The sequence below is a fragment of the Falco biarmicus genome, chromosome 5 (genome assembly GCF_023638135.1).
Source record: "Falco biarmicus isolate bFalBia1 chromosome 5, bFalBia1.pri, whole genome shotgun sequence".
Taxonomy (NCBI): Eukaryota; Metazoa; Chordata; class Aves; order Falconiformes; family Falconidae; genus Falco; species Falco biarmicus.
In genome coordinates, this window is record NC_079292.1 from 85966206 (window position 1) to 86103918 (window position 137713).

The 137713-nt window shown below is 46.7% G+C and overlaps 4 protein-coding genes across 7 annotated transcripts; 3 read left to right on the top strand and 1 right to left on the bottom strand.

The window, feature by feature from the left end:
- The first annotated feature begins 271 nt into the window (after positions 1 to 271).
- On the top strand, positions 272 to 57265 carry BOC (BOC cell adhesion associated, oncogene regulated). Of its 4 annotated transcripts, none has more exons than XM_056341336.1 (19): positions 272 to 805; positions 32469 to 32635; positions 33020 to 33298; positions 41492 to 41638; positions 42240 to 42383; positions 42811 to 43104; positions 43891 to 44163; positions 44870 to 45168; positions 47912 to 48080; positions 48978 to 49088; positions 50288 to 50494; positions 51306 to 51487; positions 52585 to 52690; positions 52889 to 53011; positions 53594 to 53815; positions 54235 to 54461; positions 55056 to 55135; positions 55779 to 55972; positions 56556 to 57265. In XM_056341336.1, the coding sequence occupies exons 2-19, from the start codon at positions 32551 to 32553 to the stop codon at positions 56738 to 56740; spliced, it is 3327 nt and encodes a 1108-aa protein (XP_056197311.1). In that variant the 5' UTR covers positions 272 to 805; positions 32469 to 32550; the 3' UTR covers positions 56741 to 57265. The 4 variants fall into 4 exon arrangements, with proteins under 4 accessions (XP_056197311.1, XP_056197312.1, XP_056197314.1 ...); XM_056341337.1 differs by having other exon boundaries at positions 47915 to 48080; XM_056341339.1 differs by having other exon boundaries at positions 273 to 805; positions 47912 to 48074.
- Positions 57266 to 57767: 502 nt separating this feature from the next.
- On the bottom strand, positions 57768 to 99529 carry CFAP44 (cilia and flagella associated protein 44). The gene is made up of 34 exons (XM_056340821.1): positions 99391 to 99529; positions 98538 to 98621; positions 97489 to 97660; positions 96282 to 96444; positions 95184 to 95286; positions 94723 to 94939; positions 93180 to 93294; positions 92502 to 92666; positions 91105 to 91260; positions 90441 to 90488; positions 89266 to 89365; positions 87932 to 88026; positions 85170 to 85379; positions 84060 to 84170; positions 82205 to 82357; positions 80133 to 80357; positions 79516 to 79658; positions 78350 to 78620; positions 76352 to 76404; positions 75749 to 75911; positions 75290 to 75420; positions 74109 to 74320; positions 73556 to 73721; positions 72415 to 72592; positions 68617 to 69120; positions 67064 to 67267; positions 66448 to 66643; positions 65375 to 65485; positions 63751 to 63881; positions 62458 to 62574; positions 61347 to 61548; positions 60487 to 60647; positions 59580 to 59714; positions 57768 to 59021 (listed from the first exon to the last, which is right to left on the bottom strand). The coding sequence occupies exons 1-34, from the start codon at positions 99527 to 99529 to the stop codon at positions 58746 to 58748; spliced, it is 5610 nt and encodes a 1869-aa protein (XP_056196796.1). The 3' UTR covers positions 57768 to 58745.
- Positions 99530 to 104931: 5402 nt separating this feature from the next.
- On the top strand, positions 104932 to 124137 carry ILDR1 (immunoglobulin like domain containing receptor 1). Its single transcript, XM_056341247.1, has 8 exons — positions 104932 to 105047; positions 108049 to 108219; positions 110449 to 110598; positions 111331 to 111450; positions 111604 to 111750; positions 116106 to 116237; positions 118051 to 118850; positions 119910 to 124137. Exons 1-8 carry the CDS (start codon positions 104993 to 104995, stop codon positions 119949 to 119951), a joined length of 1617 nt encoding a protein of 538 aa, XP_056197222.1. The 5' UTR covers positions 104932 to 104992; the 3' UTR covers positions 119952 to 124137.
- A 1836-nt stretch (positions 124138 to 125973) lies between these two features.
- Positions 125974 to 129041, top strand: LOC130150629 (apovitellenin-1). Its single transcript, XM_056341762.1, has 4 exons — positions 125974 to 125986; positions 127445 to 127543; positions 127937 to 128096; positions 128615 to 129041. Exons 2-4 carry the CDS (start codon positions 127483 to 127485, stop codon positions 128712 to 128714), a joined length of 321 nt encoding a protein of 106 aa, XP_056197737.1. The 5' UTR covers positions 125974 to 125986; positions 127445 to 127482; the 3' UTR covers positions 128715 to 129041.
- The last annotated feature ends 8672 nt before the right edge of the window (positions 129042 to 137713 follow it).

Sequence of the window (137713 nt, forward strand, 5' to 3'; positions counted from 1 at the left end):
GCCCCACGGTCCCCCTGGGCCTGGGGGAGCCACAGCCCCCCCGGGACCCCGCGGCGGGCGGGCGGCCAGCACCGCCCAGGCCGAACTTCTCGGCCCAACTTTCCCGCTTCCGCCTGCCGGGGGGAGCGCGGCGGGGAGGGCCCCGCGGTGCCGGCGGCCTGCTTGGGGGTAGCACCGGCCAGAGGATGCCGGTTAGTGTTACCGGAGGGGGACGGGGGGACGGGGGACGGAGGCAGAGGGGACGGGGGTCGGCCGCTGCCTGGCTTTTGGGGAAGGGGTTTTATTTCGAGTTTTCTCCCTCCTCTGGCTCCTCCTCTTCTTCCCTCCTCCTCAGGGGGAGGGGAGGAGGGAGGCTCTGGGGCAGGAGTAGCCAGAGCAGGGAATTGTTTGGGAGTTCAGTCATCCAAAAGCCGTCTCCCGTATGGAAGGTCTGGCTTCCCGCATCCCGGCGCCTCTTCCCTCCTCCTCCTCCTCCTCCTTCTCCCGCCGCGCCTGAGCCCTGCGCGGCCCCCCATCCCCAGCGGCAGCCCGCAGGAAAAACACAACCACCCCCCAAACCAAGGGCCCCCACCGTCCCCTTCCCCCCCAAAACAGGCTTTTCCCTTCTCTTTTTTTCTCTCTCTTTTTTTTTTTTTCTTTTTTTTTCTTTTTTTTTTTTTTTTTCTTCTCTCTCTGTGTGTGTGTGTGCTGAATTCCCCGCAGATCCGGCCTGGAAGTTCCCAGCTCCTGGAGTTAAGCCTCTTTGTTGCTTCCCTTGGTTTGGGGCATCTTTGTGTTTCCCCCGCCTGCTCCGCTGGAGACCGCGGTGAGTGAAGCGCCGGGGCGCGGGCCCGGCGGGGTGGCGAGGGGCCGGGAGGGCGGCCGTGGCGGGCGGCGGGGCGCAGGGCTTGTCCCCCTCATCAGCCGGCCGCAGCGGTAGCCAATCTTTGTGTCACAGTTTGGGAAGTTGGTGTTGGGGATGCGGGGATGGGGGTCTGCGTAGGGAGACCTGACAGGGGAGGCGGGGAGGAGACCCGCTGGTCCCCACCGGTACGGGGCTTGTCGCTGAGGCAGGTGAAATGTGGGGGGCTCAGCCGTTTCCCTCCACATCTTCCTCCTCGGTCGGTTGGCGTTAATGGAGGGCCCACTGCACGCACACACCCCGCCGTGCTCCAGCGCTTGGCTGAAACTTCCCCAAAAGCTTGGTCCACGACATCGCCCCGTCCTCACCGCAGGCTGGCTGCTTGAGGTGGGATGGTGTGCGGTGGAGAGAGGGAAAAGCGGTGCAAAATAAACCCCAGAGTCATCCTCCGTTGCTCCAACTCTTGTCAAAAGCTGATGGGAGTTTGCAGGCGAGACCCAGCTCGTGCGGATGCGAAGGCATTTCGGTTTGTGCCCTGTGAAGGGGCTGCCGCTGCAAAGGAAAGCGGGGGTGGGCAATCTGCGGGTAAAATTGTTGTCCTTGTCTCATGAGACCATAGAGTTTTTAACCCTGGTACCAGGATGAGGAGCGATTTGGGTCAGGGGAGGTAATTTTCTGCTAAGCGGTGAGATGCTGTAGGATTTGTGCACATGTGCCTCGCTGCTTGGACTGCAACTTTGGCAGGTCCGCTGGATGGTGACTGTAAATAGAAGATGTGTTGGGGAGAAAGTGGGATGCTGAATTTGTAGCCATGTCCAAATGAGACTCTTTCAAGTGCTCTGAAGATGTTAATACTTACTTTGAAAATTAATAGCAGACTTTAGCCAATGCCCCTGGCTGGCAAAAGGTAAATACAAATCTGGTATCTTTGGGCACTTCCCCAGCTAATTCTGGTACCCCAAGTATTATTTCACTGGCATTGTGCGAAAGGCAGTTCAGGTCTATTAAAGGGTTTTTTTTGTCCTTGTTTGTTTTAAAGAAACTCTCTTGTTGACCTCTCTGCAGCATTATGTGAGTGGGATAACAGGAATACACACACACACACACACACACACGCTCTGTGCCCACATGTAATTCCCAGCATGTCTTAAATTGCTTCTTTTTCTTAGTGCCCACTTCTCTTAATTTCTACATCATTACCGTCGTGTCTTTTTCATACGTTCATTTGCAATCTGCCATTAAAGTTTCTTTTCCCATGGGCTAAAAAACTACCGTGGAAAATATTAGAAGAATGTGGGCGTTTTGTAAGTAGGATTTTATCTTAGTTTTCTTTTCTTTGGAAACTAACTGCCTCAGTGTGTATACGTTTAAGAGGAGTGTTCTTGCATATTTATGCATATATACATACATGCAGACACTTTTATTTAATGGATTCAATATTGAGGTTTATGGGAGGTATTTCAGCAGAAACATCATGGGTTTGCAGTGAAGACTTGTTCCGTTTATTAAGTGACCTAAAGAAATGAAGGTGAAATAACTTTCCATGCTAATAGGAGTCATCTTGGGATCTTCTGAAGTAAATAGGACAATTAGGGAGAGCTGTGAGCTCCCTGCTGGGTGCATGATATTCTCTGACAAGAAATAAATGGAGTTTTGTTCCATGTACTTTTCTTAACCCTCCCCTCTAGATACAACTACAGGGATTCATCCTGCATGTACAACGCAGACGAGGTCCCAGTAAATGTTTGCTGCGAGGGCTGAAGTCAGATACAGTGCAGTTCTCCTGCTGCTGTAGTTCCCACTGGGAAGATGAGGCAGGTTTATCTGAAGGGTGCACAAGGGTCCCATGCAGATTTAAAAGGCAAGTTCAGTTTTGTCCCTCTCTTATACACACATACCCCCACAAGACCTTTCTTTGAGAGATATCCCAGTACAACTAGCTGAATCTACACACATCTCTTCTCTGCTTGGTGCAAAGAAGTATTACGGTGAATGTATGTGCTACAAACTGGTGTGTAAGTCTTATGGGTGCTCTGTATCCCTACAGTCTGTAAAATACAGCTTTTCTGTACCTTGTAGTGACATGATACAGAAGCACAGAGCAAGAGGTTCTTAAAGATTGCAAAGGGAAACCCAGTGCCTGCTGTTTGCAGAGGTCTTTCCAGCTTTACGAGTGTGAGACTCCCAGCTTGGAGTTTTGCTCTGTTGAAGGACAGGTGAATCATTGCCCAGTCCCCCTCACTCCTTGAAATTCTGCTGTGTCCTCAAAACCAACAGCAGGCAGATCACTCCAAGCCTTCAGTACCAAACTGGGAGCCCCACAGTGCTTTCAGGATGCTGGTACAGCTCCTTCCACCTGACTAGGACCAGCAGAGTTGGCCCTTTGGGAGCCAGCTGGAGCCTCTGGCTGAGCAAGGAGCATTGCAGGTGGGGCCGTGAAGCGAACAACCTGCTTTGTCCCCATCCTTGCCAGTGATGCAGAGGGGAAAATTCCTTTCCTGGGTTAAGAAAACTAATCCATTTAGGGCAGACCTGAATTTTTGTAGTTTCTCGTCATTGTTACTGAATGGCCACACTTGACAGAATCACTGCCAAATCTACCTGCCAGTGCTTCCCCGCCTTTTCCTGAATTGCATGTTCTTAGAAGCACAGAAACCTTGCAGTCTGGTAACAAGCACAGGAAGAAAAAAAAAAAAAAAAAGAACTATTACCACTCCTACCTGGGCTGTGGGTCAGGAAGGGCACTCTTTAGATGGAAGCTTGGGTTTGGATGTGGAGGTATTTGGGCTGTGTCCTCAGCCAATGCACATGCCTTGTGTGAGCTTAAACAATATCCTCCGCAGCCCTGTGCCTTAGTTTTCCCGTGCAGAAAATGGGGCTAATCCCTGTGCCAGCGGGGTGAGTGCTGTGGCGGGGCAGATATTGCCATCCATGTTGACTCTTGCTGGCCAACCGGCACCCACCCTCGTGTCTCTCAGAGCGGAGCTCAGGCACACCAGGGAGGACCCGCTCTGGCATGGTGAGCCTCCTCGGGACTGTCACAGGGGTGGAGAGGCACCTCCACGCCTCTGAAATTCACTCCCTTTTCCCAAGCAAAGACGGGCTGTCTCCCAACCCCCCCGCCCCTTGCGTGCTTTACAAAGCAGGGAAGCAGTGGCAGGGAAGAGTGCACTGGGGACCCCGTTGGTTCTTTTAGTCCACATTGGCCCACAGGTGGGTTTTCAGAGACCTTGGGCTCAGTTAGTGTCAGTTCAGTTGCTTAGCCTGCAAGAAGTTACAGCAGCAGTAGGCCAGCACAATTCCAGGTTAACAAAGGTTTCTTCAGCAGTAAATAAGGGTGGATTGTTCATCTTAATGCCCGAAACCGAGTGCCTCAGAGGTATGAGGCACAATTCCCTTGGACTTCTTTAATGTGTAAAGATGACTAGATGCATTACTGCTGGCATGTTTATGGACCAAGGCTTTAAACCGTTACCTCCCGGGCTAAAAACTTTGCAGTGCAAAGTCTACAGTTAAGATGGGATATCCCACAAGGAAAAAGCTCTCTTGCAAAATCTTTGGAGACTTCCTGTTTCTGGTTAGACTGAAAACATCCTGAGGGAAAAACCTGCTGCTGTGTATTTTGGTGCTCCTGTGGTCAGTCTTGGTTTAAGAGATTGTTATGTATCCACTTCCTAGGCCATGAGAACAATTTAAGGCGAATAACGTCTAAATGAGTTGCAGATCCTTAGGTAGAACAGGGGTGAATATCATCTTCCAGTTTTCTAAATGTACTTTGGGTAATTTTTCAACAAAAGGTATCACAAGCATCTTTTTTTATTTCCTGCTGTTTGGTTTAGTTCCTCTTGGCTCTGAATCATACGACATTGTTTCTGGTGCTTCATTGGCTGAAGAGTGTGCTTGAAGCTGGTTTTCTGGAGGGATTGTTTGCAGGATGGGAAGCTTTCAAAATTTGCTTTGTATGCATATTTGCTCATAAGAGTTTTTTAAAATCTGCTCTCCCCAGCAGCATGCTCCTAGAACACGGTTGTATGAGTGTCCATGGGAAGCTAAGACAAAAAGAGAGTGGATGCAGTGGAAGCAAGTCAGCTGAAAAGCTCAGAAAGATATTTGTTGCAGGGAAAAAAAACACTTGATGCTTACACAGTCCCAAAGCTGCCACAGGTGGCACAGGGCTTTCTGCATAAACAGGGAACAACAGATCCCTGCCCTGAGGATGCTGCAATCTCCTTTTATTAAAATGGACTCTCTTCTTCCTTGCAAAAGGATAAATGGGATGGGAGGCTCAGCTGTCCCTGATGAGGTTGTTAGCAGAGCACCTGGCACAGCACAGACAGGGTGCCTGAGAGGGGCTTTCAGGGCTGCTGTTGTGTGTTGCAGGAGCTCTTGAGTAAGAGGCAGTGCCAATTTATTTTGGCACTGGTGGGATCGATGGAGGGAAATGTGCTTCAGGGAGCGTGTGGGACGTGCTCAAGCTTCTTCGCCCTCCTCATGGGCAGTGTGCCAGCGCAGAGGTGAGAGCCAAACTTTACCCTTGCTTTCTGCTCAGCTGCTCTGGGGAGGCTGCTGCCCTGTGGCCAAAACCCTTCCCTGAGCTCCCCTTAGACGTGAGGATGGTGACTGCACCTTGTGCCCGTGCAGTGTGGTGGAGGCTTGCTGGACGAAGTCCAAACCACACCACAGCATGTTGCCCCTATGAAAACCCACTGTTGTTGAGTTCACAGAGGTTTTGGGCTGTGGTGTCTCTATATATGTCTGTGAAAGCCAGATGGTGTTTTGGAAACCAGTCATTTTTCATTAACTTCTGTGCCTGGTGTAGGCAGCAAGTCTTTCACTCTGAGCTGGCAATGCCATTCTGGCTCTCTAAGGTCCACTCTGACAAAGAGATTAGCCAGCAGGTCGTACTCTTATGCACAGCCACAGTCCTGGGGCCCTGCCAAATGCAAGGATGTGTTCACTGGTTGCAATGTCAGCGAGTCTGAACAAGCTAGTGCATCTAAAGACTGTGCATCAGGCCCTTTTTCTGCTCTTCAGGTCGTAAGAGTGGAGAGGAAAAGGGTGTAGAATGCACGTCAAAACTGTCATTAGCTTTCAAATATCAAAATGAGGTTGCTTTTTATTTTTCTTCTAGCTAACAAAAGGACAGGTTCAGCAGAGCCCTGTGAATCAGTGTGTTGAGCTTAGTGTGGTTAAGAAAGCTTGTGGTGATATAAACCTACTGAGGCTGTCTTTGAGAAATAAACCTCAAATGTGGATATGCTGGCCTAGAATATAGCATTTATATGCAAAACGCAGCTTCCTCGGGTAATGTCACTGTGATTTATCCTGGTACTTTTAGGTAGAGCAGCCCCCTCGCTTAGTGATGCCAGTGTTGTAGGGCGCAAGCCTGGGATGTGAGGAGAGCTGGGTTTGGTTCCCCGCTGCTTGCAGATTTCCCCTCAGGTTGGGGCAGGTTGCTCTCCACCTGCAAAAACCTGTAAGTGGCACTTCCCTGCCTCCTTGTGGTGTTGGGAAAGGGTCTGCTGGAGATCAGGAGAGACCAGAGGTTTGCTGGCTCTTCAAAAACCTCTGGGATAAGTACCATGGTTGGTTTCAGCAGAGCCTCCTGTGGCATTGGCAGCCCTAATGGGCGGCTCCTGTGGTTGCCTTTAGGGACATCGTGCTGGGTGGATGTGAGCTCTGTAAGGGCTTCGTGACGCTTTTGGTTTGGAGGGTAGGCTTGGCGTGCGGCTGTAGAGAAGCCCCTCTCTGAGCGTGACCCTTGGGGAGTGAAGCGTAGGTAGTAGCACTACAGCTGCAGTGAATTTATGGCTCCAGCCAGCGGTGGTACAGAGAGGCCATTGTAATCCTATGTACTGTACAGCGTACATCTCAACAGGCAAAGTGGCTCCTGAGTTGGTCCATGCCCCCCCCTCCCCACCCCGTCCCTTCACGTCTAGCTTTATGAAGTTCCTCCCCTTAAATTGCAAATTTGGCCTTATCTTCAAAGAAGCCCTTTGGTGCCAAGCTTTTAAAGGTAGGGAGGAGGCGAGAGTAAAAACATCAAATCCATTAACAGCCCAGTTGCCAGAGAAAATGTTTTTTAAAACAAAATCTGAAACCTTAGTGTTTGAGATCCAAAGCTGAGACTGAATACAAGTATGGGCCTTGTCCCTGGAGAGTCGCAGCGCTGGTAATATGCTGGCAAAGACCATGGAGCGAGGATTCTTGTGCATGCACGCACACAAATAGACAATTATTTGGAAGCCAATAGTACACTGGATGCTGAATAATAGTTTATTTCATCTAGTGCCTTCTGTCCCAAGTTGCTCCCTGAGCTGTAGCTGACGTGGGGAGTGTTCTTGTCGCTCCAGCCCTCCGCTGGATGGCAGTCCCCTCTGGGGCAGGAAGGTGGTGCTTGGTTGCACATTCCTCAGCTGTGGGTGGTAAAAAGGACTAGCTGGCCCTGCTTCTTTAGAGCCTGCCGCTGTCAGTGAGGGATTCCTTTGGGCCCCCTGAATGGTGATGGGAATGTGATTTTTATTTTTCTTCCCCCTAGAAGAAAGCCGCTTGTTTAACAAACCCAAGCAGTGTCAGATTGAAGGGGTGGGTTTGAGTCCCGGCATCAAGAGATGTTTTCAAAACCATGCTGGGTGGGATTTTTCAAAAACACCTGGAGTGACTTTAATGATGTGGTAGAGAGTCAATGAGACTTGTGCACTGAGAGACCAGACAGCTCTCCCCTCAATTTTAAGCACAAAGTCACATTTGGCAGGTCTGTGGTATGGTCCTGCTGTCACCAATGTAACAGCTGCCCAAATTAGTCCTGACCACCTACTCCTGCCTGGAAGTGGACTGTTTATTTCAAAAGTGGCTATCGGGCACATCTTTGCTTGCAAGCAGTTGAAGTGCAGCTCCTAAGCCAGAACCTGTGGGCAGAAGGAGAGCAAGATGGCCCAATTATCCAGCTGTAATGGGGTCTGAATCCAACGAGGAGCACCTCATCACTGGCTCTTTCTGGAGCTGTGTGGCATGGCCAGCTAGACCACGGGACCCTGGCAGGAGGAAGGCTTGATACCTGCTAGCTTTTAAGTCCCTGTGGGGACTTGCCCTGCTTGGCAAGCTGAGGGGTGTATAGGTATCTGGCTTGTAGCTGTCAGCCATCTCTGGACCTGGAGGCTTGTATGATGGATAAGACAGGGCTGTGAGAAGCTGGAGCGTGGAGGTCTCCTCAGAGGCATGTGAGCTGCTCTGGATGTGTCCGTCATCACTGTTCCATTAGCTCTGATGTTGCTTTTGGGGTGTCTGGAGCTGGACTGAAGGGAAAGGGTCTTTGCTTCCCAGCAGGCGAGGAGCAGAGCTCCTGGTTGCGTGCCAGCTTGTGCCTGAGCACTTCTGTAATGCTATAGAGACAGTCCAAGGCAGCACAAGGGCTAGTTGCTCTTGAGGACCTTGCAGCTCTGGACATTGACACCCCAGCTCCAGGCCCTGCCAGAGATGGCTGCCCAGCCAGCAGAGAGGGAGAAGGTCGCAGGATCATGGTCAATGGTGCTCAGTGACCATGTGGCCCATTAGCTCGATGACAGATGCTGAGAAAGGGCGGTCAGTACCAACACATGGAGCTGGAGCTGCGGCAGCCTGGGTGTGTGCTTGCTGACCCTGCTTCCCCCTTGAGAGGGGAGCGGCCAATTTGGGGAATTATTAAGGGAAAGCAGTATTGTTTACATGGCTACAGCAAGACGAGCCCGCCCTGTATCTCACAGGACAGTCTCCAGTTTACTAATGAGAGCTGGCTGTACTTGCCTGGTACGCAAACACGCAGCACGAGCCGTGGGATCCTGCTGATTGAAACCTGTTGTCTTTTGTGAGAGCAAGGGTCAACTGTTTACATCATGTAGCAAGTTAGGCAGGAACATACTTGATAAATGTACGGTTGTCCAGTTTTCCTCACAATTGCCTGGACTGCAGGTCTGGGGAGGAGAGAAAAGGAGCACAAAGAGAACAACGTCAGGAGCAATGTGGCAAGCTGTGTTTATCGTTGATGCCTGACCTACACTCTACCCTATAATCTATCTCCCCCGGGATAACTTTGGACATCCCTAACCTCTGAGCCACTTGAAAGAACCACCTTTAAAAAAGTTTCCCAAACTAGTGACCAAGCAAACAAGCAAAAGTTTCAGCAGCCACAAAAACGTGAGTATAACCCAGTTTTTGCATAGCTCCAGCATTGAAGATAAGTAGAGCTTTCTTAATATTGACTCTCTGGATGAAGGCCTGAGAAAGGCCTGCCATGCCATCTTCCCCATCACTGTATTCCAAAACCAAAATTATTATTTGGATTACAGTTGTATCTACAGGTTTTAACCGAGGCTGGGACCCAGCTATGTTAGATACCATGCTAACTTGTAATGAGAGATGGTTCCAACATCCCCATTCTAAGCAGCAGGACAAATGCAGAACAGGAGGTAAAAACAGAGCATGAAAAATGACATGTTTTCCTTGGAGTGACTCAGCAGGTCAGGACTGGAGCTTAGTACAGACCCCGCGTTGCCTGATACCTCGTCCTGTGCTCCATCCTCCACCTTGCCCATCCCTTCAGAAGAGGAGGTCAGAGCTGAGCATCTCTAGGGCTTGTCTGAGAGCTGCCTGTCTTGAAGCTAAGAGTTGTCCCATAGCAAAGTGTCATCTTCCTTAGCCCTCAGCTCACACAAGTCAAAAGTGATATGCCTTCATGCACTCCAGTAACTGGTTGCCCAAATGGGGCGCTTGGAGCTGCAGGTGGTGTCAGTAGCATCTTGCCGCTGTGGTGTGCGTCGTACTGGGGCGGGCAGCCGGTCTGGCAGAGCTGAAACTCCTGCCTGTCTTCAGAAGGCAACTGAGTAGGAGGTCTGCTGGGGCACTGGGGGAGCAGCAGGTGGAAAGCAAGAGCGCATGGCTGAAAGGGAAGGAAAGGAAGTTTTCTCCTGTCAGCTAGTTTTCAGTTGCGGCGTCATGCTTTGAAAGATAGCTGGGAGAGCAGAGAGCCAGTGTAATGAAAGTGGTTTGCTTGCAGCATGCAATCTCAAGCAAAACAATCTCATTACGTAAATATTGTGTGCCTTCTCTCTCAGGGGGTCTGGGACTGTGCTCCTGCTCTGGAGGCACTGGCTTTCGGCGCGCAAGCTGGCACTCTAACATGCTGCTAAGGCCAAGTCTGTGGCTTGCGCTGTGGCCCGGGTGCAAGAGATGTTGCTTAGCTCTCTGTGGTCAGGACAGAGGTACCTCGTGCTGTAGGGAGCTGCAGGGAGAGGGCTGAGGAGCAGCAGGGTTACAAAGAGCTGCTCTTCCTGAGACCTGCAGGCCATGTTGAGCATGTGACTGGGGACACACGGGGGTACCTGAATGCTAACCCAACCCCTGCAGGCACAGGTAGCCCAGGATGGAGCAGCTGTGTGGACACCAGTGGCAGAACACGAACAAAACCTAGCTTGATGGGGTAATTGGGAACTATCTCTCAAGGGAATAGGATTGTTTCAGTGAAACCTGGGCAAGTTCCTTCACCCTTCCTTTTTTGTCTGACTTAACAGCACTGTTTTGGGGAACAGGTGGGAATGCATATGCATCCTCTTCTGGCACCTGTTTGTTTGCAAAAAGCTGTGGGCAAACTCCTGGGGGCTGCTTGTGGCTATGCCCTGCTGCTGCCCAAATAACAGCTTGAACTGCTGTCAGGGGCTTTTCGCTTAAAGGAAAGCTTTGAAACATATTGGTTTTAATGGCACTGTGTTGCCAGGAGCTCTTTGTGGCTGGATGAAGATACGGCTTCTTGCTCTGCTGTCAGGAAAAGGCTATCTGAAGCAGGACTCCTCCATTTTGCAAGTGGGTTTGATATTCCCTCTGCAAGCCACGTAATTTAAGTACAGACAAGATCTTAGATGAGGTGCTTGGGGCCTTACAGTTCCTTCCTGGCTCAGTCAGTGCCTTGGGAGTGAAAGAGTGGTGGGAGATGCTAGACAGCTGCACAGTTATGTCTTTTTCTTCTCTGTTGGTCCCAGGTCACCCCTTGTGCATGAAAGACTGCAAGAAGACATCAACATAGCTGTTGCCTTCGTTTCTGTCTAGCTGAATTAGGCAGGCCGTGGGACGGAGAAGGTGTCAAAAGATGGGTTTGTGCCACCCATCGCTCCTCATGCTTGGGGAAAATAATCTCATCCTCGCTTCTGGCACACACATCCCTCTTGGTTTCATCAGGGAAGCTTTTTTTTGCCTGAGACCCCACAGTGGGGAGGGGAGAACAGGATTGCAGCTGAGGCTGCTAGCATGCCCCTGTTCCCCTCATGTGTGTTGCCTCCCAAGGGACGCAGGGGCTGCCGCCAGGCCCTCATACCCCCCTTTCTCCCCATTTTCTGTTTTTAATTTCCCCTCCTCTGCCTGAGGTCCTTGTGCCGCCAACAGCAGTTGCCGGGGCTGAGAAAGGCTTGTTGGGCCACATCCTGAATGTCCCTGCCCTTACTTGTTTTGGGGGAGGCTGATAAGGAACAACTAGGGGTGCTTCCCCAGGCATCAGCCCGCTGCCGGAGAGGTGCTCCCAGCCCTCGCTGACCTGGGGCAAGTGCAGGGCGCCGGCGTGTTGGAGCGGGTTCGGGGAGCCCTTGCCCGGGCAGGGTGGCTGCCTGCAGTTGCAGGCAGGGCTGCTGCTTCCCCAGAGGTTATTCTGGAGAAATACCCTCCTTGAAAGGAGAGCCATGTCTCTCCTGCCCTTCTTTCCCCCTGGCTGGTGGATTGGGGCTTGGGGGTTCAAAAGCAACATTTTCACATTTCTGCCAATGTTTGCAATCTCACAGCCCTTTGCAAACTGGGAGGGTTTTGTGTTGACCTGTCTCCTTACAGGCAGCCAAAGAAGCAGCTGAGTTGGGCCGGTGGACATGGCACGCACCAAGGTGCCAGTGTGTGCAAGGCAGCTGGCCAAAAAACCTCAGTGAGCTGTTAATAAGCCACAGGTTGACAGCTTTACCTGGGAACCTGCCACGTTGGGCTTCTAGAGCTTTCTGCTGAAGAAATATATGAGTAAAGTTGGTGCTAGATAAGGATAGGGAAGGCAGACCCTAGAATAAAGATCCGTAGAAAGGCACATCTGTTATGGACCTCAAGAGATTGCCCCCACCAGAGGCATCTTGTGTTTTTTCTGAAGGTCTCCTTAACTACTTGGGAGCTGAAGAAAAAAAAAAATCATTTTCCATGTAATGCTTTTGTAGGTACGTAAGACCAGCAGAGGTTTATCTGTGGCTTTTACAGCAGAGGTTGTCCAGAGCCTTGAAGCTGCAATGGATGTGTTCCCCTCTTGTATGGGGAAGGATGGTCCCAACAGATGTTTGTTATCAGCGAAGTGTAGGAACAGGCAAATTTCAGCTGGCGAGAAATGCAGAGGCAAGTTATTGTTGTTTCCCTGTTGGGCTTGCAGAGGGAATTCTGGAAGCTGCTTTTTGTCCCATTGTTACGGTTTATGTTTATATAGCTTATCTCTTTCATGAGGGACTATTAAATCCTGCAGTGTGTTGTGGATGTGACTGTGTGAGAACAGCTTGCTTTACCCATCGCAGGGCAGAGTGTGCCAGCTGCACAGCTGGATTTAAAACCATGGAGCAGCATTGCCTCAAAGCTGAGGACTATTTTTCCATAAAAGAGTTTATGGTATTTTCCAAATTAAGAAATGGTCAATAATTCCCCTATTGGCAATTCTAAGATTGTATTTCCCTTATATAGCTGAGTTTTCCCAGTTGCTACAGGGAGGGGGGGAAGTCCGTATTCCTTTCCATTTCTAATATTGCATTTGTGGCCTGTAGCAAGTGACAGTATTTAACATAATACGGAGGGTAGGTACTGACTTAGCTCGTCTACAGATGACTTTGCACTGAATAGTGAAAGTTTTTTTTTTCAGGGGTATTTAGTGCTATGGGACAGTCACAGACTTCCCTCCTCAAAGAAAGTGTTGACAGTCTCTGTAAGCAATTAGAGATAAATGTCCTTGAGGCAGAGGATGTCTTTTTATTGTGGCTTTGTAGAGTACCTAATACTAAGGTCTTAAAGGAGCCTCTTTAAAATAAGAGAATCGAATACTCCTTATGTTCCTTTACTGGACAGTAATGTAAGGATCTTTGGAAGATCCAAAGAGTTTTAAATTATTTTTTTTCCTGGTAGACAAGCAAGAAAATGTCAGAGGTTTGCTGTGTTCTTGCAGACTACTGCTGGGTGAGTCTTAGTAGAGGATGATCTGATCTTTTCTGTGGAATGCCTACTGGTGTCTTTCAAGCAAAGGTGATTTTTTTGTGTGAAAAAGACTTTCTAAATTGGTAAAGCAACTCATGGTACAAAAAGCATCTTAGTCCTTTGCAGCAGAGGAAGAAGTAGACTTCTTGGCTTAGAGTGTCGCTGAGGCTTTTAAGAATTTCTTGGGCTGAAAAATGCACGTCAGTAGATGGAGAATAGATTCACTTCTGGTCTGCTTCTCCTGTTGTCATCCCCCAAGGCCCAGGGGCTGATGTCGTTTCTTCTTCGTCTCTTTACTGCTTACAGCTTTCTCCAAAAATGACTAAACATATAAAGCAAGGATTGGGTTTGGGGGTTGTTGGTTGTTGGTTTTTTTGTTTTGGGTTTTTTGGGTTTTTTTTTCTTCCCATATTCTAGGACAGACACTGACCACAGTCATGTATTTGTTTTTCTCCCTTACTTCCAAATGCAGTCACATAACAATAGCCTGGAAAAAAAAGTACTGGAAGCTATTTGGTCATGAATCTGTTTCCTTTTTTGGGCTACAAGGAGCGAGTCAGCATTTGGGTGAGGAGGCTGGGAGCTCCAAGGCATCTCTTATGAGGTGAAGGGGGTTTAAATGGGCACCATCTTGGTAAAATGAGAAGTACTATAGGAAGGCAGCTTCTTGGGGGCAAGCGCTTCCCTTGCTCCACGTGCAGAGCCTCACACTTGAAGCCCCTTTTCTCAGCTGTGCCCGAGACATTATTTGCTATTTACGTAATCGTAGTGTCTTGTACAGATGCTGCTGAAGAGGCTTTGTCTGCCACTGGCAGGCAGGGATGGGCTAAAAGAGAAATGCTGCCTCCCGTATCAGGCTTCTTCAGAAGTGGGCGACTGTTTGCTTTCCTTAACGGATTGTTAATAGAGGGTGGTGGGTGGTGTTGTCTTTCTTGTTTATTTTATATAGTATGTCATGACAGATGGTGATTTTGAATGTTGACTACAGCTGTAGAAACTGATTGCTTTCTAAACTAAGTTGCCTAGGACTAGGAGCTGGTAAGATGCAGGATGGTCTGCAAGGGAGGAAAGCCGATCAGAGTAGCAGTTGGCTGTGTTCTCTTGTCTCTTCCCTGAGGAGCAGGAAAAGAAGTATTTTGCAGACAGAGTTGGGAGATATGTTTTCAGTGTCTGGATCTTTGGGTTTTGGGAGGTGGTTATCACTGTTTACAAGGAAAATGAAAGTCATCAGGTGGGACGAAATTGAATATATGATTGCTCTATCAGTCAGCGGAGTGGTTGTTAAAATCTCAAACAGTACAGGCAGTGAAATCTTGAAATTGTATTGATGGTTCAATGGATTTGGTCCTTATAGGAGAGAAAGTGAAAGCAAGTGGAGCTTATGCATACTGGAGAAAGCATACTGTCTGATAAAGGCTAGACCAGTAGGTAAACTTTTCAAATCGCAGGAAATTTCCTTGAAGTATTTATTTATTTATGGCTTTGTCGAAAAATTTTCAACCAGCTGTGTTTAAAAATATAACAGTAATGAGATACTTAAAGGAGTTAATCTCTCCCTGCCGTTGACATGCTGCAGAGCGCCAGCTATAGCACAAAGAAGCCCTGGGGAATCAAAATGGCATAGCCCTGCAGCCTGTGAGCCAAAGTCACACCTTGGGAAGCCAAACCCTGGAGGGAAGCACTGGCCTGTGGCAAGCTGCAGGGATGCTGGAGGGGTGACCCTTTAGCCACCCTCCAGAGGCAGCAGGCTCAGCTTGCCCAGCTCTTCAGGGCTCCCCAAATCTCCCCAGTTCCTGTACATGTCCCCCCCAGCCACTTGTCCTCAGGGCACCAAGACCCAATTTTGTCTGCGCTGCTGGGAGGCCTTGAACTGTCTCTGACACCCCTGATGGGGAAATGCTGGAACGAGGAGGAAAGGAAACCAAGGGCTTTTGTACTGAGGGAACAAAAAAACATCCTCTGTGTCTCCCTGGGTTCAGCTATTACAGACTCTCCAAAACGGACTGGTGGTGTGTTTTTTGGTTTTGGGTTTTTTTTGGGTTTTTTTGGTTTTTTGCTTTTAAGTCCTTCTTTAGCCAATGTGATTATTTTTTTTATATTCCCCACCCACCCCGGTCTGGAGGGTGTCTCTTTGGGAGATAGAGTCAGTCTGGGGCTCTTCATTTGGCCCATCCAGCTTATCCATAGAGCACGCACAAGCCCTCTCCTCCAGGCTCATTTCCTCCAGGATTCCCTATGGCTTTGCAATGGCCAAGCCTTTGTGTTTGGTATCAAAGGCGGAAAGGCCAGCAAGGGCAGGTCAGCGTGCTGTGTCCTCCAGCCCTCTGCCCGTGGGGGCTCAGGTCGGGATGAGGGAATGCTGGGAGGGCTGCAGCAATGAGGGTGGTGAGTAATGCGTGCAGTGACTGGCAGGGAACAGTGCTGAGGAAGAGGATGCCTCTTCACACTATGGTGGGATGGCGCATGGTGGACTGGAAAGGTAGAGCGAGTTAGGTTTGGTCCTAGGTAGAGAATCGTGTGCAGGAGTCTTGTCTCCTCTGGGTCTGCTGGTTTCAGCTTGAAGATGACATATCACAAGAGAAAAATGTCCTCTCCCCACTGCTTCCTTTTTCCACCACTGGTAGCTAATCAAGATTCCATTTTAATGACTTCCCTCTACTCTCTCTGCTTCCTCTCCCCCTGCCCCACACATGCCTTTTTTTTTTTTTTTTTTTTTTTTAATGCATTTCTTTTTGGCAGGAGTTGAAACGCAAGAAGCGTTTGGACCAAGATGAAACCAGTGGAGGAGCATGTTGGGCAGTGCAGTGCTTTGTTCTGAGTTCAGGGGGAGAAGAGGGGGAAGTGAGGAGGGACGACGGGATGTCGTTTCCCAGATGGGGACCCTGCCAAAGATGTTCTTGCGTTGGAAAGCAAAGAGTGATTTTTGAGGTTATACCAGGTTTAACCCTTTGTCGTCCCACTTCTGCCGTGCAGGGAAGCACCAAAGCCCTGGACCTAAAATACGGCTGTGTTCTGTTATGTGGCCCAGGTGACCTGAATGGTCTCAAACCAAAGTCTGCTCCTGGGACTAAATGCTAACAACAGTCTGAGGTCCTTGTTGGAAACCGTAACGAGTGGATGAGGAATCTATGCTTGTTTATCAGTGAAGGTCCAGAACTCGTGCAGTTGCCTCTGGAAAAAAAAAAATCAGCATGTTCCTTACAGGGATCAGGACTGCTGTGCTGTTTCCTGCCCTTCCAGAAGCTCCTGGTGGGATTTGGGATGCTGCTGAACTCTGTTTCAGCTGTTCCTGTTGAAGTCGGGGACTATTGTTGCCTCGTGATGTACAAGATGCTTGGGAAACACCTTGTCCTTTGGCCAAAGGAGCCCTGCACTGCTCGTGGTTGTGCTGGGGACTGTTCGGAGGTCACAGCGCCAGTTCTTCCTCTCTGTTTTGAGCCAGCCTCCTGTGCGAGAAAATTGTGTTGTCGGAAGGTGTGGGGTGTGGAAAACCTCCGCAGGCATGTACTGCTCTGTTTGTGACTGCCTTGGGCCATAAATGTTGCATGTTGTGTAGGCTGCTGATTTAATTGCCCCAGGGATGTTGCACAGTAGCAAACTGAGGGTGAGCATCCAGGAGGGGAGCAGAGAAAGGGAAGTTGAAGTAAATATCTCTTCATTAGTATCTCTTTAAGGTTGTAAATACTTGGACATTTGTATCAGGACTCCAGAGGAGGTCATATACCTCCTGATTAAAAAACCCAAGGGTTTTGGTCTGTGGCGCTGGGCTGTTTGTTGGTATGGAGGTCTAGCCTCTTCAGGCTGGATGGGGTTCTTCTGGGAAAGATCACCCTCTTCCCTCACAGCTGGAGGGGACCAATGCTGTATGCATAAAATGCATAAAGTCCCTTGTGTAAACTCATGCAGAGTCACTGTTGACCACAAATAAACCTGCAAGCCCTTGTTTTGTGAGGACCAGCAGTGTCTCTGGCGCTCTGATCCCTTGCAGTCCCTTTTCTCTAGTTAGGAGGATGACAGCTTTTCTAATCCCCCCGTGAACCTCCTGAACAATAAACACAGTCTTCAGCTCCACAGAGGGTGTTGGTAACTTTGGGCTGGAGACCACAAACTTCTTCCCAGCAGCTTTGGCTGCAGTGTGTGAAATTTTGATCACTTGTACAGAGGGCAGCTGGCTGCAGACATGCCAAGGGGTGGTTGTAGTAGCACCACTGTGGGTGCATCAATGGCCAGTGACTCATAGAGAAGTGATGCATCCAGTGCTCGTCTTGAAACATGCCTTGTGTCTCACGCACTTCTTTCTAGACAGCCAAGAGCTCTGATGTGGAGCAAATTAATGTAATACCACTCTGGTGTCACTTGTCAGGATGAGGTGAGGAAAAACAGGGGCATGTGGGCAAAAGGTTTGTGTGCAGGATTGCCTGTGATGGGTTTCAGCTTTAGTTTTTGACGTGCGCTCTTGAATGCTTTCCCATGGAGGTCAGTAGACCTGGTTGGAAATTTCACGTGCATGACGTGCACAGCATGTCTGAACCCACACATTTTTGATCCCTTTTCTTGGACCCCGTAAGTCATCCACATACCCTTTTCAGCAGTCTTGCGGAGCAGGGGTGGGAAGCACTGACCAACGGATAGGCACTTGGGTGGGAAGCAGAAGGCAAATGTTTCCCTTCGCTTGCTCAGTGCCACCAAGCACTCCTGGTTTCGGGGCTGGGATCAGCTGACTTGCCCTTAGATCTGAGTGGGTTTGGCCGGGATCTTTGGCTCCTCATAAGCACAATAACTGCCACCACAGGCTTCTAGGTAAAGCGGGACTAAAAATAAGTCAGTGATACGAATAGCTGTTGGGTATCGCTCGTTGTCTTGGAGGACTCCCTTCAGCCTGGAGTTTGGCTTCATTTCACTTGCCCAGGTGGTTGCATTTATACGCATGTGGTGCAGAAAAGTGTCCACTGAACCCACGCAGAACGCTGTACCCACACCTACCTAGGTCTGCAAATAGTGTGCTGGATGAAAATATTTTGAAGGTGTGAATCACTCCTTGTTCATCCAGCCTGGTGGTGGGTCTTCCTGTAATAGCACAGCCCCTTGGTTCATAGTGCCCGCTGATGGGCTCAGTTGGCCTGTGACAGCTGATCATGGGGCATTTGCAAATAGTGCCGCATTGACTCTGCTGCTTATCCTTCTTTGTTTACTTAGTTCTTGGCAGCTGCATGTTTGAATGTTTGCTTGACAAACACTTTCCCTGGAGTCTCTGATTACAGAAGGTTTTGTCTGACAAACTCCACTGAATTATCCTGTTCTCTGATGTCAATAATCTCTTGGTTGCTGTCTCCCTTAACCACAATATTTTGTGTGGTGCAAATTCATATTTTTTCCCCTTGTTGTAATCAGCCTGCCCCTCCCTGCTCGGTTCAGTTACTGAGGCTGTATCCTCAGGATGCTGACATCCGTATTTTACTCATCCAGAAATCCTGGGGCTACCAGGAAGCAGTACAGATAATAAGGCTGCATACCTGCCTAGCACCTTTCATCTGAGAATCTGAAATTGTCTGACTCACGTTCATCTGGTTACTGCTTGTACCAGCTGGGGTTTGCCATTCCTGGTTTTGCAACCTGAGAAGCTGAGACGCAAGGTAGGGGTATGTTTTTTTCAATAGATGAAGCAGCAATTCCAGAAATGTAGTGTCATAACTTCCATGACAACGAGTTTCTCTCCCTTTTGGTCTTGCGGTACCTAATTTGCCCCCAAAAGGAAAGAGATTGGAGTAGGTTGATTGGTTTGGAGCAACGCTGTATTTGCGGTGATCCATGGCTTTATTTTTTTGGCACCCTATTAAATTCCACCCAAAACCAAAAAGACAATTGCAAGATTTCTCCAAGGTAAGTTACCTTCCTTGGCTGCAGTCAGGAGCCCATAATGTAGCTCACAGGAAGAGCGATACCCAAATACTGTCTCTTGTTGCCGGTTTGGTGGTTTGGATTGGTGCTGAGGGACAGGTGTTCACGGCCAGCCCAGAGAGGGCAACGATCTTGCTGTGTTTCAGGGGTGGCAGTGAGACTGGTGAAAGCGTGTCTGCAGGTGGTTGGGTGGTCAGACTGGGCTGTTAATCTGTCCAGCTGCTGGCCTGTTTTGGATGAGGGCCAAGACCAGGTAGGACACTGCTGCTTTTCTTCCTGCCTCCAAACACAGCTGAAGACCTTCCAAGCAAACCTGGGCTGGTTTATGGTTTCGGGTGGAAACCACAAGCAAACCACGTCAAATGGCTGGATTCTACCCCAAACCAGGCAAAATGCATGGGCTGCTGTTTCGTTTCACTTGGAGATGACTTGGAGAGGAGGGAGATGGAGGAAAATCTGCATAGATCCAGTGTTGATGTAAGGTCATAGGTGAGACATTCCTAAAGCCTGCAAATGCCGTTCCCATGGCTAGACCAGACTGGTAAGGGCAGATTAATACCTGAGCTGACATCCACTGGGAGCTTGGGTGTAAGAGGAGGGATGTTTTGTCTGAAACCCTTCCAGAAAGGAGTCCTTGAGAGGCAGGGGGCAGAAATAAACAAGTAAAAGATGAAGAGGAGGAGGATTGGTGTGAATTTGTGCCCTCAACATACGTAATATCAGCCAAGGTGATGGGGAAGTTGTGTCAGGGTTTCCTGCACTGTCGGGCCCTGGAGAACAGTGTGCATGGGGAATAAGAAACCCTAAGAAAGAAAGGGGGAGAACTGCAAGCCCCAGGAGGTAAAAGTGTATTTATTTTTCATGTGTTGCATCAAACACGCTAATTTTGCCTGGAAGGGAGGGCAAGCATGTGCAAAAACAGTCCGGCTTGCTAGGAAAGGGGTGGGGAAGCGTGATGCCAGATAGCTTAGGGAATGTTGCTGTAGGCCTGTCTCTCCCCTCCGCATCCATGCAGGGCACAAGATCGGCATCCGTACGTACAGACCATCCCGCAGGCGTGCGCCAGGGCTTTGTAACGGAGCCATGCTCTCCCTTTGAGGCCAAGGCACCCCTAGCTCCCTACCCTACCCCCCTTCTCCCCTTCCCCCTGCTCCCATGTGCTTTTATTCCTTTTGCAAACAGCGTATGCCAAATCCAACTTCACAGCTGGCTCTGCTCCACGTGTTTGTTTTCTATGCCTGCACAGCGCTCTCCAGCTCCGCTTGCGCCACGGCTCAGAGGTGGAGGCGGCGGGGGGAGAGCAGGGGTGGTGGTGGGGAAACAGGAGCAGGCTGCTGCTTGCCAAGCCCTTATTTGTTTAAAGCTTAAGCCTGTTTGAGAGAGCCTTTTTGGAGTGAGGGGTAAGTGGCAGGGGCGGGATGCGGGGGAATGGACAAAGTAAACTGTGTGTCAAGGAAAGCAAACTTTGCAGCTGGAATTGCTGCTGGTCCTGATTGTGTGAAGGGCCTGGGGAGGTGCCTCCGGCTCCGTGCTCACGCTCTCAACACAGGTGCAAGTGTAAATGGGCAAGGGTGAAGAGCAGGGAGCTGGTGATGGGTCTGTGCTGAGGCCCGTCAGTGCAGGCGCTGCTGCCTGGCAGGCACTGGCCGTGGCTCTTGCCAGCATGTCCTCGTGGCTGGCCAGGGCACGGGCAGGTGAGCCTCTCTTCCCAGGCTCTGGGGCAGCAGCATTTTGCCATCCTTTTGTTGTGGACCATCCCCTTGCCGAGAGGGAAAAACCAGGTGCTGGCCCTGCCCGTCTCTGCAGGGTGATGCGAGGTCTTGCTCCACCTCCTGCCCACGTCTGGGCTGCTGTCCTCAACTGGACCGTCATTTTTGGAGAAGCCTGTTTATTGCTGGGATGATAAATGGGGAAAATGACGTGCAGACACAATCTTTAAAAAAGCCCAAGAGATGCAACAGTCTCCTCTTCATCTCTGGGTCAGGGAAACTCTGTCTCCCTCCAAAGTCCCTGCTGCGAGTGTATCCCCCATCATTTTTTTACCTCTGGGTGGGCCCTGTGGGATTTTGGAGCAGTGTGGTGGCTACTGGTTGCAGCATAAATGAGGGCCATGGCTCAGCCCATCCGGATTGATGGCACTTGGTGCTGAGCCCCCACACCCCACCTATGCATTTGGCACCGCCTGGAGCATTTTCTATGAGCAGTCATTTCTGTCCCTTTGTTTTGCTGGCCTTGAGCTTCCTCTTGTGTTTTTTGGAGTAGTGACACATCTTCCAGGGGAAAGCTGTCCCAGCAGAGAGTCCTAGAGGCTTTTGACCTGCTCCCATAACCAAAATGATTATTGTTAGTGAAAAGCATTTAAGTGACAGCTATGGAGAGTGAAAACGCCTATTTATTTCCAAATTTGTGAAAAAGAAGGGGGGGGGAAAAAGGCCCAACTTTTAAATACCATCTTCAAAGGACAAGAAAAATGGGCTTGTGCTCTTTTGCATCCCAGCAACAAGTCATTGCTGAAAGGAGTGCAAACTAGAAGGCAGTTTCTCTTTATGGTGGTGATGGGGATGTCTCTAAAGCCAGCCATCTGGGGATTAAACTTTGTATTGACGTTACTGGCGAGTACTTTGTCCTGTCTCTTTTGTATGCTCTTCTGGATTTTGATGTCAACTGTGTTAAACTAGCCTTGCGCTTGTTAATGCAGTTTCTGGGCCTGCTCCCATTGAAGTCATGGCAAAGATCAGGCTGATTTTGGAGGCGGCAGAATCGAGTCCTCTGTTATGATCTTCTGGATGCTTTGTTTCAGCAGGTATTTTTGCTGTGCCACTGGCTTGTATTTAACATAAGCTTGGTCTGATTTTTACTGCCAGTTGTAGGCACCCCTGCTTTTTAAATACACACTGGAAGAAGGCTCAAAAGCTAGGAAAGCTACCCAAGTCTTTGCTCCGCTCCAGCAGGAAAATTTCTCCATTGTAGCTTCCCCCAAGGAGGACTTAACAGTGTCACTGGCAGTTTTTTTGGGTTTTTCTGGTTTGGGGTTTTTTTTGTGTGTGTTTCATTGTTCCTGATTGGACATGGACAAGATTTTTCTATTGTTTCTAGACAAAGATTTTTTTATTATTTTTTTTTTAATTTGGTACTTAGAGGTAGGTTCATGTTGAAGCATATAAAGAAGTGGGCTGCTCTCCAAAAGTACCCATAGCTGCTGTCTCTCTGGCTTGTGATCCCCTCCGCAAACAAGAGCTTCCGAGACCCGGGTTGGAGGTGGCCGCAGTTGACAGACACCCTGAAACACTCCCTGCTCCCTGGGCGCTCCTACGGTGCTTCATGCAGATGCTGACTAGTGGTGTTTGTCTGGTGTACCACTCCTCTGTGCTTGTGGCTTATATTATCCAGGTTCTGCTTTCAGAGACACAAGTGTTTCATCTGGTTGTTACCAGCATGAATGGATGCTGTGATACTTAGTGTCTGTCCTCTTGCAAGCCTGACCCCGTCACATGACAGAGACAATAAAAGAGAGGTGGGTCTCCTCAGGGCAGCTCCGTGTCACACCTTTGCCATGATTTGTGGTCCTCCTTCCCTGGGAGCTGTTCCTGGCCACTAGTCCAACAGTGAAGAGGCCATAGGGTGATATTAGGTAGCGGAGAATGTGGGATTTATAGTGTTGCTGCCACATTTGGTCAGCGTGGTGGTGTCCTGTTGTTGGGGGGTGAGGGTTGGATGGGGGTGCATGCTCCCCAAGAGCTGCTGGGGGAAGCAACACAGACCACAGCTGAGCAAAAACAGCTTCGGAGGAAAGCATCCTGCTCTCCCTGTGGAAAAGGACCAGAGCGCACTATGGAAGTGCATCTATTGATTAAACTTCTGTCTTAGAGCAGGATGGAGTTCCTAGTGAGAGCAGGAGTGGTTTTCCTGCTATCCTGAGTAACCCACATTTAAACAAAGTGGAGAGAGAAATTTGCTGGAGATGCGGCGCGCTCAGGTGACAGCCCCTGCTCTGAGGAAGGCAGGGCAAGGACTTGAGCCTGGGTGCACATGTGGCAAGTGAGCCATGGCATTGCCTGTTCCTTGCCTGTCCAGTCCCTGGAGCAGTGGGGACAAACACAGCGTAAGGAAATCACCCAAAATCCCAACTCTGCCATTTCTCCTTCTTCCGTGACCCCTTCCTCTCCATTTAATTTTCCTGCCTTTTCCTTCCTGCCACATTTATTCCCCACTTTCCTTTGGTGGCTTTTGCCTGGCATCGCTTTCCCTGTGTCTGTCGGGCCTGCCTCCTCTCTGACCTCTCCCTAACCCAAGAGGCGATTAAAGCCTCAACCTCAGACTGCAAGTTTTTGGTGTTTTTTGTTTGGAAAGGGTGAGAAGGGAAAAACAAAAGCAGTGCCCTGACTAATGTAAACTAGCCACAGGCACATCTGTGCCTGTGCGATGATGATGACGGCTCCTGGTGGGAACTGCCCATCCCTCCCAGCACTCTCCTCCACTGCAGTCGCTGACAGGGAGGGGAGCAGCCTGACACCAAGCTCGCGTTGGTGTGGGATTCGGTGCAGTGGAGCCCAGACCAGAGCCAGCAGCATTGCCCAGTGCTCACTGCCCGTCCTGTGGGTACCACAGCATCAGGCCCCAGCAGAGCCATCCCCTGGGCTTTCCTTACCCAGGTGCATGCTCTCCCTCGTTCCCAGTTCCTTGCTACATGCTTTGCCTCTTTGTCCAAACAGGAAAAGGTGTAGATAAATAAATTTTGTTACTGTTTGTATCAAACATCCTCAAGTAACTCACTCTTCTAGCTAGTGTGAAGTCTCTAGGACAGGGAATGGTTTTCACTCTCTTGTTTAGTACGGCATCTGTCTGCAGCTCTGACTGCATTGACGTTGATCTGGCTTTAGTTGTGATGTGAATGCTAAAGCGGGTATTGTTTTCATGTGGTAAGAGATAGGATGCTTCGGGCAAGTAATACGGGGCAGTAAATCCCCTGCTTGTAAGACTCGAGGTGTGTTTTCACATCACACTTGTGTCTGTGGGTGACCCCTTTCTTGCCACCTCCTCTGAAGTGTTTCTCACTGAAGATGCAACGTTGCAAAGCCTCAGACAGGTCAGACTTCCTTGCTGCACCATGAGCTGAGTTTGTAGCAGATGTTGGGCAAACTGAAAACGCTCCAGAGTAGGTAATTGATCTCCACAAGTGTGTGGCTACATTGATGTGGTTTTCCAAGGGTATCCTGACCCTTTCTCCTGACACCAGCTTTGGCATAAGAGTAGGTTGAGCTGCAAGCCTGTGTACACTTAGTCAGGGTCTCGCAGGACCTCAATACCAGCGATTCTGCTGATTCTCTGACACTTGATATTCAACCTCCCGGGTGCACAGCCTGCACCCCTTGGCAAGTGCTGCAGATGCGCACTGCCTTTGGAAGTTCTCAGCTTCTTAAGGTGTTAGCTGGGAGGCTGGAGTGTTTACAGGTGGATCAAGGATGAGAAGGATGGGGAATGCAGAGGAAAAGTTAGTCCAAAGCTGTGGCAGCACTCCCAGGTTGGGACTGAGGTTGGACTGAAAGGTTTTGATCGGAGAGGCATCCAGTTCCAGCCGCAGGGGCAGCCCTGGCGGCTGCTGCAGGGCCACTTTCCCACCTCGCACGCTTGGAAAAAGGAGCCAGAGAGCAGCCAGCAGCACTGGGCTTGTTGCAGCAACAACATCTGTTTCCTAGGTGCACTTTGTTTCTGAAGAGGCTGTGCAGCACGCTCCATCTGCGCCCTTTTTTTTTTTTTTTTTTTTTTTTTTGTGGCTTGTGCCGCCTTCAGCAGAGGAGGATGGAGGCTCTTAGGGGAGGCAAGCGCTTCCCTGGGAGGACCCTGCACCAGCCTCTGTGCCAGTGCTGGCTGTTGGGCTCTTTGCACCCAGAGCAGCATTGTCAGCATCTTGACAGCTGGCCGGCTGCATGCTTATTAGTTGCTACTTTCCTCTTGCCCTCCACCTCTCCTTCGCCTCCTTAGCCACCTCCAACCTCTCCCTTCCCCCTTCCCGCTCCTGCCCCACTGGCCGGCCAGCCCTTCGGGGAGCCCCCAGCCTCTCCAGATTAGAGCTCTCCAGGGACCTGGTCCTTTTGAAAGGCAGAAAGAAAAAAAAAAAAAAGAGGGAAAAAAAAAAAAGGAGAAAAAAAAAAAGGGAGGGGGAGAAGGAGGGGAGGAAAAAAATTTATTAAAAAAAAGAGAGAGAGAGAGAGAGAAAAGAAAGAGGGGGAACAGAAGAATGAAAACAGACCCAAGGGGCAATAGTCCCTCGAGCCATTTCACTGCATTACAATGAATATGGACTCTATTAAGCTCCGTTCTGCCTGTTAGTGTTTCCCAGGGCAACACAGCTCCCATATGGCAAGCATGCAGCAGATTAGGGTAGGCCTCCGGGCTTCATTGAGGGCCCGAGGCTTGACTGGCAGTTGAACCCCATCCTTCCCCCCCCCTCCTCACACTTGACACTGCCTGTGTTTATCTAAAGCAAAAAGGGCTGGGGTGGGAGAAGGGGGCATTTGGGGGGTTATTGTCCCGGGCAATGGGAGAGGGCAGGGAGAAGGGGGGGGGGGTGTGGGGGGGGGGGTGATGAGGGAGGGAGGTGGGATGGAGGAGAAAGGGGGGGGGGGGGGGCGCAGCCCCTCATACATATTCAGAAGAAGGGGTCTTGAATGGGCAGAGGAGAAATAAAGCAGATGGAATTCATGTTAAAGAACAGCCACAATCGCCCTCCAAAAACAAGGAGAGAAAAGCGGGCAGCCTTAAAGGAGCGTAGGGAGCAGCGTTTATCCAATTAGCAGGGTTGTCAAATTGAATTTACTCAGAATGGAGGGGGAAGCCGGGGGGGGAAGGAGGGAAATTAAGTGTCTAGGGCATGGGGGGAGCACGATATTGAAGAAAGGACGCGGGTTTTCTTTCTTTCTTATGCTTTAGCCTTGTCTTTTCAAGGGCTGGAGCTGTTTTCGGGGCACGCCAAGGGGCAGCGAAAGCCAGTGTGCGCACTGTTTTAGCACAGGGCTCCTCTCTTGGTAGCTGTGGAAAAGGGAGGTGTATCCTGCAGGGCAAGGCCATCCTCACATCCCTGGCCCGCCCGCAGCAGGACTGTCTCAGGCTGGCGGGTCCAGCCACCCTGGGACCACCATGCTGCAGGCATCGCCCGAGACAAGATGCACTGGCTGTGGTGCCACCACTGTGGTGCCACTGAGGAGCCCATGGCTGGCATGAGGGTGGCATTTTGATCTTCAAGAGACCTCATGCTCGCTTGCTGATGAAATGCCAACATGGAGGGGTTCACTGGGGCTCAACGAAGTCTGCCTGATCAGTGCCAGCTGGAAAGTGGTGCTCATTTCAGAGGAACTGTTGGATGGAGAGGTGCCAGAAACTGCAGGCGTTGGGTCTTCAGGGGTGCAAGCAAAAGTCGCTTTGCATCCTATTGCTGATTCGAAGCCAGCATGCCCAGTTGCCTCCCTGGTGATACCCCAGGCTGTTGTGGAAAGGAGCTGCCCAGGGCAGTGGCTTCATCTTGAGGAAGACAAAAAAAAGTCACAAAGTTTGCTGCATGTTTTGTTTAGTTCATTGCTGGTTTGGTTTGTATGAGCAGTTCTGTTCAAGGAAAAAGCTGGTTTATCTGTGACTTTAGTTTATTTTTTAGAGAGGTGTCTGTCGCCACTGAATTGCTGAGGACTTGCTTGGAGAAGATCTTTGGGGTTTTTTTAGGGTCACTCAGTGCCCAAGCACAGTTTGTAGTTTGCAAGTGAACTCGCTCATCTGCATGGTGGTGGTGCTGTGCCAGGTTTTGTTCTGGGTATTTTCCTTCTCCCAGCTATAAGCACAAATTTATCCTAGGCTTATTATGTTGTGGCTTTTTGATGGACTTGCTGAGCTCACAAGTAGCCAGAAAGAGAGTCTTTTTTTGCCTAATCACTTTTAAAAAATGGGCGGGGGGGGGGGGGACGGGACGACACACACACCTCCTCACACAGTTAATCGAGGGCTATGTTAACAGAGCTAAGGCACTTGAAAGTCAGGAGCTTCAGCGGGAAGCAGGCGAGCTTTTATCCCTGTTTGCCCATACGCTGTGCTACCTCCTTGACTTCAAAGGTGGGGTGTAACGCTGGGTGCTGCCTCTCCCTGCCCCCTCCTGACAGACACCACCTGCTTCCCGGTCGGGGATCCTGCCTCTCCCTACAGCATCCGCACCCCCATCCCCGCTGGCTTCCCATGTTGTCATGTGGTGGGGGAAGCTTCTCTCCTGCTGCAAACCTCTCCCTTTCCAAACCCTTTCAGAGAGAGCGAGTATAACTTAATGGTGTGAAATGAATACTTTGGAGTGGGGATGGGGGTTGATAGGGTTTAATTTTGCCCTCGGGGAGTGTTACTGCTTGATGGTTTAGGGAGAAACGGTCAGGGATGCCCAGGTTTGCCCTCCATGCCCAGGAATCATGCAGGGGACTTTGCAGCTGACCCGTTCAGGTGTGTCAACCGGACAGTATGTTTTCAGCTAGAGGACCGTGCCGTTGTATGGCGGCTTTTTTCGGGATCAAAGACCAACTTGCCTGATGGGATGGAGGTCCCCATCAGAGAGCTTTTGATTTCCAGCCCTGCCACTGCTTTTCTGTATAACCTTGGGCCAGGCTGGCTTCCTCATCGAGTCCTCGGGTTCCCTCATTCGTAAAGCAAAGGGGTACTGTGGCTGTTTTCTCTTTAACATTTTCTTTTTCCAGTGCTTTAAGCTGTATGGAACAACAGAAAAAAATACTGACTTGTATTAAAAACTAACGATTACAAGTAAAATTAGCACACTGTACTGTGTAAGACATCGCTTTTTTCTGAAGAGCTTAAGTCTCAATGTATAAAACAGAACACTGGGAGTATCATTGTCCCTACTTGACCTGTTGGAAACAGAGACCAGCTGCAGTGAATTCTCCGGAGTCACCCAGGGTGTCCCCAGCTGGTAGCTGGACCTGAGTTGCTGCAGCTTTGCCTTTGTGCAGAGCAGCCCCTTCCCCGTTCCTCCCCTGCACGAAGAGGCACTCGGGGTCCAGTCACCTGACACAACCCCAGAATGCCCTTGTGTGCATCGACGAGTTTTCCCTGTCTCCCAATCTGCCTCTGCACTTCTCCCCAGCCTGCGCCTTGGGCCGGGGTCTGCGGGGTGGGGATGCTGCCCTGCAGCGGGGGCAGAGGCTGGTTCCTATTTGGGAGCCTTGTAAATTACAGCCAGCGTGGCAGTAACAAGGGCTGCTTGGCTGGCCCTTGTTAAGCAGGAGGGGGCTTGGGGCTGTGAGCAGCATTTCCTCAGTAAAACCTTCAGTTTCTAATCAGCAAACACCTCTCCCGCTGCCTGTGCTTAATTCGGATCCCTTTTTCCTTTCGAGTTTTATCACACACACCCCTGCACACGCGTGCGCCTTTCTTCCCTTTTATATCTTCACCTCTGGGTTTTCTTTCTTGCTCGGCTCCCTTCGCAGTGCCCTCCATCGCGGTGGCACAGCTGGGGCCTCGGTGGCCTGAGGTGTGCGGTGGGAAGCTGAGCCGCCAGATTTTACAGCCCCACCACCCCTCGATATCTCATGAAGCTCTCGTTAATTTTGTTCTCCTAATGGCCCCTCCTGTGATTTACTGGGCTGTCTGAAAGGGACTTAGAGCTCCACCGACAGGAAATTGTTATTTTAACCTGGCAGGAAAGAATTAAAAATAAATAAACAAATAATTTTTGTTTTCCCTCTCCCCCCGCCCCCTTGAAGCTCTTCAAATTACTTTTAACTCTTTCTTTTCCCAGATAGCAATTAAGCAGGAGCTGTTGAGGCTGACGGTGTTGGTGGCTGCAGAACTGTTGGCAACCAGGGGGTATTTCACAGTGTACCTGCCTCGGGGAGAGAAGGCAGCAGAGCAGGGCACCGTCACGCAGCAGCCCAGCAGCTCCCAGTGCAGCCCTCTGCCCAGGACCACTGCCTCTGGGAAGGCAGCTGGAGCACTTCTAGGGCTCCACTGGTCTGCACTGGTCTGGGACCTTCTCCACTCCCCACCTTTGCTGCCTTTTCTGGTGCAGACTGCTCTGTCAGTACTTGCAGGGACGCTGGGCAGATCGAAAGCTGCCTGATTAATAAAGTTCCTTGCTTTGCACTACTGCAGGCTGCTTAAGGGCAGCATTTTCAAAAGAGGTCAGCTCCCATTTAGGCATCGAAATAAGTTGGTTGCCTATTCAGGAGAGCTCAGCACGTCAAGAACTGAATGCTTTTGAAAATCTGGTTTCAATTGTGGAAGCTGAGAATTTCGAAATCTGGCCCTGGATCCTAATAGTTCTTTTGGAATTGATGTTTTCATTCATTTTCCTCATTATTTTTATGCTAGCCATTTACTTTCTTGTACTTCACTCAGCTGTGAAAGAAATGGCCACATGTCCCTATTTAGAGCTCATACTCTGCCTGGAGGTTTGGGGAGGTACCGTACACTTGTTGCAACACACCTTCTCTCCTCAGTCTCTACTCAATATCGTTCAGCCTGCCCAGTGCCGTGGCCAAATTTTTTGATCTCCCCTTTTTTTCTCCCCACCTATTACCCTTCGCCTTTTTACAGACCTGGGGGCAGCCAGTTTAGTCGTTGCATCGATGTGCCTGGGTGGTCCTAGCTCACGAAGGGTCCGTTACACATTTCTGCGCCTTTGGCTTTGCCCTTCTGGCCAGAGGCTCCGTGCGACGCAGAGCTGCAGGGAGGTCTGGTTGGGAACATCTTTGCCTACCCCCTCCCCCAGCATGGGCTCCAAGCAGCAACTCTTTTCCATCCAGCATTTTTCCGTCTTGCTGCCAAACCCATCCAGATAGGGGGAATGAGTCAGCCTTGCTCTGTAGGCTTCCAGCACGGAGGAGCAAGACGTTAAATCCTACCCCAAAAATGTTTCTTCTACCTTGGTGGAAGGCTCTCTGTCTCCAGCAAGCCTTGTGGTGTGAAGTGTTTCTTAGCCCAAATAGACTCCAAGTCTTTTCCAGATGAGTGTAATTAGTGGCACATCAACTTGCACACCAGTGATGGTGTCGGTGGTGCGCGTTCTGCTGCAGGCAGACATCGGGCACTTTTCTGGCCATGGTCCATGGTGGTTTGCCCCAGATGGCTGTGGCATAACAAAGGTGCTTTGGTAGCTGTCTTCCGTGGAGAAATGAACTTGAGTAACTCAGCTAGTCTCCAAATCATGAAAGCATCTTGTACAACAGTATGTGCTGGTTGACGGGCAAATCTCTTCAAATTGTTGGGACTGTCCTCTCGGGTGGGGAGAGTGAGTACCAGGGAGGATGAGGTGTGTGGGAGGGAAGTTGCTGTCTTGTCGCTTCGGCACTAGAGGTTACCCACACCGGATTTTCATATGTAACGGGGCTGTGGGCTGCAGTAGCTGGAATAAGAGTCTAGCTGATCTTGCTGGGTGCCTTCAGAGTATGCCCAGCTTGATGCCCCACAGCCAAGCTCTGTCCATGCTCTTGGCTGCCTGGAAGCCACATCAGGCCATGCCAAGCTTGAGCTAATTTGCCTTGCCTCTCAGCAAGGCTTGTCGTGTTGGCCTCGTGGCCGTGCTAACCAGGACTGTGTGACTCCCAGGGAAGAGCTGCCCTTGCCTTGAGCCCGCTGGCAGGCCTGCTGAGCGAGCTTACATCGACCTGCAAAGTGCCACGAAAAGATGCTCTTTGTGGCGTTTGCAGAGCTCCAGCTGCAGAGTGCTTTGCTAGGCATTGCTTCCTTTTGAAACTGCCAGCTCAGAGGCAGCTTTTCTTATCTCTTCTCAACTTTATAGGAATGTCCCCTCCATCGCTTCTCCCCCAGGCAGTGCTCTGGGGCATGGTGGGGGGAAAGGGGACAGCTTGTTTTGCTGTCAGAGGGACAGCCCAATTTGCAGAGATGATTGCAAGCTCTAGTTAGCTGGATTCTTACTGTTGCCGTGTGGATCTCAGCAAGGCTGGCTGTGGGCATCGCCCTATATTGCACTTTTGCACCTTTGCTGTCACTAGAGGCCAAGCAAAGTAATTGCTGAGATTTGCCCAAATGCTGTCTTTCCTTGCTTCAGCTTCATAACTTGCATAACTTCAGGAGTTAGGAGGTTTTAGTTTTAGCTTGAACGGACTTGTCCCCTCTTTTTGACTAAGATGGTGATGGAAAGGACATGCTCGAGCAGTGACCGTGGTGGAAGCAGGAGATACTGGTCTGCAGAGCCCTGGTCCTCTTGAGGATGGTGGCTGTGGCTAATGAGCTTGTGGTGTATCTGCAGGGGGAGCAGACAATGTAACTGCTGTTTGGGCTGGCCGCCATGGCTGGTTTGGTCTTGGGCTTCTCCCCTGCCAATGTAGACATGCCGCTGGAGCAATTCTGAAATGCCTTTGAGACTCACCGGTCATCTTCTTAGTGCTGCAGCTGGAAGGAGCTCAAAATCCTGTAGCTGCATTATGATGTCCATAGAGGGACATCTTTTCTTGACTTCAGCTCTTTGCCCTTGGCTGAAGCTGAATTCAGTCTGACATCCGAGGTGTCTCTTGGGGCAGCCACTTAGATCTTTAATCCCCCTGACCTGGCTCATCTGCTTTAGCATTCATTCCTGACGGTGTCTCCAGGGGAGCTGCTGCAGCGTGCAGCTCTTCGCAGCAACCTGGGTTCTGATGGGTGGCTTTGGGCTTCAGGGTTTTTGGAGACTGTTGATGCTTTTGAATATGAACCTGGTGGTTTGTCCAGACAGGGTAGTTCAACTCAAAACAGACAGTGTGTTTCAGGCAGAACAGTTAATCTGAAACCTTTTCATAGGTCAAAATAGATTCTTAAGTTAGAATAAAGTTGTATTACGCCACATCAGTGTAATCTGCCCTCAGCTTGCTGAACTGAATTTAAACAGTTTTAGAATGGGACATTTCTTTTCTCCTGAAAAAGTGTCCCCTCCGCTTCAGAATAATTCCTTGCAGAGACATCCTGAAAAACTTTTATATCTCCTAAGGAGTCCCATCTGGATTGAATGAAACATGGCTATGCCCAGTAGCAACACGGCCAATGTCTCAGGAAGAGGCTGTGAAACTGTGGGATCACCTCTGCTCTCACGTAGCTCGGGACTCATACTACTCGTTTACTTTTGTGTTAAAGCTGGAATATACTCCAGACACACCCAAGAAGGGGTGGCAACACTTAGCACATAGGTCCAGTGACACTTTGTTGGAAATGTTTGCGTTTTGCTCCTGAAAATTGTCTGGTGTGCATTGCTGGCACAGTAAAGACATTCACCACATCAAGTCTGAAACAGGGAAGGGCAGTATGTGTCTATGTGCACACATGTAGGTTTGTACCAAGGGCTGAGCATGGGATGTCTTGGGAGACTCACAACCATGGAGTCTGGAGAAGTGCTTGCATCAGTTTGTGTAGTCTCCCCAGGCTACTGGCTCGGTGAATCCCTGGGAGTTTAGGAATTTGGGAGAGAAGCCAGGCAGGGCTGCAGAGTAGAGGGAATTCTGAGGGTTTCATCAATCATGTCTCTTGTCATCCACAGGAATACGCTGCTGCACGTCCACTGCATCCTCTGAGCAGCTTATGGGATCCTTCCCTGGGCACCCCAGGACACACTGCATGGGATGGCAATGACACGTGGAAAGAAGAGACCCATGTCCCCCATCCCTTGCTTCATCCTCGCAGCAGCTAGCTGTTTTGCCAAACTGAGTGAGTTTCTGTTCTTACTCATTTGCTCCGTGTTGTTTATGTTTTGCCTTGATGCTGTTTAGCATAGCCATGCCTCAAGCACAGAGTGGCTTCCTCTGTCTGCCGCTTCCTCAATAGCCTTGCCCAATGGTCTTGGTTTAAACACTCCTCCGGAGGAGAAGGGGATACGGTCAGAGCTGGATATCTCTGGTGGTGCCAAGAAGAGATGGGGCTGGTATGCATCTCCAGGCACTAGGGTGGGTGTGTGGGGAGCTAAGGGGAAGGTGCAGCACAAGCAGAAGTGATGGGGCATGCAAAATATACCAGCACTGCAGTTTTTCCTCTGTCCTTTCTTTTGCTGAGTCTCACAGAACTTTGTTATTCCCATTTTTTCCCTCTGTGCAGGTGAATCTCTGCAGGTCACAGTGCAACCTGCCTCCATTGTCCAAAAGCTTGGGGGCCCAGTCAGCCTGGGGTGTGTTGTGGACCCCCCTCGAGTGAACCTCACCTGGAGACTGAACGGGAAGGAGCTGGCTGGTTCAGATGAGGTGCTGGGTATCCGTATCAAGCAGGGGAAACTTGTCATCACAGCTCTCAATAACCACACCGTGGGGCGATACCAGTGCATTGCTCGTGTGCCTGAAGGAGTCATTGCCAGTGTCCCTGCAGTGGTCACGTTAGCTAGTGAGTAGCTTTAGTCCTCTGCCATCCCCTGCATTGCTTGGGACGTCACTCGCGCGTCCTGAGAGGCTCATCCATGCTCTCTTTTTCATGCTGGCCTCAAGGGAGGGTTCCTTTGGCTTAAGCCCTTTTGTAGCATTGTTGATCGTGGACTGGCTGTCGTGTTGTGGCTCATCCGTGACCCAGCCCGGCCTCCTGCATGGTAGGCTGCAGACCTGTACTGCGGTGAAATACCTGAGCGATGGGGCTTGTGTGCGTCGTTGGTTTCCTAACTGGCATGCTGCCTTATCTGGTTGGTGACTTCTTGACTGAGGTTGCCAAAAAGTACCTGCTGGTGCTGATGGCCGGACCAGTGCCTGGGCCGCTGCAGGGCTGCTACCAGTGCTGGGTCAGTGTGTGCCAAGTTTTACTGATGTCCTGACCCACAGAAAGTGAAGTCCCTTGGCCTGCGATGGGACCTGCCCTTGTTTGGGTTGCCCCTGTGTTCTTGATAGCCAAGGCACCGGCCCCCACGCTCACACCAGGGAAAGGTTAGTCCGGTTGTGGTGAGGGGGTGCTCCTGAACGCCTGCAGTAAATAGCTGGTAGTCCTCTGTGCACCATCGGGAAGATGCCTTGCCAAAAGGCAAGGTGAGGGAGAGGGATGGGGGGAGAACAGTTGCATGGAGATGTGGAAGGCAGAGACTGTGCTGTGCTTATTTGGTAAGACAGAGGCAGAAGCTGACAGGAGGTGGATACAGGAGAGCAGAGTATCTAAAAGCACTCATAGTGAGGTTTTTGATTTAAGGGGCAGGAGGCTTTTTTTCATTACCCCTGCTGTGGTGCCAGGGGAGTGGGGCATGCTCCCCTTTTCCAGGGCTTTGTCATCTTCCTATGAGGTTTCAGTGGCAGGGCAGCAAAGAGCTACCTTGTTTCTGAGCCACAGCTCTGAGTGAGGGACTTGGCTTCTATCTCTGAGCTTACCCTGCTGCCCTCTGGCATTGGCGACAGACCAAGGAGACGTGCATGGGAGGGGGAGTCTCTCAGAGTGCGGAACTTCTCTTACAGGCGTCTGGTTTTGGCCAGATGTTATGTTCAACTGTGAGAAAGTGCTGTATTTGGATGCTTCCGAGAAAGGGCAGCCCAGGCCTCCTTGGAGGTGGGGGGCTCTGTGTGGACCACCCTTTGTTTAAGCAATGGAGAGTCTGGTCTTCTCAGAGACTCGTGGAGGTTTTGGTGGAGCAAGTGTACACAGAGGAGACCACCATCCCCTGGCAGTGACAGCCCCCAGGCGTGGAAAGGGCTTCATCTTCCCAGCAAGGCGGAGTCTGGGGCTAAGTTTGAAGAAAATGAAGAACTGAAGATGTTTGTGCAAAGTGGAGGCTGGCTTTGCTTTAAAGCCAAAAGTTATTGGCTTGTCACTGATACATTAATCAGGAGTGAAATGTTTAGGCCAGGCTGGGTGGGAGGAGGAGGTGAGGGAAAGCGAGAGGAGAGTTGTTGAGCTCTGAGGCGGTGTGGGAGGGGGTTGTCACGGGGCCGAATCTGTCGGGGGATTTGGCCTGAGCCCCGTGCTGAGATTAAGTTTCGGAGAACACATTCCAGAGCAGAAAGGGGGCTGTGTGCGCTGGTGGCCTGATAGAGGGAAGGAGAGGTGGATGGGATTACCAAGGGCATGGTTTGTATTTAGGAGAGCAGGGTGTGTGCAGCTCCTCAGCCTGATGGGTTCCTTCTTAGGCTGATCCCCTTTTCTTTTGTTCCCCTCACCCCAGCCCACTACCATCAGCTCTGTCTACTGGGACAAAGCGTGGCTGCTTAACCTGTCTGTCTGCTCTGGTCTGCCGTCAGTGGTGGATGGGAGACGAGCCTTAGAGCACCAGAAGGTCCCAGTGTGTCCCTCAGGACAAACCAGAGCCACAGCTGAGTAGTCTGTCAGCCATCTCCAGGAGCCAGAGCACCTTCAGCTACCAGATTGCGGCTGGGGATGGGGGTGCAAGAGCAGGGGGCTTGCCCGTTGCTGCAGTCCCTGCCACGGCGTGAGCATAGCGCTGAGGGGAGGTCAGGAGCGCTACTCAGCGGAGCTCGCACGACTGGAGCCAGAGTTTGGATGAGCAAGCAACTAATCTACCGTGGGGGACCCCTGCGCTGCGCTGCATGGGTCCCTTGTCCTCGGTGGGAGATGGGGATGGCAGAGGCCATGTCCCACACACCTGGCCGGCCTCAGGTGAGAGAGAGCAGGTGGGGAAGACTTGGCAGTCAATGAGTGAAGAGAGAGAGAAGGCAGCCCAGGAACGAAGCGGGGCTGAAATGTGTAGGAGGGAGACCTAGAGGGGTTCAAATAACCAGGTTCATGTTTGTGAGCTGGAGGCTGCTTGCAACGGTGGCTTTGCAGGGGTCTGAAATAACAGGGGGCACCAGTTTGTGGTGGGACTGAGTTAGAAAGCTACGGTAGCAGATGTGCCACAGGCTCTCACTCCTGCTCCGGAGCTCCTCCACGGGGCCTTGCTCTGAGCTGGTGCAGTGGGGACCACGGTCGTGGGGGTGGAGAGGGAAGCCCCTGGCAGGTCGGTATTGCAAGTTGATACGTGTCTCCCGGATCGCCTGCCCAGCTGAAAGAAAACCCGCTGACAGTCTTGGCCCCATCCAAAGGTTATTTTGAGGGGTCAGGGGGAGAGTGGAACTGGAATGTGACTGAAAGCAGAGGCGGGGTGGGGGGTTGTGTGTGGAAATATTTTCAAGGTTTAGGTTTATTTTGGAAGAGGACCCGGAGTCATTGGAAAGTGTCTCGCTAGGTTTCAAGGGGTGTGGATAACATCATCTGGCCAGCTTTAAGGCTATTTCCACTCCTTTCTCTTCACCTCCTTTGGAGGAAACACCCTTGAGTTCCCCAGGCTGTGCGTGCCCAGTCCCTCGGGGTGTTCTTGTGCTTTGCCGATGGTCAGCAAGCAGATAACCATCACCACAGATAACCTGGCAGCCACAGCCTCACCTTGAGACCCATAACCTCCTTCTCCTGTCCGTGGCACAGTGACACCGAGTCCCCCTCTGCTCTCCCTGGCTCTAAGATTTCCTAAAGCAACAAAAGGAGCAGCACTTTAGGCATTACTTGAGCACTTTTGAGTCCAGTTAGAGCCGACCTGGTGCTCCATGATCCCACACTCAACCCTGGCAGCCGGTGGCCTATTGCGCAGAGAGATACGTGCCGATCACTGGTGGCCTGGCCGTGCTGCACAAGATCAGCCCTGTGTGGCTCCGAGGCAGCCCTTTGGCCCGGCAGTGATGGGCTGGAGCCGGGACGGCTTGCATGGATGGAGCAGGGGTATTCCTGGTTTCCCAAGGCAGCCCCTCAGCCTTCACGTGTTCAAGAGCTTCAAGGAAGAGAAAAATATTTTCTCTGCACGCTTGCAGGTAGCAAAGTTGCCGTCATGCCAGAAGCGCTGCTCCAGCCCCTCTCCTGGATGGAGGTGCGATATAAAAAACGTATGGCTGCAGCGGGCTCTGGTGGGGCCAGATACATCCACCAGGGACACGAACACGGTGCTGTGGGCTGGTCCCACAACAGCAAAAGGCTCCAAAGGTTGAGAGCCCTTGGTGGAGCTCGCAGGGCAGCTGAAGTGTGGGACTGGAGCAAAGCCAGTGGGCAGAGGAGGCAAAAGCCGTGGAATTCCCTGCATTCAGCTGAGCACATGGAAAATCGGTGCAGCAAGCACAACAGCAAGCCTGACCCCTGAATAGACGTGATGCTTAAAACCAAAACCAAAAAATAGCTGAGGGGCGCAACAAAGGAACTCCACCTGCTCCAGTGCGTTCCCTGGGGCCAGGGACGAGAGGAGCGCCGGGCACCTCTGTCCTGGGGACACCGTGGGATAAGGGAGGCTCGTTGCCCGTGTCCCTCCATCAGCCGCCGGCGAGGGCAGCTCCCAGCTTTGTGGCAGCACGTGGGGAAGCCGGGCCTCAGCGCGCTCGTGGGCAGTGACCCTGCGCCGGGTCGGGCTGGGCATCCCCCAGGAATTTGCAGCTGCTTTCTGAAGACAGCCCCATTCATTTTCCTCTGCCCGGGCCTCTCTGACAGCTCCCCAGAGGCGATGAGAGGGAGGGAGGGAGGGAAGGGGGCAGCTGCGTGTTGGAAAAGCATTTGCTGAGCAGGCACAGGGGCTCTGGCCCTGGGGGCAGAGGTGGCGTGAGGAGGGGAGAGAAGGAAAACACAGGTGGTGTTTCGTGAGCGGCAGAGCTGCGGCACGAGGGCTGTGAGAGGGGCCTGGTGTGGCGCTGGGGCATGGGGGGGCAATTTGTGCTTGGGGGTGCATGAGCAAGCAGGAGGCCAGGGGGCTGCGCCTGTCCCAGCAGGTGGGAGGGGGCTGGTGGTGACACCGTCGGTGCCCAGGCTGCTCTGACAGCTGAGGCAGGATTAATGGGGGAACCCCCCATCCCTGCCCATTTGCCTTGGGGTGCCTCCCTTCTCTCCCTCCCCCTCCCCTACTTTCGGGGAGGACTTTCACCTTGAAGGCCAGCGTTTTATTTACTACTGCTTCTTCTCTAAAGTTATTTATGGTCTCCCATTCATTTAATCCAGCCTGTCTCGCCTGCCTTGCTGCTTGGCCCCCAGCCTTGCGATTCAGCTGGTTTCCCTCCCCAGTGACAGCAGCACAGCTCGCCGCAGGGCTGACCCTCCCCGTGCCCTGGCTTGCCCCATCGCGCCTCTTGAGTGGGACGCAGATGGACACAAGCAACAGCCTTTGGTTGCGCTCCCTTCTAAACAAAACAGAAGGAAGAACAAAACAAAACAAAAAAAAAAAAAAGAGAAAAAATAAGACCTGTTATCCCAGTACGGCTGGGATTGGTAGTGCTCTGTCTGTCTGTCTGTCTGCAGCCCCTCCTGGCCAGTGGCTGGTGGATGAGGATTTGCTGCTTCCCTATGATCGAGCGTGTCTTTTAAGGACAAGGACATGGGCTGGCACACCGAGCGCCGCCATATGAAACGGAAAACTCAGCCAGTGGAGAGGGGATGTGGTTTCTCCCAGCTGCAGCGGGAGTTAGTCTTGGGATGCAAATTGCATGTTAGACATGGGGCATGGCTGCTGCCAGCCGGGCGGGTGAGTGCTGCAACCCCCCGAGCACTGACACACTCCTCCCCCGTCCCTGCAGTGCACCGCGTGGTGGGGGAAGGGACGTGTGACCTCCCACACCTTGGGGGCAGCTCATGTGAAGACCCCAGGATGAAGGTGGTTGTCCCAGCCCAGCGCGGCGCCCTCCGTTCTGCCGTGCTGTGGCCAAGCGCAATGGCACGTGTTGGGGGGGGCTCATCCCATGCATGGAGGGAGCTGGGGTGCCCCTGAGCACCCCTGGCTGACCTGTTCATGGGTGGCTGCACGTGCTTGTACCAGCAGGGAGGAGGGTGGCTCAGACCGCCTGTGGCCAAAACCCACTGGCAAATAAAACAGTCTTTATTTAAAAGTGTGGGGGAGCAGGGATTTAGGGGAGTAGTTTGGCAGGAAGCTCGTACACTTGCATATTGGAAAACAGTTTGTCCTGGTGCCCACCTGATGTTTTTCCCCTCTCCCTTGCCGCTTTCGCTTCGCTTCTCTGTTGGTGCCCAGTCTTGCTCCCCTAGCCACCCCAGGATCCCTTTCCTCCATCCTTTCCCCCCTCCATCCACAGCTCTGCCCCTCATCCCCTGCGGCCAGGCTGGGAGGGGAAGGCAGGAAGAGCTGGGGGTCCTGCTCCCCCCGTGGGGCTGCGGCACTCACAGCTGTGAGAGGAGTGGGCTGAGCTGCCCCCGGGGGGCTGCACGTGAGGGATCCCCATGTTTGCCCAGCCTAAGGTCGTCCTGGGGATCCCCGGGCACAGGGACATCGCTTTCCGTCTTTGAGAGCGTGGTGTTCCCCAGTGGGCTCTGCTGGGCCAGGGCTGTGGGTCTGCTCTTCCTCCGGGGTCCTGGGCCCCTTCTCCTCGTTGGGGCCTGTGCGTGCGTGCGTGCACACGTGTGTGTGTGTGCACATCCCTGCCAGCATTGCTGGAGCCTATGCCTTGGCTCCAGAATCTTAATTTGGCTGTGATGAATCCAGACCACCAAGGCACACATTAATTTTCCTGATGCTCGTTTATATTTTGTTGATGGGAGAAATACGCATGATGTGGGCAGGCAGACACTGGGCTCTCGCCTCTTCTCCACCTCTTTCCATTTCTGTGGCTCTTACTATTTTATTCCTTGATCAAATATAAAAAGCAAAGAGGAGAAAATATCCAGCACCCTTCCCCTCCCCAGCAGTAACTTTCGTTGTCGGAGGAGCGCAAAGCACTGCCAGCTTTTCACAAGTTAAGAGTTAACCTTCATCTGGCTTTAATACCCAGTGGAAACATGGCTCCCCTCCCCGGCTTGTCTTAAAGGATTAATCACATTTCTGAAGTTCACCCCTATTCCTTCTTTTTATTATTATTTTTTTTTAATTGAACGATGCCAAGAAATTCCAGAAGTATTAAGCATGTTCGCTGCAAATCATTTTTATGACATTGCAAAACCTCCCCTTTTCTTTTCAACCTCCTCCCCTTCCCTCAGATCTGGGCCCGGGAATGCTGGCTCCCCCGGCAGCCGCCCGGCAGCCCCTCCGCGCCGCGCTTGGGGAGGCTTTCTCGCCGCCTTGCCAAGAGAGCTGGTTTTTATTTAAACTCCATAAAGGATCTTGCTTTAATCAGAAAGTCTGCTTGAGAAATTTCATGTCACTTTTCCATGACTGTGGGTGGGAGAAGCTTGGAGCCAGAGTTGTCTTTTGCTCTTGGAGTGCTGCTGCATTTCCCAGAGAACAAAAACACATTTTTCTGTCAGCCGAGTCTGCCAAGGGAGGCTGCTTGCCGTCCGCCCGCCGCCAGCCCTCCTGCTGCCCCCCGGCTCTCCAAACTGCCCGAGGTCACGGGTGCCACATCCTGGGATGGGTTGCGAGGGGCGAGGGAGCTGTTGACAGCGCGTGGCCATGCCATGCCGTGGCGACGGATGCGACGCGCTGCCTTAGCGTAGGGGTTTGAAAAGGAAGTGTGGTCCCGTCCGGATTTAGCGACATGCTGCTCAGGAGGTGTGTGTTTGCGCTGGGTCCCAGGGGAGATGCGCCAGCTTGAGCCTTGATGTGACAACGTGACTTGCGACCAACTGCGGGATGTGCAGTTGTCACTAGTGGTCGCCTGGGCTGGTGCATGGCACTGTAAAAATGTGTGCGTGGGACTTTTTTCCTGGCGCAAAACCTTCTTCCTCCCAGCACAGGCTGACTGAGACAAACATTGGGCTCGTGGTGCTCTGGAAAGATTTGCCATTGTGCCCAGGAAGCGTGGGGACCAGTTTCATCTGCGGGAAGCTCGGCAGCGCCAGGCAGGTGTGCTCCCTGCCCTGCCGGATCTGTGGGGTTTCACCGTGGTCCTCTGCTCCTGCTTTGAAAAACAAGGAAAAGAACCCAAAGTGCCCCTTCCCCCTGCCTTGTGCTTCCAGTTCTGCTGCTCACATCGGCCCTGCCGGGGGAGTGACCCCGTCACAGCCTCCTAGGGAGACACGTGCTGGGATGGGCGATTTCCCAGCTGCTTTAGGGAGGGGGCAGCTGCAGGGGAGCTGCTTTTCCTTGCGAGTCTTTGAACTGGGGTGCGGGCACTGCTTGGGCACACGCAGTGTCGTGGTTAACCAGCCTTGTGCCGCGAGGTGTTCGGTGGGAGTGGCAATGCCCACAGCAGAGACACCGATTACTCAGGCACTGGAGCTCGGGGCAACTCTGGGAGCATCCAGCGTTCACACACCTTCTCCCACTGTGTCACCTGGTGTCTGTACACCCTTGAAGCAGGCTGGGCTCCCTGCGTTTTGAGTACAAAGTTAGCTTCTCAGTAGCAGGGCGGCAGCCGCTTTTGAAAGAGCAGGCTGCAGAAGGACCGGTTTTGGCTGCCCTTCCGTGCTGCAGTAAGTTGGCTCGTTTTTTACTTTCAGGCCAGGACTCTTCACACCCAGTGTCTCAGCCATGTAGCAGGCAGATTCTCCAGAAGCTGCGTTTTAAGTTATCCATTTTGTAGGAAGGAGGAGGAGAAAAAAACTAAAGCTCTGAAACCGGGCCAGTTTCCCTTGCTGCTGGGAACAGAGCAGCCCTCTGCCAGCACTGCAACGAAACAGCCCCGGGTCCGCAGGGAGAGGATGAGCGACACCGCGGTGCTCAGCCAGCCACTGAGATGCCCTGTCGCTCACTCTCTGCAGATCTCAAAGATTTCAAGTTCGACGGCCAGCACGTGATCGAGGTGGATGAAGGGAACACGGCTGTGATCGCCTGTGACCTGCCTGAAAGTCATCCCAAGGCTCAGGTCCGCTACAGCGTGAAGCAGGAGTGGCTAGAGGCCTCCCGAGGTGAGTGCCACAGGGGTCTGTCCTGCTGGGTCCCTCCCCAGGATCCTCAGCTTCACTCTTCCCTACCAGCAGTAGCTTCCTCTGCCTGCTGCCTCCTCGTTGTCCCTCCATTGCCAGCCTGAGCACAGGTCCTGCTTAACGTCCCTGCCAGGTCTCCCTGGTGTCCCCACTGCCTGGGACTGGGGAGCCACGTATAACACCAGCTTGCGGTAAGGTGAAAGGAAGAAGAATTAGGTGGTGCACAATGACACTGTTCATTGGGTGGCTCTGTGAAGCATTCTTCTAGCCCCGCCTGGGTAAAGGTGACTTCAGATTTGCAGAGGTGTTTAAAATTTGGATCCAAATTTTGCAGCTTCAGTCCATCTGCTGGATGCACTTGTGACAAACTAGCTTCACCTGCGGCTCCGTTCCTTCCATCGTTCCATCATTGCTTCCCCTGACATTTGAACTAAAAAGGGTCGTTTCATTCCTGTCGGTGTTACCGCGTCGTTTTTTCCCTTCCCACTTGTCCACCTTTCCTTCAGGGCGCTGCATGTCTTTCGGGAGGCTGGGCAGGAGCGTATCTTGTGCCCGCATGCCACCTCCTCTTCTCTCTCTACAGACAATTACCTTATCATGCCATCTGGGAACCTTCAGATCGTCAATGCCAGCCAAGAGGATGAGGGGACTTACAAATGCGCTGCCTACAACCCCGTGACGCAGGAGGTGAAAACCTCGGTCTCCAGTGAAAGGCTCCGTGTGAGACGTAAGCTCTGTCCCTTCACTGCACGTCTTCTCCAGAGCACTTCCAGTCCTGGGAGCACGTACCGGTGCTGTCGCAGCTGGTTTTCTGTGTGAACCAACATTATCAGCTGCTGGGAAGCCTTTCTAGCAGCAGAAGGCCCCAGGGCCTGCTCCTGGGGGGGGTGTGCAGCCCTGGGATTGCCATACCTCCTCAGGATTTGTTCTTGGTGATGGGTGAGCAAAGGCCCTTGGCCCTCCAGCGAGACCGCTTGCTGTGTGCCCGCGTCCCTTAAGGAATGTCCCTCTTGCCCTGCGTTGCCATTTATCTGCCCCAGCGGAGGGGAGCAGCGCACTAGCCCTGCCATTACCCCTACCCGCACTCTGCACGGGGTGCTTTCACACCGGCAACCTTCCTTCCCACCCACCTCCTTCCTCCTCTTCCTCACCAGGCTCCACAGCAGAGGCAGCCCGGATAATCTACCCTCCTGAAGCTCAAACCATCATTGTCACCAAGGGCCAAAGCCTCATCCTGGAGTGCGTGGCCAGCGGGATCCCCCCACCGCGGGTCACCTGGGCCAAGGATGGCTCCAGCGTCTCCGCCTACAACAAGACGCGCTTCCTGCTCAGCAACCTCCTGATTGACCCCACGAGTGAGGAGGACTCGGGCACCTACAGCTGCACAGCTGACAACGGGGTTGGAGAGGCCAGAGCTGCGTTCATCTTCTACAACGTGCAGGTGTTTGGTGAGTGCTGCTGTAGCCCTTGTTTCAGGAAGGACTTGGACTTTCTCCACTGCTTTTAGGGGGAAATACTGGTGCTGCTGTACTCTTCTTCCTGGACAAACCACAATGTAATGCCAACCCCTGTTCATGGTTCCAGTTTCTAGGAGATGGGACAAATTCTTCCTTGAGGGTGGTAGTTCCTCCTTCCTGGCTCCCACTATGGACTGCAGACGATGCATCCTCTCTTCCTCACCAAAAGCTCTGCTCTTGTCATTTGTGACACTGGGTTTGCTCTAGCACTTTCTAGTGGGGGACTGGCTGCTGCTTAGACATCCTTGACAATGGCATAGGGAAGACACTGGAGTGTCTTGCTTTTTGTTCTGTTCTGTGGAAAAGCTGTCTATGGGGTGGGAAATGTAAGGGATACTACACCTTAGATATCTCTGCCACGCATCCTTCCCCTCCTTGTAAGCATGTTTTATTGGATTGCACTTCATCCAGGTGCTGGTGTGTTGTTCTGGCACAAGCACAGAGTAGCATTTCAGCTTAGAAAACTGGGACTTGCAGGTGGCTGCTGTCATCTGAGAGGGGCAGATGGCCTTGGGCCACCTCTCCTTGTGGTTCATGTGGATGCTGAAGGGGAGGTGCAATGAAGTGGACCCCTGTGGGTCCCCGAGTGGGACCTGGGGGTGGGGTAAGGATCCATTACTTTGCTTTCATCCCTGCCAGAGAGGAAGGTGCGAAGCCATGGCCGTGCCATGCTCCCTGCCAAGTGGCACCCAGCAGCCCTGTTTTCTCCCTGCACAGAGCCCCCGGAGGTCACCATGGAGCTGTCCCAGCAGATCATTCCCTGGGGCCAGAGTGCCAAGTTCACTTGCGAGGTGCGAGGCAATCCCCAGCCCTCCGTCATGTGGCTGCGTAACGCCGTCCCCCTCTCCGCCAGCCACCGGCTCCGGCTTTCCCGCAAGGCGCTGCGGCTGGTCAGCGTGGGGCCCGAGGACGACGGCATATACCAGTGCATGGCAGAGAACGAGGTCGGCAGCGCGCAAGCCATGGTGCAATTGAGGACAGCCCGGCCGGGTAGGTCCCTCTCTCCAAGCTTGTGACCGTTCAATCCCAGGGCCTAACGCACAGGGAAAGAGCAGCGGGAGCAGGAGAACCAAGTCGGTGTGTAACCCTTCCGCCTGTGTTTGAGCTGCTTTGCTCTTCCCTCCCTGTTACCCTGCACGTCAAGTGCTTTTTCGACTGGGATCCCCGCCTCTCCCTGTAGGAGCAGGTGGTGGTGGTCGTGCTTCTAAGTGCGGTGCCATGTGTGCATCCTTGAGCTGTCTCTGCATGGGAGACACGGGCCATGCGGGTGTAGTGCCTTACCCCACGGCTTACTCCGCTCTGCCTCTGGGCACCCGCTGGGCACGAGCAGAAACACCGATGTGGGTGGATTCACCTGGGATAAGAGAGGTACCACCTGATTCTTTGGACCCTACTGAACTTACCCAGGGTAGGAGGGGCTTCAGAGAGGGAGGCAGCCCCATGTGGCCAAGGCCTGTTCTCGCAGAGGCCCCAAGTGAGCTGTGTTAGGTTCATGGCAGGAGAAGGAGAGATCATTGCTAACACCTTTTCGAGTGGCACAGCAGGCAGCACCACCTGGGACCCGATACCTCTGAGGTGCCTGTGCTGCAATGGGTGCGCAGTGCTGGGCTTCCGAGAGTTTTCAGGGGGCTTACAGCTCTGCCTGCACCGCAGACTGGGACAGGCATTTACCCTGCCTCGACACTTTGTCTTTCAGGAGCTACACTCGACCCTGGGCGAGATGCCCAGCTGGGCTCGGCTCAGCCTCCAACACCACCTTCCAGGGACAGCGCCTTAAAGCTGCTCCTGGATAAAGCTGGACTGCCAAAGCCTGCGACGACCCCGCTGGCAGCATCTCCACAGTGTGCAGCCAACAGGGAGCTGGTGTCTCCAGCTGAGGCCCCCATCATCCTCAGCTCTCCCCGGACATCCAAGACAGACAGCTATGATCTGGTGTGGAGACCCCGGCCTGACAGCAGAGCCCCCATCCTCTATTATGTGGTGAAGCATCGCAAGGTATCGCTGTTTCGCCCTGCTCCCATCTTTCCTCTGCGCCGTTCCACAGGTGGGCTGGTGGCCTCGCTGCACGTTTTCACACCTCGTGAGCAGGTGCGTTGGGGCAGGGGCACCCATCGCTCACTGGTGGTGCTGGTTGGTGGGTCCTCCTCAGCTGCAGCCACAGCCTGTCGAGGTGTGATGAGTACAGGCTGCGAGAGGTTTGCTCTCGCAGAAGGGCCCGTAGCAGTGCCTGTCTGCCGAAGCAAGCGGGGCGGGTGTGCACACGTGTATTTCCAGCCTAAAGAGCTTCCGCTTCCAATCCTCAGTTGTCTGCTTACACAAGTAGGAAGTCCTGAGGGCAGACTGCGCATGACTTGCTCTGTAATGCTTTTGTCTTGGCACAAGCCACGAGGATAACTCTGCCTTGAAAGTCTCGGGCTGCAGGACACAGAGCAGCAGCCTGTCTCTGCTGCACGCACCTCAGCAGCTGCCCTGCTCAGCCGCGCCGAAGCACTCACACTCGGTGACTGAGGAGCCAGCAGAGAGCCATCACAGCCATGCTAAATCACCTGGAAGGTCCTCAGCCACTGGTTTTATTCTGGAAGCTGAAAGGCAGTGCAGTGTTGAGCATGTTTCTTGGCTGGTGGCACGGCATGAGCACATCACCGGTGCGCTGCTGAGCCCTGCGTGAGCCCCAGGGCTCCTGTCCTCTTCCGTGCTTCTGGGCACTGCCGGCAGAGTGCCAGCAGAGCTGTAGCCCAGCAGTCTCTCTAATTAGCAAAGCATTGTTGAGGTAAAAATTCTGCTTTTGAGGTGTAGAGCCACTCTTACCATTTTGCTGGGGATAAGCGGGAAAAAAGGGGCATTGAATTTACTCGTTTGCTGCTTGTTTTTCCTTTGGGTAGGCAGGGAGTTGCAGTAGAGGCAGGTTTTGCTTTGGGGTTTGATTACATTCCTGATCTGGCATGTTTTGGATTCCCAGCCACTGCAAGGCACCATTTTCCGTTATAAGAATCTATTTTCCTGGAACTGTTTGATTTTGTGAAAATACAGTATAATAGGAGGCTGTTACAATCCCTACACATCCTTGATTTCTTTCTAAACAAAACCAAAGTGGAGTGTTTCAGCTAACCCTCTCTTTAAAGAGTCCTTTGTTTTAAAGGCAGAAGATGCCAACACAAGAACACAATAGGGCAGGCTTAAATAAAAACCAAAAGATGCCAAAAGCCTCACCCGACTATTGGCTCTGGTTGTCTGCCAAGAAGAAATTTGTCCCCTGATGGCGTATCATGTAACTACCAATTCTGTGTGCGATCTCAACTTGCAGGCTGGCGTTTGTCCGTATGTTATTTGTTTTTCAGCGCTTCACCTGGAAGGGGCTGTAGGGCAGTGGAGGTCACCATGGGTCACTGCAGTTTGCAGTAATATGTTTTCAGTGTAGTCCAAATTCTCAGCTGGAGACTCTTTCTTGAGATGCTTAAGGATTGTGTGGCAAGGAATTAGTCCCAATAACCCTTAAACTTGTTTAGAAAACGTCTCTATCAGAGATTCTTAGGATCAAGTTATATAATGATCTGGGTTTGACATCTCTGACTGGAGAAGCACATGTGCAGAGAGGGAAGGAATCAATTCAGCAACAAAAGAAAAGACTCTTTGTTTGAAAGATGGCTATAAGGAAAGTAAAACCTACTGACAGGAGACTTACATTTGTACTAGGCAAGGGTCTGCTCTCCTCTGGAAAGTATCTGTGGATGTCCCTTCTTCCGCTGCTCTTATGCTACCTTTAAATCTCCACGGCCTGCAAGCAGTCAGATGCCACGCAGCCGTTACCTTTGTTTCTTAAGTTCTCTTCTTCTCTCCTGAGCATTAGCAGTCTTTAGGGCTCCCCTCCCTGGCCTCACAACTCTGTGGGCTCAGGAATAAAAATAAAACAAGCCAGGCATTAATCAGTCAGTGTCAAACGCTTGGGGAAGATGAATGATACGGCAGTCTCGGCATTTCCGTTTTGTTGCTTCGCCTGCGTTGCTAATGCTCCTTTCGGCACCGGGTCACTTCAGTGTCCTGCCTGTTTGCCTGCAAAAATATTATCCTTCCAGCTGGGGAGACGGAGGAAGGTCCCGCCTTCCCTCACCCTCTGCATGGGGCATCAGGGCATCACCAAAGAACAAACTTGTTTCCAAGTTGCCCCCTTTCTGGGGGCCACAGCCGTGTTACAGTCTCTTCCCTGCAGAAACCTGTGCTCAGACGTTCCCGTTCCCCATTTCAGCCAGGAAGTGCCAGCGGTGAGACCGGATAAAACGCCGTTAGTCAGACAATGTAGGTCCAGGTGACCAAAGTGGCATCCAGGTACCTCATCCCATGGAAACGACCAGCATCTAAATGAGCAGCTCACCGGCTTGGGCTGCAGGAGAGATTTGGCTCCTAAAGCAGCTCAAGCCTCTGGCTAACGCTGCCTTTTGGGGGTGCGCCTGCCCCAGGGCTTTACGCGCACCGAGGGGCAGCGGTATCAGAGAGGAGCAGTGGACAGAATGGGGCTGAGTGAACCTCTGGGGTCAGTAAAACACCCAGGTGCTTGGTGACTTGTCCTGCTTATATCTGAATCCTTCAGCTTTGCAAAATCAGGCTGGAAATATCCCCCTCCTTTACAGGCAGGGAAGGGAGCCCTGGGTGAGATGGAACCTGTGATGCAAGTTCCTGGGCTCGGTGCAGGCAAGAAGCCCAGCTTGCCCCCAGCTTTGCAACGCCTGCGTTGGTCTCTCAGCAGGTCACCAACGCCTCGGACAGCTGGGCAGTGAGGGACGTCCCAGCCTCGCAGCACCGTCTGACCCTTACCAGGCTGGACCCTGGAAGCCTCTACGAGGTGGAGATGGCTGCTCACAACTGTGCCGGCGAGGGACAGACGGCCATGGTGACCTTCCGGACTGGTAAAGGTCAAACCTGTCCCTGGGTGTTTTGCTCTGAGTCAGGGCAGGGCCCCTTGGAGACATCCCACCCCAGCCCTGAGGCACGGGCACCAGCCTTAGGACAGAGGGGCTGTTTCAGCTCTGGAAACCCACCTGCCCTCAGCCCAGAGTGACCCTCTCAGAAGGGAAAGTGGAGGGTGGGACTGAAACAGGATGGGGAAAATCAGCTCTTCCCCTCTGCCTGGGTTGGAGTAAGTCCCTTCCTCCCTTGCTGTCTCAGCTGAACACCTGCAGAACCATAGAAAATAGGTCTGGCGGGGATGTCAGAAGGTCGCTTAATCCATCCTCTGCCTGGAGGCAGGATCAGCCTGTGGGGGTCGTTCCCAACAGGTGTTAGTCCAATCTGTCCTTAAAAGCTTCTGCTGCACTAAAGGAAACGCCAAGCCTTGCCACGCAGTCTGCTCGGCACCGAGCTCTCTTTGCCACTGAAAGGATATTCCAGATGTCTACGCCAAGTCTCCCCTGTCCCCTGGCTGCTTTTCGTGTCTCCAGCAGGTGTGGGGAACGACATTCCCTTCGTAGCAATCTTCCCCGTGGTGGTGGGCTTGCTCACGTGGCCCCTCAGGTCCCCATCTTGTGCTAATTACTACCTTCTCAGGCAGAAATCTAGCAACATTTCAAGAAAACCAATTAAAAGTTTTAGAAAATTAAATATGAGGGGGGCCTATTAACAGTTTAACAAACCTGCTCCTTTAGCTTTAGTTCCTGCCTGCAGGTTGAGTGCTTTGAACCCCTAGGGCTGTTAGAGTCTGGAGAGTATCTACCTCTGCGTTGTGGCTGGAATATTTTCTTTGCTTATGACAGCAAAAATTAACTCCGAGCTGCCTCTCCATGTCACTGATGCCACCTCTCCCTTCTGCACAGGCCGGCGCCCAAAACCAGAGATTGTTGCCAGCAAAGAGCAGCAGATCCAGAGGGATGACCCAGGCACGAGCACTCAGAGCAGTAACCAGTCGGACAACAGCCGTCTGTCCCGTAAGGCCCTCCCTGAACTGGGCAAGGAGGGAGGGTGAGGGGTGCTGGATCTCTTGTGGGTGGCAGCGGCCAGGCCACGCTGGGGTTGCAGTCTTCACTGGGTAAAGCAAGACTGTGCAAAGCTGCGTGGGTGGTCTCCAGCTCCTGACGAGGAGAGGTCCTTCTTGGGCACCTCTGCTACTGCACTTGGCAGGCTTAGGAGAGCAGGCTGTCCCCACCATTAACGCAAGAACTTGTCAGAAAGTCTCCATCTCTTGCTGAGTTTCACATGGAGGTTCCCAAAGCCCTGCTGTGGAGTCTGTGAATGGGCAATGCGCAGGACCAGCAAGCTCCTGTGCACCAGTGGGTGCTGGGGGAGCACAAGGGAGAAAGGAGAACCAAGTCCCTGCAAGTCCTGGCATCCTCCTCTCCCAGCCGAGCCCCGAGCAGGGGCGGTTAGTGCCCATTCTAGCAGCGCAGGGTGCTCCACTGGGGTATCTTGATGCATTGAAGCATCAGGTCCTGACTTGTTAATCCCATTCGTTGTTTCCCACCTTGTGTTTGCCAATGCTGTTATTCAGCAGTGCCATTACCCGTTCCGTGAAATTCTCTCCTTCGAGCCTTATCCTGCCTGTGAGGTCCCCTCCTTCGGTCCCCCCACACGCATTCACGCCTTGCCTCTTCTTCCATGGCCACAGCTTCAGTCATCTCTTTCCCTCCCATCTTTTGATTGTTTTCTTATCAAGTTACATTTCTACAGTTCAGAACTTTTCCCCCCTTCCTCCTCACCTGGTTCTTCTCAATCTCTCCTGTTTCCATCTCCTGTGCTGTCAGTCTCCCCTTGCTCACTGCTTCCACATCAGCCAGACCTTCTGCTCTCTCTCCAGCCCTGCACCCACACCTCTCACTGCTCTCCCTCCCCTGATGGGTGCACACACCTCAAACCTTGTCTCATCCTACTTGAGTTGGGAATGGAAAAGGAGCAAGATGCAAAAAGGAGTAAAAAATGTTTGCAGGGCACAAACTGAAAGGAGTGAGGATTTGGGTGTGTTAGCTCTGATGAAGAGACGCGAAGGAAGAGAGGATTCTGGACTTAAAGAGCGTGTGCGTGGGTGCAAGGCAGGCAGTCCTTCACCCACACACCGCTCAGCTACAGGATCCTCCAGACAGGGCGAGAGGGATGCGTTTCACATCCTGATGTCCTTCTGTGCCCCTTGCAGCTCCAGAGGCACCAGACCGTCCAACCATCTCCATGGCATCAGAGACATCTGTGTACGTGACTTGGATCCCCCGGGGGAACGGCGGGTTCCCCATCCAGTCTTTCCGCGTGGAATATAAGAAATTGAAGAAGTTGGGAGACTGGGTCCTGGCCACCAGTGACATTCCTCCTTCTCGCCTCTCAGTGGAAATCCCAGGCCTGGAGAAAGGTAGGCAGGTGTTCTCCTCCCTGCTTCCTGGAGGCCTGTAGGAAAGCCGTGCAGTCCCTGGAGGATGGTCAGCCATCTGTCACATCATGCTTAGCCCCGGCATGTGCGAGCAAAACAAAGCCTCCCCAGCTCCAGCCTGAGATGCATGGGGAGAAGCTGCAGATGCTTCTCCAATTTCTCCAGCTGCAAAGACCAGCATGGATTTGACCTCCCTGAGGGAGGCTTGCGCATGCTTTTCTGCATTACAGGATTTAGTTACTAAAGGCATTTGGTTTTGCCATTTACTAGAGAGGATGGAACTTCCCTTAGCCACAGGCAAGGCAGATGGGCACATAATTCCCATTGCACTTCACATGAGAAGAGACGGCATCACTGAGCTGGACAGCTTAAAAGGGACACACATCTGCCCCAACTTAAAAGATCAGTAAAACAATGTTTGGGTAAAGATTATTTAGGCTTTGAGCTTTTAACTGATGTAGTTAATTTCCATGTAGTAGAGGAAGGACGCTTTCCCATACCTGCTTTCAGGTCAGGACATCCTTTGGGGCATCTCTGAATCCAGCCACACACCTTCCAGAACTGCTACCTGACCTCCAGACCATCCAGACAGGAACCGGGGAAGGCACATAAAAGCAAGGTCCATCTAGCACATGGCTGAAATCTGGCTGTTCAGTGTTTGCGTTTCAATCAGAACCTCTCTGTAGGCTCTCTGCCTTCTGAAGAAGATGTAGCCCCTCTCCACAGCCAGGCCTGTGCTCCCAGTTGAAGTCTTGGAAGACTCCAATCTCTGCAACTCCTGTTTTTCCCCTAGGCACATCCTATAAATTCCGTGTCCGGGCACTGAACATCCTGGGAGAGAGTGAGCCCAGCGCAGCATCTCGGCCATACGTAGTGTCTGGGTACAGCAACCGCGTCTACGAGCGCCCTGTGGCTGGGCCATACATCACCTTCACAGATGCCATCAACGAGACCACCATCATGCTGAAGTGGATGGTAAGGTTTGTAGGGGCAGAGGTCTCTGAACGTGCAGGAAGCACAGGGGTGTGGGTGCTACCTGCCCAGCTCACGCATCTTCCAGGTCATCACCCTGGAGCCTGTCACCAGCACAAATGGATCTGGGATCCAATAGCTCCCTCCACCAAAGGAGGACTGGGCTTGGGCCACCTAGAAGTGGGAGAAGTCAGAGAGCCTAGGAAAACCTTCTCACCAGAATCCAGCATTGTACACAGGGGCGTTTCAGCAGATACCCCCAGGGTCTTGACCGTTCTGTTCAAGGAGCACAGTTGAACAACACATGGCGCAGCTGTTTACTCACCTGGCCAAATTCCTGCAATCCATTAGCACCTCTGCCTGTTGTAGCAGTTTCCAGCAGAGATGTCCTTCACTCTCACTGGCTGGGCAGCAGTCCTAAGCGCTGACAATCATTTACAGCAGTCAGCTCCAGATGATTTTTAGGAGTGGGCAGGATCTTTTGGATCACAAGCCCAGATCCAAGTGTTTCCAGCAGCTTATTCGGAGGGATGCACTGCCCTCTTCTCTCCTCGCTGCTTCTAGCCAGAAATTGCTACAGGGCAGGATGGGCGCTGCTGATCATTGAAGCATGAACAGTAGCTGATAAAATAATGGATGAAAGACAGCAAGAGCATGTGGAGCTTGGACAGTACTGCCCTGGGTGGGGGAGGGACAGGGATGGCCTCAGAAAGACAAGACTCCTGTGGTCACCGGTTCATGGCAAGATGCAGTTTGCCTGGCAGTCACAAGCCTACCGGAGTCATGGTGAAGGTGTGTTTGCCCTTGGCCCAGCTCAGTCACTGGTGCTGAGGAATTTTTTCTCTTCTGCTGAGAGGGAGCAGAGTACTGGATGCTTGGGGTGATGGGACCAGACTCGTGGCCTGCCTGTTGGCTGAGAGAAGCAGGGTGTGAGTGTCAAATAGCACTGAGCTCTTGGAAGGGAAAAACAGTGGCAACGCAAGATCCCTCTGCTGGGTCTTCCTCCTGTCCCATCCATTTATCCCAACTGCTGCTCACCTGGTACAACAAGGAGCACAGACATCTCTGCTCATTTCTGCTCTCCCTCCCATTCTCTGCAGTATATCCCAGCCAGCAACAACAACACTCCCATCCACGGCTTTTACATCTACTACCGCCCCACTGACAGTGACAATGACAGTGACTACAAGAAGGACGTGGTGGAAGGTAGGAGATCTCAAGAGGCTGCTCCCAGCTGCTCTTTCCTCCTGGAACGATACACGGCCAGAAGGAGCCTTGTGCAGAAGAGGCACAAAAGGCGGCGGCTGCTGCTGTCCGGGCCTGCTTTTCCTAGCACTGCTGCAGAGCGGGGCAGTCGCGTGTTCCCCGAGGAAGCTAACGGCACCATGTGTGTTCCCTTCCCAGGAGATCGGTACTGGCACTCCATCAGCCACCTGCAGCCAGAGACCTCGTATGACATTAAGATGCAGTGCTTCAATGAGGGGGGGGAAAGCGAGTTCAGCAACGTGATGATCTGTGAAACTAAAGGTAACCAGCTTCACCGGGCGCCTCTGGGAGCGCAGCCTGCTGCCCTCCCTGCCTGCCGCTGTCAGAGCACAGCCAGGCGGGTACCGTCCCTGCCTGACAGTGCATCATCTAAGCTCAGACAAGGCGGTGGAGGCGGCACTGGGGAGAAGAAGAGGCATAGGTTTGTTGATGCTGGTGGTCAGTATGTGTATGTACCCGTAGCAGTACCCACAGACCCCTCGTACAGAGGCCATCACCGTTTCCCTCAGAGGAGCAGTTACCTTCTGTTTTCCTAAGTATCATGCAGATAGCGACCCGAAAACCAGAAGAGCTAACTTGCCCTTGCTGTGCCAAACTCCTGTGGTTGGTTATAAGCAGGTCCCATGTCGTCTTCCAAGCAGCTGCACAGTCACAATAGGAACAGCATGAAGTCCAAGTGTGTGTTTTAGAGAAGCGATTTTCCTTTTTTATTCTGCTTTAGCAGCCACCATAAAAGCCACCACAGAAGTCCATCCACGCCGCAGCAGCACAGACGTGCCTGGAGGGGGCTGCTATTCCACCTGCCATGCCTGTGTCTAACACATCTCTCTCTCCTCTTTGCAGCTCGGAAGTCTCTTGGTCTGCCAGGTCGTCTTCCACCCTCCACAGTGCCCCCCCAGCAGCATCCCCCACTCAGTGGTGGGCACAGTGGCCTGGGGACAGGAGCCATGGTGGCCCGTTCCAGTGACTTGCCATACTTGATTGTCGGCGTTGTGCTGGGCTCTATCGTACTCCTCATCGTGGCTTTCATCCCCTTTTGTCTTTGGAGAGCCTGGTCCAAGCAGAGTAAGGGTTCTTTTTGAGGGCTGATTTACAAGATGTGCTCTGCCCTGTGGGTCAGACCTGACCCTGCTTGTAGTTGGGTCAAACACCCAAAATGTGAGAGCTGCACATTTGGGGAAGCGGGAAGAGGGCGGGCAGAGGGCAAGTCTCAAATGTCCTGTGGCACCCCATAAAGGCAAAGGCCACCGTTAGCCCCTTGCCCTGCTTACCTTGTTGAAAAGGAGCCCTGGGACTAGAACCAGGGAAAAGGGGCATTCCCTCGTCTTCGTGTAGAGCCCCTTTCCACCATTTGTCTCCAGCGGTGCTTTGGGTGCCGAAATAGCTGCCTGATAGGACAACCTAACACTATCCTTGCTGAGCTTCAAGAAGCTCAACTTCACCTCCGATTTTGGCCTCAGACTTCCTTTTTCTTCCCTCTGCAGAGCAAACCATTGACATGGGGTTCCCAGGAGCCGGGCTGCTGGTATCGTCCTGCCAGTACACCATGGTGCCTCTGAGGGGCATCTCTGCTCCTCGTGCCAGTGGGCATCCCTATGTTAACGGGCAGCCCTACGCCAACGGGGCACACCTGAATGGCATCTGCCCCTCTGCAGGAGTGGGGTATGCGAGCACCGAGACCCGAGATTACAGTCCAGATGAAGTGCCACCGGTATGTGCACACCTGTGGTTAAAAGTTGGTTTGACATGAGCTGGAGGCCATGGTTGCAGTGAGAGGGCTTCTCCAGACGCGGCTGGCAGACTTTGCAGCCTGTAGAAGTAGCAAGACTGGCTTCTTGAAGGAGATTTCCCCTTTGCAGTGGAGTTGGAGGCATGGGAAGAATGGGAAGTTCTCCAAAACACTGATGAAGAGGTGGTTTTTGGGGCAGTGGCTCTTAAGTATGGAGGAGGCAGTGGGCAAAGGCTACTTTTATGGGAATGGTTCCTGTTCCTCCTGAGCAAAGCTCACAGGGAGCGACAATGTTGAGGAGTCTGTGTGTAAACAGTAACACAGGCCAAGGCAGTGCCACAGCTGAGACGATACGTTGGTTATCATCCCCAGTGATGCAGCAGTAAGCCTCAAGTGAGATTTTCAGTGCTCAGTTCCACTGTTCTCTGTAGCAAAAGAAACAGTTTCAGCTTTCTCTGCCTTCTGTCATAAGAGCTTCCCCAGCCTGCCCCACAGCTCCGGCTCCCAGATCAGCACCTGCCTGTTAATGCTGCTGCGTGGCATTGCTCTGCTGAGAATCCTTCTCTCTCCTTCCAGTCACACGAGGAGACCAACGCCTTGCTGCAGGCGAGAGTGCTGCAAAATGGGAATGCCCAGCAAGACTACCAGCCCTCCAGGTTAGTCCTGGCTTGTGGACAGGCAGCGGGGAATAATCCAGCGGGACCTACAAGACTACATGCTCACAAAAGCCTGGCCTCGCCGTGCTCCCATCTGTCCCAGTTCACTTGGGAACCAAATCCGTGCAGCAGCACTAGGCCTTCTTGGTGTAAATGCTCGTCACAGAGCTCATTCCTCTTACGGTTCCGGGGGGGGGGCAATTTCATCGTAGAGACAGCCACCACCTGCTTCCCCCTGCTCCCTTTCCTCCCCCTGCTCCTAAGCCAGAGACTGAAAAGCAGGATGAGCGAAGCTAACGTCTATGACGGGATGCTGATAAACAGCTGCCCCAGAATCTGACCAGGGTCCAGCTGCGGGTGCTCTGTGTCTCACTGTTCAGATGTCGATCAAGTAGCTTCCCATGTTCTCCAGGAGGTGCTACTCCTCCCAGCTCCTGTGGCACTCACTAGATGTTGAATCGTGGATACCAGGTCCCATCCCCTCATTCCCATCCCAGACGGGCTTCCCAGTTTCCGCTCTTCCCCTCATTTAGGAACGCCCAGTGCCATTGCATTGATGGAGCTGGCAGAGGTGTTGCGTAGGCCCTATCTTTCGAGAAGGAGAGATTTGTTAATAGTGCTAAATGTCTGTCTGCCTCCCCAGATTGCCCAACTCAAGAACAGAAGACAGCTCTTTCCTCTACAGTCTTCCAGATGACTCCACTCACCACCTTCTTCAGCCACAAGACGACTGTCCTCACCTTCAAGAGCACTTTGTTGGCCTCCATCATCCAGTGATGGGCAACAAAGTAGGAGGCCCCAGCCTGGATGCTCGACGGGATCCCCTGTTCCACCAAGGTCAGTGGTCTGGAAGACTCTGCTTGCTTCCTTTCATTGTTTTAGGCTGATTTTGAAGGGAAATCTCACCGCAGAGCCTTTCCGATGGCCCTGTTCATGCTTCTGTGGTACAAGGACAGTTTTAATGCCACACAGAACAGCAGCATGGAAAGGCCATGCTAGCAATTGGGGACTGCAAGTTGCCTCACTCAGTTTTGGAGGAGACATTTCTCATTTCTCCCAAAGCTTGAGCTGTATGCTGCTGGGAGAGCACAATACCCACCTCCAGTTGCAAAGATGCTGTCCTTTAGTCCATCTTAATTTTGCATTTTCCAGACTACCAGTAAAACAACAAGGTCCCTGAAAAATTAACGTGAATCCACCTCCCTAGGTCCTGATCCATTGATCCACCCCTGCCGCGTAGATCAAACTTGTCGTGTGCAAGCATAGGATCAAGCTCCCACGTAGCCAGGACTTCCAGAATGCAGATCTTACTCTTTGATCAGCGTACCAATCCTCAAAGTGGACTGTTGACTAGAAAACTACCACAGCATCTCTCATTTCTGCATGCATTGTAATCATTTCTTGCTCCTTTCACTTTCAGGAAGCCCTTGCTGCCTAGGCCTAGTGCCAGTTGAAGAGGTAGAAAGACTAGACTGCTGCCAGTCCAGAGGAGATCTCCATCCCCAGAATCCAGTGATCACATCTTTGGGTCAGGATCTACCAAGACATCTGAACAGCAGCCCGCCATCACTGAGGCCCCTAGAGACTCATTCTCCCACCAGCTAGGGACCAAGCTGCCAAGCTGCCTTTTGCAAAAGACTTATTCTAAAGAGAAAAAGAGAATGGGTATTTATTTTTGTATAACACCCCTATTTATATATTTATGCACTTGTATATAGATGTATATGTGCCTTTTATAATGCTATGGAGACAGAAGGCATCCTCAGCAAGGTCACAGGAGGGCTCAGGAAACAAGGCAGCAATTGTCCGTGGCACCGGGCTGTTCATCACAGCACAGGACTGAAACAGCAGCGTGAGAGACGTCGCAGGACACGGACCCAAACAGAGCTGCCGCCGCTGAGGTCTAGCACCTCTTGCAGCGAGGGCTTCACGAGAGAGAACGCCATCAGCAAGGCCTTTTCCTCTTCCCGACAGGAAGGTTTGTCCCAGGAACACACTCCTGTGAATGGACTGGAGTTATGCACTCTGCCTAATCACCTTAAACAACCCTTCACATACACGCCATCTGCAGCTGCCTATCTGTAAAGTCAAACCCACGCTTTAACATCTAAAATAAAGGCTTTAGTCTTTTTGGTGGCTGGCTGTATGCTAAATCCTCCCATAGAATGAACCTGCTTTTTTTTTTTCTACTTGCAGACATAGAGCAAGCAGGATGCCTGGGGAAAGGTGACGTTTCCTGCAGTTACAGTTTTGCAAATAGCCACCGATGTAAATATTAATGCTGAGCTCAAGCCAAGAGGGATGGCTGCTGCCTGTGCCAGTTAAGTGACATAAAACTTCTAGTGAGGAGCACAGCTAGAGGAAATTTTCCTTCACCTGCAAGGACAGCTGTATGGGTTTGGTGATGGGGAGGGAGGCAAATTTTGTTTCCTTATCCTCCATCTCCCACCCTGTGGTTTTCCAGCTTCAAAAGCTTTCAGCTTCCAGGCCTGTGGGTAAGGGTGGGCTTTCTCCCTTAAGGAAACGGGATGCTCGGCCCTTTCATAGGGACCCACGGAGAAGGCAGGCTGCAGGAGTACCGTTCGTTTGCAGCAGGGGCAGTGCCTGGGCCTGGCTGGGGTAGGGTTGGCTCTCTCTGAGCATACACCAGCCAGAGGAGCAGAAACCATTGGCAAAAGGCAGGGAGCAGGGAGGAAGAGCAAAAGCAGCTGCAGGTTGTTCAATCTGTTTAATTAAAAACTAGTAACCAACCCCAAGGGCGCCTGTGCACCCTCAGAAACTCTGCGCTGGAGGAACAGTGCAGCACAACCCCTCCGCTTTGGGGGTGAAAGAAGTTTTCTTGGTAAGACAGGGAAAGTGCTGTAAATGATCATGCACTGCCACCACACTGAATGTCAGAGGCAAAAAAGAGTAAAACCTGAAAACAGAACAGAGCTCGGCTCGCTCTCACTCTGATCAGGCAGGTGCAAGCCAGTGTAATTACAAAAAAAACAAACAAAAAACCAACCAACAACAAAACCTCCTCCTACCAGGTAAATACCACGTCCTGCATGCACTGTGGGTCAGTTTTCTACTGCTATCGAGCAGAGGCAAGCAGGAAAGTATCTGATTGACTCCATACCCACCTTAGCGCTGCAGGCCCTGAGGAGAAAGGTCCCTTTGCTTTCTTTAAACAGCTAGCACTCCCCTCGACTCTTAACTAGCTCGGTTAGCAGAGAAGTGCCATATTCCTGCTAGGATAGTTGGCAAATAACAAAAGGCACCCTCAAGGCAGACCTTTTTTACCATTTTTGAGAACACGGGTACCAAAGATGTATTTGCCCACATGAAACTCATATCCAGCCTTCAACAACCACTTGTTTGAAGAGCAGACACATACACATACACACACACACACACGGAGGGCACCTGCCCAGTGCCAATCTCTGCAATGGACTGCTAACAGCATTTATAAGTTGTATGAGCACTCTTTTATTCCCTATCTGTCGCTACAGTCATATTTTGATAGGGGAAACAAACAGAACCTTTTACCACTAAGCCCACGTACAGCCAAAGCAATTAATTTCGCACTTCCAGCTATGACTACTGCCCCAGCTAACCGTGCCCGTTTTTAAGGGAGACTTGTACTGTTCGTTACCGTTTCTAGTGTAAGAAGAGGGAACGATTCAGTTGGTGTCTGAGAGCCCTGGAGTGATGAAGGCTGCAGAAGGCGGCACCCATCTTTTCTGCTAAGGAGAGCAAGGTCTCTTAAGCACCCATCTTTTCTGCTTAGAAGATTGATTTCTTCTTTTAGAAGGGCTGTGTCACGAACCATGTGCTTGAGCCGTGACTCCAGCCTGACCTTCTCTTTGATGTCAGTAGTTCGGGTGCCCCGAAATTCTACTCCCTGTAAGGAGAGGAAGAAAATACCTCCTATAAAACATGGGAGAATGAACAGTGGAAGTTTGTTTCAAGCAGGAAATCGAAGCTTTCCAAGAGGCAGGACAGCTGCGTGACTTTTCCACCCCTCAGTCAGAACTACTTGGAAGTCAGAGTGAGAGACTGCTGACTTAGACTCTGGCGGTCACAGGCAGCTGCCTTACTCCCTAATACAGAGTAAAGAAAACTCTTTCATTCATTTGGCTGTTTCCATGTAACGAAGGAATAATTTTTGCTTGCCGGAAGACATTTTTAAATTAGAAATAAGATGAGTTTGTTTCAATATTAGAAATCAGTGAAGAAAATACAGGGAAGCTAAGGTACTGCCTACCTCAGGATCAGCTCATTCCTCTCCCTTTCTACAAGACCTGGAGCAGCCATCCAGCCTGCGCCACTAGACAATATTAGCTCAAAGTGCTGACTGCAGAGCAGGATGTAAGACCAGAGCCGGTGAGAGCCAGGTGATCCCTTACCCGTTTCTGAACACTTCCAAACCTGCACGTAGCACAGCAGCTAAGAGGCTTACCAGATCATTCTTTAGTGAATCCAGCTTGGTTTCAAGTTGCTGCTTTTCAAGGCAAAACTGGTTCAGCTGCTGCAGCTTGCTGGTGTTTTCCTTTGTCAGCTTCATTAGCTGCTGCTGCAGGTCTAAGATTCTTTCCTAGAAAGATATAAAAGGTTGAGCTGGGATGAAAGAGGACAAAAAAAGCCAAGTGGGAAAGAAGTGCTAGGCACAAGTGCCACAGAAGAGAGCTAAACAACAGACTGATCCTGCATACACCACCTGACCCCCTAGTGCCTTTAGCACAATCTGTCATCGTCTTTATTTTTTTAATATTGCAAATACTTAGGTAGATAAAGCAGTTAGGCAAAAGTGTGGGAAAGAGAAAGCCATTAGGTACATAGCACTTCCCTATGTGCCCTTCTGTAAGGGCAGCAGAAGAGCGGTGCCTGTTCGCACCACAGTAGCTGAGCCTTGGGCTCCCCGATAGAGACATAAGGTTTTCCGACTGCACAGACTGGCATCCCAGGCATGAGTCAGGGCTCACGAGAGCCCCCTGCTCAAATAGTTTGTCACCAAAGGCAGTGAGAGGAGGCAGCAGGTTCTGTATCCCAGCTGAAAACCAAAGGAAAGCACTCCGGAAGAGCTTCACATAGGGACTGAAGTAGAAGGATGCATTTGAGGAAAGTAAAACAAAAAGATTATCAACTAACTCCATGAGAAAATAGGATGCGTGTCAACAGCTGGAACAGAGGTAGAAATCATTATGGGAAATGGGAGTTGGCCATTATGGCCCAACTATTAACGACAAGTGAAAAAAACCCAAACATGAACATGTTCACGAAAGGTTTTAGTGTAACTATTCAGCCCCAGGGAAATGAAGCCTCAACAGATCATCACAACACATCCCCCTCCTTTTCCTGCTCCTTACCTCCCACTCTTTGAGCTCCTGGGAGTGCACATATTCTTTCTCCATTATTTGCACTTTCAACTCTTCCATGCGTATGTTAACAGAGTGTGCTTGAACTGCTTCAAAATCCACCAACCGGCCAAACTTCTTCATCATCAGATGATTGCACTTCTCTTCCAGTCCTAGCAGAAGGGGCAGAACACAAATGGCATCGCTGCCTTTCAGTGGTTAAGGACCTTACCCCCAGCTTTTTGTCTGAGCTCTTTGGTATTTGCTCTGTAATAAATAATTCACACAAAGCCACACAGAGCCAACAACAGAATATTGCTGTTTGTCCTTGCCCATGACCATGTCTGTGTGGTCACTAAGCCACACTCTGAGCCAGTTCTAGTAAGCCACTCCCACACCAAAGGCTATATAGGGCCCCTGCAGGTTTGGTGGTGCTAGACACATTTTTGGGTTTGGTCCTTGGGAAAGCGTTTCAAATAGGGCTTGTTTCACTCTTCTTATGTTACACAGAGGACGATATTGCCAAAAAAAGTGTATGCTTTAGGGAAAGTACTTTTTTCTGAGCAGTTCTGGTTTACGGCCAGAAACAGCAATCACGTGCCCTAACTTCAAGTGTCTCATCTCAGTCAACTCTCCTTACACTAAGTTCCCAAATTATTTCACACAGCCTAATGACTCTGCAGTGCTGGAGAACTACCAGTACTTCATCAAAACAGTCCACTTGATCTGCTCGTTCTGTTTTATTTTCTGCAGTAACCAGCTGTGACATCTGTGTGAGTGTAAAGACAGACATCTGGTGAGTTACCCCCACGCAGTGAGGGGGACAGAATGAGCATTAGTATGCTGTGCTGTTCAAAGTCTCTGTTACTCACGTCGAATCTCTATCTCCATCTCCTTTTTTTCCCGGACAAGCTGCTTATGTTGCTCCTGGGCCTTCTTATAGATCCCTCTTTGCATTATCTTTTCATTACGTAGGTCCACAATTCTCTTCTGCAGATACTGTAAGGACTGCCTGGTAAATACCAAAGCCTGGGAGAAGTCACTGGGCATCTCCCCATTAACCAAGTACTCCACCTGCGAGAAACAGCCGTAAGCAAGGCTGACTTTTATTAAGGGTGCTGGTGATCTCTCTGGATAAGAAATGTGTGAGCATTAGAGAACTAATGAGTGAGGCAATAGTAAGCACAGGCAACTCTCATGTTTTGGGCCAGGGAATCACACTACCACTCAGCAAAGCTCAAAGACTACTTAAAGCTGTGCTGACTGCCTACATATAAAGCTGTTGACCATCCTGTGGCACCTGAAACCAAGGAGGAATAAGGGGCTCCCTGTCAACTGTACTTTGGAATGATCTGGGAGCTGCAGGATTGTGGAGTCAGGCCTCAGACTCTTATGTCTTTATTACCAACCTTTTAATGAATGGTGAAAGAACAAATGGAGAGAGCTGAGCTTGCCTTAGAGGTATATTGGCCAGAACAGGCAGAGGCCTCTCTTCTCTCTCTGAGGACAAGATTCAGCCCAGAGTAAACAACAGTATTGTCTTGAGTTTTCCTCTTAATTTTCTACTTATCATCCCCGCGCTAGCAGCTGTGTAGATGAATGCACTGCATCCAGTCCAGCATTATTGAATTGAGCAAAACTCCCACTAGTTTAGTTTGGGGGATTTTTTTGGCTTGGTTTTTTGGAGTGGTTTTTTTCCAGGAGAACATCAGTAGGTATGGACCTGAAGGAAAATCCCATGCCAAATCTATAAAACACTTGAAGATTATGCACGTTTCAGCAATGGGCTGACCTGCCTGCCCTTACCCTTTTTATGTCAGTATAGGAGAAAGAAACAAAAACAATAGCAGCATGAAGTTCAATTAATACTTCACTCCCAGGACACTGGTGAATCAGGAGCTAAGGGCCTCAAAGAACAGTAACACCATTGTTTAGACGTACACGGCCATTCTGCACCTGCAGACGCACAGCATCCTGAATTACCTGATGGAGTTTCAAAGGCACGACTACATATAGCTCATTCAGTCTCTGCTGCTTTTCCCACTGAAAGGTCTCCAGTTCTCCGTCTGCAGTGTCCAGACTGGTTTCCACTACTTTTGCCTGCAGAAAGACAAATTGTGGACAAACAAAAACCCTGTAGTACTCAAATACATAAGGCAGCAAGATTCTATGTTAGAGTTCCTGATCCAAAAGAGAAAGAAGTATTTTTTTTAAAAAAAAAAAAAGTGTTTTTTTTCTACATACGATGACAGGTGGGTTTCAAAGGCAAACACAAGGCTCATCTACATATGCAAGCAAGATTCTACCCTGAATACCTCTGTACACAGGTACACTCGCAAACATCTCCTTTAGTAGAGAAGCCCTGTATGTATCAAGAGACCGCTGCTTGGTTTACTGTCTAAAACACTTCTAGATCTACAGAGCCCACAATACATTTTTTACTGTGTTATGCCTGGAAATGCTTATTGATTCTGCATGAGAAAGAAACAATTCAGACTCAAATGTCAGACCTCAGGGTGAATATGTGGCAGCTGGCACTTAGGAAAGCCTTTAAAAACTAAACAAAAAATGTTGTAAGTTAAGCATATTTGATGGAACATTTTTGAGGCACAATAAAAGCAAGGCTTGCATAATGTTATTTTGGCAGAAGTCTCTCCCTATCCCGGATAACCCTTCAAATTGATATTTTTGAATTAATATAAATCAAATGTCTTGATGAATGCAGGAGCTCAAAAAAGCTAAAAGGAAAACTTGCACCAAGAGAGTTTATTCAGTAATTACTGTGACAAAGAAAAAAAAAAAAAAACACCACAAAAAACCCCAAAAAAACTACAATAAAAAGAAATAGATGGAATAATATCATTTTTATGCATTTATGTTAACCTCCGTTTGTGTTCGGATAAGTATTCTTTACTCTCTCCATCCCCACACACATGCACAGAGGACAGGACAGACTACATCAGGTGTTTCATCTGAACCGCGGAATCCAGTTCCTGCTGCCACGTGATGGCTAGGCAGCTGGGACAGAACTGGACCTAAAACCTGAATCCAGCCTCGCAGCAGCTAAGGGCACAGCACCTTGATTGACCCTTTTCAGGAGGACAGATGACCCATGTTGAGCTGCCTCCTGCCTCTGTGCTACCACAGATATCTCTACCCAAACTGAGGCCTCTCAAAGGGTTAGGATTTTGGTTTTAAATCTTAGGCAAAATCACTAGCACAACATTGTCACTGTAACGGAGCCAGCTGATGCTTGCTGAGAAGAAAACACAATACCTTTTTGGCTAAGGCATTATATTTCTTTCTGAGGTTAGCAGCAACGTTCTTCTTCTCTCTTAAAGCTTTCTCAATGTCTAACCGCTTCTGCCGGAGCTGGATGGTGTGTCGGAAGAGTGCCTCATTGCAATCTGAGAAGAAAAGAGTCAAAGAATAGCTTAGTTTCATTATGACTGCACTATAGTTACAGGCTTGAGCTAGTAGCTTCTCCTGCTGTGCAAACTGCCCAGCGTTCCCCATAATAAGATGATGCTCTTGGCTCCCTAGAGCTTTCTCAAACATAAACCACTTTCCTCCATGAGGGGATGAATGTCTTGGACAGATCTTTTTTTCTTTAAGTTCAGTCAAGACAGTTTGTTTCCTGAAGTAAGACTAAATGCATCAAAGCCAGTATTCAAGCCAAGTGCTCAAAAGTCAGCTCTTGTAAGTAATGCAGTCCCAGTAATTAATACATGTAACAGTATAATCTTCAATTATGCCAACACGTAGGGTTTTTTATCCATAGCACCCTTCACTAGAAATGATGAATTTGCTGTAGGGTTCATTTATAGCTCTATCTGTAAACACAGCTGTGGTTCATAGAACCTGTTTCATTTGTTTCATGGTAAGGAAGATCCGTGAATTTCTATCAAACACAGTGATTTCAGTCATACTAATCGAGTGCATAATTATACCCAAATCAGCAGGCATTAAAAAAAAAAAAAAGTCCAATAAAGGCAAGGCGAATGACACATGAAGAGACAAATACTAAGAGGCTAATGCAACGTGTAATTTCCCTGTTAAATTAGTAATTTGGACTTTTTTAATAAAAAGTAAAAATCTTCATTTCTTCCCAAAATTTCATTGGAGATGAATGAGGAGTTAATCAAAAATTCAATTTGTGGAAATGATGTTAAAATCCAATTAAAAAAATCTATAATAAGGTAATTTGTTGGTAAGTTCTAACCGAAAGTAAAGCAGTGTTGTTACGTGCTCATTGACGTATCACTCAAAGAAGATATGTCTTTTTTTTTTTAAAAAAAAAAAGACAACAACATCCTAAACTAAACTCATACAAAAGAAAAGGTAGGAGGCGCAGGGAAGTTGCTTGCCTTTGTTGAATGACCGAACGATGAAGATTTTGCACAGTAAAGCTCCCAGCTTTTCAGAGACCCTCAAGAGCGGAGCCCAGCAACAGGCAATTGCTGCATAAATCCACGAGGGGGTAACAAAGACCTTAGTTTACCAGCACGGTAGCATCCCCCCAGCTAGCACAGGCAGCAGGTTTCCAGAGAGCGGCTACAGCCTCCCACCAGTTCCATTCCTGAGAGGAGCCTTTTCTCTCCAGAAAACAGCCAGGAAATGGTGAATGGTTCTTTACATGAAATAAATAATTCTTAGTGCTTAGCTAAGTTTTATTTTTATAAAGTTTTTAATTAGGGTACCATATAGTACCAGCGGTTTCATTATCTTCACTGAGATTTCCTGGGGAGAAATGCTGCACTCGGGAGAGGTACACAAGTTCTGGGCCTTAATGACATTAATATGTAGTGAAGAACAAAGTTTTGTGTTTTCTTTTTAAACACACAATGCTGCTGCTAAATCTAAACAAGTTGTCAATGCAAGGAAATGATGGCTTAGGTACTCTTTGGGCAAACAGAATCATCGAAAACTTCATCTTCAGATCCAGAATTTTCTTCGTCAGTCCCCAGGCTGGACTCTTCAGCGTTCTCCTCTTCATCCTCATCTTCTTCATCTGGAAGAAAAGGACAGTACTGCTGGTTTGCAGAATGCCCATGGACCCACTGGCTGGGTGTTACGCCAATCTGCTGGTGAACACAATCCCAATAACCCATGAAAGATCATCCTGGTGATATGTGAATCCAGGTACCTTTTGCATTGATCTGATAACTTCACAGAGATAAAAAATGAGGGAGAGAGATGACCTAGTAATGCCAAAGGCACAGACACAGGTACGTTTTGGGGCCTTGGTAATGTTTCCTCTATATGTGCTAGTAATTTAAACCTTGTGAGTTTACCATTCTGCTACAGAGACTAATCAACCAAGCAAAATACAAAGGTACAAAACTGTCACGAAAACATCACTGTGTCTGTGCTTTTTGCTAATCATGTCCTACTTGAAATCAAAAGCCACGCCAAAGAGAAAGCACAAGTATTTTAGCTCAGTAAGACTGCCTAGCCTTAGCAGTTTAAAACAAGAGTCACTAAGATAAATTAAATCCTTTCATAATATGTTTAGTCCTGTGACTAATAGATGATTGCAGATTAGGTCTATGACCTCTCATTAGTCAATGGACAGATTAAAGAAGACTGTCATGAACGTGGCAGACTAATCACTTACCCATAGCTCCCATTGGTACAGCATGGAAAGTACCTATTTAAAACTTTGCCTCTTCCTCATACCAATTACCAGTGCTCAATATTGATTTACAGGAAGTAAATTGCAGGAGCTGTCATCAGACCAAACGTAGTCAGTTAGAGGCTGAATTACATCATTGTTATCAATCAAGATAACAATGCTGCCACGGAACATGGATCAGGACATAAACAAACCTGGGTAGGTCTGATCTATGGTTTTCTGAACGGAGTTCAGTGTTGCATGTATTCAGGGCTCCAGCTAGATTTGAGAGATGTTTACTTGACCACATGGAAGCCCGTGTAACAAATCCATAAAACAAAAAGAACAGCATCTCCAACCTGCTTCTCTTTCTACTTCTTTTTTTTCCACCCAGTTGATTTTCTTCTTCAGAACCTTGGTCAGAAAATGGGAGAACTCATTGTTTTCTCCAAGGGATGCTTGGAAGTTGGCATAAAGGGCTTTCTCACATTCCTGAAGCTTTACAATCTCATCCTTTCTATCCTCCATCTGTGCAAGGTAGCTGTTCAATTTTGACTAAACAAACAAAAAAACCCCTACTTCAGTTAAAAGGTACAACCCGTGTGTGTAGGATATATAAAGTACATACAGGATCTGTGAAATGCAAAACTTGTCTTTCTCTCTTTAAACCTATGTTTCAATCAAGCATAACCTGGAAGTTCTTAAATTTAAGTATATCATTTGTCACTATTCCACATCATGAAGTACCTATTAAAATACAACTGTCAAGATGACAAAAATATTAACAACTGGAATTTAAAAGTGACCATCCCAGGCTGATTATCAAGAAATTCGTGTTTTTTTAAAATTTAGCACTAGACACTGGATCGGTGCTAATATGAAGCAAAAAAATGCCACTATTTACTTAACAGTTTGCTTTTGTTTCAAGCCCTGCATTAGTGATACTGTCAAAGCAGAGACACGTGGTGTACTTACTTGCATGGCCTCCTGCTCGCTGATGAGGGCACTAACACGCCCCTGGAGAAGGTTCTCCTGTTTCTCAAGGTTCTTCAGGATAAGCAGCTCTTCATACCACGTCATGTAGCGCAGGTCAGCGCTTTTCATCTGGACATCCAGCTTCAGTTTCTTGTGCCGTAGAAAGCAAAGTTCAGCATCAAAGTTGATCACCAGTGCGTTGATCTGGAGCATATGAGAGAGTCAAATGCGGAACAGGGAAAGCATTAGGAGTGGAGCTAAACATGTAAAGCTAGAGAAAAGAAAAATTCTCTCTGCTAAATCAACAACTCGCCCATGGTATTTGTTATGAATTACTGAAGCCCTTAAAAAGACAAAGTTAACCCCAAATGTGCCTTCATTCTCAGCACAATAGTAAAAGAATCACCAGGGCTTCAAAGAAATGTCTCGCTGCATTCCACTCTACCCCCGAAGTATTTTACTCTTCAGGGAACGTTTGAAGTAGTTAATTTAACAATCCCAGATGTAGCAATAAAGTCTTCTGCCTTGACAGACCTCTTTCAGAATACCTGCCAGCTCTTCCCTTAGACATTTACGGTTAAATCAGCACTAGCAGCTGCCAGCACTAACTGATACATATGTGACGGTGACAGCAGCACTCGGATATTCTTTCAAAACCTTCACACAGGAACACAAGGGTGTTTGTGTTGGGGTAGACCAAAGAGTCAATGGCCAACAGCAGAAGTTAGAGAAAAGATAGCAAGAAACAGAGCAAACAAGTGAACAGTGGAACACGTCTGGCATGCTCCTCTCTGTACCCGCCTGAATTCTGACTCAGGGGCATCCTGAGCTTGGAGGAGTATGTTTGTGTTCAACGCCTCTGAATGGATTTTTCTTCCAGATTTTATGAAATGGTAGCTTCCCCCACATCCTAATGCTGAGCTCCAAAGGTTAGTTATTGTTGGATAGGAAAACTACTTCTGTTCGCATGTTTCAAGCTTTCTACATAACCATTTCACCTGATATCTCTTCTTCTTTTAAGAGGTGATTCCCACGTTCCTTTTCTATGCTATTCATAATGTTATCACCTCTACTACAACCCTGTCGGTTGCCCCTTTTCCAGGCCAAAGGCGCTTTATCCATTTAGATGTGCCTTTTAAAGAAGCTTTTCCATGACTAAGCATTTTGTGTACCTTTCCTAATTCTACAATATAATTTTTAAGACTAAAGAGTTAGGACTATAATTATTTAAGAGCTGAGAACATAATGAAATCTACAAAGTTGTAGTGATGCTCCTTTTTTCCCCTTTTCGTCACTTTTCAAGTAATTTCTAACATTTTACTTGTCTTTTTTGGCCACTAAGCTCATAGTTTCATAGAAAAATCAATAAGAAATACAAGATCTGTTTTTCAAGTGATAATAGTCAGTCACAGTTAGGGGTGTATGCTGATCCCTTCAGATCAGCACTTTGGAAAGGGAAGAGTAGCTGCAATCCTGAGATGGAAGGGGTTTTGGTTTTATTTCTGGTGCAGTATGATTGCTCAACCTGACAAAAATAACTTTTGATTTCCTACCTTTTTAATCAAGGTCTCCTGCAAGTATAGATTTTTTATCTTCTCTCTCTTTAAAATTTCAAGTTCCATTTCTGTTGGCTCTGCCTTCTCAATCTCAAAAACGTTTTGCAGCTCTGTGAGCACAGACGATACTGTTTTCATCGGTTGTGCAGCTGCAGCCAGTGCCATAGGGTCAATCTTTTTAATGGAAGGAGCTCGAAGACACTCATACCTAAATGCATGAGCTGAGGGAGACCTTTCCAGTTCTTCCTGGAGCTTTGCCTTGGCCTCCTGCTCTTCTTTAAACTTCAGGAGAATGTCACTGTCGTACTCAAGTTTTTTTTCAGGAACCTCATCTGGGTGTAACTGAGGTATCAGGGGAAGAGGGAGACATTCTGACGAATCCAAGGCTGCCTGTATGGATTTCAATTCTTGCACTAAACACTTGATTTCATCAATAATAGAAACCTTGAGATCCCGCAAAGACATGATCTCTTTGTTCATATTCACTTTCCTCTTATGGATCTGCAAAGGAAAAAAAAAATGTTAGTAGTATTCCCCAGGAACACTTACAGAATACGTAGCCTTCCCCAACACAAGTAATGGTTAAGAGGCGTGTCATACTGACTTTCTTTCTTTCCATACTAGCTTTCTTTTCTGTACCATCTCCACACATTAACATTTTTAAACAGCTTCTTTCAGTCTGTGGTTTTAAAATCTTAGGAACCACCTCTCTCTCTCTCCTTCACAGAAAATAGCAAAGGTGTAAGAAAGGAAACGAAGCTTCCTCATTTTCCCCCAGTTCCTGACTTCGCTGTGAGTTTCTTGACATGAGATGTTGAAGCCGTGCAGAAAGCAGACAGAGGCTGTGAAAAGAAGCTGTGGGTTTTAAAGGATTAATCATTTGGGTTGTCTCTCATTAAATACAAAGAGTATCTCAGCTTTGATATATGGCCCTCTTTGCAGGCATACAGTACAAATAATATATTAAGAAAAAGAAAATTTCTTCTAATATTTTGTAAAGTAAGCTTCCATCCCCAAGACAAAAGAAACATACCTGAAAGGACCTTTTCTGTACATACTACCAAATGCACAGGTGTATGGAAATCTAGACTTCTTTGACATAGTCACTGAAACAAAGCCATTATCTCAAACAACCTCAAAGATACTGAAACAGTCCTCCATAAATGTAGGTTCTGGAAGGCAGATAAGATTCTTGTCTTTTATATGTGATGGTGAAGCTGATACAGCTATTGCAGGTGATTAGAAGTGGAATAAATTTCTGAATTTTCAAAGTATAGTAGATAGCAATATTAAAAGCAAGAAAGTAACATTCTGTCAGGTGCTTTTGGATTTCATACAAGCCACTAGATGTCCAAAACAAATTCTCTTCAGGCCTTCCAGCAATCCAGAGTCCCAAAGTCAACTCAGAAAACTTTGGCATCAGCTGAATATTTTTTCTCAAACTCAAGATGAAGATCCACTAATCTGAAAAGTGACACTTATATCAGATGTAAATGTCAGGTAGTAAGTAAACAGGCAAGTGCAGCAAAACCTATTTGTAACAACCTGTTTGCATCTTGCTTGGCCTGTAGGCAGACCTCAGTAGTAATTCTATATTCAGAAATCAGTAATAATAATTCTGTTCAACATCATTAATTATCTAGATGATGGGGCAAAGAGTACCCTCAGCAAGTCTGCCTACAATGTAAAACTGGGAGGAGTGGCTACACCAGAGGGCTGTGCTGCCATCCAGAGGGGCAGGCTGGGGAGGTGGGCTGACAGAAACCTCACAAAGTTCAACAAGTGGAGGTGCCAAGTCCTGCATCTGGGGAGGAACAACCCCATGCACTGGTACACACTGGGGGCTGACCAGCTGGAAAGCAATTTTGCAGAAAAAAAGCGTGGGTCTTGGTGACCACCAAGTGGACCATGAGCCAGCAGCGTGCCCTTGTGGCAAAGAGAGCTAACATTATGCTGGACTGCGGTAGGGAGAGTGTTATCACAGGTCGCGAGAGGTGACCCCTCCTCAGCAGTGGCAAGGTCACATCTGGAGTGCTGTGTCCAGTTCTGGGCTCCCCAGTACAAGAGAGAGATGGTGCTACTGGAGACAGTCCAGTGAAGGGCCGCTAAGATGATTAGGGGACTGGAGCATCTTTCATGTGAGGAAAGGCTAAGAGAGCTGGCACTGTTCCTGTTCAGCCTGGAGACGAGAAGGCTCGGTGTGGGGCAGAGGGGATCTCAACAATGTATATAAATACCTGAAGGGAAGAGTGCAAAGAAGATGGAGCCAGGAGCTTTTCAGTGGCCCCCAGTGTCTAGCAAGAGGAGATGAGTGCAAACCGAAACACAAGAGGTTCCCTCTGAACATCAGGAAACGCTTTTTTACTGTGAGGGTGACTGAGCACTGGCACAGATTGCCCAGTGAGGTTGTGGGGTCTCCCTCCTTGCAGTAATTAAAAAGCCATCTGGACATGGTCTTGGGCAACCTGCTCTAGATAGCCCTGCTTGGGCAGAGGGTTTGGACTAGGTTACCACCAGAAGTGTCTTCCAACTTCAATCCTTCTGTGTCTGTGATAAGGAGACACTGTATTAATTTACTTTTTTCACATGAAATAAAAAAGGAATGTGATCTAACATTAATATATTTGGCACATATATATCATTTATTTGGCTCTCATCTTTCTAAAAGAAAACAACCGTATACACCAGCCACCTGAAGTAACTGGAATTGTTCATCTGTATAAACCAGGAATTTACAACAAGAACTATTCCCTTTGTATTGGCTTGCTCTACTGAATTAGGTTAATCACTGGGTATCTGGTAACATCAGCACTACAGTGAAGTACTGGAGGCCAAGCATGAGATGAAAATGATCCAACAAATCCTCTGAGACTGTAGCATTGCTTCTGTAATGTTTAGACCTCACTATCAAAGCAACCCAGCCCAGAGGGTGCCCGAGATTAGGCAACTGGTTCATGAGGATAAGACTGGAGAAGATTCAGGGCCACCAAGAACACAAACTACACTTCACCAGACAAAGATAAACCATGCAGTGAAGACACTGCTCTGTCAGTAAGCAGGGCAAGAAATAAGCATTCCTACCAAAAAGCAACTAGACAGTTCCAAGTTCAATAGACATATTTCTTCATTGTTCTTTTAGCTAAAGAAATTTGTCACTCTGTTTTACTCCAGCAATAAAATTAAAAACAGTTCCTATGAGAAGAAAGATGGGGGGGGGGGCACGGAAAGTCACAAGGAAAGCAACAAAGACATTACACAACATTTTAGCTTCATGTGTCTTTGTGGTTAAAGACATGCAGATGCTGTAGGAGTCCTACCACAGAAAGGTGGCTCCAAAAGACCTGGTTTCTCAGGAAGATTCCAGTGCTTAGATTTTAAATCACCCAGAAGAGTGATTGCCAAAGTCCAAGTATAGAAAGGCCACACTAGATACACGTCTTTGCTCACATCCCTTTTTTGTAAAAAAAAAAAAACTTTACTAGATGATAAGAATTTTTAAAGAATTCAGAAAGACTTATGTTCCTGCTGAAGTACAAGAGAAGGTAAATTCTCATTTTAAAAGAGCCAGCTGAGAGTTATCCTAGATTGATTCAGGTTTGAGTTTGGTGAAGCACTACCAGTTCACAAGAGAAAAGCTGATCTGTAACTAAACCTGACTTAATATAGTCTTGTCCTTTAAGGCCTTTCCCCACATCCACTTTGATTTCCTTTCAAAAAATTTCTTCAGTGACTAATACATTATCATCCCTCCTCAAAAAGGGAGAAATATACACATCAATAAATCAGTTTACATACCAACACTTCCAGGGATTTGAGCTGCATCAACTTCTTCTCAGTGTTCATAAGCCTGTGTTCAGGGACTCTGTAGTTAGTGGCAGTCTTCAGCATATAACATCCCATATTTTCCTGTGCTTCTTTGATATCCTCAACATCTTTGGGATTCTCATAGTCACCACTAGGTTTGCTCTTGTATCTGGTAGGTACAAAACAAAGCTGAACTTTTAAGACAGAAAACATACAGATGAACAAACAGGGTAATTTCATACCTTCTGATTTACTCAGGAAGGCTTGGGAGGCGAGCTAGGGATCAAAAACCACACACCTCTTTCAGAAAAGAACGGTTACTTTGGGAAGAACATCACTGCACATTTGAATGAAAACCTCAGATAATTTTTTTTGCCCCCAAGAACTCTTATGACATAGCTCTGCCATGGGACAGGTTAAACCTTTACACTCGGACCAAGTTCTGGGGTTAGTGAGTACATGCTGCGCTCAATCTCAGGGAGCTGCGTGTCAACACTCCACCAGCCCATAGCACAGAATACCTGATCCTACTTTATATCATTAAACACTTAATAACCTTCTCAAAAAATGAAGAATAACCTTGTATTCTGACTCTACATTGGTCCCATTGCCTGTCATTCATCTCCTAATGAAGATATTCTGTACTTCCATGAGCATTCGAGATGTCTTGTCCCCCTCTCTTGCCTCTCAAAATAAAGGCCAGCGTGGAGCGTGAAGGTATGTCACCAACACTCATATAACGGCCATGATGTCAGCACCACTGACCCAACCCAGCTGTTACAGCATCTGCTCTGTGTGGTGCAGGCAGGGTTAACAGAGTTGACTGCAATGGTCTAGGTGTCCCTTAGTCATGATTGATTTAGACACCTCTTACTCCCTATCCGAAGATGCAGCTACCTAGGTGAATTCAAGTTTTTTAATGTTTTAGAATAACCATAGAAAATAACTGAAAGATTTTATTGCTCTCTTGAGACTCAGAGATACATAAAAACTCATCTATTTTAATTACAACCATTAGGAATATAAAAAACTAGGCAGAGAGATTATAGTGCCATACAACGGCTAAACAGCATTACTTGACCTCAGACAAGAAGCAGAACTTAAAGGCCATAGAGTCCAGTTCGAGACTCACAATTCATCCCACTCTGCCTTCCTCTTCATGATCTTAGCTTTCATCGTGTCAGATTTCTCAACAATTTTTCTGATTTGCTCATGTTTCCTTTCTATATAATGTGTGGTTGGCTTTCGGACCTCTGACGTTTTCAGCTTTTCAGCTTCGCCCTCAAAAATTCCAGTATCTAGACCAAAAAACAATAATGAAGCTGTAAACACCATGCAGCACAGTGTAGTCCCAACTCTTGTAGAGCTAGTGTCAATCAGTGGAGTTCCACTGTAGTGGATATTCTGAATGTATTCAGGCTCCCTGACTTGACTTTTAGCCACATTCTACCCATGGAGTTGACAGACAAATGCTGACATTAACCTAAACACGGAAAACTATGTTTTACTATGTATGTAACATAGTAACATGTGTTACTATGTACATAGGTACTGAAAAAACATACCACAGTTACATTTATTTACCTGTGTACCTAAAGAAATTATAATTCTTTTAGCTTTGAGTCAGGAAAACAAACTGACATGAAAGACGGAAATCATATTGCTGATAAGATTTAAATGGTCACCATTAGCCCTGTGCATATGCCTTGTCTCGGGTGTGACAATCTCCCTATTTTCTGCTTGTTTCCGTGCTTGTTCAAGTACTGTCCTCTTCCATGATGGACGTTCCTTATCTTGGTAGCATTCCTCAGACATTGCTGGAAGTCTGTAGGTGGAAATCTGATGATTGCTTTGAATAGCGTGAACAACAGTGTCAAATGCCAATGAATCCCGAAACCTGAAAAGCCAAATTAGACAAAACTACCAGATGTCAGTAGACACAACCTACCATTTTGCCTTAACCAAAAGGACATGAATAATGTAGTTCACTTATTGCACATACAACCATTACATGTAAATTCACAAGTCAGTAAGTAATAGCATGATGGTATCTGATGCTATCTATTGACTTCTATCCAAGCTAGCAATAGACATGCTCAAAAATAAACATATTAAGACCTCTCCCAATATTGAAACTTACATCAGGTTCTTCATGAGGATATTTTTCATCTTCCATTAAGGACTGATCAAAACATGCTCATTCAAGTCTTTTTCCCAGTCACACACTCTGTATGCCTACGGTGTTCTTGTTACCCTGTATTATTTCTGTTGTGTCTTTATTTTTAGGAATTCATCTTTTGCTGTATACTTAGATTTCAGAAAACCAACCAAAAAAGCACCTCACACTTTAACTTGCATTTTTGAGGAAGATCATTTCATAACTTCAAACTGTAGAGGGTACATTGTGTTAGCAATGACACTAAAATACCTGACAGACATGTAACGTGCCTGAAAAACAGAGTTCCTTTTACGGGTTGTTCTTCAAAGTTTCAGTATGAGATCTTGGCTCTTACTAAACTTACTGGAAAAAAACCAAGCAAACCTAGCCTCAAAAAAAACTCCACTCCAGTTTTCTTTAAAAAGACATGAACCAGAATAAAGCTACTTCCTTAATTTGAATATCTGAGTTTTACCAAACGTTCAAAAGTAGTAATTACACCCAAATGTTAATATATAATCTTGCATATGTTCCAAGTGAAATAAGAACAGAATCATAACAGAATAGAAGACATATTGATTAGGGGCGGGGGGGGGGGGGGGGGGGCGGGGGGAAATCACATCATTTTTCCCTGTGGCAGGTACAACTTTGTAAATTATAAGCCCCATGCAAGGTCAGAGGGCTAAGTGGAAGAAAAGTGGTACTTACTGATTTCGTAGTTTCTGCAGTCCAATCAAGTGTTTCTCATGCTCCCAAGCCAGCTCCTTTTGCACTAACTGGATTCTCTGTGCTGTCTGCCTATTTAGCTCCTCAGAGAACCTAGGGTCCATCTCAAACTGCTGCAGAAAGGCAGAAAGACAGAAAAAACAGCATCACATATTATATATTTTGGTAATTAATATTTTTGCCCAGGTGCCAGAGTTCCATGCACTTCAACATAATCCTTTATTTCAGGAGTTGTTCAGATTCCTACAGAGAACCACATTTTTCCCACATGCTTCTTAAATAGCACAAATCATCAGCTGTGATTCAGAAGTCCCAGCAAATTATATATTCATAGAACTACCTTAATCCAAAGGGTTGGACGTCTTTGGCCCCAACACATCAGGTAACACATTTTAGAAGATGCCTCTAAAGGTAAATGACCCTTATAAAAACCAGATGTACCTCTCTGTGCAGCTGCATGTGCTCGGGCAACTCCTGATTCTTTTGAAGAAGGAAAAGAAACTCATGCCTCAGTGCAATTAACTCTTCTCTTTTCTTGTGTTTTTTCTCTTCAGCTTCCTTCATTATTCGTTCATAGTCCTTTTTCTGCTTGACTTCCTCAATGCTGAAAATGCATGAAAAAAGTAAACTGTTATCTCAACAGAAGAGAGGAAAGATTACAGTTTATGTAACCTTTTAGGTTTCCTTGACAGCCTTAAACTCCCAGTAAACTCAATGGCTCGTAAGGTAACTTAGAAAGGAATCATCTTCCTGTATATTTATTTGTACAGTCCTAATGTCATGGGGCTCTGACCCTGATCATGTGTTGTCTCTGTAGTCTGAAGTTAAGTAAGTCTCAGAATACCATATTTGAGTTACTGCCACAGAAAATTAGATTAAATGGAGGGAAAGGCTGAAAAAACCTTTGTGCATAGCAAGGAAATTACCCAAACGCAGGGTGATCAACTTCTCCCTCCTGTTAGGAGGCAAAAAGAAATACATGGTCTGAAGAACAAGCTACCAACACTTGAAAATCTCTTTCATCATTATCCAAGCATCTCTTACTTGTAGGCGTTAGGATCCTCAATGTCTTCAGTAGCCTTCTTCTCAAGATCACTCTGGAATAAAAATGTTACCTTGCGTTTAAACAAGCAATAATAATTTCAAAAGAGAATAAAGCTTTTACAAACATTAAGACAGAGCTCCCATTGCCTTTCACAAAACCAAAAGAAACCTTCATGATCAGTATTGCTAAAGGGGCCTTAAATGTTAGGTTTTAATGTTTCACGAAGAAAAAGCAATGAAGTTGGTTTATGTGTAAAAGAACTAGCAAAGCACAGGTCTTAGGGACAGAGGACACAATCCTATATCCTCCCCACCAACGCTAACCATAATAGTGTTGCTTGTCCTAACTTCACTCTGTCCCATAACATTTCTGGTTCTCTACCCACCAAACCCAATTCTCTTGTCAAGAGACAACATATCCTGGGCTGATTCCAAGTCACATGTGTAATTAATCTGGTTTGCTTCTGCTGACTACGTAATGGGTTCACAATTATTAGCTGTGAAGAATGACAGATGGATGGACACTGCAGTCGCACAAGCCTCATTTCCCTAGGCAATCATGTGCAAAAAAAAAAAAAAAAAAAAAAAAAGAGGGAGGGCCTCTCACCCTACAGTGAATACAGTCATACTAAATTGATCTGTAATTTAACTCAATTAGCTTCAGCAGAATTGTATTTGATTCTCTAAGAATCTCATTAAGTTTAATGAAGATGGAATATTTAAAATCTTCCACATGACTTAAAACTAGAATACTTAATGAAGATATACTTTGATAAGGGAAAAACTCTATTACGATGGTCATTAAGCAATGTTGCTAGCCTGAACAATAGAAATTAACCATAAAGATCTTTATATAGAGCTACTTACATACTCAAAATGATAGAACTGTATATATGCTTTATAATTGTATATTAATCACTACTTGTAATAGTGGAGCTAGCAAGGCTCTGGTATCACAGGTTCCAATCACTCAGTTTAAGAAGATAATTTTGGGTCTATTCTCAGTGCTATATATGCTTGTGATACTGGTAAAGAATTCCAACTAGTCAAGAACAATTTAACTAAATAACCAAAATCACAAATTCCTCTCAGTCTCCCTCATCAAGCATGTTCCAAAATGTAGTTACCAGCTAACATTAAAAAAAATATTCAACTTTCAATTATTTTTATGTTGACCTTTCAAGACTTTTAAACTGTACTGAATGCATACCTGCTCAAAAACCCCTTGTGCGTGATAGCACTTCTTTACTCAACAGGTCTCGCTTCTTCTTTCAGGTTATATTTGTTTAATTCAGGTGCTCAAGATTTTTAAAAAAATTCTATAAAGTCTGAATGTTTTCAGTAGGGAACCTGACACCTCTATCTTCTGTATTATCAGTAGAACTGTTACTGAATGTCATCTGTTCAAACGTGCTACAGGTGATGAGCTCTACAGTGATTACAGGACATCTGTAAAATCATTACTGCTAATGCTATCCAAACGTGAAACAGCAATGGGATCAGCATCACACTGTGCTATGTTGCAAATTCAAAAAAATCCAACTTGTGAATTGTATATGAATGGTACTAGATGCACCGAGAAACTCACATTTCATATTCTCTAACATTATTTCTAGAATGCCCATCTAGAGCAGAATCATACTTTACTGGAATTAAATCCAAGACAGGTTTAAGTATGACAAATTTTCGTGGTTCTTTCATTCTAGGAACGTACCTGACTACACCTTTGAGTGGGACAAGACTTGCAGAATATTACATATGAACAGCATATTCTATGTTTATTTGGAGAAATACGCAAAACAGTGAGAAGGAACAATGCAGTCATAGTGTCTGTTCATTAGGGAAATGTTTTGCAAGAGCCATTCTTCCAAATTTTTTAGAAAACTTCAGCTTTTGCTATGAAAAATGTATGATGCAAATAGTTGAACTTCATTTTGCCCATCTGCAGTAGTTTCACAGTAAATAGGCCAAATTCAGCGAAAGACTGTAGTGACTTACCCTAGGAGAAGGGATTTTGGCTTTTAGCTCTTTGTGAACATCCTCTGGAGACAAGATGTTGAAAGCAAAAATGTTTCCATCTCCACCACAGGTAATCAGAAACCTATCGTCATGACTAGAACAGATCCCCCGGATCTGGCCATAATCATTGTCATGTACATTGAGGCACCAGTATTCCTTCAGGGTATTCACTGAGAGGTCTTTATCCTGAAGAGGATAAACCCGCAATGCGCCATTCTGCATCCCACAGAACATCAGTAATCTGCTGGGACTGTCAAATAAGCAACAAGAAACACTAAGAGCCAGCAACTTGCAACAACTCAGGCCACAACTTAAAACATGATACTTGAAAAGAGCTAATAAGCTTAATAAATGTAGCTTTCCCAAGTCCGTAAGCTGGAAACAAAGTATTTGGACCATTTAAACTATATGTGATACTGCTACAAAATGTTTTTCAGCGAACTGGCTGCTCAGCAATGTTCCAGCACCTGCTGGGTATCATGGAACTGGTCTCAGTCCTGAATTGGGAAGGGTAGCAGACACCAAGTTCTAAGCTAGAAAAGCAAGTTTCCCCTCCCTTTTCTCCATCTAGTACAGATGGTGGTGAATGCAGTAGATTAAGGGCTGAACTAAATCTGCCTCTTTAGACGCAGAACGTGCCTAGCCTTACAGGCAACCTAATACTGGGAGTCTGAAAACAGTTCACCATTTTCATTCATACAGTTCACAAAATGTCCTGAGAAGCCTGTATTCTTTGCACAAGAAGGAGGGAGGGCCATGTTCTCCTCAAGGGCTGTGTCTTCTTTGCTAACTATGAAAAAGAAATGCTGCTCTGGTGATCCAAATTTGCAGAGACTTCTAATGGTTCTCCTGGAATTCTAAAATCTAGGATGTTTGAGTCCTAATCAGTCTTTAAATAGAAACCAGACATTTTCATCTTTGAAGGGCTTTTTAAACTATTCTGTCAGACACAGTGCCAATTGTGTCCATTAGGAATTTTAGGTGAAACTCAGTGCCAGGAAAACCAGAGTTCCTGCATACTAGAGTTGAGTCACAATTAAAAAAGGGCAAAGCAGTGTACCCTCCTCCCTTACAAGTTTTTTTTCTTGGATGTCAATTTCATCAAGCTTTATCACAAAGCTATCTGCTACACTACAGTGTTTTACCAGAAGGAGATTTGGTGGATGGGATTGTCGTCAGTGTCCTCAATAGGAATCACCTCAAACGGTTCGTCTTTCCTGTTTTCAGGGTCTTCTTGGAGATCATGTGAGAACTCACAATGATAGAGGAACCCTGAGTCATACCCACCCTGAAGAAGAGAAGGAACATAAAATGGTGACAAAAGAATACTGAAGCAGCTGACCAGGTACATGCAGTTTTCAGAATTCTTCCTTTCTTAAAGATCTACAATAGGTTAGAAAATGTTACTTCCAAACATCTAGAGATTCTATTTACCCACAGAGAAAAATCTGTCATAATTACTGGCATTACAAGCCATCCTACCAATGTGTTAGGATTCTACCTTCTGCTTGTAAGGGAACAGCTTAGTATTTGTGCCCATTCAGGCATCACCAAGAAGCATACCTATTGGAAATTTCCGGAACAATGTGAATTGGAGTGACACTACTTAATCACAAAGATCCCTGAAGCTATCAAGTATGAAGGGAATTCCATGTCCTAGAGATGACAGGTTTCAAATAATCAATTTTCCAAGCCACCCAGATGTGAAGGGAAAGTTGTCACATCTTGTACTCCCATCAACATGAAATAAAAATCGATTTACCAAGGAAAGCAGAAATTTTCCTGGTGCTGAATAAAACCCACAGAGGATGGGACTGGGCTCCTCCGGTATGTAGAGAGGTGGCAATGGCTCTTCTTCTTCAGGTTCCTCTTCAGGTTCTTCTTCTTTTACCTCCTTTCCCATCTCTTGTTGCTGCTTTATCCATTCAAGTTTTGCTTTCTCCTTCTCCTGCTTTTTTTTCTCTCTCAGTGCGATCTCCTCTTCCAGCTATCACAAGAAGCAGAGAAACACAGAGACATGAAACCAAGGCATTCCATCCATTACTCCCTGAAAGTCTCAAATGAAATCCAAGGTGGTCCTGGCATTATATATACAGAATATCTAGAGAAATCTCTCTTTCCATCAACTATCAACCAGACTTCATGGAAGTCTCCAGTGGAAAGCCCCCGTTTCCCTCCTCCAAAGTATTTTAGCTCATGGTCCTTTGAGACAGAAACCATTCTGCATGAAAACCAGGCTTTAGCATTTCCTCAGAGAGATTACTGCCAATATTAACCACTATTACCATAATATTTCTGCAGAACTCGTAAGCCCTGTGCCCTGCCTGCCCAGGAGAAAGAAAAGCACTGCAAAGTTGAACTCAAGTTCCCAAGTTCTACTGCATCATTGATGTAGAGTAAAAGGGAGAAGCTGTAATGGACTTTAATTCTCCTAAACGATGAAGGGGAGACATTTGCAGATTTAGAAAACCTTTAAAAACCCTTTTCCATGCAAGTCTACCTTAGCATAACCAAACATCAAACATTCTCTAAAACAGAATCTTCTTTAAAAGGATATTAGATAGCAAATCATAGAGAAAGATCTGGAAAGGATCTCAAAAGAGCATTCATTTGCCTGAAAGCAGAATTGGCTAAAGCTTAAATATTATCAGTTGACGTTTGCCTGATCTACCTTTTAAAAATCTCCTGCTATGGGGACTCTACACTATGTAAACTATTTTAGTGCTTCACCACCCTTACTGTTAGAAATCTTGCCTTACATCTAACCTAAAACATCCTTGTTGCAACTTACTAATTACTGATGTACTCCTAGAGGAAAAAGAGAGCAATTAATATTCTTTCTCTTTGCAGAAAACTTTTCTGTTTTTAAAGATTTATAGTGTCTCCCAACAATATTCTTCTCTTTTGAGTAAAAAAACAAAACCACCCCAACAAAAGTCCACACACATTCTTTCAGTCTTTCCTTACGTATGTATGATAGCTTTGTGATGTTTCTTGTGGTTCTTCCTGTCAGAAAACCACTGAGAAATTTTTCGCCTGAAAGCTGACTTCCTTCCAGTTGTCACAAGAAATGAAGCTTTGCCTGACATTCGGTAAGGCACCACTCAGAAGACAGAAGAGTTAACAGAGAAAGCAGAGAAATCACAGGTTAAGAACAGAACCAGAGAGGCTGTTGGACTGTGTTGGATTGAACATGGGACTGAGAGCCTGCTCACTGGAGTTCTGCTCCTGAGCCTAACATCAGCTTGCTTTTTAATTTCACAAAATTAAGTACAGCTGGGAGTTAGCACAAGTCTTTTCCTTTGGCCCTGCTTATCTTCTAAAATGCTAGTTGTCATTCAGAAATTAAAAAAACACACCTTTAAAGTTATTATAATATTTTAAAAAAATTAAAAATATATATAATTGTTGGGGAGAAAAAAAAAAAAAAGGCGTTTCATGTTTGCCTCAAAGTGACCACATGGGTGTTTTATGACTGTTCAAAGGAATTTCCGACAGGGCTAACATCAACCACAAGAAACACGCTCTGTGAAAATTAGCGAAATGAAAATATTCTGAGAACTAATGCACTACACTAGCTTTCCCTTTCACTAATGCTATCTTCTGATTATAATCAAAATCGACATCATGCTTTCAGTGTGATTTGAATAAACAAACAACAACTTGCAATTTCAGACGTTGAAACTCAGCCACAAATGGACTCTACCCGGCCTACACCTTCAAGAAACTTAGCAAACGTCCTGCGATGCAATACAGGGACTAGAAACCTTTTTGTGTACTTTGTCCTCTGGCACAATGTAAAGCATGAAATTCTGCTACAGGGGAGTTCTTTACCTTGATTCGGGATTTAATACTACAAAAACGGAAGTACTGCGTTGGCAAGTTTTTTATTTGGTAGGTAGACACTGTATCCTGTTCCTCAGGGGAAGGGGCAGGAACCTGGAGAACAAAGCCATTCTCACAAAGGATAAGCAGCGTCCTTTTCACCTAGACAAAAACACAAAAAATACAACTATAGGGCAGATGTATACATGGAATTTTGAGCGAAATGGGAGAAGGTTAGTCAGAAGATGCATAGGCACAAAACCAAGCTCCAGCCAGGAGGCACTAACTCTAACTCTGCTCTTATTTAAATGGACATCAGAAATCAGTGAGCTTCTTTTATGCTGTGTATGTTAGGCAAAGCTAAGGAACTGAAGAATTCCTTGCCGTATAGAAAACAGCTATCACTCTGAACTGCCTAGCTTGGAAGCAGCATGATGAAATTTGGGGAGTTTGGTTAAATTAAAGAATGGTTCTGACCCAAGAGTTAGGAGCTGAGGTTTTGGTTTGATAATTGTTTGAAAGTTCATATGTTTCTGCACTAATATATCCCTTGTATCTCCATGACTGGGCTCAGAATCTTGCCAAATGCTTTTTAGCTTTGAGTGAGTCTGTTCTTTGCTGGTACCTGCCAGGCCCTTTAAAATGCAATGTTAGGAAGAATAGGTGAGGTGTGGGTAGTAATTATTTATTGTTCTGAGATTTTAAAAGGCAAATCTGTATTAGTTTCAATTTTCATAAACTACCTGAAGAATCGAAAGAGGGTTATTTTACCTGACCTGTCACTAAAAACATGCAAAGAGGGTATATTTGAGTTGCGATGGAAACCTTAACTACGAATTATACGGTTCTTGTGTCTATAAAATCTCAGCCTCACAAATGCATTAACTAAGTGTACAGTATTTAATCACCAAGGTGCTTCTTTTTAAAGAGAAAAAAAAAGTAGCATAACACTCAGATGCTTGTACTATGTTTAGTAAGTGTTCACATCTAGCAGTGGAGACCTGATACTGGTAGACAAAATTACTCAGGCAGAATCTAACGTATCAAAGACATGCAGAGTGCTTTTTAGTAAGTAGGAGTACCTTGCCCTCAAGGAAAGGACTCAAAATGCAACTGTCAGATCAAGATCTGTCATTTCTGCAGTAAGTTAGAGTTCATACCAACAAGAGTCCTTTTGCCAGCAGAGTTCTTATCAGTTCCCATGAACAAGCAATAGCAGCTACACTTTGCCACTGTGCGCCAGTATAAAGTAGCTTGCTGGCCACTTTGTCAGCATCTAAATATAACGAACAATCTCCTCTCTAAATAATACCAGACTAACCACAATTTCAGATGTTACTCTAACCTTATAAAACGTTTTAAATATTAGCAAGAATCTATTTGAATATGTCACTGACACACTTCAAACAGAGTATGAATTCCAAGAGGCACCCAAAAGCTTTCTTAATGTGGTCTGAAAACTTTGTGAAAGCCCGTTTTAATATAGGCAAGAGGCACAGGCAATAATGCTCACATACCTCTTTTATTAAAGAAGACTAAGACCTTCCAAAAGCTAAGGCAGAAGTTTGTTTCTTCAAGGCAGGAACTGGAAAAGCTGAGCAAAATTTTGTGGTTTGCATGCTTCTGTTCTTTATTATCCAAAGTCCAAAATATGTCCAAAGCGACTAAACCAAAGATACAGCTACACAGAACCTATCCGTCATGCTGAAGCATCACGAAGAATAAAGTAGCAAAGCATCTTTTCCATTGTCTATAGAGAACATGGCTAGGGTCATGGATCTTCATCTATTTACAATGGAAGTTCTTTTCAAAATGACATTTTAACACTGTAGGGAAGGAAAGAAAACAAACATGCATTACTCACATGAGAAGGTGGAGACCACTGTAATGCCTGCACAGGCCCAGGAACACAGATGAATCCAATTGGCTCATATTTATCTCCAACAGCAAAAAAGAAAACAGTTTTGTCTTTACTCTGATGAAAAAAAAAACCAACCAAAAAACCAAAGATGATGACTGAGTCAAAGCTAACCAAAAATTCAAAAGACTGTAGGTACTTTATGACATAAACACAAACTTCCAATGTTTAATGTTTTGTGGCTCAACAGGGGGACTTACAAGTGCCTTGGAACTTAGAATTTGATTTCCATGATGATTACAGGGAGGAAATAAAAACCCTGCCCAACTTCCTACAGGGCCTTGAGTGCACCACTTAACTGCCCTGATGGGCCTCACCTGACATCCCTAGCCATGTGTTTTCTGCCTTCTGCTCCAGGAGCTCCTTTAATGCTCAGGCTCAGGCCTGTTTTTTTTCAGATAAGACAGCACAGGCTGATTTCCTCAAATAACATGAAAATCCGGAACGGGTGCACAACTGATGTATGGCAGTTTAAATCCTGCATTAAGTGAAATGCATGGTGATTCAGCTCAAGGAATGTGTAACTGCAAATGCACTGACCACGGCTAAGGGCTAGCTTTTAAAAGGATATACCACATTGACTGGAAATCATCTCAAAGACTAGCATGTACGCTGACAAAGACACCAGACAAACTGACTGGTTGATCCTGCTGTAAGGTCAAGCCGTGCTGGGGAGCAGCTGGAATGTTGCCAAGGTGGTGCATGAACCTTGGCGTACGAATTCTTTTACTAATTCCAAGACACTACTAAACTAGTTCCAAAATGAACCAAATCCATCTTCAAAGGGGATTACAGAAACCACACTGAGCAGTCCAGTAATTCACAAAATTAATTGTAGGGATTGCGTGGTTGCTTTCCTTCAGGAAAACCAATGTGAGTGCAAACAGAGCCTTCTCTTCCCCCAGCACCGCAGAGAATTACAAGAAGCGATCAACAGCAATAACAGAAGTATAATTGTGTCGTCAGTAAAGAAACTTTACCTTATCTTACCTTATCTCTTTAAATAATCTCTACATTTGTGGCTTAATAAAAATAAACAAAAGAAGTGGCACGTACCCCTGTGGCAAGCACATCTCCATTTCGTTCGTATGCCAAGGCTGTAACTGCAGCGGCGTGAGGTTTGAAAGCCTGTTTCAGACTTATCTCTGCATTCTCTGTATTGGTCTGTCCTGCAAGAACAGGCAGTCCTTTGGGATCGTAAACTTCAATTATGCGGACAACACCATCTTCAAACCCCACAGCAATTAGACCTCCTTCAGGATTTACCTTTGAGTGGAAAAATGAAGAAAAAAAAATCACAGTGTACATCTGAGAGTTTAGAATAAGAATCTGTACGGCACACACTGTGGTGTTAAACCTGTAACTCATCTTACATGGCGGTGTTGCTAAAGCACAAAGAATCTTTCATACATGGGAAATGTGGTTTATTCTCTCTAATATGCTACCATAAAGGGAGTGGGAGAACTGGGGGTTATTTGGTTTGGATTGTTTGGGGTTTTTTTACTGATAAAATGTCACTGAGACTGTAAATATTAATGACAATGTGGTTGTAATGTCTGAGGAAGAGGTAATTCATACTGATATACAGCACTTAAGCAGAAGAGTTAGAACTCAAAAAAGGAATTACTACATTACCCTGAATATAATATTGGGCATTGAATGTGGGTATGATTTTTGAAGAGGTGACGGCACAGACTTGGGTCTGGCTGACTCCATGTAAAATACAGTTGTCAATAGCTACTTGAGATGGAAAAAGGAGGCTATGGAGTCTTTACCATAGGCCCTGTAGGTAAGCCAATTGCTAACAATGTAGACAGGCTTATATTGTGAGAGAGAAGAGTGAGCAGAAACAGGCCTGTGTGGTAGCTGAATCTTGCTGGACTTGCAGGTTTTGCTAATATTAGCCATACATGGTAGTGTCTTGAAAGGGATTTACAAGCTGAGCCAGCTCCAGACATAGCACTGATCAATATTAATGCACACCAGAAATGAGACCAGAATGAGAACTGCTGTGTAAAGAGATGAGAGTGAATGGATAAGCTCTGTGAGCGTTGGGCAAAAAGTATAATCTTTGTTATGAAAAAGTTTATTGTTCCTGAAAGGAGCTGAGGGTAACTGTCTTCCCGTTGTCTGGGGAGATTTGCCTGTGACGTCTTAAGTTAAAAAGCCCCTCTGTAATAAACAGGGGTACAATAGCATTGCTCAGTAAATGACTAACAGGAGTCACTCATGGACCCCAAATTTATGGCTCTGTGTTTAACTCCATTGATTCCGTATCTTTTCTCTACTAGGCAGCCAGCACTCCAGATGTGGCCTTCCCAGTGCTGAGTAAAGGGGAAGGAACACCTCGCACAACCCGATGGTAACACCCTTCCTAAGGCGTTGGGTCCCAGGATGCTGTTGGACTTCTCTGGGTGCATTGCTAGCTCATGGTCAGCTCGGTGTCCCCCAGGATCCCAAGATCCTTCTCTGCAGAACTGTGTTCCAGCTGGTAGGCCCCCTGGCAGTACTGCTGCCTGGGGTTATCCCTACTCAGATGCAGGACTTTGCATTTTCCCTTGCTGAATTTTATGAGATTCTTCTCAGCCCAATTCTCCAGCCTGTCCAGATCCCCCTGAATGGCAGCCCAACCCTCTAGAGTACCAGCCACTCCTCTCAGTTTTGTATCATCTGCAAACTTGCTGAGGATGCACTCTGTTCCAGTGTCCAGGTAATTAATGAAGAATATTGGCACCATAATAACCCCTAGGGTACTCCGCTAGAGACTCGCCTCTAAGTGGACTTTGTGCTGCTGACCACTACTCTCCAGGGCCCAGCCATTTGGGCAGTCTTAAATCTATGTCACTGTTCACTTATCTAACCTGTACATTGCTAGCTTGTCCATGAGGATATTCTGCTATACAGATGCTTCAAAGTATGTCGAATGAAATTCTCTTGAATTAATAGTGCAGACTTTTCAAATACATTTGAGCACCTTAAGCTATGTGTAAGTATCTAATGAGATTTTAAATGCAGCAAGGTAGACTAAGTACCCTTGATTTTTCTGGCTGTGTTTAGTACCAATTTTTGTAAAACTGAACTGAGCCAGTTTTCTAATGCTGTACAATTTATTGTGGCTGTCAGCTTATCTCTTGAATGTATAGATCATCACGTAAGAGCATCCCTGAAAGTCTGCATGGCCAGAATTACAGTTACAAGAGCACTGTCCCAGTGCTACCCTCACCTTGGAAATTCAAGTAAGCACTTTCCTCCATAAATCTGCTTATAATTAATCCACCAGACTTGCTATGTTTCCTCAAAAACATAACTAGACACTATTTTAATTAAAATTAGCAAATATGTCTAAAAGTGATAGACTCCACACTCCACAAATGATCAGTTCTGGCAACAATTTTTTATGATTTATCTCCAAATGTTTGTGGATGGTCTGGGCTGTCATTTCAAAATGTGTTAACTAACTCATGTTAATTGGCAGTTACTCTGCATGGGTTAAATAGAAGCTGTTACTCTATAAACTAAAACTACTTCCTGAGACTGCACACTGAGATCTGATTTTAAAATCTCAGGAAGACACAAAGTAGGATACCTGATAATTCATAGTAAAGTCAAACTGTACAGATGCTATATACATACATGCTACTCCACAAACTTTTTATATATATACATATAAACATGTATATACACACACACACTACAGTAAACTCCACCATGGCCTAACACTGACTTCTTTAAGGTCTTGTATGGTGAGCAACTTTCTTGATGCTGGCAGGCTCATAGGCCCCTTACGAATTTTTGTTAGCACACTAGCAAAAACTCACAACACAAGGTGCCCACGTCAGCACTGTTCCTCCTTGTTTAAACTTAATTTCACTCAGTTGACTGTTGCTGATGAAATCATAGATACGCACTGACCCTGTGTGGCAAGGAGACAGTAAGAATTTTATTTCTTGCAGCATCAATTACATGTAAGATTTACAGAGAAATGTCTATTTATTTGAATGAAAAGCTGGATACAATGTTATTAGCTTTTCTCTTTGAGTATCAATTGCCTGCCTGGAAAGACATGACTGAGGGTTACAGGGTACCACAGCTAGCATGGTGCTCATGAACAAAACATCAGCTTTCTTCACTCTTTAATTAAAGGCTCCCAAGAGTTGTTGGGGCTGAGGGTTGTAAAAAGAAGTCCCATGCTGACCACCATGCATAATTTTCAAGCAATCACAGAACTGTGGCATACTGTAAGGAAAATGTGTACTGACAACACAGGAAAAGATAACACGCTATTGCTTGGGATTGCCTAGGGAGAAAAATATTTAAGTGGATGAAAATGGGAGATTGTCCAAAGAAAAGCCAGTTTCACCAGAGGTGAAATTAACAGATTCTTAGACACACATATTGGCCTGCATAAAATTCCATTCCAGCTGGCATATATCCTAAGTGTCATTTGCTCAGCTGGTAGGAGTTTGTCTTCAGGCTAGAAGAGCATGTACATTGTATAATACAGACAAATGCCAAGATACTGCTGACAAGAATTGAGTTTAAGACCTTGTAGCATTTTTTGAGAAGTGTAAATGACATTGTTAATGTTCTAGCCAGGGGTTCCTCTTTAAAGCAAGATAAAGCTAACTGTGAGAGGCGTAAATTGCAAAATTTATATAAGTTTAAAAAATACGTCTATAATTACATTAGCTGTTGTTGAGAGCATGATAGCTATTGCATTTTCTAAGAAAGCCACAAATATTAATATTCACAATGACTTACACAATGCTAGAGACGTATGTAATTCCTTACAAAACAAAAATCCCAACACTTATCAGTCCAGAGCCTTGAATACATGTGCTGTTATTCAAGCCAAATGTCTCATCTTTTCAGCTGTTCCTTCAGAACGAACAGAATTTACAAAGTTTCCCATTAAAACTTCTCTTATTAAAATCCCAGGCTTTTAGGATGAAGCAGTCTTAATGCATTATTTCAAAATATTAATGATTTGTCTTAACTATTAAAGAACTGATCCCAGGAATAATAATTGTCTGTAATGTGACCTTTCAAGAGCGAATACCTAACTTCAGTTCAAAACAGAATAGTTCCAAACCAAGCATCATTCAAAAACAATAATTACAGTGGTATGAGAGGAAAGGAATAGTATACTTACGGTCGAGAGCAGTGGTGGCCATAAGGTGTGTAACGGGAGAGACACTCATAGCCTCAATTCTTCCAGAGTGGAAGGTATACAGGCACTCTGGATCACGGGTCTGCAGTGCAAAACAGAAGAACTGAAATTCTGCTGCATTCTGGAGCTGCACTTAAAAGGTATTACAGCCACACCTACAGCAAACCTGAAAAATCTAGACAAGTGCTGTTTGTGTGAATAAAATTCAGCATGTATGAGGGACCTATATGCAATTCCCATGCCCCCTTTTTTTTTATTTAAATGTTCCTAGGGAGATTATCAGGAAAATTAGTGTAGGAACATTAAGCTCATTTAAAATTCCACCATTTTCTGTGTGAAAATAAAGAGAAATGCCTTTCATGAAGTGATTTCAGACTTGGAATCAGTATTTTTCAAAAAAGCTGTTGCGCTGAAGGCAAAGAAAATGGTCTCAAGCCTACGGCTTATGCTACCTGGGAAATCAATTCATCATCCAAGGAAATTTAGGTTTTGTTACACTTTTTTTTCATTAGTTTTTATAGTATGCTTTGTACATCTTTTATTTACCATAAAATTATTGGGACATAATTTTACCTGTTGCCAAAGAACTTTATTCCACTCAAAGGGATTTTTCCCATTTACTTTAATATGTTTGGGAGCAAAAATTAAATGCCCCCATTTTAACTGTGTCATCTATTTCTCCATCAAAAACATCTCCAGCAGTAACACTAATAACCAGTAGGATAAAACATGTGACGTGCATTAACCTTCTCCTTGTTTTTCCTAGTTGTTTATATAATGTAGACACAACAGTAAGGATTGTTTCAAACACCTATCTAGATAAGATATATCAATACTCCTTGAACTAATTTCTTGCATCCATGCAACTTTTATTATCAGTTCATGAGGGAAAAAAAAATCCTTTAAGGTAACCTGAATTTGGCAGCAAAATTTCAGGACTCAAAAATCAAATTATTTTTTATAACTCTACACATCATTATAATCAATAACATTATAAAAAGGTATTTTTAAGAAAAAAAAATGTTTCGGTAGTATAATTTTCAACTGCACAGCTTTACAAAACATAAACTTAATTGCAAAGGCATCCAGTATAGTTAAAGAAAGCTATTGCAAAGGAATTGAAGAAACCAGAAAAAAGAAAAAGAAAACAAACTTACCACATTTGAAAAAGTTAAATCCAGCTTCCAGATCGCTCCATTGGTGTCCTCAAGAAGAAAAAACAAAACACTTAATTTGAATATTTTCAAACTCAATTTGAATAAAATTGCCCATGGTAACTCCTTAAAAATTTCTTCATGATTATTACTGTGAAAATGAAATGACTAAATGTGGTGATGTTGGTCCTATCAGTCCTATCCATCAGTCCATGATAACAGAACTTGGACAATACCTTTTGACATTCTCCTGTTATGTAATTCTGGCTCTGAAAGCCAAAGTCTCACGTGTTACTATACACTGAAAATACAGCATAGCATAGCTCAGCTCAGTTGGAAGAGACCTACAAGGATCATCTAAGTCCAACCGCCTGACCACTTCAGGGCTGACCAAAAGCATATTATTAAGGGCATTGTCCAAATGCCTCTTAAACACCATCAGGCATGGGGCATCAACCACCTCTCTAGGAAGCCTGTTCCTAGTGTTTGAAGGAAGAAGAAGATTTTATATTTTTGAAGATTTTATATATATATATATATAAAGAAGAAGACTGAATTCTACCAACAAGAAATGTACTGATCTGCAATGGACTCCTGCTGTTACTTAACATCACCTCCCTCATTCCGTGCTTCTCCACAGAAATGTATGTACATGAGTGTATCTTACCTGAGCATACCAAACAGGTTGTCCACTGTCATGAACTTTTGACATGAAACTCAGGCTGACGTTCCTGCCAACATGAAGTTCATTCATAGGCTCCACCTCCAGTAACCCTGTATCATCCACCGAATCAGCAGCATCTATTATCTCAAAGTTCCACACCTTCATGGCGTTGGAAATATGAATAAAAAGGGGGTGGGGGTGGGGGTGGGGGTAATAAGGCCAAGTTATGTTTTCATACACAATTAATATGGAAATTTGTAATTCTAAGAAACCAGAGGAGCGGAGATTCTACATGAAGAGCGTGAAACCTGTCATATCTGCCTTGCTGGTTTGAATGTAACCTAAAACAGTGAAAATTGGCAACTATTATCTGATACATTTGGGTGCAATGCAAAGTCACGTAGAAGTTCTCTGTCCAATGCTGAAACACCAGTAGCTTAAGTTCAGCCTCGGCACTAGCAGAGCTACACATGGCAGCCTTGGAACTAGAGAGAGTAAATGATATCTGTGTCCTCTCGGCATTGCTCATACTGAGGCAGCACAGAAGAATGTGAAATCTAACACATCCATGTTCTGCTTTGCGGGATAAGGACAAGACATCATTTGGCACCCTTCTAACCGAGTGAATTTTCCTAATGGGGTAACATCGCTTTATAAAACACAACAACTACTCTAGCATGTTTGAAACCCTCCACTGTCCCATCCACAGGACAGCTTCCCGTTGATTATTTGGAGTCTTTCACATATCAGCATATACACTGTCTTCCCTTAAAGAGCAGGAAAACAAGACTTCAAAATTCTTGACAACTGACAGGTGAGATCAGAAACTGGCATATGGATACAGCAAACTTTTTTACCTTAATTTCTACAATTATATGTTAATTTCAGAATGTTTTTTCTTGTAATTGTTCTTCTATTTCAGTATATGTATCTCTGAGATGCTAGTTAATTTCTATGTAATTTTAACATTAATAATCTGAGCTTTCAAATATTCAGAAAATTAATTTCAAATCTTGCTGTAGCTTATCCTTCAATATAACAACCACTGTATTAATAGGTCTGAAAATTATAAAGATTAACAAAAACTACACACACAAAAAGTTAGAATGCAGACAAAAACAAAGCTGTTAGACAATCACTGAAAAATATTTTGATTTACAAGAGTAAAAGGTGATTTATTCACTACTATTAAACAGAGAATGTTGTGTGAACATGATCCAATTCAAACATATACACTATGGAGATGTGCTTATATTCTGTTTGTTCTAAAAATTCATCCTCAAAGAAGCTGCACTGCAAAATTGCCTCCAAAAATAAGCCCTGGTAAAGAAAAAATCCGTCACATTTACCTGCTGACCACAAATTCACACACCTAAAGGCAGAGCAGAAGAAAAACTCACCCGAATGAAGCCGTCTTTTCCAACAGTGACAAGTTCTCCCTCATCCAGAACTAACTGGCTGACAGGGCCACTGTGACAGGGCTTGTGTCCAGCTCGACAGAGCTCCACTTTAATGAGCCCCCCTTCCCAAAGCAGCAAGTTGCCCCACTCAGTCCCTGAGATAACCTTCAATGAAAATGAAGATAAGCACATAAGCACCTGCACTTAACCATGCAGAAACACTGGCATGAATCTGGTTAACATTTGTGGCTTCCTTCCATGAAAGCAATAGATCGATAGCAATCTACAGATATTTGCAAGAGAAAGTGTAAAGGGTGAGAAGATTCAACTTTTTAGCAATCTGACATAATTTACATGCACTGAAATGGTTAAAGATTAGGGCTAACAGTCTTTGTATTCCTTTACACTAATGTATTCACTAGCCCATTAGAGGAGGCTCAGCTCCAAGCCAACAGAGACATATTGTCTGGGAATTACAATACTGACCGCACTTTTCAATTATTACAAAACAAGACAGGTTTTTGGCAAATTAATGTCAATATTAGCTTATCAGAGCAGTGCATCAAGGGTCTAAATCAAAACACTTTGAAGCAAATAGCGATTCTCCAACTTACTCAGCAGACTTTGTATCAAAACCTGAGAGGGAACATAAAATCAATTAAGCTTTTTCTTACTTACCTTCCCATCAGGCAGCGCCACGTAACCTATAATGTCGGTCACTGCTGTTTTTCCAAACCTGCCCAAAGCTCCTTGTAACTTGAGACCAGTGAATGTGAGAGCCATCTTCCAGAACCTGAACATAAAAAAAACCCCCATCCCTCTCTGATACAAGGCTTCTTCAACACACTCTTCAGTCCCTCGCAGACATTGTAATAATCTTACCCGGGATGCCTCTGAGATAAAAGCCATTCAATTATTACTCTTTTTCACAGAAAGCCTTGGGTTTTTTCTTTTGAAAATGAGATAAAGCTTTGTAGCTACACAAATATTTCCTTACACTACCCCTGTGAAAAAGCTAGAAAAAGGATTTGGAATGGGCAGAATGAAGATTAAACTACTATTTATAATTTCTAAGTGTAAAATGCATAGCTACACCTTTCCAGCTGCAGCCAATGCATGTAGTTAGGGATATGCATTTTACTCATCTCCAGTGTATGATGCTCAGCCTTGTAAATCCAAGGGACTAAGGTCTTCATGGAATTTCATGCAAGCACCCCCATGAATTTCAGCTTGACTACAAAATCTCAGTGACACCGAGGTTTTATCCTAGATCTTCATGGCTATTTCTATTTAATCATTGTATTTTTATCGGTATAAAATATAACTTTATATTACTGCATTACAGAAAAAATGAATACCTACTGCAATTAGGGATGTTTCACTGTGTTGCAGGACACATCACATTTAAGACAGGTGTTGGAAAATGAGACCACATTTGGGTGAGAGGTCATGTTTACCATGTTATAAAAGCCATGTCAGAGTTTATTGATAGTTTATTGATTCAAAAGAAAGTTTATAAGAGTTTTGTCTGATTTCCATAATGTATTCTAAACCACATTTTGGGGGGCTGAAAAAGCCATTTGCTATTGCAACCAAACTATAGAACAAACCTCAGATTTTGATCTGATTCCTCTGTTAAAATTCAAAGAAACTTTAGATGCGTTGTAATTTTAAAGGTATAATTTCCATTACAACAGCATCCAACTCATATCTTAAGTTTCTGCTGTGTTAACATTGAACACTAGATAAATACAGAACACACAACTAATCCCTGTCCCAAAAGTTGTGGCTTATTTTTTATTACAAAAGTATCCATGAACTTACCAGAGAAGGGCGTGCATGGAAGCCTATCTTTTGTAAAGCTTCCTTGCAGTTTTTTGGTGGTATCAGAAGGTTTCTGATCCATAACTTGGCAACCACTTTTAACGGCTGCCCAAACAGCAGATCAAGAGATCAAAGGTAGAAAGCCCAGAAGGCACAGGAGGCATATATGCTATGTTACCAGCAAGAAGGCATATATATATATATATATATTTTATTACTTCTTTCCAGTACTTGTTGAAATTACAAGAATGGAGCCACTGGCACCAACACTCAACATCAAGCATTATCCTTTCTGGACAGCAAAAGTGTTAAAAGACTTGGTGACTGGCTGAAAGACTTCTACCTATTCTGAATTTAGAGGTTATATTTATTTATTAATTCTGTTCTGTAAATGTACCTGATGTGTCCTGCCCCAGATGTAGTTAGTTGCTCCTCATTACCAGCTGAAAATGTGACCTTGTAAACATCCTGTGAAAAAGCTTTTGACCTCGACACAATCTTTTCTTGTTTCCAGTCCCAGATAGTCAGCGTGTAGTCAGGGCTGCTTCCAACACTGGCCAGCAAAGTGCCAGCATGATTGAAATCGCCAAAAACATAGGCTTCCTCTGTTCCACCTGAAGAAACATACAAGCAACATTTTTTTCACTAGGTAATAGCTCTCAGTTGGCTATTCCTACTAAACAAAAGTTTCCTCCCCTGCAATAATGAAAAAGCTTGAATCCATTGTTTCCTATTCTGCTGTGAAGGACCAAAAGGTTGTATTTCCTTCTAAACTTGAAGTGACCCACTACTCCATCTGCTGGGATCTATGAACACTGGCCCATTTGTGTAAAATGAAAATAGAACTTTTTACACTACCTCGCAGTATTCTGTAGGGCCTCAGTGAAGGATACTCGTAGATGATGAGGTTTGGCTTCTTTCCTTTTTCTCCTACTGCAAAGTACTGCTTAGTAGGGTGTGCCTTGAAAAAGCAAAAGTCCCGTTGCATGCTGTAATGACACTTTTGTCTCTGTCCTACTAGTTACTGAGTTATTGTATTTACTCACTCATTAGTGATATTGCTATAAATACTAGGTTGCATTTTTCTGTGCATTTATTCTGAACAACTGCCAATCTATTGCTCAACATCAGAATGAAGCCATTATGCACACAAAATGGTATATTACGCATGTAATGTGGAACCATAACTAACTGTGAAATAATTTGCTTTATTATTCATTCTTTTATTATTCCTACTTCACTCAACCCAACAGCTGCTCTCTCCACAGCAGCATTTGCATCAGCAGCCATCTACTTCAGCAGAAAAGCCATCCTCAATGGCATGGTTCTGAAGACGTAAAGACGTACTATGATTCCCCAGAAAAGGCTGCTTACAATGGGGCAGAACAGCCTGAGGCCGATATTCCAAAAGCCTTGTTCATGGGGAATGAAACTGAGAGATGGCAGAGCCATTCACAGGGTAAGATGCTTCAAATCCAGAGATAGCATTTGAGAGTCGAAACTCTCGGTAAGAGTTTACTAGAGTGAAACCAGATACATTTTCTCTTCATTTGTTTAGGACTCAATTTTCTACACTTTAACTGCAAGCAAGACTCTATACTAGTATCAGCTGTGACTAGGAAGATGAAGTGTTAAAAAAAAAAAAGTAAAAAAAGGGGTCGATATGAGCCAAATATTTCAATAAGCTTGTAATAGTGCTAAAAATTAATCCCAGATGGCACTTGTCCGTTCTTTAAGGTACCTGAGCCTGGGACTGAAGTATGCAGATATTTGTCCTCTGCCAATTATCAGTGGGATGAGTAGCCTACGATGCCTGGTCCACACATTCTTTAATCAATATCGTAATTTCTTATGTATACACATGTGCAACTGTAGAAATCTCCCATCAGGCAACCAAGCAAACATTTAATTTCTAGAAAATGACTAACATCCTAAAACAAGAAACAAAAGCCGTACTGTGATAAACCCAATTCCACCACCGCTGCTGCTGCGGAGATAACTCTGAGACTTAGTTTTCAGGTCCTGGAGCACCACCTGGTTGCCTGCTATATACAGCAGTGTTTGGCTATCCATCATCAGCAGGTTTACATTTCTGGTGCAGTCGTATCCAAAAGAATGTCTGGGAACAGTTCAATAAGGAAAAGATTTGATAGTAAACTTTTCTAGAAAGCCAGTAAGTGGATAGAAATGCTTAAACCAAACCTGAAACAGGAATATTGGAACTGGTGACTAAAAGCCTGATGGTAGGAAATCATTTTGTTCAGTATACAGTGAAGGTAAAATATATCAAGCCCCTATAACTGAGAGGAAGGCACAAGTGAAGACCTTCTGAAGTTCATATTCCATCCTTTCATTTCCACTACAAAGCACACCCCTTGGCTCTGCTGGAACTTTAAGGGCTGCAAGGAATTCATATTCTACCGGTGTTCTCTTTTCAAACAAAATGTAAGAAACATGCATCAGATTATTAGGAACTGTTCCACAGGGAAGAGACCAAATCAAAGAAGTGCTCAAGCTCACTTCCCTAAAAGTTTACAGGCAGACGCAGAGAAGGGAAAATCCTGTCTTCAGAAGCAACCACGTCTGCAGAGGAAACCACCAGCACATGTGAAAGTCACATACCATAGTCTATTTGACCATACCTAGCAAAGGACTTATGGTAGCTCTTAGTTGATGGGCATCACTTCCTTCATTCTACCAGTGTAGGTCTTCTGGGCAGAAGGCTACAAATCTACCCAGCTTCTTCCTCATTTCTCCCTTAGTAGTTCTGTGAAGAATTATGAGGTACACAGCTGCTCTTCTCCTGCCCTCCCCTCAGCTTCTTGGGGAACACCAGTGTGGCTACACAGAAAGGGAGAGCTTTGCAGGGGACATTCTTAGGCTAGTCTTCAGCCTGGTCACGTCACCTTGTCCATGACCTAGTTCTACATGAGTACTTAGAACAGTAAGCATCATGTCCAGTAAGAAAAGTTTATGAGGTCAAGACAACATTTAGGATTAAATTCACCCAGAACCATAAGTGGTCAGGATTCTTATCTGTGTCTCAAGCAAAGGTATCCCAGTAATGCCACATAGGCTACTCCAAATTAAACAAGTACAATTTTAAGAACACATATTAAATATCTTTAGCTTTAAATTTGCACAGCCTCGACAGAAAGGATACTTAAGAGTAAGAAGGTTAATGGGTATCCCAGAGTCATCAGTGACAAATGGCCGTGAATATATATCTTCATACTTATAGAAGAAAGCTTCTGGGATTTTCTCTTCTACCTTCTCAGGCCTTTTTTGTGCCTCTGTGGGTACTTCACTATTATCACATTCTTCCAAATCACCTTCTGCATCTCAGAAGAGGGAACATAATGGAAATTTATATTCACCAGAAATTTTAGGCTCCTTGCTGATATTTGCACCTAACTGCAAAAGGAAAGGATTCACACATTCTTTGCCTCCTTTGACAGAGTAATAGGTGTTCCATAGCTCAAACCAGGGGTACCATGTCTTAGTAACAATTTGTCCTGAACAGTCTGTAACAAGCACTCCCTCAGGCTTTTAAAAACTTGACTGTGAATATCCAAAAATGAAGAATTTACATTCTCAAAATTTTTCGCCTTTTTTAAAAACATTCAGTTTAACACTCAAGACTTAGTTCAAGATTTGCTTGGTGTTTCGGTCTCAGCTTTAGAAACCAAATGAAGTCTAAAGTGTCTTTTTTCAGTAGCTATTGAACACACATCATTATACAAAACAATTAGTAAAAACACATACAACAGACCACCAGAAGACACCAGTGTTCTCAAAAAGGCATACTGCTAATGTGTGACCCACTGCAGTTCTTCGCTGGACTGCAGTGCAGAATACTGTCAACTTGACTTCCAACTGGTCATAAGCACTTGTTAAAAGTACTTTTCAGTTTGATACCTCAGATCAAATCCCCATTACCTATTTTGTAAGCTTTTCACCCTGTCTCGATTTTTTTCTCTCCTAGGTGTTCTATGAAAAACAATCAAAGGGGTCACAGACCAGCCATGGGAAAGAGCAAAATAAAGTACAGAAGGTAAGCCAATGGAAAGGGAGCAGAGAAACTCAGTCACTGTAACTTGATGGCACTGGCCTGAGATGTTCCTAACAGTAACAGTGAAAAAATGAAAAACTAGAAAGTAGTGGGGTTTATAAGTTCATGCCAACATCTCCCCAGTGGAAAGCAATACTCACCAATGCTCTCAGTGTCTGATTCCACTTCTTCCTCCTGTTCCTCTGGAGCTGGTGATTCCTTTGGAAAACTAGTTTTGCTTTCTTCTGCAAAGGACAATTGGTATCACACTTGTAGGTATTAATTCCTTTGACTAATTTGCTTATATATGCCATGTTAAATAAATACATAGTTCTGCAGTAGTAAAAAAAAAATCCCTTCAGTCCAACAATGGACTTCCTGCTTTTCAGCATTAATTGTAGGGAGAAGTCTGCTTTCAAAAAAATGTAATTTAAAAGCTAGGGGAAGGAAAGACGCACAACCTATAACAGGAAAAAGGTATAACAGGAAGGTCAAACAAGTGCCAGAAGTAATGCACCAGCATAAGCACCAAAAAATCCATCCAAAGCTCCACAGGAGACTCACTAGTGGATTTTGTTATCCATGGTACCTAGATCTAGTGTGTTAGATGGCATGCAGAACATCTGAAATAAGACACTGGACAGGCATTCCAAGTAAAAAAGATGTTAAAGTAAGAAATCACAGAATCATAAATACAGGTCTTTGACTGGAAGAGACTGGCGTAGTTAATGAATTGTTTGCAGTACTAGCTACAGAGACAGGTTTGAGCAGCAAACTTTTTCAGGGAGACACTTTGCGGGCTGAGGGACAGTGGGAATTATAGACACCGCAGTCAGCCCAGAAATTCACTGGAAGGGGTCATCTTTGACCAGAGTCAAAATGAAATGTGGCAACACCAAGAGCAGTAACTGAAGATGAACACTTACTAATAAGGAAGGGGTGAGTGTTGGGAGAAGCCAGAAGCTACTGTAGGTTCAGTATCGAAATCACTATGTAATGGCAGGAGGTACTCACGGACACCACTGTCATCTGCCTGTGCACCTTCTGCTGGCTTCTCATCGGCTCCCTCGTGTTCCCTTCGAAAAGATGGCACGTCTTCTTTGCCTGGTGGTCGTGAAGAAGAACGTTTAGTATTTTTGCCTTCATCTGCCATTTAGACCATTTTCATTTCTTCTCAAATGCTTTGAGATTCCCAAAGATGATATTTGTGTTCAAACGTACATTTTCGTACAAATTGTGTACAAATATGGATAACCCAAAGATACGTCCTGCTTTGTAGGGTGAATTAATTGGCTCAGGTTTTAGGACTCCAGGCTCTGCGTACATTGCCATAGAAAGACTTTCATCTAAATACTGTGTAACAGGGGAAACTGACAACCGATTTAGGTGTTTTGGGCTTCTCTTTAATATACTGGGGGAGATTTGGTTTTGAGACAACAAGGCTATTCCTTGAAAAAAATATCAGGAGATAGATATTCTGAGATCATCTCATATCTGAATAGAGAAGAAGGAGATGAATCTAAGAAAAAAGGAATTTCTTCAAAACATGCTATATTCATGGAATGTGAATTAATAAAATTAACACAATTTAAAAAACTTTACTAAACCTCCCAGAAATTTTTCAGCTTTCAGACTATCATTTTCAGAGTGCTACAATTTCACTAGTTACCATTGTCCTCTGGAGTAGGAAAGATCCAAACTTTTTCAAACAAAAACCAACACATTGATCACTTATATATAAGTCTCTGAAAGAAGCGAAAAAGCACAGGCATTGCTCTTATTCTAAATGTGTTCCACCTTTTGATTTTAAACACGGTCTCCATTTCCAAATAAAACACGTCAAAATGAACACTGGAGAAATTCTGTATGAATACTACTGCTATAAAATACTATCAGAAAATTCATTAGTTGAATATAAAGAAACCTAAATATTCAGAATAACAAATATAGACAGGATGCAAATGAATCTCTTTTTATGTGTAAGTGTGACTCTGATACCAAGAAAAAGTCCCTAAAAATGCATTTCCCATTTCTGGCTTTGGGTCAGAATCCATTTAGGAAAAGATATTTTGAGACATTTCAGACTTTTCAGGTATTTCAGGAAAGGCAAAGTGTCCAAACTTAATGCCACCCATCAGAAGGACAGTGAGGGCAAAAAAATATTATAGTCATGTCATTCTTGTCATTACATAGCCAACCTGCCCAACTCAAGCTTCATCCAAAGGTTCCGAGTCTTTGCCAGAGTCTGAGTTCCCTGCATAATTTCATCTAAGAATTAAAATGAGCTTTTACCCCTCAGGAATGCTGAGAAAAACTTGAAAATAGACATGCAGAAAGTTTGATTTGCAGAAAACAAATCAAAAGACAACAACTGCAATATATCTCAATATATTTAAATGAAAATAATGAGTTTTTAATGGTGTAACAGAACTGATATCACTGAAGTTGAAGAAATAGTTACAGACTAGTTGCATAAATATATAGTGGAGTGTTCAGAGACCTGAATTCTAATTCCAAACCCGGTAATGACGTGTACAATTTGTATCAGCCATTTCACCTCTGGCTGTCTCAGTTATCTCTTGTGAAAAATGAGATAATAATACTTACCCATCTTAGCAAAGTGTTTTGATATCCATAGAGAAAAGTGCTATAAAATTTCAAATTATTCTAACTAATTAGCAATCATTTATCTTCTAAAAATTAAGACTATCATAGTTTTCATTATAAATTAATTCCTATCTGGAAAATGCTTTAGGCTGAACGAGGGTATGAACATTTCCGCCTGCGTTGATAGCTGGGTTCTAGTTAAAGAAAGCTATTGCAACGTTCACTGCGCATATTACTGTGAGAGCACTCAAGCACTGTGCCAAAACAAATTTTGAATTTAAAGACTCAGGGGAGGCTCAAGGGGAGGACATGTCTACTTTGATTGCACATTCTGGGTTTTATCAGTTGGCAGATCCAGAAAAGTTTTGTGTAGGTTCACTGTGATAAAGGCATGCATCCCTCTGAATGTTGATTTTCTTCTCCTGTATATTTTTTGTTGTTGCTGAGACAGATTTCCTAAATCAGCAAGAATTAAGGGGTTTGATACTAAAAACCAAGACAGCAGCAAGCAGAACTGGTGTGACAGTTCTAGTGGGGAAAAAAATAGTTAGCAATCAGAAATGTTTGCCTACCCTAATGATACAGTATGCTTGACCAGGGCAGTATTCCCACACAGACCCCCAACCCAGTCCTAGTAATTCAAGATACTGGCTTGAAACACTGTACCAGATCCACACCAGATCCACTATTTAGCTTTCTAAGAAGTCACTCAGGAGTGAGTTTAGATTTTCCTTATTTCAGTGGCCAGTGCTACAAGCTGTGAATTTCAGCAAAGTTCCATTTTCTTTCAAATTGCCTTTCTCTTAGCGATGTTCTCAAAAGCCACAGCTCACCTCAGAATGGAGAAATGTGTTCATTTGGGTAGATTTGTTCAATTATTTCAAAACTAAGATGTTTCTTGGCAATTTTGCTGTCACACAAAATCCTCATGTATATAGGAGCTTCTCAAATTCTCAGTAAATTTGGACATTAAGAGATTTCTCATCTCAGACAACCATCTCATTTATTCAAAATGCAGGATAATAAAAATAGGTGTTTGTTTTGTAACACATAAACAAATTCACTGAGATTACACCACTTTTTTTTTGTCATACTACATTTTTCTTCTTTCCAGAAAAAAAAAGGTTTAAATGTGTAAGCTTCATAAATGTACTGTGTGCGTTAATAAATCTAGAAACTGAACGTATTTAGTAGTTATTCTTGTAAGCTGTCTCTGCCCCACCATTAACTGTGTGACTGTGCTTAGAAGACATCAGCTATCTCACCTCAGCTTTGATATCTACAGCAGGGTGATAATCAGTTTTGTCTGCTAATTCAGGATATGTAGAAACAGGGAACTATTACTGCAGAACATAACTGCAGTGATATCTGTACTAGTAATAAGCAAAAGATTAAAAATTCATCTCTACACTGTGCTAATTTTGCAGGATTTCATTTTTTGGTTCACTCAAAAATGTGCAATTTTTTGTAGAAAAGCTTAGGCCACTGGTGGGCTTGGTGTGGGTGTGTGGAGGGAAAAGTCTCTTGTTCTTCCCTTCAGGACAGATTGTCTTCTATATTATTCCTTTACTTGTCTTTACTCCACGTGAAGGAACTCAGTTAGTGCCAGGACTTTGTTTTGCTTTTTTGCTTCCAATCCTGACTCCTCTTAGCACCACACTATGAGCCTTAGGAGCTACACTCCAACTGGGGGTAACACCAGCCTAAAATGATGACTGCAATGTTCGGCTATCCTGAGGGTGTTTGCTATGAGGAATTACATATCAATCAGCTCTTCCAGGCTAAGGCATCTTCTTCAAGTCTAGCTCTGTTTTGGATGTGCCAGATTTCTTCCCATTTGCCAAGTTCTAATTGTTTAACTCATCTTCAGACACAGTCTGCTCAGCAGTTTTTTCTAATTCTTCCATTTCTTTATGAAAAACAGCACGCCATCGAACAACTCTCAGCATTCCTTTCAGCCTTCAGACCACATCAGAGTGCATCAGGAATTTACTAGGCTGCTGCTGAGCACAACATGTGCAAGCAGTGGAGTTTTGCAGAACTTACTTTCATTCAAAAAAATGTAAAGTCTTTTAGTCCTTATATACACAAGGAAAAATATCCAAGCCTAAATCAGGCATAGTTATCCAGTGCCATTCATCACTATCAGTCAGCATTACTACAAAATTAGTAATAGAAGTCGGTTTTAGACAACCAACACAAAATGCCAAGGAAACCATTTTTTGTACTAGGCAATATTGCTGCCTCGTACAATAGCTAGAAGACTTGAGAGGAAGGAGAATAACAGAAGATATCAATTCTCACAGCAGTTAAGTATATAAAATATTTACTAGTCAGAGACTGAGACAGCAAGGATAAAGCTACAAAGCAGGATCTAGACACATCATCTTTATCACAGCCCCATTGCCTCTTCCCCGCCACCATCAGAGAGAGGGAAGAAGTGGCCAGGAGAGCCCTGCTTAGAACCTATCACTATGTAGCATGCATTCAAAATATTTTCCTATAAAATTAGGAGAAATAAAACCCCAGCTCTAATTTCCAACCTTACAGCTAAAGTATTTCTCTGCACGAGCCAGATGTCCTAACTCTGCCTCATGCAAGCAAAAGTTTAAAGTCTCTTGAAGTCTGCCTTGCGAATAAAGGTTACCAGGCTTTTATTGAGCAGAAACAGGAACGGGTGACCATCACCACAGTTACTTATTAACTTACAGTATGAAGGAAAAACATAAAAGTGAACCTGAGAACAACACTAAAAACACAACAGGTAATAAAACGAACAGCCGCACACATGGTAAAGCAAAACCAACAAGCCCCGCATTGCAAATGAGGTATGGGATGGTCTATCCCAGCTGCGGAACATCCCTCCCTCTTTCGCTTTCCTGAAGCTAGGCATCTACATGAGAATAAAGGCTTTTCTTTTCCAAAAGTCCCTGTGTGGGAAGACTGGTACCACACAGCCTCTGGCAGGCAGAGGCGGTGGCAGCGGCCTTGCACAGAGGTGCAGGCCCAGCACCAGGCCTGACCCTCTGCCACAGCCGCCTTCTGCCGGACACCGGGGAAGGGCCGCGGCGGGGCAGAACACCCCGTGACAGGCTGCTCTGCGGGGGCCAGCGACGGGGCTGGCAGGGGACACCTGGAGCTTCTCAGGGAGAGCAGGAGAGGGCCCCTCCGAGGAGCCACGGGGAGGGTGCCACAGAGGGGCGCAACGAGATGCCCGGCACCGGGCGGCGTCGGGCGCATGAGGAGCGGGATTGCTACCGGGGGCAGGTCCGCGGGGGCCACAGGGAGGCCTGCGTACCCCTCGGGAGGCGATGCGGGCCCGTGCGGGGCCGCAGCGGCCCCTCACCTTCCCCACCACGCCGTACCTGAGGCCGCCTCCATCGCGGCGTTACCGGTTTCCAGGCAACCGGCCGCGCGGCGCGCAGAGCGCTCCGGGAGCTGCGGCGGGGGCGGGGCGAGGGGCGGGGCGAGGGGCGGGGGCTCCGCCGGGCAGCGGCGGGGCGGCGGCTGAACGGCGGGGCTGGGGCGAACCACCGTTCCGCTACAAGCCGCAGGGGCTGCCGGCTGGGGGTGGCGGGGGGGGTTTCTCCAGGTGAATCTCTTTTGGTCACCGTTGCGGTCTCCTCAAAATCAGCGGGAAAGTAAAGCGGCTTCGGCAGCTTTCTGCCCGCAGCGCGCCGCAGGTGCCGCGGCCGGTTGCGGCGTGTTTCCCCGGGCGGCGGCGCTCAGGCGGAACGTGCCTGTGTCCGTGCCCCCACGTACACCTGCGGGCGCGGTTTTTATATAAACCCACTCTTTAAAGCCGTTTCTGAAGCTGGCGGCCGGCGCGCTGTCCGGCTTGGCGGCGCAGGGAGGCGCACCTGCCGGCAGGGCGGGCGGGGGCGGCGGCGGCGGGGGGAGGGGACTGCGGCCGGCGGCCCTGGGACAGGTGCCACCGGATGGGGAGGGCCCGTGGGCGCGGTGGGGTGGCCCGGCGCGACGGCCCCGGGCGGGCGGAGGAGGCCGCGCCATGGCCCCGCTCGGGCGCTGCCGGTGGGCGCTGCTGCTGGCCTGGCTGCCGGCCGGTGAGTGTGGGCCGCCCTGGGACGCCCCTGTGGCACACGGGGGCCGCGGCCCAGGAGGCGCCCGGGGGTTGTGCCCGGGTTAACGTGGTGCGGCGAGGGGAAGGGGCGGCCTGGGCCGGGCGGGCGTTGTTCCCCCCCTTGGAGCCCTTCCCTGGCCGGGGGGCGCGGGGCTTTGCCGAGCTCGGCGCGGAGGCCGTGCGAGCGGAGCTGGGCTGCCCCAGGGGCGCGGCTCGCCGCTCTCCCAGGAGGAAGCGGCCGCTGCTTCCTGGCGGCCTCCAGCATGGCTCCCGTGCGGCCGGCGGGGGCCTGACCGAGCGGGGGCGGCGAACTGGGGGGGCTCGTCACATGCACCCACCCCGGCCTTTGCTGCTGGCTCAGCAGCCCCAGCCTCTTCGGGGATCTGGTGTAGCCGCAGTGCTTCCATACCCGCTGGATACGCGCTTGTATGGAGGGCAGGAGCTCACCTCCGTGTCCACCAGCGGCCTCCAGCAAGCAGAGCCCTTTCTGCCAAGTTTTCTGGCCTCCTGTGGAAAATACAGTGATCGTTTTGCCTCTTGGATGCTTGGGTCTTTCCTGATGATTTAGCTCTAAGCACCAGAGTTCAGTTTTTCACACAGATTCCGTGTCCACCAGCGGCCTCCAGCAAGCAGAGCCCTTTCTGCCAAGCTTTGCGGGTTGCCTGATGGTTTCTGACCTCCTGTAGGAAATACAGTGATCGTTTTGCCTCTTGGATGCTTGGGTCTTTCCTGATGATTTAGCTTTAAACACCAAAGTTCAGTTTTTCATAGAGAACCAGTAAAAGCAGCAAAAAAATACGGAGGTATGCTTGTTGAGTGTCTTGCTTGCCAGCTGCATTCCTGCAGGACATTCTGGCCAGAACTTGGCCTCGCTGGCTCTGAAGGTTAGTGTCTTCAATGTGAAGCTGCCTTCAGTGAGGTAGCCATGCCTCACTAGGTTGGTAGTGTCCAGATTTTTTCTTCCAGACCAGGATAAGGACAGCAACATGCAACGGAGTAATGCAGTCCAAGTTTAAGAACTAGACTTAATTTCGCAACTTCTCAGTTTTCTTGGGGGAGGTTAGTATGAAACATCAGGTGTGCAGAGCTAGCCAGCTGTCCTCTGGTGAGAACAGTAGGGTTTTAACTTCTTTAGAAAATATGGAACTTACCTTTCACTCTGACTCTTTTGCAGAACAAAGGTACGAGAAAGGATCCCTTTCATAAAAAGCTTTGGTTTCTGTTAGTGAAAAGCACGTAGTGACTTTGAGTATTTTATTCTTGCCAGAAAGATACTGCTGTAGGAAACCCATGGAAAATCTGGTGTTTCCATGAGCCTCAACAGGTCAAAATTCATATGGGAGTTCATTTAATAGACAAAGAGATCAAGGTTTTGACAAGATTGAGAGTTCGGATTTTGGGTTGGTTTCTTCTGATTTCCTGCGGTAAGAGCCTGTGGGTCAGCTTTTTCACAAGTACAGTGCTCTTAAATAAGAGCAACTGTAAGTACCTGTCACCAGTCTGGACTTTACAGCATTGTAAAGATGACAGATCCTTGGTTTTCCTAGAGGTTTGTACAGCCGCTGGTATTTCTGTGTGTAAGTGCATGTGTGTATATTTCATTTTTCAGAAGAGCCTTGCATTCAGAGTTTGCCCTGGTCCTTTCTGTACTTGTGTGGTATTTTTAAGACAGATGAGTTCGCTCTGCCTGTGCTTTGGGTTAGCTGACTGGGAGCCCATTTCAAACCAGAAACTGGGCAAGTACTGCGGAATTACTTGTTGAGACAGCGTTGCACCTCTGCAGCATGTTTTCCACTGGGTAGAAACCGAGTGAGCTCATATTTGACTGGAACATACTGTGGAGGTGCAGCCTCAGAGGACACTGAAAGAATGATGCTTGCAGTTTTGATCCAGATGTTACTACGTGGTCCCTTGTTCCCTTGCTGTCATCCTGAAAACATGGAGAGGGAAAGTCTTTAAGTACACAATAAAATTGAGTGTTGGTTCATGGCAACCCTTTAAGTTGGTACCTTCCAAGCCTCCCCCTTCTTTGCCTCCTTTCCTGCTGTCATGCTCCCTGGCTTAGAAGCAACTAGCGCACTGGAACACTCGCTCTGTTCTCTGAGGTGTATTCCAGATCAAGCATCCCACACTTGCTCTGCACTGTTTGTATTCCCTTATCAAAGGCCATTGGTGATAACTTCACTATTGTTAATGACAAACACAACTTACTGTATTATCAAAGTTTGAATAAGATAGACGTGTCTGGAGTGTGGCTGAAATAAAGCATAGCTTGTGAGAAACCTCGTAAAACTTTCCTCAGTGGATGCAGCTGCTTGGATAGAAAATGCTGTGGAGGTTGTTACAGATGCTTCAAAACATACATAACAATAGCTTCACTAAAAAGGGAAAAAAAGGGGGTAATTGATGTGTGTTGTTTCAAAGTGGCAATACACAGGTGTTTAACTATGATGCTACAGCCCTGTAGTTGTATTGTCTTAATCCTGGTCACCCCTACATAACATTTTGATGACCATCTTAGGGAGACCTTGATAAAACTCATTTGGTGTTTATAGGAATGGATGGCACTGCAGAACGTTTCTGGTTACAATGACAAGCCAAGGCCGTCCCATCCTGTGCGCTTCTGGGCCCAGCAAATTATCTCCCTCAGCTTGGAGGGACAGTTTTCCCCTGCAGAAGGAGAACACAGAGTGATGTGCTACATAATGGCTACTAATAGTTGCTTTGGAGAAAATAATTTGGTCCATACGGCAGGCCGATGTGTCTGGCTTAAGCTGCCTTCTGTCAGAGAGAGGTGGACTCACGTTCTTACCAGGGTTTGTAACTCTCCATGGCTTCAGCAGAGGGGCTGGTGAGGTCCACAGGTGCAGGTCCTGGATGAAGCTGAGGGAGATGTACTTCAGTTGTTGGTCTGGTGCAGAGTGAAGGTTGCGATGCGAAGTCTGTTCCTGCAGGCTGACTGCCTTCCGTGTTCTCATTTGCAGGTTGCCTCTCCCTCCTGGTGACAGTGCAGGATATTGAGCGTTATACCACTTTATTCGCCACTGTTGTCCTTAAATGTGACTATAGCACCTCAGCTCAGCTGCAGGACGTGGTGGTGACCTGGCGCTTCAAATCCTTCTGCAAGGACCCCATCTTTGACTACTACTCAGTCTGTAAGTGTCAGGCTTGTCCACTAAGGATTACCTCTTCAAATGGAAAGGAGGGGGAAGGTGTTCTTGCTGGGTAATACAGGCTTTTGACCTCTTCCTGCCCACAAACCAGGTCGGGTGGTGGTATTTCCCTGCGCTCCCAGAAAAAATAGGTCACGTCTGTGATTTCCTTTGTAAAGTCAAGGCTTGATGATGTGATGTTGTAGAAATCCCAGCCAAAGCAGCTAATTTGTCCTCCTTGTCATCAACTCAGAGGAGAAAGGCTCAGCCATGTTTGACACATCAGTCTTGGCAGCCCCATCTTAGTCTTCAGCATGTTTGAAAGCAAAGGCCCTGTGTCAAATGTACTTCATGATACCACGGGGGGTCCCATGGTTGGAGCTAGATACCTGTGACCAGGTGTTACTGATTTTAGGAAGTAGAAGAAATGTGCATTTTGGAGGGTAGAAAGACTTGCAAGTAGTAACATTTGGTATGAGTGGCAGCACTTCATGTGCTAACTCGCCACACTCCCCAGTTCTGGTGTGTGCAGCCTTAATTCAGGAGTGTCTAAGATGTTCTTAAGATAGTATGTGAACTGCATCCTGGGGTGCATCAAACACAGTATAACCAGCCAGTCAAAAGAGGTGATGATCCCACTGAATTTAGCGATGGTGCAGCCTCACCGTGAATATTCTATGTAGTTCTGGACCCCACAATTTAAGAAGGACATGCAGGTATGTGAATGCATCCAGAGGAGGGCAACAAAGCTGGCGAAAGGGCTGAAAGTCATGTCCTGTGAGGAGTGGCTGAGGACTTTTGAGTTTGTCTAGTGTGGCAAAAAGGAAGCTGAGAGGCAACCTCATGCCTCTCGACAGCTTCCTGAGGAAGGGAAGTGGAGAGGGAGGTGCTGATCTCTTCTCCCTGGTATCCAGTGACAGGACACATCGAAGTGGTTAAAAGCTGCACCAGTGCAGGTTCAGACTTGACATTAGGAAATAATACTTTACCGAGAGTGTAGTCAGACACTGGAACAGGCTTCCTAGAGCGGTGGTCGATGCCCCGTGCCTGATGGTGTCTAAGAGGCATTTGGACAATGCCCTTAATAATATGCTTTAACTTTTGGTGAGCCGTGAAGTGGTCAGGCAGTTGGACAAGATGATCCTTGTAGGTCTCTTCCAACTGAAATATTCCATTCCATTTTCTATAAACCCTGCAGTATGTTTAAGATGGCCAGCCTTACCTTAACTGCACGCTTAAGACTGAGTTTCAGGTGGGAAGCCTGGACTTGTTTGGTGTCTTGTTGCCCAAACTCCCCTTATGCAGTCTGGATGGGTTGAGTAGGCATGTTACCAAGTGCTCTACAGCCAAGTCCACAAGCAGCTGGGTCTGTGGCTCTGCTGATCCTAACATATTGTGAGTGCTTTGAGCCCAGGCTCAAGCTAATAGCCCCAGCAGGGACGGAAAGCATGAAGGTCACTGTGTTTGCTTAGTTTGGTCTGCTCTTCATGATTCATTGTAGATACAGCAATGGAGGAGCCTTTGACAAGCTTTGTCCTCTCCTGTCTTCACTGCAAGCCCGCTATAGACAATGCTGACTGTATCAGTTACCTCCCCAAATCTCATTTCCCAAATACCTTTCAATTAATTGTTAGTTTATATTGCGAGTCTGTCATAAGAGTATTGCACAGAAATTGCCTCTAGTCGTCCATTAATTGTTAGGTGTCTCTACACATAATCCTTAGGTGGAATCAGTTGATGGATTCTTTTCTGTCTTTATGAGCCCCACAACAGCTAATGGGATACAGGAGGGAAGGGGAGGTAATCCCTACAGCAGTTCATGTATGTCTGGAGATTTTGTTTGGAAAATAATCAGACTTTTGTTTTAGTTCCGGTACTCCTGGGAGTTTTATGACTTTTTTTCCTTATAGTTTATCTTCATACTGGGTGCTACCCTCCAGCCTACCACCATTAGCTTCTTTCTACTGTTGTTCTTTCAGTTGTGAGTACAGGAGGCATCTCCTCTGCAGCTCCTACGTTCTCAACATTTCTGCCATTCCTGTGGCTCTACCTCTGTTTGCTTTTGAGTACTCCAGATCAACTTGGCTTTGCTGGTTTGAAGCCATGCTTTGTATTACTAAACCAAAGCAAATGCATATGTGCATTCAAGGGTTTCTCCGCTGTTCACTGGGCGATAGAAGTTGGTTCTTTGAAATAACTTTTGGCATCCTATTGGATGATGTGTGTTTGTAGCATACCAGGCTGGTTTAGCTCTTGGCCAGGACCCGTCTGATGACTGCAACGACAGCCAGCGAAAAGTGCGCATTGTCATCCAGAAATACGGGCAGAAGGAGCCTGTGCTGGGTATTGACTACCAACAACGAAAGATCACCATTCAGAACCGTAAGTGACTTGACCTCCCACACAGGCAGTGAACTCAGTAACTATCCTGTATCTGGGCCTACTAAGTGTGAAAAGAAGCAGAAACATGACTGATGTCATCTGTAGCTCACGTATTCTGTGAGATGGCAATGGAGTAAGAGCTCTGAAGGGCCCTGGCCCCAGCTGGCCTGAGGGTGTTGGAGGCATTACAAGCTAAGGGTGAGCTGAAGATGCCTGAGCATTTTGCTGAGGAGCACAACAGCAAGCTGAGGAGCCCAGAGGCTAGAAAGCGTTTCTTTCTTCTAAGAAGTATTGCATAATTGTCCAGGTATATAATATGCTCCCTCCCTGCTTTCCCTGAAGCAGTATTATTCGCTCCTGCCAGAGTAGTTATTGGGATAGCTGGCCTAATGGGGACAATGAGCTGTGTTCCAAAACCAGTAGGGTTGGCAGTTGGCAGCAGCCAGTATCTGTTAACATGCATCACCCGGCAGCACGCTGATTATTTCACTCCACACAGAACTAGTCCCACTTCGGAGTAGCATTGCCTTCTAGCAACACGAAGAAAAAAGGGACTGGCAGTTAATGCTGTTTACGGGAGTTCTCAATGGACCGAAATGGGATGGTTTGACAGTGATGGCTACGCTTGGGAAGAGGGGAGATGCAGTACTGTGTGTCACCTGCAGGCAGAGGGCCCTCTTAGTGTCTGTCAGTCCCAAATAATCCACTGACCTCTCAGTCCTCCTCCCGCAGGGGCAGACCTTGTCATCAGTGAGGTCATGTGGTGGGACCATGGCGTGTACTACTGCACTGTGGAAGCTCCAGGAGATACCTCAGGTGATGCGGACAAAGAAGTTAAGCTGATTGTTCTCCGTAAGTGCCTGTAGTTTGTTGCCTGGGTGGGAGATATCTCCTCTTGTTCTCTTCTTCCCTACGCCGACACGTCTCCAGCAGTGGAGAGGTGCTTAGTAACTTACTATGCCTAGGTACATCAGGATCCTCTTTCTCTCTCTGTTTTTCCCATAGATTGGCTCACAGTACTCCTTATCATTCTCGGTGGCCTCCTCCTCCTTCTGCTGATTGGAGTATGCTGGTGCCAGTGCTGCCCCCAGTACTGCTGCTGTCACATCCCATGTGTCTGCTGCCCAACCCGGTGCTGCTGTAATGAGGAAGGTGAGGTTCAAGCAAACGTGCGTCCATTCATGGCTTCTGTCAAGACAAAAGCTTGACTGGGACCTTCCTGAGCTCCACTTTCTCCCTCTGATTCACTGTCTATATAGACTGAGACATTTCTTTGGCCAATGTGACCTCCTTGACCAGCTTATCTGAGCTTAGAGGAGGAAAGCTAGGATACATGGAGCCCATCTTGCTCCCCTATGTCTTACTTGCAGAACTTCCTCCTCACTCACACCTTGCAACAAACTTCTGTCATGTCATCCAGGGCACGATCCCTTGTATGAGTAGCTCAGGACGTTTCTTCCCTGTCTTGTGGTTCATGTGCATGTGCACGTGAGAAAGGTAAGCCAGTGCTTTGGTACTACTCTCCAAACTGGCCTAACCTTCAAATGTGTTGCTCTGGGAGGTAATTATGTAAAAATTGGAATTTTCTCTCTTCATGTTATTTCTGAGCTGCTCCTTCCACAAGAAAAAGGGTTTGTTTTTCTTTGGGGAAGGAAGTGATGAGAAAGAAAAGAGAAACATGGTCTCTCTTGGTGGTCAACCCTGCAAATGCATTCTGAGGTTTTGAGGGTCAAGAGAAACTTTGTGTTGTTTTTAGCAGTAATGACAATTCTGCAGCCAGACCCTGTTCTCGTAATAAGGCCACGTTGGTGTTTTAGCTGCTAAAGTCATACATACAACTTCTGTGTTACTTAGTAGTAACACAAGGTGGACTAGTTCCCCTGCAGCTTACACAACCTGACAAAAACAAAACGGAATGAATACATTTATTTATCACTGAATCACGAGATTCTTCCCCAGATGCTGCAAGGAGAGGATTTATGAACAAGGAGTTGTTGTTTCTGGTTTCCCTTTACCTACAAAAGAGCTATTTGGTTTACCCACAAAAGAGCTGTTTGGTACCTTGGGTGTCAGTAAATTGTGCGAGTTTTAAATCTAAGCTTAATTTGCTTAGCCCTTGCAAAGAGTGAACAGAGCATCACTCTTACTGCTAAAACCAAAACAGTTTCAGGGGGCTTTACAGGCTGTCAAATAAAATGCATGGTGTTGAGGAGGCTATGGAAATTTGGCAGAAAAATTAGTTTCCATGAAGGGAGAGAGAGGTGATGGAGATAAAAGGCTCACACCTCCAGGCTTCCTAGTTCTCATCAAAAAAGGGATTCAGAATATGTGTGAGCTCGTTTTTTTGGTTTTCTGTGCTGTAGGAGATGATGGCACACTCCAGACTGCTGCTGTTGTCTTTCCTGCCTCCTGTTGAGGATAGGTAGGGGGGATTCTTGCAAGGTTGCCAAAACCTCTCCCTGCTCATGAGAGAAGGTACAGACAAATCCAGCCTCCTGGACTAGCTGCTGCATTCTGTGGCTGTAATTTCCATCCTAGCTGCTTGCCCTTTTTATCCCCTTTGCAAGGGATCCTTGTGCCCGCTCCCCTCCTCTGGTGCACCTTCTCTTAATTTCATCCTGCCTGACTTCTTTCCACTCCAAGAAATGAACTGGAGGCCTTAAAAGCCACAAGATAGATACAGGGGGCATCTTCAAAAACAGTCCTGAGGAATAATAGTTCCATCTGGCTGAAGAGAAGGCAGAAATCCTCAGCGGTTTTACGAGTTGAAGTGCGAGCCGAGTACTGCTGATTTCTTCCCAATTATCGGCCACTAGAGGGCAGCACAGACCGGCTGAACAGCCCTAGACGCCGTCGAGGCAAGGTAATTCTGGGTGTTTGCAGTCAGGTCATTAACTAACATGATTTTGAACCTAGCAATAAAAGAAGTGCATTGTTTGAGTAATTCAGAATTGGTGTACAGAAATATTAAACATGCCCCAGCAGCAAGCCAATTACATTCCCCGTGGAAAGCTCTGAGAAAAGCCTACCAGGGTAAATAAAACATATGACTTCCTTCTGTTCCTATTAGGTCCTTTTTTACTGTGGACTTCTTCCACTAATGAATTGGTGCAAAATAGGATATACTTGCACCTGGGTCTGACTAGGTTGGAAAATATATATATATTTTTTATAATTGGATAGTTGGCCCAGCAGCTGGAAAGTCTGTCAAAGGTGAAGAACAACCTTTCTCAGCAGAGAGTAAGTGGAGGGAACAACATGAAATTCTGACAAATTTTTAATTTTTTTATAGCAGGTATGAGTTTTGGCATAAGGGTGAATCTGACCTTCCTCAGATAAATATGTTCACTTTAAAAAGGGATCTGTAACTTTATTTCCATTTTTCAGGTAGGGAACCAGTGTATATATTGGGTTCAAAATGGAGGGCAAAGTATCTGGGGAAGGAAGTCCAAGGATAATTCTCATTTGTTCAGCTGCAGGGAGAGATCAGAGAATTATAGGGACAGAGGATGCCCTTGGTCCTAGTGACTTCCTTCATACCCTAAGTAGGTATGCCCAGAGCTGCTGAGCCTTTCACTCCTCAGGCAAAGACTGTGGACAAAACTCAGGGACATGCACTTAAATTCTAGGACATTCTCAAGGGGATAACTGGAGGAATGGGAGAGGAGGAGATAAGGCCTTTCCCTTCTTTTTACCCTTTTTCATTTTCCTCTTCCTCTAAGTTTGAAACATAAACTGGAGGAAAATTGCTTTGGAAAAAAATTTAACGAAGCAAGTCGGACATAAAATGCTTGAGAGTTGCTACCTCTGGCCACACAGCTTTGAAGGAAAATCAGAGTATCAGGGTTAAAACCCCTGAAGTTTCTAGCTTTGTAGTTCACTCTGGTTGGAGCCAGGCTGGGGAGGAGGAGGAGGAGGAGGAGGAGGAGGAGGGAGTGTGGCGTGGAATTGCATGAACTGTGGGGATAAGGAAGGATGTGCTGAGAGGCATGGTCAGTCCCTGTTTTGCTGCAAGTGGTGCTCTTGTAAATTCAGTGAAACAGCTATAGGAGAACATGTTTTAATAACTGGCGTGCTACCCAAAATGGAGAGCTGAGTCCCAAAGAGCGTGCAGTCTAAATGCTGTCTGCTGCAGATGAGCCCAGGGGACAGAATTAATTGGAGCTTAGCTGTATCCTGGTTTCTTAAAGAAGCAAAGCTTATGCAGTCAACCTGTCTGCCTATCCCCTATCTCTTTTTCCCTCCAATAGCTTTTAATTTCATCAGCCAACTTCAGTCAGATTTATCAGAGGGGTAAAAGTCTCAAAGGCAATTACATTCCTGTCTCCTGAACTGTACAGCCAGGGATGTTCTGTTCATGCCTGACCCGAGAAGAGGCTGCAGTAAAAGCCTGCTGCTTCTGAAACTCCAGAGAAACCATGTAAAGGGAATTCTGCAAAGGCCCTGTTGCAGAAAAGCCTAACCCAGTAATGACAAACCATGCAGTGTCAGACTTGGTAAGGGCTGGGGCTTGCAAAATTTACTTGCTTGTATCCTTAAGTTTTGATCGTCTGTGGTAGAAGCAGGTTTCCATAAGATGCTTTTAGGTACTTCCAAAAAAGAAGCAGCAATGAGCAATGGTTTTGAAGACAGGGATGGTGAGGTTGTCTCTGTAGAGGTGGCGTGATGGAAACATTGAAAAAAGTGAAGTGGAATTGGAGCCTGGCCCCACAAAGGAGGGGTCTGGAATTAGCAGTGGTGGAAAAATAGTGAGGGGGAGAAATTTCCACTGAGTTTGCTCTTTTGGCACATTGGACATTGCTGCTGAGGACAGGAACTTCAGTTTGTTCACCAGTTTGACCACGCTGCTCTAAGGGATTTAATTTTAGCAGTCATGCTGAGGTAAATTATAGAGAGAGAGGCAAGAGTGGTTGAAGGACTAGAAAGGGAGAAGCTAGACAGTGTATCTCTGAGTGCCCTGTTTGTGGAACAGAGAGGAAATGGTGGATTATGGTGTGGAAAATATGATCTGGACAGAGCCTACATGAAGGTGGCAAAAAGAAGGTCTTGTTTAGCTGTAAATCAAAGCCAAAACAGGAAAGGACCAATGATGAGCTGGAAGAGTTTAAAGAGTGAAAAAATAGTGTAGTATGTCTTGCTGTATGAAACATTTTCCCCCCTTTCTGCAACTGTACTCATAACGACAGGGCAGGTGGAAGTCTTGCGTTTGGTTATGTGCTGTGTACTTAATCATGGTGCCATTTGTTTCCAGTTGCTGGAACTGTACTGAGTGTCAGGCAGTAACCCTTTTCTTCTGTTTGAGGTATCTTTTTGAAGCTGTACAACTTCATATTGGAATTTCCTGTGCTCTGTTTTGTTTTTGTCACAGAGTGGAGACAGCTTTTCATTCTGTGAATTTCCTATATCTGATCACATCCAAAGGCTACAGTCTATCAAGTAAAACAGTACGTGGTCTGCAAGCTGTGCTTCCCAGAATAGATGCTGTAAGCTTTCTTCTTCTTTTACAGTACTGGAACGGCATCGGTTCATGAAGCAGGCTCAGGCACTTGCACCTTGGATGTCACCCAACATGTTCTATGGAGGTGGCGACAGGAACTCGCAACTTTCCTCTTACCAGCTGAACCCTCTACTGCAACAAGGTGAGACCATGGGCATAGTTTCAGAGGGAAATCAGAAAGAGAGACAGGTAAAGGAGAGGTTCAGCAGTGAGACTTTAGCCTCTCTACTACAGAAGAAAGAAAGATGTTCCTAGCATGACAGCTCTGCTGCATCTACAATGTACTATAGACTTGCCTGGGTGGATAAATACAGTCTATCCATCTTAAGTGCCTTGCTAGGCTCCCTGCTGGGTGCAGTGGTTTAATGCTAACTAAGGTATATCTGTGCTACACCCCAGCAACTGCAGGGTAAATATACCCAGCTTATCTTGCTTCATGTGGTAGAGGAGGGTACTGTCTCTTTGTTCTGCTGTGTTGGTCACGGTCAACTCCTTATAGCCAAAATTGACAGGACAAGTGAGTTGCAATTTGTTTTGAGTTCTTATCAAATGTCTAGTCTTCAAATGATTAAGGGCAAACTGCCTTCTGTGCCATAGATCTAGCCTGCATGCAGCAAGAAATTAAGGACTCCTAATAAACGAGGAAGAATTTTCCAGTTGTTCTGCCCCAGAATTGCTTGTATTAGTGATATCTATTTGTAACTTTGTTGGGGGAGGGAAGATTAAATTTCTGAAGTCCTAGAGAAATAAGTAATAACTTATTACCAGTAATGTTATTTAATTGCTCAAGGAAGATAGGGGAATTTAACATAATAACTTCTCAAATAAATATAGCATATTTTTCATCTGATACTAGCTTTTCATCACTATATGGCAGTCACAGATTTACTGTGTGTCTGATGAGTCTTTAACTGTTGTTTGAAGAAATTGTTTGCAAACATCTTAAATGCTAGATTCATACACTTTTTTAGCCCGCTAGTTAATTCTACAGGTACCATTTTTTTCCTAGCCAGGGCACAACTTTTCCTTAGGAAGAGCTGGTGACTGAGCCACCGTGATTTAAGACAGAATATACTGAGTCTTCTCAGGGAAATCCATGTGCGTGCTGGCAGAAAATGGGCAAGTTCCTCGGGCAGTATCTTAGCCTGTGTTTTCACAGTGCTTGAATCTCCTGTGCTTAAGTTTCCTTTAAATTTATTTCAGGTCAGCTTTTCAGAGGTGTTGGGTAGGGGAGACCTCTAAGGTCATCTAGTCCTACCTCTTGCTCAGAGCAGGACTGTCACCAACCTCAGTCACATTAGCTGTAGCTTTGTCCAGCCGAATCTTGGAAATTTGCAAGGGTGGAGATTCCATGATTTCTTTGGGTAACTGTTCCAGAGCTGGACCAGTCTCCTAGCAAAGAAACTTCTCCATTTGCTACTTATATCTATATGTGTGTGTGTGTGCATGTGTACATGTATATAATTTTTTTTCTTTTGCGGTATTGCTTCATACTTATTTCAGTTCAAAGAGATATAAGAGGAACCACTATGAAATTCCTCTGATTTTTTTTTTTAAATAAAATTTGGTATCAATGCTGTAGGAAAAAAATGTTCCTCTTTTTAAATACATAAACTGTATTTCCAGGTGTGCTGGATGCTTACCTCTCTGCTGTGCAAAACACAGATCATGCTGCAACTTTGCTTCCTTACTAAAAAACACTAAAAAAAGTTACTAAAAAATAATAAAACTTACTAAATAATACTACTTACTAAAAAATTTACTGCTCTTTGCACCTTACCTCATGTGACCTGGATGTGCTGGTTGTGGTGCTTGAGACTTGTGCAGCTCTTGTAGCGAGGAGGAGCAGGAGAAGAAAGGTCCCAAAGGGACTCCGCCAGGATCATTAGTGCAGAAGGGCTCGCTCTTTATTCTTTCCCCTTGAATTGCTGCATCTCCTGTGCTTTTATCCTTAGATGTGTCTCTGCAGAACAGTCTTCCACTTGTGCAGCCCCAGGCTCAGCTTTCCCCTAACAAGGGTGTTTTGGACTATCTGGAATCTGAAATCCAAAATCTTAACATGCCACAGCTCCAGCCACCCCCCCACCAGCGGCAGGCTGCCCAGCCCAGCTTGCTGTCCTCCCTGGGCTCCGAGATCGTGTCACCTCCTCTTGCTGATCATGTCTCCTCCATGCATGGGAGCAGCAACTCCTCACGGCCACAGAGAGCAGCCCGCACCCCCAGATACTGGGATTCTGCAGCTGAGGAAAGGAGGGAAAACCGGAGGTGGCCCTTGCCTTCCGGTGAGGATTCTCATTCTAGCTACAGTCGGGACAGGCAGCGAGAGGACCATTCTCAGAGGCAGAGGACAGGCGGCTACAATGGGAGGCCCCAGCACTCCAGACGGGATGTGTCACCACCACGCCAGGCTGAGAGGGGCAAGAGCAGTAGCAGCAGCTGCAGCTTCTATCCAGAGGAGGCCAAGGAGCACTCCAGCCACCGTCGTGACTGGAGACAGGAGCCCGCAGGAAGGCGAGACTACCAGCACCATACCAGCAGGAGCAACAGCTCAGGTCAGCGGCGGCACAGCTACTCTCCCCCTTCTCGCCGGGGGTCGTGTAGCTCCTCAGAAGAGCAAGTCCATCTCCCAGCGACAAACCGCAGGCGGCGGCACCGGTCTCGGGAATGGCCGGAAGATAAGCCCCCCAGTTACCGCTCATTAGAAATCATCCCAGGTCAGGAGAAGAAGCAAAAAGGCAGCGTGGGGCCACGATCGGTGAGTCAGCCGCCTTTTTGCTTTCCCATCCGAGGCAAGAGGTGGGTTTTGGGGTGTGAGAGTGAACGTTTGTTACTTTCTGCAGCCTGTTGTCTTTCAAACGGAGGGCAAGGAGCGCCGGGTGCCCTGTGCAGCTTGGTTGTGAAAAGGCTGCCGAGTTCCCTGCCTTCAGACAAGTTGCGTGGCCATAGTGAGTTCAGGGACCAAGTGAGCAGTCAGACAAAGCAGGTCCCGTCACATCCCACACCAGGTGACATACTATACCTTCTCACTCCTGTCCCCACCTAGAGGCATTTGGGGCTCTATGTATGTGTTGGTGTTAAAGTAGCTGTTCTCCTGGCATTGCCTGGGGAAAAAGCACTTCCAGAGTGTAGGCAGCAATACTGGGCAACCCTCTGCAACCCTCTCTTGTGTTGGTTTACTTCTGATTTCTTTTAACACGTGCATGATTATCCTATTATCATTCTCCAGCATTTACTTTTTATAGTATCTTGGTGAGATTTTTAAGATTGTTCATATGGGAAAGCATTCAGGTAAGATGCCTAAAACTACATGAAATGGGCTTTACGATCATGGGTGGCTATAGCGGTGAGAAATGTGTGGTCCTCCAGGCTGGGTGGAAGAGGATGGCTCGCTTGTTGGGACTCCTGAGAACGGAATGTGCATTATATGGGCAGTGAACAGCTATTGGTCACAGCTCATCTTGTCAGTTTACGCTGGGACTAGATTTCAGGTAGCAACCTAAGTGTGAAAATCTTCATATCGCAATTGCTAGTCTCCAAGCTAGACAGCATGTTCCCCTTAAAAAATGAAGTTTTTCTAAAATAAAAAAAAAGTCGTGTCCCTTACCATATACCAGGTGGGAGTCTTCCCAAAAGGCCGTATTTTGCACATTATCGTTTTCCCTTCCAACTTTTGGAAGGAAGTGCCATTCTAGTTCCAGCTGGGATGGATGTATGTATGTGTGAATGGTTTCATTATGGTGCTCAGAGCAGGAAGGAAGGCACAAGATTTCCATTCATCTTTCCTTGTTCCTGAATCTTCTATTTTCTCTTGCAGGACAGAGGAAGTTCCCACAGTGCAAGAAGCATAGTCATTTAATGCCACTACTGAAAGAACTAAGAATCCCACTGGACTCCTCTTAGCTTTTCTGCTATGTAGGTTGGGATGCCTGCTTTTAATCAAACAGACAACCAGCAAAAAAATAGATGAAGCAGCTTCCCTTTGGACTTCCAACTCTGAAGAATCTATCTCTAGTCCTCATGAAAGCAATATATAACCCATTTTTATTCTTGCTGTGATGTGGAAACTTAGGTTTGCAATGGGCTGTGATCCGTTGAAAACATTCTATTGGAAACAGCAGATTTTTTCAGTAAATGGTATCTTCCCAAGCCTTTAAAGAGAGGTACCAGTTGTCTTTGTTAGGTGCCTTGTTACTGCAAGGAGCCTACTCTGTAGAATACTGGTCCTTTGCACACCAGTTACTGAATAAGGGCTCCAATGATCACAGAACTGTAAAGTCACAGGACAGTAGAATAATAGAGGTTGGAAGAGGCCTCTGGAGGTCATCTGATCTGGTCTCCTGGGAGTCTGGTATGGGAGGCATGGCATCTCCTTTGTAAGGCCCACTGTTGGGCTTCAGAATGTGTAATGTTTGCTGCTTCTGCCTGGCTGCTCTGCATAGTTGGGGCAGTTGCTTCCTTTTGTCCCCAGTAAGCCTCTCTCCCAAACAGAAGGACCATGCTGTTGGAAGGATGTTTGACTGCTTTAAAAAAGACTCACTAGCACATCTGCAAATTGCCAGCTTGTCTGCCCTATATTGACTGAAACAACCTGCCCTACTTTAAGCTTAGACCTTAGTGCCTTAAAAAATAGTTGTTCCTAGTTTTTAACTCAGACTTGAATTTATTTGTAAACTTGAAGGGCTAGATTTACCAAGGTTTGGCCATCCCTACAGGGACTGAGCAAGGTATGACTTCAGTCCCTCACACTGTGGACCAGAACTTCCTTCAACACTGGGAAGCATGGCCTTGGTGGATATATCTTTCCTAAGCCGTGTGTGCTTTTTCATGCATTTTATATTCTCCCTTTGCTCTCTGTGCCATGCATCATATACACGGGGTGGGACAAAGGGCTCTGAAGAAGTCTCACAGTCACTGTTTTTACTACTGTCCTTGGTCTTTACCCTGACACTTACCAACTCTGAATATGTGGTCCATCTGATCTGTAGCTAGATTGCAGGGTTTTCTCATCTCTCACCTTGCAGCTAGGACACAGAATTTCTTTATGCTCTGAAGCCAGTTGCAAAGGAGGAAAACTTGCCGTTTCTCCTTGGTCTGATTCATCTACTCTTTTCATTTAAAATGTGCTGGAAAAAGAAAGGTTCTCTGGATGCTGGATGCTTCCGTGGGAAAATAGCTTGCCAAAGGCACTTCTTGGATTCAAGAGACTCAACTGTTGGCAAGGAGCTTTTGAAGCATCTTGTGAATTATTTTGTAACCCAGAGGCACTAGAGATTTGCCAGTATCAATGACTGCATTGCCTAGCTTATTTGCCAGCCAGTGCCACACGGGACACTTGCTACTATTTGTTCTTTAATGTCCTAATTACTGATGTCCTTACACTTTCCGTTGGAAGACTGACTTGGAGAGGCTTTCAATTTGCCCACCTCCTTCTTTTCTTTGGACAATGATGGGATAGCAAATGCTCCTAACTGGATATCTGATGAGGTTGCTGGTTGACCAAAGGCTACTACAGAGAGTGCTCATTTTCCTACAGTTCCTTGGCTGATGGTGCTTATTTCTAATTCCTGTGTATGGAGATGAAGCAGCAGGACCCACTGGCTTCTCTGGTTGACTTCATTTCAGAACTAAATGCCTACTTTTTGAAGACACAGGGGCTGTTCACCAGCAGGTGATGGCTAGCACAAAAAAGAGATATAAGTGCTAAAAGACTAACTCCAAAGTCAGGAAGGCTCTATTAAGTGTAGTCCTTGTCTCCATGAGAACACAAACGGTGAAAACTGTGAGCTGACCCATGAGTTACGTCTGAAATATAGAGAATTAAGTGTGTTCACAGAACTTGCAAAGCCAGTATCACTCTTGAATCTGGTTCTCAGCCACTGGCTGTGAATAGTTTTTATTCTTATGTAATGATATTATGAGGATTTTATGCACCCCCTCTTCTATGATAGACTAGTATTTCTATTAGTTAAGAGGAGTTTATGGTGACTGCAATGACAGAAAATAATATGGGGCTGCTTCTTTGAAAACTAGCATCCTGTTTTGACTTTAGCATTCCCCTCTGGTGACTTATAGCAGATACCCAGGGCCCTGCAGGTTCTACCCTCAGAGGCTGAATTGGTGGTTTGGAATTTGACTCACTCCTCATGCTTCCAGTAGGTCCATACATCCTGCAGGACAACTTCTTCCTATCCTCTCAACCCAGCCCAAATGTCTGGGTTTCAGGGAAGGGCTGCTCCTTTCTCTGTCAAGAATAGAGGCTATTGAGACATCAGATGAGATCCCAAGATGGTAGCATGGGCAAGAATTCCCTTTCCTTCACATTCAAGTGTGTATAAGCCAACATTCAGCAAGTTTCCTCAAGAGTAAGAACCCCCTCACACAGCAAGAAAACCCAGCTGACTCTGTGTAACAGTAGCAGCTGTTGAAGCTTGCCGCTGTAGGATGCGCACGCTAACTGCAGAGGCTGTGCTTTTTTTATCTAAATCCTATGAAGAAGCCTTCCGTCTTTATTTGTTACTCTAGTCCCCGCAATTGAGCTAGGGTGACTAATTGTAGATTGCGTGAACACAATTTGTGCTGTGTGAAGTCTGAAGAGTTTTATCTTTATCATACTTGAGTTCCTCTTCAGTCACTTTTGTTCATATTTACAGAAACATTAAACAAAGCTCTTCAGGGAAAATTGATTGTATCTTGGTCTTAATTCTGTCACATCTTAAATTGTGACAGAAGAAGATTATGTTATCCAGCAGGGAAGCAGAAATGGTACCAGGTTTACTGGTCCACAGACCACTGCAGTTCATAAAACACCAATTGGTGTGCTGTGAAATAATGACAAAGGAAATCTATACATGCATGCTTTACAACTGCAAGCAGACAGAAAAGTCGGAAGGAAATAGGTTCTGCTTTGAATGCATATTTCTATTTTTAATTGGCTAGAAATTGGCAAGAAAGCCATTGTGACAGCACTGCACAATACTAGGTGGACTCTTTTTTTTCCAGTAAGATCACAGGGTCTTTGACTTTTTAAAAGAGAGAGGGAATTGAGCAGCTCAAATACTGCACACTGAAAGAAATAACAGTAGGAAATAGCCTAACCTCATTCTTTCTAAGCTGCAGTTTATTCATGCTTAATTTTTCAGCCATTCCAAAGAGCTGATGTTTATATGAGCCCATTTGCGATGAAAAAGGTTAAATATGTTTCACATACAGGAGTTACTGCCCTTCTAGACTTCTGTTCTTTCTGTCATGTAGTTGAAGGAATATACCTTACCCTCAAGAATTAATTTTCTGTCTCAGATAAAGTGCTGTGATAGCCACTGGAGTTACCCTAATTTAAAATAATAATGTAATGAGTAAGTGACCATGCCACATAGGGTAGATAAGGACACCCATGCTACTCCTGTCAGCTGCTTTCCACCTCCAACCAGAGATTCATAAGAGAGATAAAAAAATCATGTAATTTTTCTTTGATAACTTGTGATAACTGGCTTTCTTGCTTATTTGCAGAGCGCCCTGCCATTCCAGAATGCCATTCCAGGAATGGAGGGCACGAGCTGCTTCTTGTGCAATCATTGATCTGGTCTTGGCAAGTGCCTGTTTGGCAGTAGAAAGTGCTGAAATGCCCAGTTGCTATCTCTGGGATTGTATTCATGATAGCACTAGCTAAAGTTAGGCAAACTTCAGGGTGGGAGAAGCTACCTGTGTGATAACAACCACAATGCAAAGCTGTTCAGCAGTCCGTATTACTACATAGGGTGGCCAAGTCCCCTACGTGTAACTACCTCCAGCAGCACATCAGTTTAAAACACCCACTTAATGTGGTTAGAGCCTTCCATTTGTCGACCTGACATAGGAGAGGATGACACTTGAGGTTATATTAAATTAACCCCCACAAGTAATGACTGCTTGTTGCTATTTCTGCTAAGTTTAATGCCTATAATGTGCCTTCTGCATATTATTCCAACTGTAAAAGCAGATGGTAAATGTGTAGATTCTCTTCAATGACTGTCAAATGTATAATTAAAATATAAGAGAACTTTCAACCAGTGGCTCTTGTGTGTTCTTCCTAGATCGTAAATTGCTTTTTAGTGTTTGTGCTAGAAATGGAACTGAAAATTCTCTGTTCTTCTGGAATTAACCTTCTTATACATTAGTAAGAATTTTCTGTTGTTATTTTTTGAGCAAAAATGCAAAATGGTTTGCTTGCACGGGAGATTTGTTGTTGTTGTTCTTATTTTGGGAGACGTTTTTCTAAGAAAGAAGATAATTTGATTAAATACTCACCCAGAGAGTGGAGAAACGTCTGGGAAACCATTGGCAGCCCTCTTTAATGATGTGACCCACCACAGCAATTGCTGACTTGGCTGTCATGTCTGTGAAACAGGAACACTTACTGTTTGGTTCTAAAGTACTTTGAGCTCTGTGAGAAAGTAAGTCTTCTAGAAATTGTGTTTGGTTGATAAATGAAGATACTGATTGAGCTTTTCACACTTTCCACATGTGACAGTCACCTCATGAATAAGCAGCTGACATAAGAATGGAGGTCTGTTGGGTCTCACACAGAAGGCTTCATTTATGCCTTTAAGTCCTCCCCATTCCCCCTTAGCTAAGACCCTTTGTAGCTCGGTGTTGCAGCCTTCCTGTCTCTTCCCCTTGCTGCTCAGTGGCTGTGTGTGCCAAATACAGATGGTTGGCCTGACTGAAGACCCAACAGGCGCTTGGAACTCGACCCATGGGAAAACACACCCTACAGCGGCAATGCAACCACTTTCTAACTGGGACCAAGTCCCCAGGGAGCCTGGGGAGAGGTTATCATAGAATCATAGAATGGTTTGGGTCTCATCTACCCTGCCCTGAGCAGGGACGTCTTTCACTAGATCAGGTTGCTCAAGCCCCATCCAGCCTGCCCTTCGACACTTCCAACGATAGGGTGTCCACACTTCTCTGGGCAACCTGTTCCAGCATCTCACCACCTGCATTGTGAAGAATTCTTCCTTATATCCAATCTAAATCTGTCCTCTTTCAGTTTAAAACTGTTTACCCTTGTCCTGTCACTACAGGCCTTGGGGAAAAAAGTCTTTGTCTTCCTCATCAGCCCCATCAAGTATTGAAAGGCTGCAATATGGTCTCCCTGGAGCCTTCTCCCCTCTAGGCTGAACAATCCCAATTCCTCCAGCCTCTCTTCACAGGAGAGGTGTTCTAGCCCTCTCATCATTTTTCGTGGCCCTCTGGACCTGCTGTAACAGGTCCATGTCTTTCTTGGGCTGGGGTACCCGAAGCTGGATGTTTTCCCTGGGTAATTTTTGACAGCTGGCTCAGATGTATGCCCATCTTGTCAGCCTGTGCAAAAAAGACTTGGGCATGAGAAAAGAACAAATGTGAGGGGTGCACACTTACCCTTGTGCACCATTTGGTTAATGCATCTGATGGAAACGGAGGGCAAAATATCAATGGGCATAATAGCTGCAAGTTAGTTCCAACTGTTAGAGCAGTGAGGTTATGGCACAGGCCTTCTCACAGGAACAGGGGGAGTGAAACTCAGCCCAGCTCTAGCTGTTGTTAATGTGGAATACGGTCAACTTATGAAAGGGGCCTCTATGACATGATTGTCTGCAAAGGTAGGGGACTCAGTGACCCAGGAGCTGCCTTCCACGTCTCTTAGGCTCAGGTCAGACTGACCCTCCATTACCAAATCTCAATAACAGGTCCAGAGTCCTCCACAGCTTCTTGCCTGTCCCACTGAGCTGGATGTGCTTGCAAAAGAGCAAGTGGGGAAACAAAGACAGACCTTTGACCCCTTGCTATCGCTATATTAGCTCTGCATAAATGCCGCTGCCTCAGATGAGCATCTACCTCAGCTTCAGCCTGAGAAAGAGAGAGAAAGCAGGACAGGTAAGAGCTGAACTCTCTGTTCTGGGTGGTATGGACTTCATGACTGGTGTATCTAGGACACAGAGAAGTGAGTGGAGGTGGTCTGCTATTTTGCCCCATGTCTTACTGCAAGCCAAAGTGTGAGCTCTTCTCACGCTCCATAGCCAGGAATATTGCTGAAATGGAGGAGGCTGGGAGTGCTTGAGGTGACCTGGACTGAAGCTGAGTTATGGATGCTCCATAAGACACTCATAGGAGGGTCAAGTCCATGGTAGGGATTGTAGAGTTTCAGTCTTGGAAGACACATAAGCTTTTCCCAGCTGCCTTCACCACAGAGACTACAGGCTCTAAAGCAGCTAAGATCACCTCTATGCTCTTGGGAAGCAAATTCATACCTTCTGTCTACAGAGGGAGAAACTGCCTCTAGGATTAAAAATCAAGGTAGAGTGGTAACGGAGCAACTGCTGCTGGTCAGCAAATGTCTAGTTGAATGGAGTGGTAGCTTTTGGAGGTAACCTGTGCACAGAAAGAAATAAAAATGGATGCAAATTTCCTTACTGTGGGATAAGGAGTATTGACTTGTAGTTACCCGGCACAGGACTTAGCAAAGCATTCACATGTAATAGACATGCAGCATTTTTTGCCATTGCAATTCCTAACATTGCGATATCTTCTTCATGTTGCTCTGAGTGATGCAGCCCTCTAATTCAGGGCATAAATCAATTTTAACTTCTAAACATCTTTTTAAGTGCAGTGTGTTTGAAAAGCTTGTTTAGATGAAATGTCATCTTTTCAATGTACCAAGTACCACATTTCCCAGAGTTCCTCCAATTCTGACATTTTTAATAGACAAAGGCAGTTGGATGAAGCTAAGGTTTGCACTTACTCCCTTTTCAGAACTTGTTCTGCCTGGGCTACTATCTGCTTCATTAATCCCACTGTGGAAAAGACAAGAGAACCTAGTTGGGTAGTTGGGTCTTTCCTCAACTACAGTAAGACAAAATACTCAAGATCACCATGTCACTAAGGTGATCAATGTATGTGATGCACTCACTAGCACAATGTTCTTTAGAGCAATTTACCATAAAAAAATCAAACAAAAAATTCAAACAAAAAAATCCCACAGTATGCATTTTTCCATTGTATTTATGTGTGGAGAAAACCTATTCTGACCTCTGCCAGTTTTAGCAGTTCACTCATGTGCTGAAACAAGGAATTTTAGCTCTCGTATAAAAGTAGCTTTAACTGTCACATATTTCTTGGAGCTCTGAAAGCTATCATTCACTGTGGATATTAGTGATTATACAAATAAATGGACACTTCCATTTTTATACTCTTTTTCCTCACTTCTCCAGAGGAAATTCACCGTGATCTTTCCTGTTCTTTTCATTTATTGGTTAGGTTTGTTGCTGCTGGTGGTTAACGGACATGTTTTATTTCTCTGAAAACAAACAAAACATTGTATGCTGATTCCAGCAGGTCTCTTGGTGTAGAAGGCGGAACTGGTACTGCAAACCATGCTGCAATCCAGGGCATTGGTGATAGTTCTGATTCTGCTACTTGGCACCACTCTCCCTGGTAAGTCTGAAAAGCTTTTCTGTCTTTTCTGCCTGAGACAAGGCTCACCTCTACAGGTTCTCACTTGTATTAGAGAAGTCTAACCCATCTATAAGGCAGGAGCGAAGCCAAATATTGTAAGGCCACGAATATATAGTGTTGGGCAGCGTGAAACAAGCTGATAGGAGGCTGGCATGAAAATTGTCTGTACCTAGTGCAAAATACTCTGCCATGTAAGGCCTATGACCTAGATGCCCAAAAATGAGTGATGAGCTGCTGGATGCTGCTAGAGCAAAATCTGGGTGAGGCTTTGAATCTCAGAATTTCAAGTTTCTTCCCACTCTGCCTGGGGGAAGATATCAGAGATACAAGTGACCGGAGAAGCCTCATGGTTTTTTGCCACCTCTTTTTCAGAAGTGCACTCAAAGTCCATCTTTGAGAAAGATCGTCGTGACTGGTTGGTCATCCCCGATGCAATTGCAGCTTACATCTATGAAACTGTGAACAAGATGTCCCCTAAAGTCGGTCAGTTCTTGGCGGATGCTGCCCAGACTCCAGTAGTTGTTGTGACCAGGTATGGAAAGATCCTCTGTGCTAACGCTGCAATAGCCATGGGTGGAACGGGAGAGGGAGGAGCGGGAGAGAGAACAATTAATCAAGTATCTGCGTAGGGACACCCAATGGGAAGTGAATCAGCAACCAAAGCCTTATGTGACTACAATGTAAGCGAGGTGCTGGAAGGTGGGGTGGGACGATATGGTTTCACATGGAAGTGAAAGCTCTTCCCAGCAATGCACTCTGAACACAATGCTCATGGGGTTAGCAGCTACTGCTCCTTATACATGGTGGGCCAGCACCCCTGCAAGGGTGCTGCCGTACTGGAACAAGTTTCCTCCCAAAGGGAAATGCATGATGACCCTAGAGATACAGTTTCATGGCAAACACGTAACGCACGCCTATTGCTGTCTTCTGAGGAAAGGCCCTCCAGGACTGTTGAGGAGCTCTGCACTCAGTGACAGGCAGTGTGATAATTACAGCAGATGGAGATCACCCTCTCGTATTTGTGTGTCTTACCACTGTCGTCTCCTGCAGGAACTTCCTCATCAGAGAAACAACTAAACTCAGTATACTGGCTGAACAGCTGATGGAAAAAATAAAGAACCTGTGGTACACAAAAGTCCTAGGCTACTAGCCAGATGGAGACAAGTCAGTGTTTCCTGATGGGAGCTGGTAACACCCTGCAGTGTCCTCTCTCCCCCTGCCCTTACTACGGACCAAGATCAGTCAATAAGACAGAATCGATGCTCCTCTTAATGCCGCTAGAGGGAACCCAGCTTCAAAGACCAAGGGATGGAAGGCATCTGCTGAAGTCTCCCCTGAAAAAAAACCCCCGCGGCTGGGCATGGGGAAGGCAATGATATTGTAGAGCTCTTCTGTAGCCGAATCCCGAAAATTAATTCCTCCTGAATGGCTTGGCCGTTGCCCTTCTAATAAAAAAAAATGTTGGTTGTTACACTTCCTTAAGTTTCCTGTTTGTACTGACTGTTAGAAAATCCCATTCACCTTGGCATCCCACTCTGCTGAGAATGTAGCTGTGATTCACAAGAAGCTGTGGGCCGTGCTAACAAACCCTGGTGTTCAGGCACTTTTAACTAAGCTCAGGTTCTTCCTGGGGGGAGGGGGAACTATCTGAGCATCTTTCAGGTAGCCACAACATGGCAACCGTAACTTCACATCAGGAAAGACCATGAAATTGAAGTCCTTCTGATTATGCTCCTTGGTTAGGTAAGAAACAAGCAGGTACACCTGTATCAAGTGTCTGAAGATTCCAGATCATTTGGGAAAACAAGTGCCAGTAAACTAAACTTCACACCAATCTGAGCAGGACTGCAAAAGCATGTTTCAACAGCCAACAGTGAGGCTACTCAGCCTTTCCAAAGGAGAAATGAGGGGAAAATTTCTCACCATCTTCAGGATGGAGGGTGACCAGTTTATGAGAGAGGCACCTATGCCCAGGATTGTCCACGAAGACCTGGCAGGTCCCTGTCAGCCCTGTGTAACTTCCTCATCTCAGATGTCCACACTGGATAAAGAAATCCATCTGCTTTACCATTAGGCCAGCAGAAACAAGCAGGCAATTTTTCTGAAATCACAACAGGAGACTGCAGCAGAGGCTAAACCAAAACCTGCTAGCCTGAGATCCAGGAGTCGTGTACATAGGCAAAGCTACTGCTCAGGAGGGACAGCATGACTACAACTGGCAAAAGGAGATTTGCCTAATAACTGCAAAGCAACGCTACTGTCTTTTAAGGTGCACCTCCATTTGCCTTCCCCTCATTGGGGTCTTAAACCTAAAATTTTGTTCTGCTTCAGCATTACTCTTAACTTTCTTCGGGGCTTGACAGCACCAGTAATGGCCCTCACCTGGGTTCCTCATCCACGGGCCCAAGAAGCCACAGCTAAGCTCGGGCTTTGGGCACCCAGTCCTGTAGCTGCTCCCTGCAGTTTTGGCTTACTGGTGGGTTTTCTTGCATGGGTGCTGGACCTACAGTAAGTAAGTAGACTCATTCTATCCTTGGTTGTGCTTCCTGGGTGGACCGTGGACCTATGCTGTAGCCTTGCCTCCAGCTCTGCCTCCTGCTGTCCCGAGTGGGCTCCCTGGTACAGCTGAAGGATCCTGTCACAGTTACTACCTCGCCTCTGCTTGGGTACAGTGGGACTGTGCCCTGGCCAGGGGCATCACTATCTGTGCTGTGGTCTCTGCTGTCTTCTGATTTGTCTGCCCTCCTGGAACATTCCAGCTCTTGCTGCTCCCTGATACTATTTCTAGATTGTCAGATATCCAGCAACTGAGTAGGGGAAGCAGAAAAAGCAGAGAAAGCCAAGGAGAAAACGGGAGATGTCAGTGTTTGGCCCTTCCCATGGAAATGTGCAAGAGAGCAAAGGGAGAGATGGGGGGTGACAGGGAGAAGGAAGAAGCAATAGAAACTGAATAAAGAGCAACTGCGCTAGAAACTGAATGTATTTCTTCAAGGCTACACCCCCCACCCCACCCACCCACCCACTGGGTTTAACTCCAATAACTGAAAAAAGGCTAACAGGTGAAGGCTATACTTCATCCAGTATCTCTGTGGCAACTTCCACTAGCACTGGTGGCCTGACCCCACATACACAGTTCCAGACCTTTATTTTAACCTCTTCTCTACATTTTACAACAGTATTTGGCCACCTCAGGAAAGCAGGCTTTGCCGTTGTTGGGCTTCAATGCTCCTATTGCTCGGGCAGCATAGGGGGTAGGGGAAGAACTCACTAAGTAAGGCTCTTTCTCCAACCTGAAGTGCTGGATACTGAAAATATGTGTGTCCACTTTCCTTCCCAATGATCAGAGAGACTTACTGGCAGAAGTTCTTAATTCTGAAAAGTTTCTTATTGCCCCAGTCTGAATTTCATCTTTCAAGATCTTGGCTGCTGAGAAGAGTTTGCTTCAGCACAAACCTGAACATGCTGTAGCTGTCGTATTGGAGCAAGTTGGTAGGCTATTGATAATACAGAAGAAATTAGTTCTTTATGTTTCGGGGTTGGTTATTTTGTTGTTTTGGTTTGGTATTTTTAATTATCAGACAGATCAGCTATCAATATAAACTTGCACTTAACCATTTGTCTGAATAAAAAAAATCTCATTTTGCATCTTCTGTATCTCAGTAGATCCTTGATACCATACACAATCAGAAAGAAATCAGTGTCCCCACACAGAGCAGCAGGTTATTTCATCTCCAGTTGCTCCACCACTTCTGCGGAGCTTTTTTGCAGATTTCTTTATTGCTGCATGTTTTGCTTATACTGTCTGTGCTTCCCTGGGCATGCATGAATGTGCACATAAATACGTATTATGTAAATGCACCAGCATTTAGAAGAAGGTTTAGAAAAGCACAATTTGGGCTGGTAAGAGCGTTTACCACATGAAAAAGCCAGGAACTTCAGCTCTTCCTGCTACAGAGATGATTTCCTACCTGCTTGTTTCACATTTGTCTGCTCAGTCTTTCTCTCTTTTTTCCCCAATATAACCCTTGTAGAAGAAGCCCTGCGGGTTAAATCCCCTCTTGCCTCAGCGAAGAATTCAGAATTCCAAATTTTCTCAGGATAGAGCTTGATCTTTTGGCACTTCAAAAGTATTTCCTTCTGAAAGAGTGAAAGTCATGAGTCATATGAAAGATCCTGAAGGTGCCCTTAAGAGGTTGATGTCCTGGCAATAGTTGCTTCAGCAATTTCAATCTATTTGTCTGCACTGCCAAACAGGCTAGGAAAAAGTCTGGAAAGTATAGGGGGCTCACGTTGCGCTTCAGGTTTGTTGTGTGACTTCATCAATGCAACCCAGCAGCATTTCTGTATTGCATCACTGCATAGCTGGAGCAGAGCAGTATCTGGTATGAATTCCATGCTTGATATTTTGTTAAATGCACTAATGATAACCCTTCTGTTCTTCTGCAATGTAACCGCCGAAAAATCCAAGCCAGCCACATGCTGATTAGCTGTTTGATATCTGACCGATTTTAGTATATGGGCAAAACTAAATCAGCCCATAGATCTCTGTATTTGTTTATACTGAATCGCCTGATCGTGTAGTTATCTATGCACTTTTATGCTTTAAAAGAAGTAAACAGAAAACCTTCCAGATGGTTAATCTGCTGTACAATCTAAAATGTAGGGCAACCTCCCACTGCCACAACTGACCCTGATGTTACTGGCATCACCCTTTGGTGTGTTCCTTAAAGGCACAAACTAGCAGCTGAGACAGCACTGAGGCTGACATCAGGTAAGGAAAAAAGCATTTTATCCCAAAAGGTATCCTGGGGCAAATTCTTGGGATAGGTAACGAGGAGGCCATATGTTTTACTCTCAGAGTTAAAATATTTAACATCTACTCCCACTTTTCAGTAGGAATAAACAGCTTAATCTGCAATTTCATTGTAAAATAGGGATGGAAATCACTGCCCATGTGGTGTCTGTGCAAGTTCACCGAGTGCTTCAAGATTCTTGGAGGGACTTCATAAGTGAAGCATTCATTTCAGTGAGAATCATGTCACAGAAACTTTCTTTGTGAGTAATCATCATTGACTTAGCAGGTTTGGGAAAGCTTGTGGTGTAACTGGTTCAACTGAGTCCATTGAAATTAAATCTTAAGAAATGTCAGGTTTCTGTTTTTTCTGAGATGGATGTCCCTGATTTCTGCAAAAACACCCTTTCTCAAAAAGTATTTATTATGGTGAATACTTTACACTATTTTCAGTGGCTCAGTGGTGACAGCACACAACTATTTGGCTTTCACACTTCCTAGCACCCCTCACCTCTTACTTAACACTGGGAAAAATCACAAACTGATGCTAACGAACACCCCGGGCCGTGCGCTGCTGTGAGCAGTGGTGGCTGTCCTTCTCCACACACAGCCCAAGCCCTCCATGAGCAGAAACCCCAACACGAGGCGTTTTCTCCTTCCAAGCAGAGATGACGAGGACTGGAAAAAGTCACGTAAAATACTTGAAATTTACAGCTGGTAGTCACACTTGAAGAGCCATGTGGTGAATTCCCCTACACAGACACGTATTTCCATGGACAGGTAACATTATTTTTTGTCCTCTGGCACAGGGACGCGTGGCTGCCACCCTGAGGGAGCGGACCAAGATGGTGGACATGCAGTGAGGCAGAGCCGACACAGCCGTCTCTCAGATGGTTCTGTGCTTTCCACAGACTTTGGACAAAGCAGCTTTTTCAGATTTTAAAAGTAAACACCCAAATCACAAACCGGGTGCGTGTGTGTGTACGTGATCTCTACCTGGCCCCCCCAAAAAGCAGCAGGCCCCAGGGTCCCGAGGGGGATGGCAGCGGCCAGCCCCGCGGGAGGTGGCAGCCGCTCTCCAGCAGCAGCGCGGAGGGAGGGGGCGACCGGCCACCGCCGAGGGGGTGGGGGGGGTGGGGGAGAAGCCCCTCTGGGAAGCCTCGGGCGAGGGGACCAGCGGGTGCCGGCCGAGGGCTAGCGCCGTGCCGGCGAGGCGCGGGCGGCTGACAGCAAGCCTTGCGTGCCAGGCGCCCCGCGGTCGGTCGGCAGAGATCACTCAGCATCTGTCTCCCTTTCGCTCACAGCCCGCGGTCTCGCACCGCCGCGGCCAGCCCTGACTCAGAGCGGCATCGCCGCCGCCACCGGCTTCGCACGCGATGCCACCGGCCATCCCCCACCTCGCTCCCGGCCGCCCCCGCTGCAATCCCGACCCGCTGGGACCGGGCCGGCGGTACGGGCGGCAGCGGTACGGGCGGCGGCGGCAGCGGTACGGGCGGCGGCCCGTGCGCGCAGGTAGGCTCGGGCAGCGGCAGCGCGGGAAGAGGCGGCTGCTGCCACCGCACCCCGCCACACACACACGTATTTACTTCAGTATTTGATGGGGGGGGGGGGGGCGGGTGGTAGTTTGGGACGCTGCGGTACCCCGAGCTGCCCCCCGCCCCGCCGCCAGGCCCGACCCCGGGGGCTCGGGCACGGCCGCGGGGCCGGGCCGGCCGCAGGGCCCTGCTGCGAGCCCCGGGGTCCCCCGGGCGGCCGGGCCTGCCAGCCCCGCCGGGGCAGGGGGACCCTGCGTCCTCAGCGGGGCTGCTCCGGGAGGCGGGGGCTGGGGGCAGGAGGAGCTGTTTATGGCCATAACCCACTGGTCGGTGTGGCTGGGACGGGTAAATGGCTCCATCCCGGCTGGCGAGGGTCCAGCTGTGGAGGCCGCGGAAAGGGAAGGGTGTTGTGGCATGGGCTGAGTTGGGGTTGAGTGTTGGCTAGGGAGGGGTTGAATGTTGTTTCCGTAATATGTAGAAAGACGGTTTTTCACATAGATTTGCCCACTTACCTGCATGTTCACCGGCGAGGTGGGACTTCCTGTCGCTTGGGTGTGTAATGACTACACTGCCCTTTGCAGACCCTGATTTTCCCGGGGGGGGAGTGAGGGTGTGCCAAACCAAATGATCCCATATTACAGAATTCCCCTTTATGCCTAGGTTTGGGGGTGATGCGGGACTAGGTCATGTCTCAAAAAATGCTTTAAGCAACATTTCTTGTTTTGCTGTTCAAACTAGAAAACTGCAGCTCAAGTGCAAGCTAACCGTCTTGACAGTAGCTGTGATAAAACCGCTTCATTAAAGTTTCCCGGTGCCATAAACAAGGCAGCATTCAAATGTGCACCACAGCGTCAGGTACAGTCCACATCTGGTGGGAGACAGGCTAACCTGCTCACTGCTGCACTAGTAGCGTGTCTGGAAACAGTTTTTAAGTTGCTATCAACCCCGAGTGGCGCTGGTTACTGAAGATCTTAACAGCAGAATAAATATTTACAAGTACAGCCGTGATATATGTCAGTGAAGAGCGCAGATCTTTTGTTTTCACAGCTTCCAGTCTCCAGGTTTACTGTAGTGTCCTTGTTAAATGGGTTCAGGTATTGGGTTTGAGGCTGCTTTATTCAGAGTTGGCTTAAGAGGTGAAAGCTGCAGGTGCGGGAGAAAATGTGTAACTCCTTGTTTGAAAACAACTGGATTAAGCTCACTGCTTAGAACAACCATTTCAAGATGATTATTTCTTTCCTAATTGTAACATTTTCTCTTCTCTCCAAAGGCTGCTTTGCCTCTTGGCTTTCTCTGGGGTGGTAATGTTAAAAGTCCTGCTAGTGGAGGATTGCTCTCTTAGGAGTGTAGTACAGTTGCCTCCTAGGCAACCTTCTCCATAGAGACATCTTCAAAATGGCATGTTCAGGTCACCTTTGCTGCTTGGAGAGTGCAGAACTGTAAAACGGCCGGCGTGGCTGTGTGATCTGCAGGACTAATTTGTTTCCAGTTGTGGTCAGTAAAACGCAAAGTTCTTTTTTTAGAAAGAAACCCACACACACAGATCAAACCTTGTTAATAGTTATAGGCTGTTGTATCCTTAGGTTAGTGCTGTCTTTTGTCAGATAAACTGCCGCTGTGGCTGTTAGCTAATTCAGCATTTTAGGTTTCCCATGCTTCTGAGCTGCTTGGCTTGGCTTGAAAGTGGGGAGCTTCTCGCTTCTCCTTTTTTTGGTGTCAAAAATTGTTGGCGTTACATACCTATACAGTTATCTTAGCAATTTAAGTAAGTCATAAAGTCTTTTTTAGCAGGTAAAAGCTTGGAGTGATTTTTAGATTTAAAAGGAGCTTTTAGTATTCTAATAATAAGGTTGACTCGATAGAGGTCATATTTTGTAAAAATAACTCTGGTAGATATTGCTGGAGGGAGAGAGTGCTCATTTTATTTACCCATTTTCCCAAATAGTACTTTGATACCTCAGAAAAATAAAGATCTACTATATGAAATCAATACACATACGCAAGACATAATACTTTATTGAGAAGCAACACTTCATCCAAAATAGTTGTTCATCTGATGAACTTCTGTATTTTTAAAAATGTCCTTTGCCCATATACACGCTGCCCTTCTTCTGAGCATTTCTTATTAATTGTTAAGTTTAAAAAATTTCCATTTCAATTGTAAGCACCTTTTGCTCCGTCATATATTGTTGTGGAGTGTGCACTGGGTGGCTGAATGAGGGAGGAAAAGAGGTATTTCTGTATTGAATTTACTCAGTGTAGGTCAGTAATTTTTGCCAGCTCACGTGCAGTGTCATAAATACACTGCAGGCAACTGCCATCTGTCAACCTGGAGAAAAATGCTTGTGGCAAAAGGCAAAAGACAAGAATACCAGGCACTGTGACAAGTCTTTTGGGCAACTCATTGGCAGCTAGCCATCATAGAGGGCTTGGCAGATAATGCAGACATTGCTAACTCATGTTATAACACATAAAATCAAAATATGGAGCATGAATGCAAAAGTTCTTCAGTACTCCCCAAGCACTTGCTCTCACAAGGTACCGGAGTTTATGATTGACTCCCTAGGCTGAGTAAATCACGGACCTGACTTAAATAACTGAGTAAATCAAAACCTTGTTTTTGAAGTATCTAAACTGACATCAGTTTAGTGGGAGCGTGTCCGTTCCCCGAGTGAACTGACAGTTAGGTGATGCTGAAAATGAAGGTTTGTTTCGTCTCCCATTTGCAAAGAAAGCATGTGGTTAAAGGGTAAACCTATGAGTTCAAAAGCAATTAAAAGGATCCTCTGAATATATTTGCATGGCATCTCATGACTTTAAGTGAATTTTGTGAATTCTGAGTATAAATGATGACCTACCCTTATGTTTTTTCTTACTGAACTAGATGATTGTCTGAGGTCTCCTACAACTGTGCTGCACTGGTAATGCCACTTGTGTTAAAAGTTTGCTTTCTTAAAAAGGAAGAAGGTTGCATGTCACCATTTGGCCTTTCTGTGGACATGAGACACTCTGTGTCAAAAAACAGTAGTATTCCACAGCTATTAGCAGGCACCTCAGCCTTTGTGCTTTTACACTACAATTTATCACCCTCACTCTATGTGTGTTTCACACACTAATCAAATCATACCTATTGTGTGGCAGGAGCCCTTGGTTTGTTTTTCTGTCTGATAAAAATGTGGTCACTTCCATGCAGAGGCTGAATTCAGCAAAAGATGAACTGATCATTATTTGTGGATGTTTTAGATTAATTATAAGAGTGAAAATGCATACTTTAGTTCTTGTTCACTATGTGCAGCGTTTTGGAAATCCTGTTTTTATTATAATCTTCCTTTTTCACTTCCTCTAGACCTTTTCAGAATACTTGATTTAGGGCACATACTTTCTTAGCTGGTCAAGGCAAATACAGATTTATTTGAAATGTTATTTTTTGGAGCCACTTAGGTCTCTACCTCTGACTTTCAGGTATGGCTGACATGGACATTGCCTGGGTATGTGGCCTAGGGGGGCATCTAGGGGTAGAGCAGCACATTAGCTGTAGCCCTGCTGCCTCCTTTGCCTGTGCCAGAGGTGTGGAGAGCCTGCTGACTCTGAGGTGGTGAGAGCAGAGCTGGTGGCTGACTGCTGTGGGAGCGCTGGGTGTGCAGGGATGGAGATGCTCTGGGGAAGGACGACCGTCCAGCAAGCGGAGTGGGAAGCTTGCCTTCCTGGGGCTCAGTCCCTCCAGCATCCTCCCAGCGGGGTCCCTTTCCATGGCAGAAACCTTGTCCCATCCTGAAGCCCACTCCTGAGGGTGGCAGGCTTGATCTTTACGGGACGTTCCCC

What these genes read in the sequence shown, in the direction of transcription:
- BOC (XM_056341336.1), top strand. Translation starts at nt 32,551, where the DNA reads ATGGCAATGACACGTGGAAAGAAGAGACCCATGTCCCCCATCCCTTGC. An exon ending in ATTGAGGACAGCCCGGCCGG is followed by an intron (nt 44,164 to 44,869) that starts GTAGGTCCCTCT and finishes TTTGTCTTTCAG; the next exon opens with GAGCTACACTCGACCCTGGG. An exon ending in GAGAGCCTGGTCCAAGCAGA is followed by an intron (nt 53,816 to 54,234) that starts GTAAGGGTTCTT and finishes TTCCCTCTGCAG; the next exon opens with AGCAAACCATTGACATGGGG.
- CFAP44 (XM_056340821.1), bottom strand. Translation starts at nt 99,529, where the DNA reads ATGGCAGATGAAGGCAAAAATACTAAACGTTCTTCTTCACGACCACCA. An exon ending in ATCAGACACTGAGAGCATTG is followed by an intron (nt 97,661 to 98,537) that starts GTGAGTATTGCT and finishes TCTGAGATGCAG; the next exon opens with AAGGTGATTTGGAAGAATGT. An exon ending in AAGGCAGAGTGGGATGAATT is followed by an intron (nt 72,593 to 73,555) that starts GTGAGTCTCGAA and finishes TGTACCTACCAG; the next exon opens with ATACAAGAGCAAACCTAGTG.
- ILDR1 (XM_056341247.1), top strand. Translation starts at nt 104,993, where the DNA reads ATGGCCCCGCTCGGGCGCTGCCGGTGGGCGCTGCTGCTGGCCTGGCTG. An exon ending in GCTGGCCTGGCTGCCGGCCG is followed by an intron (nt 105,048 to 108,048) that starts GTGAGTGTGGGC and finishes TCTCATTTGCAG; the next exon opens with GTTGCCTCTCCCTCCTGGTG. An exon ending in AGTTAAGCTGATTGTTCTCC is followed by an intron (nt 111,451 to 111,603) that starts GTAAGTGCCTGT and finishes TTTTTCCCATAG; the next exon opens with ATTGGCTCACAGTACTCCTT.
- LOC130150629 (XM_056341762.1), top strand. Translation starts at nt 127,483, where the DNA reads ATGCTGCAATCCAGGGCATTGGTGATAGTTCTGATTCTGCTACTTGGC. An exon ending in ACTTGGCACCACTCTCCCTG is followed by an intron (nt 127,544 to 127,936) that starts GTAAGTCTGAAA and finishes CCTCTTTTTCAG; the next exon opens with AAGTGCACTCAAAGTCCATC. An exon ending in CCAGTAGTTGTTGTGACCAG is followed by an intron (nt 128,097 to 128,614) that starts GTATGGAAAGAT and finishes CGTCTCCTGCAG; the next exon opens with GAACTTCCTCATCAGAGAAA.